The following is a 144,179-nucleotide window of genomic DNA, read 5'->3' on the forward strand; positions in this document are numbered from 1 at the left end:
ATCTTTTGAAAGTGCCTGTCCTTTTTCTCACAGTTTCTAAGGACAACTTGTCAGATGGTTCTGTGTACCATCTGTTGTGTCAGGTTAACACAGATGGAAGTTCCCCGCTCAAATCCCTCGACTTGCTGTGAAAATGGTTGCATGTACAGCAAATCAGTAACCTTCTACCCTCTGCTCATTAAACTGTCATTTTTTTTTTTTCTGTTTGGGAAGTTGGCTTATTTCTCACTTTCCCTGTTAAGTGATGACATTAACATTAGACATTAGCAGATATTATACTGCGTTTACATGGAATAAGGCAAAGGTCAGACAGACAACACCTTCTGGCCAGAAAAACAAACTAACAGTCCGAAAGAATGGCAGGAAGGCAAAATGAAAGATGACATGATGATATGTTGCTATGGTGATGTCATGCTGTTTGTCCAGATTGCCCATGTTTTCTTCTTGTTTGAGGGAACTTTGTAAAGTATTTTAACTTTTGATAGCCGGCCTCTCTTAACTTTTACCATCCTGCTCTCGTCCACTAAAATGATATCCAGTTTGCCATCCACTGTCAGCCTGAATCTATGTGCAACCTTATTTTTCCCCCACACACATTCTGCAATACACCTCTGATTGGCTAGTAGTCGTTGCCTTCGTTGGTTAGGTTGGTTAGGTTGGTTAGGTTTAGGCATGAGAAGTTAGATGGTTAGGGTTGGAGTAAGAGTGGATTGAAAAGAGTGGTAGAAAAGTGGAGACGCATCATCTGTGTTTATACTGTCTATGGTGAGAATGAGCATACCAGCTGCTGGTGGGAAGACACGTTCGTTTAGTTAATTAGATCTTTTGGTTTGCTTGACAGGACAGACTTGACCGCTTCATATGATTTACCTCATCAAAAATGACAGGTTAGGAACAGCAGTCTTGGAGGTGATGTAAATGCTGTCTGGATGATATACAGAGGTGGATCATTTAGTCACTGAGATATGGATTCAACTTTTCTTTTAGCAAGTCATTTCATTTCATTTCAATGCAATTTATTACATGTTTTGCTTGCACATCTGCAAGTAATAGACCTCCAAATTGGAGGGGCTTACCCTTGAGTTGTTTTTCACGTGTGTCTGCATGAGACCATAGAAAGAAACTAAATGGTGTAAGGGTTGACAACATGAGTGAATTACTCTGTGTTTTAATAAAACTACAGAGGCCAGACGTGGTGAGACCAGGCAGAGACATATGAGCGGTGCATGACTGTCCATATGGCTGCAATTAGAAGAAAAATTAACATGCTCATTTCCTGCCTTCAGGGGTGCTGAGCAAGAGTGAGAAAGTCTGAATGATTCAAGTGGCACAGAGTCACACGAGTGCTTGAACATAACAGCGAGAGATACTTACAGTTTCAGGGCCCAAAGTGAGGTTAGTGTCAAGCAGCAATCAGTGTTTGGAGTTATTTTGTGCAGATGTACCGTCTTTTAACACTGATATGCACACTTACCTTAAAAGAGTTTCAGTATTAATGTAACCAATTAGAATTCTGCATATGTGTCACATGACAGCAAATTGATAAGGAAAGACATGGATGTGTGAGTCATGATTCGAATCACAAATATGTGCTCAGCCTCACTTCTCCGGTGCAACAAGGATTAAGCAGCATGCATATAAATCATCTAGCAAATAAACACACACACCCCACTGTGTCTTCCAGGTATTTTCTTCCAAATTAATCTGAAGCTTGTTTCATTTGATGATGGAAGGTATTCTTATGGAAATTACATAATTAGACTAAATTAGTGGCCTCAGGGCCTCTAATTGTGTCACAGATATTGTCTCAGCTGTGAAATTTCCCTTTTAACTGAAGCTCAAATGAGGTGCAAAACTGCTGTCTTTCTCTCCAGCCAGATAAAAGCCTCTGAATGTCAAAATGACATTTCACAGACAGCTCATAGCTGTGAAATTATGAGATTGGTAACCATTTTGTTCTTAAAGGGACACTAAAATGTTCTCAAACTAATTGCTTGTTTGAATTCTATAACTGTCAATTACTCTCTATTATTGAACAATTATCTGTTAAACTGTTTTCTAATGATATATTTTTTTAGATTTACATGTATAGCTTTGACCTTTTTGTACTAATTGAATGTTGCTTTGATAAATGTTTGTTGTCCTCTTCTAAACAGGTATTCAACCAATATCACAGACCATAGCTACATCATCACTTTCTTTGCCACCTGCTTCATTCTGCCCCTTGGAGTGATATTCTTCTGCTATGGAAAGCTCTTGCGGAAACTCAGGAAGGTCAGTTCATAATGACACGCGTGGAAAGAAGAAGACATTTCTGATTTCACACTTGCATTGCAGAGCCGTCTTCACCCTATGAATGCGCTGTGCCAGAGCTGTAGAAAACCTCATTCTGTTATTGGTGAAAACATCACAAACATCAGACTCCAGTAACATGCTGACAGAAGGATTATATTCATTGTGATTGGCTAATCCATTGAAAATATTAGGCTAAATTGAGTCTTTTATGACAGTAAATATCAGGTCACTGCTGCTGACATTTGATTTAGGTACCTCCATGACTGTAGCTTTACAGAAAAGGTATAGCCTGCAAAAATGCACATTTCTATCATACAGTATGTTGATTTTATTCTAGGACATTAATTATCAATTTAAGACAGAACCATGATAGATACTTAGATCAAGGAATTGACACTTTAAAACAAATGGGTATATGATTAGATTAGGTAGAAATGACTCTGAGGGAGCTCTCAACGAATCTGAGCAGCACTGAGGATTCTGTCATGGAGAACTATCCAGTCTCTACTCAACATATGAAGAACCCTATTTTAAGTGCACAAGCACATATGTTATTTTGTTTCATGTATATGCACCAGTGCAAAGTGAAAAAGGGTATGGTGATAAATAGACTCTCAGCCTATCACACCACAAACTTCATATGTCTGAAACAGCTGTGCCAATCACAGTGAAGCCATGGTCACATAATTTAAAAATGAATGCAGAGATTTAATGAACTGAAGGAGAAACTTTTCATACAGTATAAAGCAGCTGTGGACAACAGACACTATAAGAATCAGCTGTATTAATTCTAAATCAATACAGACTGATTAACTAACATTCATGCAAATGTCAATTTAAATGTATCTATATACAGTATATTTATATTTTACATATTAACTTATCAATTTTTATATTAAGCATTATTCCATTACTGCAGCACAAGTATTTACTTGATGATAACATCTGGCAGCAGATTGAAGTTGTGCCAGAAAGAGATGTGGTACTTAGATGTGTATTTTCACGTCAAATTTCAAGACCAAATTTCCAGCAAAATATCAACAGCTCATTTTGTGTGCTACCTAATTTTAATGAACCTTTCACCTGATGTGCCTCTCCTCCCACCTGTGCTCAGTGCATGCTTCTCTCAGTTGTGCCCCCATGAAATTAGGGCTCTAGTCTAGACCTTAGTTAAATCAACAGTAATGGGGAGAAATGTCAGGTTATTATGACTGCAGTGTACACCTGCATGAATATGACTGAATGTTACCAGTCTGCTGACAGCCACACAGCTGGTGAACAAGCCAGTGATTGTGAAGCATGAATGAAACAGCTGAAGCAAATTAGCTTATTCAAGTGCGACTTCAATGCCCTGTTGTAACTAACTGCTCCAGAGACCATAAAATCAGAGTAGCTGGTGACCTGCCTAAAAAAACAGAGACCAATTATGATAAAATGATTTGAAACACAAACTTAATATTTTAAACATGCTCATATTTAACATTTTTATATTAATTCATTTTTACAGTTTTTAAACAGTTAAACATTTGTTCATTCCTAATGGATGGACTGTCTATTAAGTAACAAAGAACTGTACAGCCTGTCATTGTTTCCTGCAGGTGTCTCATGGTCGTTTGGCCAGTGCCAAGAAGCCTGAGCGGCAGGTGACCCGTATGGTGGTGGCGATGATTGTGGCATTCATGGTTGGCTGGACACCGTACGCAGCCTTCTCCATACTAGTCACATTTCATCCGTCCATTGAACTCGATCCGAGGATGGCTTCCATCCCCGCCTTCTTTTCCAAGACAGCCACTGTCTACAACCCAATCATCTACGTCTTCATGAACAAACAGGTAATTTTTTCTTTATTTCAGCCAACATAAGTTATTCTACTTGATCATCCTGCTTCCTCTGTGTATTCGAGCACTTTCTCAATGTACCAAACTAGTTACCTCAGTGTAGTGGGTTGGTAGCAAAGACACATCTCTGCTGTCTGCTGTTGTTGTTAGGTGTAAGCCTGTCTCTCAGTAATGCATGGTGTATGAATAAATGAAAAGTGAAATCTAGAGAGTACAACAGTCCTCTGTTAAAAAATACATTAACTACCTATGATATGCTGGTGAGTTATGAAAGACCAGTGAGTGCCGACTTTTTTTTTTCATGTCTTTTACTTTGTCAAATTTTACGTTGTACTGTTAAGCTCGTTTCCTCAGTGTAAGCAAGACACGCACAATTTAACATCTATGACACATTACACAATATTTTTGGTTTAAAGCCCTGTCCTTGTGTCTGTAGGCTCATTTTAAGGTATCTTTGATAATGTGAGCCACAGTGCAAGCTTGTCGGTAGTTTCCCAAACTGTTACTTTGAATCCTGCTTTATTCAAACTAACAGTCTGCCTTTCTTTCGCTTTTGAGCTGACGTTTGCCTCCCGTGATGGTTTCTGGGTGTTACCAAAGTTGTAAATGTTGTAAATTGTCTATTAACTGGCAAGCACACTTTTAACAAGTGCTTTATAAAAAAGGCAGCTGTCCCAAAAGGTCAAGCGGTTAGGCCTATACCCACATACACAATGTAAGCATTGACAGTGAGACATATCTTCCATAGGAGCCATGTCTGTGTCCAATTCAATTGCAGCCATTATCAATAAATAAAAACATCAATTAGCTTATCTTATTTATTTTTAATCATTTCTGTTTTTAGAGTTAACACAGTCAGTGTGTGTTTTGAGACTGTGCAGTCTAATATAGCAACTCGTGATTTTCATTATTGATTAATCTGTCATTATTTTCTCAATTAGTTGTTTGGTCACCATGCCAGAATATGGTGAAAAATGTTGAGCCCTGGTTCCCAAAGCACAAGGTGATGTCTTGAAATGTATGTTTGTAATTTATTCAGTTTTTCTGTCATAGAAGAATAAAGAAACCAGAGAATATTTACATTCAAGAAGCTGGAGTCAGAGAAATTGCACATTTTTCCCCCTAAAAAATGACTCAAAACGATTAATCGATTATTAAAATAGTTGAAAATAAATGTAAAACATCAGTTATAGAGTAGAAACATAGGAGCCTACTAAGACTACATTTCAACACTGTTCAGACAAAACATTAAGTCACATGTATCTTATGTTCTCTGTGTTGCTTAAATCCAGACAGTGAACAACACTGTGTTTCATCACACTATTTGCTTGACTTACCCCTTTACTCTAACTATAGCATACTTTAATATGAATCACATGGATTGAATATGCTCTGAGGAAACGTGTGCATGTACTGGAAGTTTACTGCATTTCAATTATGTCCATCTTGTTCATGCAAGCTGACAAAAGAACATTGTAAGGCCAAATGTTTGAAGTTGGATATCAAAGATTATGTCTTGGTGGTTGCACTGGAAACTGATATCACAAGTTGGTGACTTGCTGTAACTTCACCTATAGTAAGCAGAGGGTCCATATCAGTAACAATTAAGGTGCAAATAATTTTAAGGTATTTTCAGAGCTTAATCAAGCAAAGTTTCCATGAAGTGACCTTATTCAGAAGCTCACCAGCCACATTTTTTTTTTTTTACATTATTATGTTGGAAGTTAGCAAATGATAATCCTTCAAATTAGAGCAGTCAGTATGTGGTATGATACCTACAGTGCAGTGTTCTCTATAGATATCCCAGACTGGCTGGTGTACACCTTAAACTGCAGCCAGTGAGGTTCCTGCGTGCAGAAATAAAGAAAACACTGATGCCCTGCAGGGCTTACTGCTGCTAGAACGCTGGACTCACCAACGTTAGATCTTTGTGTCTCTGGTAAACACGAACATGCTGCGTCCAATTTAGTGATGTCACATGTGTTCTCCACTTGTCTTTACCTCTCGCTACACTTTAGTGCCACCAATGAACCAATGAGTTTTCCTGTGAAGTCTGAAGTTTTTTAAACAATCTTTTCATGTTCACATGTATTCCTCCATTTACTCAGTGTCAATTGTACATGACAGGTTCTCTTTTTTCAACAGGATTTTTTACAGTCCTGCCAGGATAGCAAATATTAAACCTGACATGAGCAAATTAAGACTTGCCTACAAGTCTCAAAGTACACTTTAAACTGATCTATTTTTATAGATGTAAAACATTTTAAATGAAGTCAACATACAGTCTGCATGTCCATCTGATCGCCCCACTTCTGAGCTGCACTCACTGTTTAAATGGGTCAGCCAGTGGTACCACTAAGACATCGACTAGATGTCAATGAGGACAGCGAGCGGGCAGATTCTAGTTTGAGCAGAGCTCCTGCTGCTCAAGCTTAACTGCTAGAGAAGTCATCTGACCTCCAGTGCTTGATCGTGACATCTCTCTCACTCAGTCTTGCTCTCTTTCTGTAAGTTACATAAGAAAGAGAGGTGAACCAGAGTCTCACTGGATTTCCATGATGCATGACTGCAGCTACGTGTTGTAGCAGTTTTAGAGAGAGGCAGCCAACTGGGATCTCTCAGGTCAGAAGGTTGCTAAGGTGAAAGAACATTTTAGAGATATCCATTTATCACGTCTACAAGTATTATTTAAATCCCATTTCACATTAGGCTTACACAGGCTTTGATCTCTCAATGTCACGGAGCTTGATCTATAGGAAAGGCAAAGCCGAGATGTAAAAATAAACCCCATAAGAAAATTAAGTCTCCTCACAAGATATACTTAGAAAATTAATCAATTGATGTTTTGAATCTAGAGCATTGATGTCACAGGAACAGTTTATTGATCTGTTTTGAGAAAATATAGTCCTGCTGGCAATGATGAAGTTTTGTAAAACTCAGTGTGTTAAAGCATAAATTCAATCAGACAATAAGAAACCCGATCATTAGAAGACATTCCACTGCTTCAATTATTTGCAGTACTTACATAAGTATGTGAATGTACTAGAAGCATTTAATCCAGTTAGTATATGTGAGTATATCTCATAGTCTGTTTATGCTTACAGTTTGTCAGATGATTTAGTGAATAAGATCACATCACAATCATAAATCAATCACGAGTAGATTTAGCCCACAAATTTCAGAAGCGCATCATTTCGCCATTTCAACAGAGCTGCAGCTTCACATAGAAGATCTTTACTGTCTGAAGAGAGTTGTTTGATTGGTGGAAGTGGCAATTGAGAGAGAAATATTTACAGTACCATCATATCCCAAACCTGTATTTCACAAAAGCTCTAATGGCTGATGGGACGACTGCCATAGAAATGTGCCAAGCAGATGCACAACACAAATGGGCTTATAACATAATGTCCTCAATGCATGTGTCCTTGGAATATTTTTCACAGGACACAAAAGGTAGAATATTTTAAAAACCATCATGTTCCTTTGCACAAGTGTGTAATGTATTGCAATTCACTAATCCATTACTGTCAGAAAGCAAAGTGATGTTACCATAGTCATTGACAGCTGAATACAGCCAAACCATTTCAACCCCTTTCTTGTAGCACTTCACCAGAACCTCACACATTATGGTAGTCAAGAGATGCTCCACCAACATGGTGAAGCTACAATTAGCTAGTGAAAGCAAAAATGAGTCCTCTTTAATCTCCTTCAATACAGTATTTATGTAACCTGTCACCCCTAAACGCATGACAACATTTCAAGGAAAATTCCAATATATTTCAACCTGATGTGCTAACGATAAATGTGGTAAGAACATCAGTTATAACTCTTCTTACTTTGCATTCGCTACTTCTGTTTTAGAGATTTGGGAGCATGAGCCTCCTACAAGCTTCTCAAACACTTGTAGAGGCATGGACTGGGTAATGATTGTACTTATGTAGTACATATTACAAAAAGAAAAAAAAAAAGAAAATGGCACATGAGCCATTAGCCCAACTGGTCATCCAGTTTGGATATTAGACAGAACAGAAGCTTGCTGGTTTGAAGGTGTTGAAATGTGACTAGAAATTGAAGTACCTGAAACATAATGTAGAGTTTATATGTACCATGTCTTCACTCTGGGGAGTACAGTGAACACTCATACAGAGAGGACTTGAAAGCCAATCAAGATGGAAGCCAGTGAGTAGATTTTAAACAATATAAGACACGCTGACACAAGATAGTAACTCTGTAACTGTAATTTCAGCATCAGGATTTATTTTAACATATGGTGACGTCTTCTTGTGGTATAGATTGCTCTGTTTGAAGATTTTTGGTCCTGTTGGACATGACCAGGGATGATGGTTGGGATAACAATTGCATGCTTACTAAATGCATATGCTTGCATTTATCAGGACATTGTATTGATATCATTTATATAATTACTTTTGCTGCCCTAATAGTGGTGTTTGAAATCTATGTCGATACCCTTATGAATCTCTATAGTTCAGCTTTAAACTGCTTTAAGGAGAAGGTGGAAGTGGCTGTTGTGTGCATTCAGGGTGAATGTGTTCCAGGCTATTCATTTGTCATTACATTGTATTCAGAGTTGGAAGGAAATGGTTTACAAATACAAAAAGAAAGAGCATATAAGGTCCCAAAGTGAACAAAACCATAGACTAGAGCATCACCATAGCTGGTACCAAAGGTGTTTCTTTTTTTTCTATCAACCACACTTTGAAAAGCATTACTGGTTAAAGTTAGGAAGCTTTCAACTAGAAAGGTCATTATGGGTCAGGAATCATTATTTCTCCCCAGTGGCGGTTTCAACACTGAAAAAGGTCAATTAGTGTTTTCAGACTTAAATTAATGTGGAAACCAATGATTGTGGTGCTATTAGTGAGAACAGGCTGGAAAAAGCTGTGGTCTTCCAAGAATGACTGTTGACAGAGCGTCATTGTTACTGTGTTCACGTGTCTGAGTTGATAATGCGAACACTATTTGATTCGTGTAAAATAGTGACCGAGGAAATCCTAAGAAATTAGGACTCTACGATCTCCTTTACAGTCATAAAACACACTGTGCACCTGCCTCTGTCTTTTTCAGTCTTTCATATTCAGCACACAGATGTTGTTTAATATCCATGGCTGTTATGTAAGGGTGGATGTAGTAAACCTCAACTGTTGTCACTGTGTGTCTCCATGGTGACATACTCAATCTATAAAGTATTTCTCCAGTTAATTGAATCTCGCTATTGAGACATATCTTTCATCTGTTTCTATACATGGATGTCTCTCATTTTTTCTGTCACACACTCTTTGTTGAGAGGTTTGTCACGGTACTTAATCGCTGACTTGTTGACAATGCAGTCTTGCTGAAAATGCGGCTACATTGTACTACCTATTAATGAAGCATTTCAATTACATTGGAGAGATAGATAAAAATGGTCTGGTCAAAGATTTCAGAAGCACTTTGTCTTCAGATAGTTAAAGTTTTCTTACCATGTGGCCAATGGGGAGCAGAATGGCACTGTTTGTCGGTTCCTTCTAAAACACAAATTAATTGATTAACGTGGTTTGGTTTAAACGCAATCAACGTTTACAGTCGGAGACAGAAAGCGGACAGTGGTCTCCAGTGTTCAGACACTTTATTCAGCTCATTACGTCTTACAAACCAAGACCAGTAATAGTAACATAAAATTAAACATGTATCACTGCGTACATTGTATGTCTTAAAGGATAAGTCTAGCACTTTTCTATGTTTTCTTTTTCGTCAACAAATCTCACGCAGAGCCAAACTAACAATGAATTGATGTACTTACAAGTATCGTGTGTGTATCTAAAGCTTGATATATTTTATTCCTCTGTGCAGTAGACCTTTGTTGTTCAAATACTGTTAAAAACACATCAATAAGCCACACTGCTGCACTGGGTGACATGTTTCTTCACCCCAAAGATTAGTGGCATATTAGTTTGTTGAGAACAGCAATCACATTTGTACTTGTATTAAAGTTTTTTCCCACAATGGGATATTCAAACCAGATGTTTTTTTCTTTTTTCAAACTACCCATCATATACCACTGCGCTTTCATGTTCTGAACTTCATAGAGAGTCAAAAATGGACGCACCCACTTTAAGGTCAGGGGTGAAGAGGAAGCGCTCCTACTGGGAAGTTATGGATCTTATCTGCATCGTGGGAAGCCTGGAATCAGGCCGTAACCCATGATGCTCTGGTTTACCTCTCTCTGGCCTCCCATGCTTTTTCTAGCTGGGCTGCAGCAGCTTAAGCTGGTTAAACGTCTTGGGTGCACTGACCTAAATTCTTCATATTCACCACAGAAAAAACGTTAGCCTTAGCCAAACAATCGTTTTTTCCCCCATCCCGATAGTCCTTCAATTGCAATAAACATATGCTTTGTTTGTGTATAAAAGTTCATTCCTGTACTGTACATAAGGAAACTACATTTTACAACAGCCATCCTATTCCCAACTGTAATCCCTCTGAGCAGAACTGCTAGAAAAAGATGTTTTTATTTTGGCAAAGAAACTTGTTGTGGTTAGACAATTAGACTCTAATTGCATTTAAACTGTGTTAAAGTAAGGCATTTGGAACAATTACTTTGTTATGTTTACCAAACAGCTGTTGTGTGTATCCTTTTTTTTCATGTCCTATAAACACAGCCCCTGAACATTGTAATTGAAAATCATTTAAATCAATCTAACTGCCTTTAATTCTCTTGATTCCTGTCCAGTTCAGGAAGTGCCTAATCCAGCTCTTCACCGGCAGGGGCACCATCCCAGACAACATGAACCAGACGTCAGAACGACCTGGAATTACTGCTGAGAGTCAAACAGGAGAAATGTCAGCCATCGCGGCCCGTATCCCTGTGGGTGGTACAGCGTCGCCAAGGTCTGACGACTCTCCAACCGACTGTGGCTCCTTCGCCCAGCTGCCCATCCCAGAGAACAAAGTGTGCCCGATGTAACAGTAAAGCTCCGACCAATATGTGTTCTCTTACTCCATCCTCTGACCCCCCAGAATCCGCATTAACCTTCTGTAATGTAGCCACAGTGTGTTTCAGAAACTGTATGGACTTGAACAGAACTTAAAATGTCTTTTTTTTTGTTGGGGAGTACAGCTTGAGGAACAGAAGGTCAAAGAAGGGTTTGAAGGGTTTTAATAGTTGATGATTCAAGCACTTTTTTATATTTCATTTGAAAGAGTAATTCAGGAACACAAAACATCAAAAACAAGAGAAGTCTTGTGCTTCAGCATGTTGCAGTAGATTGTTCAATAATTGATTAAAATAAGCACAACAGATGGGACAAGAAGGAACAGTACAGACAGAAAGGTTCAGAGCTCTACCCAAATAGATATCTTGTAAATATTGATGGTGGATACTCTTCAATCTTTCGAAGAATATCTTGGATGTTCTATTGACCGTCACCGCACACCTGCTAGTGTGTCACACTAGAGGGCGCTTGATTTGACTTCAGAACCGCATGAAAAAAGTGACTGCTAAAATCGCAAACTTTGACATCAGTTAGTTGAGGGCTAGCCAGTGTTTTTCATACACCACAATGCATCCAAGCCTTTCATCACATCCTCGCCTTGTCCTTTGAAGCCCTGTGATGGCGCCTGCAGAGAAAGCGTTGTTTTTCTATGCTGTTTCAGTACTTTGCTTTGGCGGCCCATCATCATTCATCTCCACCCCTCGATAGGTCGGAGCAGTCTTCTGAATCTGGATACTTTTATTTTAGTGTATCCTGTGTAGACTAGTTTGGGTCATAGCTTTCATCTTTAGTGAAGATGGTCAATGGGACTTGGAGATGCCAGTCTCCTATTTCCTCCGCTGCTGATGTAGGAGGACAACATATTTATGAAGTGCCAGCAGGGGATCAGCAAGCACATAAACATTCACACAACCACAAGCAACACAGACACATCAATGCACACACACACACACACACACACACACACACACACACACACACACACACACACACACACACACACACACACACACACACACACACACACACACACACACACACACACACACACCTTTGGACTGCAATGCACTGCCTGTATTCTGATAAGCTTTCTATAGGCACTGTGAAGATGATACAATACATCAATAAATATCATAGCACAAGTGGCTTAGCTAAGCAGCCATGTACAAAAGCAATGACTATTCCCATCATAAGCACAGGTCTACAGCAATATTAAAGCTAAATATCTTCACAAAGCTGAACACTTCAGCGTTAGCTACAGTAGATAAAGTAGTGAGTGTTAAAATGTCTACTACTTGACTTTGTGGTGCATGTTTGTTCAGTATTACTGGATATTTGTCAAAACACTGTTGTATTCTCTATGCTGCACAGTGACTCACTATGTTAAAAAAAAAAAAAAAAAAAAAAAAAAAGTAACAGCATGGTGTCTGTTTGCTATGTACTGAGTGTGTGTTCCAATCATGTTTGGCCAGTCTGGTAGGAGTAACATTTAGCATCTTTAAGCGTCAATTCATCTGTGCCAAATTAATTGTGATGCCTTGATATATTTAGCATAATAACAGGAGACTATGTTAGCTGGTATATAACACCTATCTCAGACCAGTGTTTCCGACAGTTAAATTTCATTTTCCATAATCCCCTATTTCTTTTTTGTTAACAATTAAAATAACATTTCAATAACCTTTTTAGAGCTTAAAGCTGTTGTGAATCAATATATTTTATTTTAACAACTGATAAGTTGAAGTTGATTGTCATGTAAAAGGCTCTTTGTGATTTTAGCATTATGAGTGAGCAGCTATTCGTTTTAGCCTTTTTTTCCCAGCTCAACATTTTGGTTTCACGGCCAACAAAATAAGTGAGTCTACACACTTTTAAGGCAAAAAATGCTTTAATACACTGACTGTATGCTACCTGCCAAGCACCAAACTGCGGACATAAAGTTAGTAACTAGATGATGAATAAAATTAAACACTGAGCAACACTCTCTGGAGAACTAAAGAGTGAATTTTTGACTTGCTAATTAGCTAACTTGCTAATATTGCTCCATGTCTGCTGTGTAAGCAGGCAAACGTTAACTGCGATATGGAGGTGTAACTGCCAGCTTATTTTTGCATTTTTCTGCCCATTAGTGGATAAAAAAATTGGTTAACGCAGCTTTTGTCATCTGCCATTAATAGAAATGTACTTTTGTATTAAAAGGCAGTCCAGATTTCTTGCAAAGTTGACTAAGATGAACACGATGTAAACCAATGTCTCTACATTTAGCTGCTTGATTTATTGTTCATGTTAAAATGCTCAAGCCATATCTCAGGTCTGTCTGAATTTGCTGTCACTGTTCTGAACCCATAAAAAAATAAGGGTCTAATTTGCTTAACTCCTAAATTGTAGTATGGCCATGTTGTATGATAGCGTTTACCTCTTAAATACGTTTTCTGATTTTATTTATTTTTTCTTTTGGCAGTATAACGTCTTACCTCTTCTCAGTTGTCTCGCAAATAATTCTACACATCAAAGCTCAAAGGACCAAATTCACATCTCACACTTGGTTGATTGTTAAGTATATTTGCAAAGGCACAATTTGCAAACTCAGCGTCTTTTGTAACAGAATAAAATCCAGCACTATTTTCCTTTCTACGCAAATATACTGCACGCATCTGGAAAAACTCCAACCATGCTGCTGTTTGTCTGAGCTGATTTCCAATATCAATACTACAAATCGTCAGTAACTCGTAACTTACCTTATATCAAAACACCTAAACGTTCTGTTTTAGTGTCCACATACACAGTGTTTGCCAGTAAACAACAATAAGTATTCATCTAACCTTACCCAAGCCTCCCCTTTACTGACTCTCTCTCTCACACACATATACACAGACCCATCTTGAGGCGTAGATACAGTAGGTGTGTAGGGGCTTTCGGAAGTAGTGACTTCACCTTGAAGATAAGACAGGATATAAATCATACAAACATGCCAGTGTTACATTCTGGTGCAAGGATTACAGACTGCACTGCATACCGATAAGGGGAAGGAACACTTCCAACATGTACAGATGGGTTAAAAAGCTCCTATTTCTTACTTCCCTACCCTGAATATCAAGCTGCTACACCTGTTTGTCGTGTTGTACTTGCAAAGGCATGTCAAGGCTTGTTCTGCTGTATGTTTTTTGTGTCATTAGTACTTTTGTCTTGAGTTTGATTTACATGGGTTTACAGGTCATAGATGCACGCTGGTTATAAAAATGTCTGTATTAAAGTATATTTTTTGAAAAGCAAAGATACACTGTGTTGTTTGTACTTTCATTAAAATATGATAATAAATGATAATGATATGATTGATGGTGTGATTAGAGGCACTGGACATGTCTTACTGCTCCTCAATCTGTGCTCCATTAGGCCTAGCACAGTTTGAGGTGCAATCCCAATATCTGGCCTCATAGGTGACGCATTCCCACTGAATTTCTGAAGGATCAGGGCCTTCCTGCCACAAGATTGACAAGTGCTTGTGGACTCACTCACCAGATTTCTGAGAACTTTATGTACGCTTGTCATAAGTCCTCAATCAGTGTAGACCAGGCAGAGGAAGCCATGGACCATCTGTTGGAAAGGAAAAATGTAGCATGAAAAAAGCTGATACTTAGCTACTGTTCGAATCTGTACGAATCCAGAAGACAATACTATTTTGTGAGAAACAGCTCTGTTTCATTCATCATGTATCATTTTAACCCTTGCACCCTCTTATACTTGGACAAGAAGTTTACAATATGTTAACCATTAAAACAAGATCATTTAAAGAATTTTTGTGATTAAGATCAATTGTGGAACAAAGTTAGACTCAAACAAGACGGCAGGTCATTGCTAACTTCAGGGCTACATAAAGTCTTGCTGTCTTTTTTGTTATTATAGTAGCTTAAACTGTCTAGTAATCACTTTTAGGCCATCATCAAACATATTTATCTATTGTCTAAGTTGAATGCTGCACTTAGTTGAACATTGATGGATGTCATGTCCACTTTCATGAAAAGATTTGAGTTGAATGACACACATGGTACCAGCTTATCAAAGTCACAGGACCTGTCTTCGAACTCTTGCCCAAGTCTGTTTATGAGTTCAAAGTACTTCTGCAGCCGTTTCCAAAGCCATGGATGCGGAAGCATTGTCATTCAGCATTGACTGCACAGAGGGAAAGTGCAGCAATCTCTTCCTCTGAATATGTTCATCTTGGCTTTAAATGCATTTACAGCACTAATCATTTCAGAGACAGTCCTACCTTGGCCTTGCAGTTCACAGTTTAAATGGTTCAATTTCTCAGTGATGTCTGTTAGACATACAAGGTCTAGTATCCACTCAGTGTCTTGAAGCAGCAAGGCATTCTCCCCTCTGGATTCCATAAAGCTTTTGAATTCACTCAAAAATGATTAAAAAAACTGCAGCACCTTTCACCTATTGAACCATTTGGTTTCATTGTGTAGTAACAGGGATCAGGTTATCTTGCAGACTTAGATATCCTCTGAAGTCAGCATTAGGAAAAGCCTTTGGCTATAACTGATCAATTCCATGACATTGAGAGCCTGTGCTTAAAATAGATTTTCATGAATGAATATAGTAATATGTCATGTTATACACTAGGTATTAGGTGCACAGTATGTATACCTGTATATTGATGGGTGAGTTTAGATTGAACAAGAACCAATATTCAAAACACACATTCTAGCATAAATTGGCAGTACATAGTACTTTCAACAGGAGCGAGGTATCTTCTTGAGAGGATTCAGTACCTTTAATGGACAAATGGGTCAAAGGTTTCAGTTTTTACAATATTTACCACAGGACCTCTCTATGGATTCACTGCCAATATCTTGTTATTTTAATTATCATTCCCACTTACTCTGTTCAGGAGCTGTGAGAGATATAGAGAGGATTGTAGTCTATGGCTGGTGGAGGACAAGATAAAATGAGATGGATGAGTGGGTGATTTGACAATTTGGGGTTCATGTTCATGGTTCGGATATCACATTTGAAGAATTATGTGTTTCATTTGTGGTATTGTATGGATTGTTTTTCAATTACACTCCACTGAGCTCAATAAGACCCCATACATGTTGTACTCTGCACTGCAAGGTTGGAATGGATAGAAATAGAGAGAGTCTCATCTGTAAGTAGTTCACCCTCTGTGAAAAATACAACAGAAAATTGAATGACAAAGGCCCCAAAGGCCCACGTGCCTCTAGTGCTGAAGAGAACAGCATTAATAATAATAATAATAATAATGATGATAATAATAATAATAATAATAATAATAATAATAATAATAATAATAATAATAATAATACACTTTATTTATGTTTCAAAACAGCATTTCAAAGTGCTTTACAAGGCAGCGCAGAAAATTCTACAGTACAAGTTAACACCATAGAACAGACATAAACATAAAACAGGAGATAGATAAAAGAAAAATAGGTAAAAAGATAAAACTCAAATAAAATCAGGAAAGGCTCTCCGATAAAAGTATGTTTTGAGAAGAGATTTATAAGATAAGATAAGAGGTACTTTATTAATCCCTTGGAGGGGAAATTGAATGTCACCTTCTCACAAAAACAGCCAACATACAGCAAGGAAACATACAGACTCAGGCAGTACAAGATAAGTGCAAAGCACCACATCAACATCAATCAAACAATCCACAACGCTCAGCAGTCAACAGCAATTTTCATTAAAAAACCTCACTGCAACAGGTATAAAGGACCTTCTAAATCTGTCTGTAGAGCACCTTGGCATCACTAGTCTGGCACTAAAGGAGCTCTTCAGTTCACTAAAAACACCAGACAATGTTGTGGTCCTTATTGTGCAGGATGCTACTGAGTTTCCTGCCTGCTCTCTTCTCCATGACCACCTCTAGTGAGTCAGGAGGCAAACCAATGATGGATGCTGCCTTTTTTATTAACTTGTTGACTTGTAAGACAGTGCTACTGGCATTGTCTTACCTGCTGCCAACACTCTGTTTTCGATGACCCTGAGCCCTGCCTGTTGCCTTACACATTCTATCTGTTCCTGTTCAGTTACCTTGTGGACTATAAAATAAAGATAATTTAAAACTGCTCACTGGTGTTCTGTGCTGCAACTGGGTCCTACCACCTCCACCCATTACAGTACGATCTGGCCAAGCATGGACCCAACGCACAACCTCACACCAGTGAACTTCCTGGACAGATTAGAGGGCATCCGTGAGAGACACACCACCCTAAATGCCATTCGTGCTCAGGCAAGACAGTCTTTTGATTCCCAAGCAAAGGCATTAACTGCAATGGCTATGCAGTTACAGCAGTTGATGGCTGCAATCAATGCACCAGCCCAGGCTGCTGGGCTGCACCATATACCCCCTGCTCCTGTTCCGGCTGGCGTGCAGCTACCCCCTGCTCCTGTCCCTGCTGTCGTGCAGCTACTCCCTGTTCCTGCTGATGAGCAGCAACACCGGGCTCCGGCCTCTGCTGACAAGCAGCGACCCCTGGCTCTAGCCTGCACCTCTGCTGATGAGCAGCCTGCCTCGGCCTCTGCTGACGAGCAGCTACCCCAGACTTCGGCCTGTGTCTCGGACTCTGCTGACGAGCAGCCTGCCTCGGACTCTGCCTCGCCTGGCGCTAAGCCACCACCAGCACCTGAGCTCCTGGTGGTCCAACTCCCTCATCCTCTTGGGCCCAGTGTGTGGTCTTGGACGCCGGCCTCCGGCGGGCTCCCTTCTCTGCCTCGGTCACCTTCACCCGGAGGGATCACTGCCTCCGCCGACGGCCTCCGGAGAGGTCCCGTCTCTGCCACATTCTGTCTGTACCTATTCAGTTACCTTGTGGACTATAAAATAAAGATAATTTAAAACTGCTCACTGGTGTTCTGTGCTGCAACTGGGTCCTACCACCTCCACCCGTTACATATATAGAAAAGTAATTACATTTAATGGAAATTACAGAAAAACGTCAAATAGTATTATAAATGGGTTTTGAATTCATTAAACTCTTAAGGATTAGAACTTTAAGTAAAATCGATCTCCTTACTAATTCAAAATTTTGACCTACCCTGACTATTATTTATTTGTGCTATGCATGACTTCTCAACTTACAGTATTTGTTTCTTTTCCTGGCAGAAATGGATGTCCATACAAGAGACTACAACTGACCTCTTGCAAGTAAACAAAGCAATACAGAGGCATACATCACTTTATTGATCATACAGACATACTAGCTTTTTCGCTGTACATTTTTCATACAATCAAAGATTAAGTGAGAAGAAAAACAACCAGTGCAGGTGTTGAATGCTGAGGGGAGGGGGGTAGAGTTGAGAACTGGAGGAGAGAGGTAGTTACACACAACCAGGTTCTGGGTCTGAAAATTTAGGAAGTGCCTTAAACCTGCATTTTCTCTAATGGACAGCAGGGGACGACTCCACTGGCTCCAAGTTAGTTTTTATAGTAGTTTATGAGAAAATGATCCCATTTCTCACTTGATTTACTACCTCAGTAAGCATTTTCCTAATGAGTTTATGGTCTCAATTGCTGGTTTCAAGTCTTCTTCAATACAACATGTAAATAAATATAAAAAAGATGATAAAGCATAGTATGTTTTACGGCATGGCTGCCCTTGACAAGTCGCTACCACTGCGGTGTGTGAGGTGCTGCAATTAGACCTTGGGGAGCTCCTCCCCAGCTCCACACTCTTGTCCAAATATGGTCACTTCGTATCACTTTTGGCTCCAACCCCCCCCCCCCCCCCCCCCCCCCCCCATAAACAAATACACACACAAAAAAACTAAAGATGGCAACAGTCAAAATGCCAAACTCAAGGCTTCAAAATGAGATTCAATTAATCAATGGGTGATGTCATGGTGGCTATGTCCATTATTTTTATACACCGGATCCTGAGCTGCTCCATTGAAATAGTTGAGATTCAGTCCTTTGCTCAAGAGTCATTGTTGATCAGCATCTCTGCTTCTCTAAAGTGGTCTTCCTTTCCTCCCTCCTCTAGTCACCGAAAAGTTTCAATCCATCCTTTGAAGCAATAGTGACACCAATGACTCCATATCCATCATGCAGAACATAAATATTTTCCAAGATTGTCAAACCGCAAGTCATGGATGACAGCTGTGATGAAAGCATTGGAGCAGGAATAGACAGAGGATTGGAAAGAAGGCCGATGGCACAAAGTATAGGCCCTATTTACACATTCAAGAGAGCTACATGCAGATCAAATTCAGATGAAATTAAAATGAAGACACTTTAATTTACATTAGCCACATACTGTAAATATGTCTCTGTCCAGATCACAAATATGATTGCAATCTGTCTAGGTTTCCTGGGCTAGATGCAAATCAGGGCTGGCTCTCCTCCAGTCCAGAGGCTGGCAGTAATGCGCCTGGGGCTGCTCTGTAACTATCAAGAACATCAGAAGTAGAATATCTTCTGCACTGTATCAGTTTTGTTAGCATTCGATAGTTAACAGTTATCCAACTCAAACTCATTTACAAACTACAATCATTCAGTGGTTGAACTCATTAGGAAAAACCATATGATGCATCAGTGTTATGAATGTGTGCTTACATATATATTGGAGCCACTTTATTTCATTTTAATGTGACAATGAACAACAACTGATTTCTGTATGATTTCAGCTGCCCTTATCACAGGGGACAGACCCTGTGGGTGGCAACCCCCACTGACCAGTTGTATGAAACTTAGCAGAAGTAAACACCCCCAACATATAATAAAGCTTAGAAACACTAGTTCCTACTCTCAGAACTTTGCTGTCTGCTGCACCTGAAAACAAACTTCATGAGAGCACTGAGACTAAACCAGTAATGTTTGAAGGCTGTAAAACCAAACAACGAGCTGAAAAATGATAATATGCCGTTTTCACATTGTGTGCTATGGTCTGAAACGCTTGGAAGTTTTAAAGGAGATAACTCAGATCTGAGGAGACAGGAATCAAGTCTTGTACTTTCGGTAAAACTTACAAACCACTGACACTATTATATGAACATGGACAGGTGAAATATCAACGCCATCAGTATCTTCTGTGTGTTATGTGTTTATATTTCAAAATGATGCTAAAACATTAGAGCCACCTTCTTCTCCTCTCACGTATAGGGAACTTTTAACCTTCTCATAAATCACTGTAAGTGCTCATACTCTCGTAGTCAAAACACTGACAAGTGCCGTCCATCATCTATGTGAACACAGTGACAGGAAGAGGGTAAAATGAAGGTGAGAGCTATGGACAGCTCTCTGAACTCATCTGTCTTCTCTACTGATGATGCTGACATCACAGTGGCTTAGAATAACAGCACTCTTCTGACATGTAAAACACACCTTAAGGACATAAAGAGCTGGATGACCTGTAATTTTCTGCTACTGAACTCAGACAAACTTAAGTTATTGTGCTTGGCCCGAAACACCATAAAAACACTTTATCTAATGGTATAGCTAAAGTAGATGGCACTACCACCACTGTAAGGAATCTGTGAATTATCTTTGATGAGGACATAGCCTTTTCATCTACGTAATGTGGCATTTGTTACTTGTAGGCTGGATTATTGCAATTCCTCATGAGGCTGTCCTAATATGTCTCTAAAGACTCTCCAGCTGGTCCAGAATGCAGCTCAATGTGTACTGACAAAAAACTGGAGAAAGAAATATTTCTCCATTTTAGCTTCTTTGCAAAGGCTCCCTGTAAAATCCAGAATGATTTAGAATTTAAAATCCACCTCCTCACCTACAAACCCCTTAACAGTCAGGCACCATCATATCTTAAAGAGCTCATATTCCACTAGAACAATATGTTCCCAGAATGCAGCCTTACCTGTGGTCTTTTAAGTCTCTAAAAGTAGAATGGGGGGCAGGGAGCCTTGAGCTATCAGACTCCTCTCCGGTGGAACCATCTTCCAGTATTGATCTGAGGGGCTAAGAGTCGGATAAAAACGTTCTTTTTGATAAAGCTTAAATAGTGCTGGCCCAGGCTTTCCTTTGCAAAGTAAGCATGTTCTGTTTTCCATTGACCACACAACACACATGTTCAAGTTTTTTCTTCATTCTACAACCTTTACTTTTATAAAACATCTCTTCTTGGACCAGAGGACATCAAGTGACTGTGGCCACCATGCTAGAATCACAAAGCCCAGCACTATTTCTAGGTTTTTTTCCTTGGATGCAATAAGACAGCAAATTCTCAAAACCTAACCCACCAAAAAAATCTACACTGAATCAATCTCTAGATGATATTACTGCCAGTCCTCTCCAAACCCAACTCTATAAAACACCTCTACTATCTATGTTTTAGTATTGAGAATAAATCCTGGTGGCTTAACGATGTTTATGATCAGGATAAAGTTTGAGATTCAACTTTTCTCCCATGTCTTGCACACATATGACCATCCCATCTTTCATCTCTGCCTGCCTTGCCCTTGGGGGCTTTCAAGACACAAAATCAGATACCTAATCATTTATCAAGGGGACTCCCACTGCACACGAGCCACTACCCACTTTGTGATTGATCATCTCCAACCAGAGCTCAACCTCAACAGCCAATTGAACGGGATGAAGAAATTAAGGAGAAAGAGAAAAAATCCAGGCACGTTTAGAACATGATGCCGCAAAACCTGGACGCTAATCAATAAAATCAATCAGTAAGTCAGCTAGATATAGATTCCGCACAGAGGGTACAGCTTCACATTGTGACACAGTGACAGCCTAAAGAAATGGGAAAAATCAGAGGCAATTTCTGCTTTTCTGACCCACTAATTACAGAGCTCTCTTTTAACAATGGATAGATAGCTGCATTTAAAGGACTTTGTGGGTGTCATTATGCTCTCAGCACAAGTCCAGAGATCTAACTGAGCAATTGAACTCGTAATGCCCTGAGCTGCATGCCTTCCCTTTCTTCCAAGCCTGCAGTTCACAGGTGATTTAGAATCCCTTTGCTCCTCGTTGCTTCAGTCTTACCCTCTATATACAGTGACAGGATAGATTGTATTGCCTCTTCTAATGATGTGAAAGCACTTTAAGAAGGTTTTGCTCTCTCTCTGGCTCTTCGATGCCAAAAGGGAATTCTCAGTTGATTGGACCAGAATTCTTGGAAAACTTATTTTATGATTGTCACTATCAAATTCGCACCCAATGGCTGTTTGGGTGCCTTGTGGAGGCATGATGCTATGTTCTTGCTCTCCTGACAGATGTGTACCTCCCCACTAAGCTTGGCACAACAAATCCTTCACTGCCGGCGAAATGAAGCCGTATCTTGCCGATGACAGGGAGCCGCTCATATGTCAAGGGGGAAATCGTTCACAGAGCAGCTGAACTGAAGTGAGTAGTGGGAAAAATGAAAATGATTGATGGATTCATCCAACCTCACAGATTCAAAAGGGAGCTTACTGATTGTAAGTACAGTTATTACATGATAAGCTTTTACTGTAAGTACTGTGCACAGATGTATTAATACTTGTCCAATTCATGAAAATGTCTGAGTGTGTTTTAATAAGAGCTTTTGTGTATTTGTGCGAGAGAGGGCACAAGGCACATCGAGAGTGATCGCAAAATAATCTGTTTTAATCTAGGTTTGAATTGCAGCCATCAGATTAAAAAAGTACCAAAGCACTGAACGCCCATCAAAAAGGTACATTTGTGAAGTACTTACTATATATGTCCATTAAATACAGCAAAGCCTGTAGAGCTGTCATGTGGCAAAATGAGTGCAATGGGTATTTCTTCTGGTTATATATATAATTTGATCCCCAGGTGGTAACGACGTTTGTCATGGTGAAAGTAATTTTTATAAGTGTCAAGTATGAGCGAAAAATAGTAGCTGTGATTTAATTTCCCATGATCCTTTTTGTGCTTCATTGGCATTCTTGTCTATATGGTAAGTCTGCATGCAGTGATATGGTAATATGAGGTCCAGAATAGCCACATGTAACATTTTTGTTGCCATCATATTTAATCCAGCACCAGTATTAAGAATTAAATATAGAAGTAACTACACAACTACATGTTTAGCAAAATAGGCTTGTTTCCTATCAAAGCAAGTTGCGTGTGTGATCTAGTTCAGTTTGAAACACTCATGTAAAGATATTTGCTTGTGTTACAGCGCTGTCCGGTTACTGCTGGGGTGATGGGACAATGATCTTGATAGGGTCAGGATAACCCAAATTCAACTGGTGCTCCTAATTAAAGGAATGAATTAGCTGCTGATTCATCTAATTATTATAATTCATCAAGCCAACAGGACAGCAAAAGACCATTGAATGTGCAATAGGGCTGTGCAATGACAGGGCGTAACCTTGTGTGTGTATGTGGGTATACTTGGGCTGTTTTTATGTATAGTATTTATTGATTATCTTTTCTTTTAGTAACTATTATATATTTTTAATAAATGTCATTTTTATTTATTTTTATGAATGATGTACTGACTGGTGAGCACTTTCAATTTTCATTGTACTTGTGACAATGACAATAAAGGATCTATCTATCTATCTATCTATCTATCTATCTATCTATCTATCTATCTATCTATCTATCTATCTATCTATCTATCTATCTATCTATCTATCTATCTATCTATATAAATGTAGAACTATTTAATTTAAAAAAGTTAAATTTAAGTTTGGAATCATACAGACTCATACAGTATTATCTAGTTTTATTATCAAGTATTTCAAAAGACAATAATGTGGAAGAAAAGGCAGAAAAACTGTTGATCCAGTCTTGTGATGACACGGAGATACACAAAGATAGTATTTTTTCCAGGTCTATTGCATTATGTGCATTATTAATATCTTCTAATAATATGCATGCACTGAAGGGGGGGGGGGGGGGGGGGGGCATAGTTTTAAAAATGTCCCGATCTAAACTAGAATATTGTGATTAAACAATGGCCTGCAGTCAAATCAATTTATCTTGCAATACATTCAATTTTCATATTAGGATTTAGAAGATGTAGACTACTATTAAAACCTGTGATGTGATAGGATTAGGGATTTTAAAGGAACAGAGCACCCAGTTAATAAATCCAAAACACATCGGTATCAGTTGAAGCACTGATGACGTTTACATGTCAACACAACACAATAAACATAACACCCATCAAATTAGCTGGCACAGCTCCATGTCAGCCTTCCCTAAATAGCTACAGTAAATGAAACATGGCTCTCCAGAGCTCCAGTAAGAGTTTACAAAAGGACCAAAAAATATCTTAGATATCATGGTGTCACACAGACCAAAAATGCCGAAATGGTGTACCACAGCTCCACAGCTGCCTGCGTGCCCTCTCACGTTGTTTTATGAAGCATGGCGGAGCAGCTGTGTATTGACGAACTGGTTGGACAGGACCCTCAGACTAGGATACTCACTCCAGTTCTGTGGGCTCCCCCCAGCGTTCAGGGGCATACAGGAGATGGGTCTATCCTCACAGCAGGAGATAGATTTTCTCAACGGGGAAATTCAGGACCTGCTATCAAAACAGGCACTGACGATCCTGGGCCAGCCGCTTCAAGCCTGGCTCCTGAAAGGGACAGGCTGATGTGGGCCGGGCTGTCTGCGCAGGTGGTGCAAACCATCCAGGCAGCTAGGGCTGGGTCCACCATTGCCTGTTACAGGGCCAAGTGGTTGGGTTTCCAGCGTTGGTGCGAGGAGAGGGGAGTGGACCCACTGACATGTCCAGTGGGGGACACTCTCTCCTTTGTACAGCTTTTGGTTGATAGAGGGCTGTCTCACGCGACTATTAAGGTTATGCTACAGTCATCTCATCATGCCACGAAGGGTTAGGCGGAAGGCTAGTTTTCGCCCACCCTCTGGTAAAATGGTTCCTGCAGGGGGTCAGAAGACAGCGGCTAGTGGTGCTCACTTCTGTGCCACAGTGGGAATTGCCATTGGTGCTCGAGGCCCTCACGAGGGACCCCTATGAGCCTTTGGAGCGCTCCTCCTTAAGAGCGTTGTCATTCAAGACAGCATTCCTGCTTGCTCTGACGTCAGCCAAGAGAGTGAGCGAATTGTGTGCCCTGTCGGTTCACCCAAGTTGTTTACTTATTCGCGGGGACTGCAGTGGTACCATCCTTAAACCGAACCCCTCCTTTGTTCCTAAGAACATACAAGTTAATTTCGGTCTAGGGTTATCCAATTGGAGGCTTTTCACCCCCCCTCATGGGGATTCAAGGGAGGCGAAACTGCATCTCCTATGCCCTGTGCGTGCGTTGTCATGTTATGTCGACCGCACGACCACGGTCAGGAACACCAACCAGTTGTTGGTGTGTTATGGTGACGGGACGGCTGGCAGAGCCCTGTCCAAGAAACGATTGGCGAGGTGGCTGTGTGAGTGTATCTTCTCAGCTTACAGTCAAACGGGCCGGGAGCCCCCCACTGTGGTCCGGGCGCACTCCAAGCGAGGTGTGGTGGCATCTACGGCCCTGTTCAGTGGTGCGAGTATTGAGGACATGTATGTCCACACCCTGCCCGTTCATAAGGTTCTATCTCTTGGATGTGTCGGGGGTTCCTTTTCAAGGTCTCTGCTCACTGTAGGGACACAGGACCTGTGAGAGGAGGGTTGTGTCAGGTGTTTTATGCTTGACCCCCACGGGGCGACATGCACCTGCATTGCTCTGCTAGGACTCGGTCAATGAGGTGTGCAGGAGGTCTAATGATGGAGACCCCTGCGAGTTTAGACCACAACCTCACCCAGTCTAGCCAGGTGTTGCTAACTGGATGGGGTTGGATCCGTTATCACTCCGCAGGGCGGCTAAGATCAATAAAGTGGTGACTGGGTCTTGGTACCTAAACGGTAGCTGGCTTGGTCAGTGGGCAGAGCCTCTCCCGCGGCAGGGAGCACATAGATCGGGCTACGCCTACTGTACCCATAGAGTCCTGTGTGAGATATAACGATGGTTACGATATTGTAACCGTAGTAATATAAGCACAGGCGGAGCCATCTACATAGGGACCTGCCGCTCTTTCGCCTTACGCTGAAGTTTGTTGGAATGAGGGCAGATGGCGATGCACCTGCTTATATACCCGCTGGAGAGGGCGGGTCAGGTAGGCACGCCCTATTGGTCGGCTATGTACATGCTAATTTTCAGTGGGCCATCGCGTGTACACGATTGGAGGAGGGTTATACCCATAGAGTCCAGTAGAGGGCTCTGCCTGTGCTAATATAACTATGGTTACAATATCGTAACCTTCGTTTTCATCTCCTCTATAGAGAATACAGTAACATTTAGCTGCCGTACTTGCTTTTTGAACACCAGAACCACTATTTTGGCCACTTGGGGGCAGCGCAACAAGCTGGAACCACAACACGGACATATTATTACCATATAGAGTTGTTATGGTTGCCGATTTACACATCCAGCAGACACGATCAGCATTAGTATTGGGTTAGACTGCTGTGTTTGTGGACATCTGATGAATGTAAGTCCAGTATTCGAGCTCCTGTTTAGTTAGTGTAGTTACTGAAGGTAACATCACTAAATGTGTTTGTCTGCTGTTTGCTGCTGGGCAGGTGGTTTTATCAGCTCTTTTAAGTAAAAAACAGCTGCTGGAAACAGGGTTGGTGAGAGCAGATTAGACGGAACCAAACTAGCATTGTGTTACATCGATGAGGCAACTTAACCATTTTTATTTAGTTTAAATTAAAGTGAGCAGCAAAGTTGACTTTTTGGTTCAATTCAGGGTGAATGAGGTGAAAAAGAATAAAATTGAAACAAAAAGAAAGCCATGGGAATCCCTGTCTGCACATTTCGTAATTATTCAGTTCTGATGACGGTGGCAGCCCAAAACAACACCATGAATGGAACTGTCGCTTTCACATAATGACTGATTGTCAGAGCTGGTACTCTTTAAAAAGCCGGGTCTAATTGCTGGTGTATAAATATTCCACAACATCAGTCTTTTTTACACAAGATGAAAAAGGACATTAGGGCTTTCTATATCCCCTGCACTTTTTAAACCCGTCATTAATTGATAAGATGTCATCATTTTGTCAAGCCTTCAGCTTTAATATTTTATCCTGGGGAGAAAAAAAAGGCAGAGGCAGAAAATTGTGAATCCTGATGAAACAGGCCTGGTTGGAAAGGACCCATGTTGTTGTAGATGGAGACTAAAAATAAGTGTCAATGATAGATTTAGGCTCAAATAGGTAATGAATTTAAATACTTGCTAAATTAGGCTCTAAAATAATTAGTCTTGACATCGAATGAATATTCCTTCTCACCTGCTGAAAGAGGGGGCTTCACTTTGGCACGTTATTCTACTGGGTTAGTTCTTTGGATGTATTTGTGAATTATCTGAACATAACAGAATTACACTATGGAATAAAAGTTTGGCAGAAAAATGGAAGAAATTGTAAAAAGGGCATTAATGTCACAGAGATTATAGATTATAAAATAAAATATAGGATATATTTTATTTTATTGCTAAATAAAATATAGGATATATTTTATTTTATTAGTTAGTTTTCAATGTTATTATCATAAAGTTCACACCAAAAGTTTGAGCTGGAAGGAAAATATCTTTCTCTCAACGCACATCTTGTTCCTTGCTCACAATTGTTATCACCTCCTGAATAGACTTGGTTATCTACTCAGGCTTTCTGTCAGCCAGCAATCTTGCTCATATCAGGTAGGCAAGTTGAAATACCATTTAGCAGCTCCTTGCTGTCATTTCAATGTGTGCACAGCTGTGCTCTGCGGTTCCCCTCACTGCCTACGGCTGCTTGATTTGAAGATAGTTTCTAATTTGTCCTTCGACACCTGCCAAGAGCAGAAGCCAGATTGATCAAAATGTAGCCCAAGTCTGTGCTTAATTATATTTGCTTTCATATGCGTCAAATGAGCCATGAGTGTCAAGTGTACATTAGGCTGCATTTTCCTGATTTGTTTCAATTGTGCTTCCTACTAAATTTTATACCTACTCTTTTTAACATGAACCTTTCAGCAGCATGGACCAGTGATGTTATGATGGCAGAAATACACATGCTTCTGAGTTTTGGGAGACACGTCACATTTGAATAGAGTGTTTACAGAGTTGCTTTTGGAAACACTCTTGATTAGATTAGGTGATTGATTAGTTCTGTTAACCAGAGTCCTGTTCTCCTTTTCATACCAATTTAATTAGTTAATGTGGCAGTGTAGAGCCAACAGGCACTTTGGTTGTAGATGTGCTGGGAAACAGAGCCCTGTTCTCCTGATCATACAAATAGAATTAGTTGACTCAACAGTTTTGAATAAGGTGGAAGATATAGTGTTGATGCTCCTGAGTTGCCTGGATTCCTTATCAAGGATGCTGGAACAGAACCTCCATGTTAATTCTACTGTTCGCTCCAGCTTCTCTACCAGAGGGGAATTGTACAAAAAGGGCTTGTGGCAAAATATTAACCCCCGTGGAATAAAACTAAATGTACAGAAAATATTTACAATACGTAGTAACCATTAGATTTTCTAATAGCGAACCCAGAAGCAGAACATGGACCGGATCTCAACAGTGAATTGGTGATTACTAGCAAGACCAGGCCGAACAAGACATGAGGCACAGGAACACATGGATTATATGAGCGATCACACTTGCATAAAATAAGTAGATAAAGCACCACATAGGCAAATTGACGAAGAGAGGCGTGTGGAGCCAAAGTAGATATACTGTTGAGTCTTGATTAATGGATGAGCTGCAGGTGTGTGGGTTGATTGGCAGCAGGTGGAGCATCAGCCACACACGCGACCATATCGAGAGGACATACACATACAATAAGGGAACAAAGGGATTGGAAAATGTCCAGAAACAAAGAGAGCAGGGATAGTAGAGTCTAAGCATGACAGGAACAGGTTTTCACATGCAAACTAATCCAGCTGTTTTGAAGGTCAGCTAGCAGTGGTTTTGTGCCTGCTGCCATGGTCACAATGTCTGGATGGCAACACACTCACATGCATACATATTGTTTTTGTATTGCTGTAAACTCCCTAACCTTAAAATATGATAAAAGATAATACAAGTAAATAATAATAATAATGTATTCTAAAACCTCAAATGGTTGTGATGGTGGGGCGAGCAAATGGCAATCAACACAAATGAGCTTAATGTTCTGAGACAGCTGTCAATCAAAACAATCAGAGCCTTAAATATACCTCTCTTTAGGACATAATTTCCCCTCAAACAATAATTTCACAAAATGTCCACAAAGACACACATTAGAAACAAAATTAGATATTGAAGTTTAAGCTCTTTCTCATTATTGTTTATTGTCTTTGAGTAAGAAAACAGAAAACACATAGAACAGAAAGCTTGGGAGCAGTGGCATTATGGTCGGTACCATATTTAGGTAGTAACTCTTCCCATATTGTATTCTCATAAAGTAATGTCATGGGGGAATCCAAATACAGTTAGACCAGTGTAGCCCAGTTGATTTTTTTCTTGTTCCAATGTACTTTCATTTTCCCTTGACACTCCACTCAAAAGAGGCAATCAGGTGATTAATTTAACCTTCAATAATATTGAATAAAGGGAACAATGGAGGAAGCAAGGCCTGTCACACAGACTCATTTTATGGGCCGGGACAGAGTTATTTACCTTTAATTCTTCTGCAGTCTCCACTCAGGACGTACACAGTGAGGAATGGAGAACACTACTTGCTTAGCCAATGTGACATGAATAGCCTCTTAGCTGCTAATGTGAATATTGTGAATATTAAGGTAAAAAAACCCCCATCAAGGTCATGTTAATGTATCATACAATGAGTCTATATGTCAACATGATGATGTTGATAATAACTTTATTGTATGATAAGTTGATAATGTAATTATTGTGACAGGCCTAAAGGATAACACATTCTGCAACTCCTCAATTTTGTATTTGCACCTTTTATTCTCCAACACCGCTCCAGCTAAAATTGATTTGTAAAAACAAATAAATATTATAATGATATATTTTGACTGGACGCAGAACGGCTCTCTGGCCACTGAGCATGAGACATAATTTCGAGAAGAAATCATGACCTCATTATCGTGAGCGGCGGTTTTGAAAATTGCCTCCCATATGACCTACTTTTCTTCGCCAGTACCCCATAAATATCTAAGTAAAAATGTAAATGTAACAGGTAACATCGCGGCTTGCTCTTAGATGGAATGAGCATGTTGCTGTGTTGGTGTATATTAAATTGAGGGCGAAGGGTGCTTGAAGGTTGCAGTAGTTATGTTTCACCGTCTCCATCCACTTGGATCTCTCTCCATTTCGAGGCGGACATTTCTCAAGTGTCTGCCAACATATACATGTACCGCTACAGCTAAATGAGCAACCTCTGTCCTTGAATTCACCAGACCTGGTGCTGTCTGAATATATTTTTGCATATATTGAGTGTTACTATACACACATACACCTAAACACACTGGGCTCTGTTTTGTGCTGTGCAGGGCTGGAAGAAGTGTGAGTGGTGGCATATCTGACAGTTTTCAGTTGTTTTCAGTTGACAGTTGTAATTTTTATGGTTCACAGCAAACTGTAATGGGTGTCAGAGCTGTTGTTCATGCAGATGTATTGGTGCTGTGCAATTTGGGGAAAGAAATACAATCGCAAAACCAGAGTTACTGTAGATTGAGTTATTTGTGTAACAGCAGCCGAGGCAAGGATCTGCACTGTATCTGTCCACATACATTATGCAACACATACAGTAATGTGCAAATGTTTTATTTCTTCCTTGGCCAAAGCCGCTCTGACTCAAGGTATGGACTCTATAAGACTTCTGAAGGTTTCCTCTGTTGTCTGGCACCAACATTTTAGCAGCAGGTCCTTTAAGTCCTGTAAGTTGAGAGGTGGGACCACCATGGATCTGACTTGTTTTTCCATCCCACAGATTCTCCATTGAACAATGATGGAGGCCAAAGTGTTGTGCGAAGCAGTGTTCTGACAACTGTCTGTCATAGCCAGCATTAACTTTCCAGCCATTTGTGCTGCAGGAGCTTTTCTGAGGAATCGGACCAGACGGGCTGTCTTCGCTTCCCACGCACATCAGTGAGTTTTGGGTGCCGTGACCCTGTTACCGGTTCACCAGTTGTCCATCTCAGGATGACTTTTGGCAGGTACTGACTGACCACTGCATATCGGGAACACCCCACAAGACTCTCACAATTTGGCCCTTGTCAAAGGGTCTCAAATCCTTACACTTGCCCATTTTTCCTGCTTCCAACACATCAACTTCAAGAACTGGCTGTTAACCTGCTGTCTAAGCTCTAGTAGTCAATCAATTTCAAATTCTATCAAATTGAATTATATGCAAATTCACAATAAAACAAAAAGTTATCACGGTGACCACTGTCATCATATCATGGCATTGTTTCTGTTGTACCAGCACTTCATTTAAACACATTATGTGCCACCACCATGTTACTTGGTGTTAAGAGGCCCTGGTCATTTCACATATTTCTGTAAGATCAGGTTGGATCAGGTTTCTGCAGCTGCCAAAGACCTCAATGCATTAATCATAGATCCATCTGTCTGGCCTGGTTGCTGTAGTGCCATACCTCAGCTGAAGCTGTCTTCCGCTGGCGTTCGATACTCAGTTTGAGCTGCAGCAGAGCCAGTGATGCTGTGACAAGAAGGGAATCAGGGTTATCTGGTTACCTTCAAAAACCCATACTTCATCCTTGAGTCAAGTGTGCCGGTGTACATTATTGACCCCCACATACATTATTTTATATGCTAATGGTACAGTGAATGGATACAACGATCAATGAAATCTTTGTTTTATATACACTGCATATATATATTTATAATGCTTAAAGGTTTTTAGACTGTGAAGTCTATTAAAAATGTTACTAACCATAAACTACAGCATAGTTTCCTAATCATCTGTTATATTACATACACATAAACACACATGTACACATTACACAATGAGCACATGATTGTGAGTACAAACACAAAGATACACACAGCTACTCGAGAACACCTGCTCCAGATGTGCTGTTATCTTGTCAATCATTGATCCTTGCTCCAGCAGACAACCAAGGAGGGCAGAGGTGATTTCCTCCACTGACAGCAAACAAGACAGATGAGGAGAGGAAGACAAAATTCAGTGTCAGTTTTGCCACAATGACTCCATTATGAAACTGCATTATGAAAGCTGCTTTTATCACACTAAGCACCACAGGGAGTGTGTTAACAACAATGTGCCATGTTTGCATTTTGGTGTGACTGAATAAACACAAACCTTGTAACCCAGATAATAAAGCCTCAGTGTGTAGTGCAGGGAAGATATATTTAAGGAACTGGCTATGGATGGTCCTTTTAATAAGAACACATGATATATTATGACACTTGACCAGTCATAGGTCAAATTATATACACATTTTAACCTGAGTGGTCCTGCTGGTTAAAATTTAAATTCATAACAACAGTCTGGTGGTGGTTGCAGAGAAGGAGGGGTGTGGTTTAGATGCTGGATTCAAAATCTCTCTATAGATTCCACCTAATGATTAATTTAATAATAAGCTTTCTTACCTAATTCAAACTGATGGCAGGATGTTTAAATACTTCATACTAAGTATTGTTTTATTATGTTTATTATTTCTTTTTCTATTCGATTTTTTATTCTAGTTGCGTCTCCACTGCTGAATGATGTCACTTTTCTGTAGTGACAGCCTCCTTTTCCCATGGGAATAACTGCAGTTTCATCTTATCTTCTATAGAATATGCTTGTGTCTGTGTGTGTGAGTATGTGTGTGATTGACAACTCTCTTACTCTCCATATTGACTTTGACACAGAATTCAGCAGTGAACCTGCACAGTTGCTACTCCTGTTTGATCTGTTTCTTCATAGCTTCCATTTCCTGTCTCAATCCTTCTTTCTCAGGGTCTTGCAGACCCATGCAGACAGGAAGGATCACCCTCTAAACTCCCTCTGCCCTGCTTACTCCAGCTAAGCCCCACCGTCAAATCCTGTGGTATCAAAGCAGAGCGCCTCCTGGTGATTGATGGAGAGTGATGGAAAGAGGAGAAACTGAGAGAGGAATCGGAGCAAGAGAGTGTGGAAAGAAAACCAGTTAGATCAAATGATTGGACTTTTCATCAACTGTCTTTCCTTGATTATCAAAAATGTATAACATGAGGTAACAGTTTTTTGGGGAATGGTCTAATTAAAGCATATTTACAGATGATCTCACTTACATTGTTATGCGACTTCTAGAAACAGCTGAATGCACCAGTGATGATTTTTGTTGTAGTAAAGAGGACGACAAAATGTTTAAGGTGTGTCAATCTGTTTTCTAAGCACAGCTGACAAAGGCAAAATTCAATAAGACCACTGTAGAAATGTGTTCCGTCTCAGTTGTTATACAAAGCACACAAGAGCCCAGACTTGTGCTTGGTGTTGCTGCTTACTTTTGAATAGGTAAAAGGTACATGAAGTACCATCCATGCAGTCAGTCTGCTCTGTTTAAAGAATGAGCAATCATGGTGCAGAAAGCTTGGCAGCAGATGGTGACTTATACACAAAGTCATTTAATCTGCGGTGCAAAGTGAAACCAGAGAAGTGGAATTTGAGAAAACAAAAAATGAGATGATTTTCAGGAATAAAGACTTGATGATGCTCACTACCTTCTTACTCATGGTGTGTTTTGATGACATAAAGCCATGCCTCTTCACAGCTGATGAGGCACTGCAGCTGTCCAGCAGCAAAGCCACTTCAGAGCGGTACAGAGGTAAGATGCTACACATTTGAAAGAACAGATTTGCCCTGTGAAGCATTCACAACACCTCTAATTCAACATCATCTACTACATGAGTACTGAAGCAGCAACATGTCTGTTTTATAAGTTGTGCTGTATTTGTTTCAGACTCACTCCATAACTACAGTATGCAATTTAGGACAGATTTGTGCTTTCTTGCCTTTTCATTTATCAATGTATTCACTTAATTCAGAATAGTAGTTGCATATATTGATCAGTTGGTCCTTTTCATCTAGACAGATATAGCTTGACAAAAATAAACGGACATAAAATGAGGTACTTTCACGACCCCAAAGAATGACTCCTAAGGACTTAGGTGATTCCTTGGTGACTCGTGGGACTCCATTTGTGCATTCGGAGCTGAAATGCTCCCTCGCAAGGATGATTTCATGTCGTGTGTATGCACACGCTTTTTATGTGAGCAGGTTTGAGACTAATTAAACGCCATACTCTCCTCCCACCTATGCACCATATGCTGGATCCTGGAAAAGCAAGTTTCAAGGTCAGGAAAATACCAACCAGACTGCGCTGCTTGTTGTGCCCCCACTAAAATAGGGCGCTTTATCTTTATATATAGTCCATGGTTTGAACTCAGCAGAATCTTTTTTCCATCCTCTGGTGTACCTTTTACTATTTTTTTTCTCTCAGCATGGCAGCCACAGCCCCAACGTTTTCACCTGGACCCTGACTGTATTAAAATGCATGGCCAATTGGGGTTTTCTCCTGAGTCACCATGCCCTCGCTGAGAAGTACAGGCAGAGAAATGGAGGTGAGACAGCAGGGGAGAGGAGGGAGCTGGCCTGCATACCAGCACCTGGAGTTTAGCCCCAGAGGGGTGCCACAAGTGCATCTCCTTGCCTGAGGGCCACTCCTCCATCCTCACAGTGCTGACCACGGTACATCGGTGTGTTTCTCCACAACCATGACTGACATGCTGCTGGCTGGTTAATCAGTTAGACTGACCCAGCCCAAGGGCCTCATCACGCTGATGCAACTAGATCCTTGCTGTGTCTGGATACATTCCTCAGTATCGCACAATAGTAGAAATGAGATAGGCACATGTATCATTTTCTCCCATAGCTGATGTAATGGAAGGTAGGGTCTGGTAATAAGAAGTTTTGCAGCTGCAGGGAAAACCGCAACCAGTGATTGGAACATAGACAAGGAGCCAAATGGTATTTAGAACACAATTCTGGTGATTTTCCTCCATCTAGTCTCTCCATCTCACTGCCTTTTTTAATCATGCCACCATTCAATTTCATGACTCACTTGGATGACAGATTTTCTATGCCTCTCTAAAAAAAAAAAGTCATAAAATCTAGTGGGAATAAAATAGTCTTAAAGTCTTCACATTCTTTCCATGAATGAAAGTATTTAGTGTTCTTGTACATAAAAGGCAAAAAGTGTATTTATTGTGTTACTAATCATGGCAAAAATATTTCACTTATTGAAATTGAAGAGTTTGCCATTGTTGTCTGATATGTGGACCATAGTAGACCAAAGCAGAGTCTGAACCGGTGCTTCATATGTTAAGATATAACACCAGCATTACAGCATGTGTTAAGCAACCTTCAGCCTTTCTTTGGTGCTCTGATGCATCAGTCTCAAGAATATTGATGTATTGACTGAAAACCTGTCTATTGTTTCTTATCCTATTCAGTGAACATTGTAAAAATGGGTTCAATACTAAATTGCAGCGATACAAAGAGGAGTCTGATCGTCTTGAAACGATTCCTGTAATACTATGGACGCTAGCGTTCTGAATTATAACCAATCGATCATCCATCTTTAAGCATATTGTTCATTGGCTTCTTTCGGAACTGATTGAAGCCTTTTCTCTTTTTATACATATTGTTTCTGACGTAACAGCTTTGGATCTTTGGACACAGCAACATGCTAGTTTGAAATCCTCCTGCCTTGTAGACTCTCAACTTATGTTCTAAAATAGAGAAGAGAAAACATGAAAGTGAAGCTACATGTTGGCTGTCATGCTGTTTTCACAGCGTTCACTCTCTATTGACTGTATGTTGAGTCTTTCACTGGTCACTGCACTGCGAAGACTTACAATCCCAAAACCTAAATGTCAGACGCTTGCAAGGTGATGGCCACAACATCAACCACCAGACTGTCACAGTGGGGGGTGTGGCCTTTTCTTAGAGGTGGGGGGGCTTGGCTGAGCTGCAGTAACCACTTCTCATCGTGTCCCACAATCCCCTGGACTGCATCCTCCATGAGCTCTGCTGTGTGGTGCAGTTAAATGACTTGTATGACTATCAGTCTCTCTCCATTAAATCAGTGTTAATGACTAATTCTCACCGCTGTGCAAGTCAGCATCTGTAAAGTGTTACAGAGCAGCTTCATTGCTAAAATCCGCAAACTAGACACATGTGGCACATATAGTGTCTAACATTAGCAACCATTAGCATTCAGAGCCTAACACCAGCAATCAAAAGATCAAATGGATAAAATGGAGGGAAAAACACAGCGGACCCCTGCAGCTGATGGGGAACAGTTAACAAAAATGAGAAAGCAATCACTGCACTGGGCATAGTCAGCAACCAATAAATGAAACTCTTCTACTTGGCTAAGTATCTTTTTTAGTCCAGTAATGAGGGGCCATGAGATTCTATTTAGCCCAGCCCTCTCAATCAGAATCATCATTTCCTAAAAACACCCACAGTGATAAGAGAGTGGAGTGGTGGCAAGCCAAGGTGAGCAAACTGAAGGTCACTGATAAGGCAATCAGGAGACAGACGATTTTTTTTGTTTGATGTGAGTTCACGGGACGATAGCCGGTGGTAATATGTCTGTGCTAATGAAACAGTCCAGTCAACACGCAGGTCTACAGAGAGGAGGATGAAGTCGAGCTTTCCTCATGTGAATTACAAAGATACATTCCAGACTGTGTCATTAGGTATCTTGTGACTGTACTCCTATTGCTTAAGATTAAGAAATCCATCCAGTCACATTGCTACATGCTGCAATGTGCTGTTGGCTTAACATTACTATGTAGGATTGATGAAAACTATAGACTCAATAGTTAAGATAACCTATGTTGTGTTCATCTCCAGTAGGAACTTTTCCATTTTCTTTACATGCTACAGTCCCCATATCTCACTGCTATGATTATTTACTGCCTTTTATTCACTGATCACGTCAGCACCTCCTTCTATGAGCCAACTGCCTATAAATAGAAGGTGGGGAGGATGTCAGAGTCACTTCTTATATATGACCATGCCTGACACTAATGCCTTGCTTTGAGGACCGATGTCTGCTAGCTGTCTCTAATATACCTTCATGGCACCTCAGTAGCATACAAAGTATGACTGAAAGGTGAAATTGAAGTCTGGAGTGGACTCTCATCTGGACTGAGGTGCCACAGATTAGACCCTGAAATGTCTAAATGAGTGTTTGATGGCTGAGGAAACACGTAGAATGGGTTTTACCACAAGCCAGCATGTCCCGTCACTTCATCCGATACAGTCCTCTTCTGCTGCTGTATGGATATTGACTGCACAAAATGACGGTATTATTAGCTTGTCGTTAACTGCAAGAAAATTGCCTCCCCTCTCATGTTCTCAATATCCTTTTACAGCTTGGTTTTGGGGATTGTAGCAGACACAAATGATCCTTAATTGAAACTTATTCATACTTTGAGTGGAATGGGAACTGTTGGCTCAGCGGCAACAATTCCTCCCACCTAATGATACCATGCTAATGGGTTTGTCTGTATGATCTTTTCATGACAAGTTTATGTGAGTGTTTCCTGATCTGTAAAACATTCATTTATTCATTTTTGTTGGCATTCCAGGAAGTATCAATCAAAAAGGTGTTTTTATTTATTTATTAAGAGCCATTCTTAAAATGAATAAACAAATTGGTTAAGGACAGATTGGCATCCTGGTAAATAGAAACCATGTTAACGGCTAGGAGATATGAGGCAAACTGTGCTGTCAAAATCATTTGTATGCCCAACCATCTGCCCCACTTCTTCCATATGAGCTTTTGCAAGGTTATGAAAATGTCACTATCCACTCCCCTGGGATAACTGTTTTTGGTGTCCACTAGTGCATTTTTAGCTGCTTAGTGCTCTACTACGTCTGCAGTTCATGTCTAGGTAGTGTTTTTCATTCAAAAAAGCTCCTTGTTGCCACTGGAAATGACTTTGATGAAAGCGGCAAGATTAGACAAAACAGTGAAATTGCAGCAGTAAAACTGACACTTAAAGACACTAGAGTGCTGTGTAGAGCTGAGGCAAACTGCCAGAGTAGAGTGATAATTCTCTGTTGGTTACAAGTAGCTATTTTCACATTACACCTAGGTATTTGAACATTATTAAAATTTTGTCACTCATCATCTCTATCCCCCCCGTTTCCTGTCACCCCTCTACCATGTCTCTCTAATGAAGGTATAATATGTCCTTAGTATAGTTCTTTATCATACTTATCAAACCATTCAGTGACCCCTGTGTCCTGAATGGAGGTACCTTTCAGTATGTTTCTCTCACGTAGTCAGGTTTTTGACCCTCATATGTATGTTTTTTTTATAAATTATCTCAAACAGAGAAGGTAGACAGACTTTGTGGTATAATAGTGGTATAGAGGCAATTTGCCCAGAAGCAGTGTCTGTATTATTTAAGTGCTTTTTACAGACGTGACCATTGTACTGTGGACTACTGAGCTGTTTTGTCTGAAAATATTGTTCACTTTTAGAGCTGAACTTACAAGGTAGACATGGCTATTGAGAAGCCAAACAGCATCTAAAGCACCGAAAGCCTCGTAATTGTTTCACTCAGTTACTGTTCCCTCTGCTTCATAGCTCGAGAATAAACTTCCCTCTCTGACTTTCTGCCTGAATGCTAAGAGGCAGGAACGTGGCAGGAATACAGATATACAGCTTTCCAGCGATAAAACAGAACTAGAACTTCAGAATGAGTTGCTGTTAGTTACTCACACAGTACACTTGCACCTTTATGAACATGTTTGATGCTTGGACAACATGGCATTGACGTCGTGTGATGTGTTCATGTAACTTTGTTATCAAAGTGGGCTCTAACAGCACTTAAAGAATTTGGTCTTTCAGAGAAATTAGCCGTTCCTTCTATGAATAGTCAAAAGGTAGCATAAGTAAATTGTACATTAAATAGCCTGGACATGGTGATGATGTAAATTAGCCACAGTATTTATGGAGAATATGGCAAAGTTCTTTCTATAACAGGATTATAGGAACGGACTGGCTCTGTGAAATCACATCATCAAGCAACATCATTCACATACATTACATTCCTTGTCTAGTTTCTTGTAATTCTCGAATTTGTACACTGTCAGCATGGCTAATGTCGGTCTGGTGGTAAGCTGGTTGGTTCTGAAAAACCATCACATGGATTGCCACGAAAATTTTGTACAGACATTCATGCTCCTCAGAGGAAATAGAAAACCTGACTTTATCTCTAGCGCCACCACAAGGTTGACATTTACAGTTTTTGGAAGAACATCTCAGCAACTAGTGGATCAATTGACATTTTGTGCAGAGATGTAAGGTTCCCAGTGGATAAATAATGAAGTTTGTGATGTTTGAATTTTCATGTAGCGCCTAATGTTAGCAAATCAAAGCAACCCTGTGCCTAAGAGCAGCATCACAGTGCCTCTAGCTTGGTTGTAGACTCTTAAGACCCTATTTTCCTGTGATTTTACTTGCCATGTTCACCTATATTATAAATAAAATGCAGATCTCCACGTGAAACTTTAGCCAGGCCTGTTGATTTGCATTAGAAACTATAGAGAATAAATTGTCCTAACCTATAATTTTGATGTCAGCATTGCCACAGTCTGGTGCTGGTTCTTGTAATTGTGCTCACAGGCATTAATGCCAGTCTGTGAACTGGAACGTTTAAAGACAAGCAAAACATGAAAAAAATCGGTTTATGTGATTTCAGAGAGGTTTATATGGGGGTGCCTTCACTAAATAAAGTGACAAAAGAATAAGGAAGACAATTGGGCCAAGCTTTCAACCTGCTCCGAATAGGCAAGCTCTGCAAGACGCACTCATTCTTGGTACCAAGATTGCATTGCCACACACTCAACTGTGCCTATCCTCCCCCTGTGGTTCAAGTCACCAAAAAATCAACCTGGCACAGTCAAGGAACAGAGCCCTTAGTGTTGTTGTGAGTCCCAAAAGTCATGCTGCTATAATAAAACAATGTACAGCATATCATTATAATCACAGAGGTGAATGGGTCCTTGAAGTGTGTCTACACATGCAAACCCAACACTGGACCAATATATGCTGCACAGCAGAGCCTTCACAGAAAATTGAGTATGATAAGTTGTTATGGGAACTGTAAATTAGATGCAGAATGGATTAGTTTTTGATATAGTATAGTGTGAAAATGCCAGAACCAGTTCAGCACCATACTGTTGTTAAGGACAGCTAAAGGCGAGGAAAAGAGAAGTTAAAAATAATAAGGGCAGAGGTGATAAAAGAACCAATAAGAAAAAATGGGGGAAGAAGTTGAGAGAATAAACCATTGTGAAATGTGGAATAAGCGACTGCATTTTTCTGACAATGTGCTCTTTTGAATCTGACCTTTTCTGCTTCTTGTCAGTCTTCCCCGTCAATAGATCTTCGCTCTGAATATCTCAGATTTGAAGCAAAATGGAGAAAGTCAAAGAAGGTCAGTTATGTTTTTCTTGGCAACTCACAGGTCCTTTAACTTAAATAGAGAATAAACAGGCCGGTAGATACAATGTGATACAGTGTGCTCAGGGGAACTACACGAGTGCCAAATTCAAGAAGTGCACTGGGTGTTCTTTCACTTTTTAAGATGTATTGCTCCTTTTTCGTATAAAATGAGGCAGCACTGCAAATAAGACATTATTTCCACATACTATTCCTCATTCCTATGCTTATCTAGCAATTTGGGATTCTACCTCAGCAACTTTACCAACATGAATATGATGCAAAATATCATACAATAGAATAACTGGTAGGCAGCACTGTGCAGTGGGTCTGCTTCATTCCATCCGCAAACATAAATGTTACTACTTGTGTTAATACTACTGTGGTTTACTGGCTGTCTACATGTGTGGAAAGTCTACCATTCAGGACATTTTGCTTTGTGTCATCTCAACACACTCCTGTGGATGTTCTTTCTCTGGTAAATCTCTGAGTTTCTGAGGCGTGAAATAGTGAGACTAGTAAAGGGGACTTCCTCCCCCCTCCCCTCCTCCACACATATAAAAATCACATTATGGCCAAAGTATCATAATTGTTCATCATGTGATCTTACACATAAAGTCCTGGAGCTTGTTGTGGCAATTTGCCAACTTGACGTCAAAGAGGAAAGAGTCACACTTTCTTTAATGCTCAGAGTGTGACACATTCCCACTCAGTACAGACAGATGAGTAGCTGTATAGGAGTGAGCACTGAACCTTGGAGTGAATATTTCTTAATCTGTTTCACGCCAACCTCTAGGAGTTGATGTGACTAAATACAATTATACCACAGACATGGCAGGATCTGTTTCAGAATAAACAGATGCTCTCTTTTTCTTTTTCATACTGGAATATACTGTCCAGACTCACAAACATGATTTCTGTGACTATTAAGTGTTTTAGTCTTTCATGAGTTCACACAAGCATTCACACATATTCATACAATAATTCCCCCCCTTTAATTATACTTTAAAGGCTGATAATTAGATTTTGGTCTACATCCTCATCATAGTATGGCATTTCTGGCAGAGCCATTTGTTTAAAGGAGATTTGTACACATACAGTGATCATTCTTGTGAGCAAGGTTCTGAAGATAAGCACTATTCAGGTGGCACAGCAACAGAGAATAAGGAATACAGTCTTTACAATTAAGACAATCTTCACTTTCCAGGTAGTTTACCATGATGTCAGCCACTAATGTTTGTTTGTGATCACGTCATAGCCCTAGCCAGAGCTGTTATGTTACGAATAACTGATTGAATAGCCTGTCCATCGTCATCATTAGCTGGGATAGAGGTACAGCATGATGTCCCAATCATAGCACATACGCTTCCCTGCACACCAGTGGTTTGGCCTAGAGCCATGTGATTTTGCATTGCCGTCAGTCTAAGGGCTCCCAGTTTATTACTAATGGCTGCATCTTTGACTATAATGAAGTGGACAAAGGACATGAACTTGTAGTTGATATATTCCAGCCTTAATATATTCTTTGCTACTCCCACCCACAGGAACAATCTTAAAGCTATTTTATCACCTTCAGACCATAATTTGTAGTCTTCCGGAACATTTTCAATTCAATGGACCTCTTCTTTTGTGTATTTTGAGTAGTTTGGGTTTGGGCCATGAGAACAATGGGACCGTGGGATGATGCCCAAACAATTTGAATTGTAATATTTACATGTGGACACAGGGAGTTTGGATATGATGCATTCAGTTGTTGGTTGCGGTTGGGTCTACATCAGCTACTCTGTAAAACACAGGATACACCATATCTCATTCATGTAGGGACAGTGACTATAGATTTGTTGGCACTGTACTTTGTCTAAAAATTCTAACTTCTGTTTGAAACAGATTGGGAAAGTCATTGAGTGAGGTACTATCATTGGTGCTGGGAATTTCATGAGCACTTATTGCCAGGCTAACAGTTGAAAAAGTTGAGCTGATTATGGGTTATTTTCATAGGAATGCTATCATTTAGTTTAGACTGAACTAGTCCTAATCCAGGGTGCGTTGGTTTTGCTGGCTGTTCATTTTCTTTCTTTTCTGCATGTGATATGTTCATGCAGACAAAGCATGAGGAGTTTGGTTGATACAATTTGGTAGTGAAATTAGCATAATGCAACCAGGTGTTGGCTGTGTAGGCATGTGGAGGTTTGGGGTGTGTCAGCAATGCTACATCCCCTCTCCCTACATACCTAGCCTTTGTGATCTCGTTTTTTGGAGGTGCACAAGAACCACAAGAGAGACAGTACTAGGAGGCATGTGAAAGCAAGCAAAACACAAATCAGTTAATTTGTGCTTGCAGCCAAATCGACAGACTGCACAAGCAAGCAGCATGATTAACTCAAATCACAAATAATCAAATTAAATTAAAATTTCACAACAATATAAAATGTCAATAAACTTGAAAAAACTTCAATCACATCAGAGCACAGACTTACAGTGCACAGCGACTCTCAACACATTCCATTATAAAATCAATGAAGCATGCTCAGAGAACAAGCTACAATCCTTGCTGTTCTGATATGGTTATGCCGTCTAATTGTATTTTTAGCATAGATAAGATGATTATAAATATGGAGACCAAATGTGAGGAGCCCCGATCTTGCCATGCTGTAAAAGTGTGTGGGGAATTATAGTAATAAAATGATTCCTGGTTACTGGCTGTATTTCCCTGCCCTGTTGAAAGTGAAGAGGCAATCAATCTGCCCTGTTTAGAACATTTTGGGCCTTTAAGGCAAGGCAAGGCAAAGCAAGGCAGCATTTGACAGTAAGAATTGGAAGCATAAAAAAATACAATAAAAAAGATAAATAAATCAATCCCAATTATAGTAAAAATTGCCTTATCGTGGGGCATGATGGAATGGGGTCAGATGTTAAAAGGTTTTGGTCAAAATTCTATTAGACAATGATTATTTAGAAAAAGAGGAGAAAAAAAGGTCTATTAATCAATAAATCTAACATCTGCAAAATATCATATAGCTCTATAGTTTCGAGTTCAAGAGACAGTTTCATTCCCAACCTGTGAAACCTATAAGAGGGAAAATTGATACATATATAGGTTGACTGGAGCGGATTTTAAGCTTTTGGGTAAATATACCATCCAGCAGAGAATCTTACATATAGTCTATGATCTGTTACTGTAAACTGTGTTTGTGGGGAGCTAAATCTGACTTTAATGTTGTAGCCCAACTATACTATACTTGAGTTCCAATTATGTTAGGTGAAGGACACACTCCTCTGTAAAGGTCTGTCTACTTGTTTCTCTTTTTGGGACACTGGAACTTCAAATGTTTCCCATTTCATACAACCACATAACACATATGGCAGTGATCATAATGGATGGAAAATATAGGTTAGTCTATTGTAGAGCTTGGCTCTGATGAGAACGGCAAGCACTAAAAGCAGAGGAAAACAACTTGGGACTTTTATGATCTGTGTAAAACAACCAATCCCCAAACTTTGCCAAGGAAAGGTGGCTGTCAAACAAAGCATTACCATAAATCAGAGCTTTGTCTGGTCACCCATGGTTAGCAGACAGACTGCTCAGGCCTTGAATATAGAAGTAGAAGTTTCACGGATACCTCACAGGGCTACATCTATCAGCCTCGACTGTCAGAACGGCTATGTGGCAGAGTCATGTGGCTCAACACTGGGATTCCACATAAGGAAGGGTGCAGTTAACCTAAATGCTGCCTCCAATCCCACCTGACATGTATTGAGTGGCATGGTTGATAAAGTGGGCAATGGTGCGTTAAGTCTAGCTAAGCGAAGGAAACACATCTGCTAAAGGTACAATCACGCCAGAGGCACAGTTAACCTGCAAAGAACAGGGGAAATACTGAGGACAGTACATGGGCTGTTAGCGAGCTACAGCTGACATTAGCATAACACGCATTGAAAATGATTCATCTTCTTATCAGATATATTGTAATTACTCTCTATCCCTGCTATTGCACTCACTGCCAGACATGCAGCATCCCTCTGATTATGCAGCCCACGGTTACATAAACAAAAGATGAGCCTACATTTCTTTGTCACCTTGCTTCCTTCACTTAGATAGTGGGGCAAAATGCTGGTCATCATACTGGGTAGATTGGGGATGACAGCTATTGTTTTTCAACCAGTTATTTCTTAGAAGAACCTCGAAAGAGTTATAAAGAAATTGATTTTTTTAGCCACACCAGCAGCTTGAAATACTTTTAGACATAGATCTCTATTAAACCACAACATCATGTTCTCATACTGCAGATTTGGTATGGTTTAAATAGCCAAGAAATAAACTGGTAAAACAATATGTTAATTTGTGTGCTTTACTGGTAGGAAGACTTTGTTACCCTTTGGTGCAGAGCCAGGCTAGCTGTTCTTGTCTATGTTTCTTTATTTTCAGCTTGTAGTTGATATTACTATGTCTAAATAATAAAAGAAAACACAAAAAAAGAATGGAAAGTGTGGGTATTACTTGTCTATTTGTGCAAAAAGACTAAAAGGATTTGGGTGCTTCTGTGTACCTCTGCCTAAGCCACCTCTGGGCAGCTTCCTTTTCTTTCCACTCCTCTTTGCAGGGTTAAAGAGATTTGACATGTTTAAATTGGCAACTCCTGATGGATTTACAGGTTAAATAATGAATAGGGATCATTAAAGAGAAATGAGGCATACCTAAAGGTTGACTAAAACAACAATCAATACGTCCTGAGGGAGAGATCGCTACCACCATCTCTTTCAAAGTGGGCGGGGTGTACAGTTGCTAACAGAGATAGAGATTATTCTTTTTCCTCTACTAACTAATTAATAATCATGACCCCTTCTTAAGGTGGGGTCCCAGTTTGCCCTGCTTTCATTTGAACATAGAAATGAGCCAGATACATTTGTCTCCTGTTGCAAATCCCAATGATTTTCAGTTGTATCATGACTTTGCTTTGCCTTCTGAATCCCTGATGCCATCTTAAGTAAAAACTCAAGTGGGCTTTTGTGAGGTTAGTCCTGCAGAGTTGAGAGTGATACAGCAGTGCTGTACACTTAAGGACCCTTTATTTGAGATCTTTCATCATTTTTCCCTGCACAGTGATGAAAGATCAAGTGATATGGGTGTGAGTAACACACAATATTTAGAGGTTTTAGACTCGTTTAGTGATGTGATCCACCTGTACGTCACTTTTGTTAGTTTTGCTTTAGAGCATGTATGTTCCATTTCAATCCTAGAGCCAAGATGGTAGCGATGTACACTGTTTTATGTGTCCTGCAGTATATTGGTTTATCCATATATCACAGGGGAATTTCAGAGTGACCGGGGCACTCGGCTAAAAGTAGCGGGCGCGTAAACAGATTTTTCAAATCAAGAATGGTCACTGACCCTGTGTCTGGTGTTAGCAGATCAGCAGCAGCAGCAGCAGATCAGCAGCAGCAGCAGCAGCTAGTGTCTAATCAGGAAGCATTCAGATATATTGTTAAACATAGGTCACCTGCAATTTGGAAGTGCTCAGAACACAATACAAAATGACTGTAGTTACCAGTTGAAAGGGTGCAAATAATTTTATCTTTGCACGCAATGCAGCCCTTATTTTAAGCTGTTTGAAATGAGATGAGAACATTTATTTACCATTAGGGTTCTTCTTATTATCATATCTGTGTGAAATAAAATGTTTGTTCCTTTCATTTTGTTTGGTGTATATACTCATTCACACATCACATCAACTGTATTCATTTTTCATGTGCTGAAGTAGCAGCCAGAGGCCAAGCAATCAGCCTGTTCTGAGAAGTCATGTTTTAAAAGGGCACTGCAGCAATCAATTAAAAGATTCATTCTACTGAACTGTAAAGAGTGTAATCCAGTCAATCTCTCAAGACATTTTGGTCAAAAGAACAATATAGGATGTATAGATCTGTTACTTCCTATAAGACCTTCAGAGGAACCATGAATAAACATGAGCATATAAGAAGAAATATACATTCCTTTGACTGCATTAAACAATATATATCAGATTTTCCTCTGAAGCTTAGGGTTGATTCATCGATTTAATAATAGGTTAATCACTATGCTGTAGGTGCCATGGTTTCAGCTTTCTGTATTTCACATGAACGAGTCTTGTTGGACCTTCACTCTAGCTGCTTTTTCTTTAAAAAAAAAATCTTTCTTCATTTTCACTTTTAGCTTAACTTATCTGATCCAGTTAGTTTGACAGGCACTTTATAGTGATTCTCATGAAATCCACAATTTTTCTTTGTTAGAATGTATGGCAAGCAAATATTAATGTGACCAGGCCATCACACACAATCTGTGTGAACCTTTACCTAATAAATCTTGCCTGTTTTTGCTAAGAAATTGCCTTCACAACATAACACCATCTGAGTTACTATCAAGTAGATTTACCACACCTTTTCTCTTACACATTCAGGTACTAATCATCACCTCTTTTTCTTTATAAATATTATGCTAATAATTACTTTAGCTGTATCCATCTCCTGATGACACTATCCATCCACTGCTATCATCACAGACTGATGATCGACTGTAACATAGTAATACCTCTATCTGTGGACGAACTCCTTGGTCTGTGGCTTCTCCCTTCCTGCTCTGCCTCCAGCCTGTCTGCTTCACAGTGATGCCTTCACTCTGACTGACCTACATACATACATACATACATACATACATACATGCATACATGCATACATACATACATACATACATACATACATACATACATACATACATACATACATACATACATACATACATACATACATACATACATACATACATACATACATACATACATACATACATACATACATACAGTGCATACAAATGTCAAACAACATGCTGGAGAAGAACATCCTCTGGCTGTGGTTCTCACTCTCTTTGGTCAAAACAAACAATAATAATGCAGAGACAAAGTCTGTAAACATGTGTGTGAAGCACAACACACTATTACAAATAATAGTGTGTTGTAGTACTAGAAGTTGGCATTAATTGATTTCTCTAAAAATCAACTCTGATGATGAAAAATACCTTAGAATTGTAAATTTACACAATAATAAACAAATATCTTTAAAACATTTAACACAGTCTATACAGTTCAGAAATGACTGTGAATTAAAGACTTCATAAACGGATGTTATCTTACAGCTGTTATAAACTTAAATGTTAGCGGAGTGCGTTCATGTATGAGTATATTGAACTTTGAGAGCACAGCAGCAAGCGACAGAGACATCTGTTGGCTGCCCAGAGGGTTGAACTTCCCTGGGTGAAAAACAAACAAACAAGCTGCTGAGACAGTTAACAGCAGTTATTTATCAGAATAAGGGGAAATAGGATAGGATAGGTTTTGCTCTGAATGTCATCTGCTGTCCAGACGTCAGCAATGCAGACGTAAGCTGAAACAATAATTTCTTATATGTTATTTGGTAATCAGTGATTTGTTCTACAGGGTATAGTACTCTGTATTTATGAGTAACATAGCAGGACTGCAATTACTGTGTCTGCATAGGAGAAGCTATGTAATCTCATGATCAATGTATGATGAGCATTCGGGCATGACGTAAAGAAATCAACTGTATGATTCTGAATGTTGCTAAGTAGGGTCAGTCAATCATGTCCTCTGACATTTAGTAAGATGACACTGGAAGCCTTCATTACGTCACTGTACGGCAAACAGGAGGTTCATATAGAAGCTCATATAAAATTGAGAAATGGAGACAGAAGACAAGAACTGAATGTCCTTTTCAGTCAAATACAAAATAGGGATCCAGGAGAGAAAAATGTATTCTTTTACCTTTCTGCAGGTTCGATCCCACCCAGTAAAACCTCTGTTCACCTCAAAAACATGACTCGAAGGTTCACCTTGACACCCACATACACAAACAGTGAGAGAGACAAATATTAAAAGCAGTAATTCATTTTTAAAATGCCCTGACAGTATTTTGATCAAAGTCAGATGCTCAATTCCCGCCATGATTTCTACACAGGTGGCTTTGTGTGTCAAAAGGATTACGAGGAATTAGATTTGAAGCCAAGGATTTTTTTAGAGCAGGACATTTAGTTTAAGGATGGATGTGTTAAAATTGACTTTTATACTGTAGTATTTGCTGAAGAATATGTCACTAATGTCATAGTGAATTTGCACCCCTGGGTCTTCCTTGAGAATGAATGCCTGTGTTGTAATTTTAGGTGTCACTGAATTAGGTCTCAGTCCAGTGAATTAGATTTAGAAGGATGCCAAACGTAAACCACAAAATGATCCTGCTGTAAATGTTAAAATAAACAGAGAAGCATTTAAAACCTCAGGTCACGTAATTCCAACAGTAAGAACAATTATTTTCTCAAGGGTTGTGTCGTGTTGGGGAATTTTTAAATTAACATTTAGTGCAAAACAACAACAAATATAAGGATTAAGCTTGCACTGCAATACATGATAAAGGCATTCCCTAAATTAAAATTAGTAACCATAATTATATTTAATTTAAGCCTCATTTCAAGGAAAGGATAAATCCTGCTTTACCCCAACTGAATGGTTTTCATGAGTGCACATGTTCACAATGTGGGGATCAAAATATGAAAGCCAAGTCAAATGTCCTGAATGCAGAATTAGATAAATACCAAATATAATCTACTAAATCCTCTGTCTGAATCCAGACTAAATCGGTCCTAATTGCTTTTGAAGGTACAATTGAAAAAGGCTTGAGTAAACAGACATTAGAAGACATAAGAAAAAATGCAATAAGAAAATTTCAGTTACACTCCAGCTGAGACTTTTTATTGTAGAATTATATCCATTCCTGTGTTACATCAGGGCTGCCAGGCCTCTCAAAGTGACCCAAAATAATTTTCTCACATCTAGTTTGACAAAGTCTGACGCAATCGCACATTAATGATGCATTGAGAATCATAGTGACTGATGTGGACAGACACTCTGCACACTCAATATATTGAGTGTTATCTGCTAGGCAGAGATCCTGAAGGTACAACACGTCAGCACAATGCTCAGCTGTAATGTTTCTATTTTAATAATACAAGAGTGTAGGGTGAGTCTCTGAAAGCTATGTGCTCCTGGAGCATTGAGAGCTGCAGCCTTTATTTATTGAGCCAGTCGTGTTGGATTTTGTATCTCACTCCAGCTGTGTATGGTGAAACAATATTAAAAACATCAAGTGCAAAACTCACTTATTTCTTGTAAAATTACACAGCAGAGATTGTAAGAATCATGTTTTATTAAATGTTTTAGCCTTCATACTAGCTTTAGTTTTTTGCATACAAGATTGTTTGCAATTCCAGCTGACATACATGTCTGTAATTGTCTTAACTGTGCGAGAAAAGTGAGAGATTCACTGAGAGATGTGCAGCATATTATGTGACAATTAAATTAGCGAGTCCATAAAGTATACAGTTGAAAGCTGATGGTGTAAGAGTTGTTTTGTGTTGAAAATCATCATCTTCAATGAGGAGCATTTGATCTGCAGAGAACAAGAGAAAGTAGTAATTATATATGAGAGTTATATTAACGTTTTCTTTTCTCTTTGCAGAGAATCCCAAGCCTCATACACAAGAGAGAAAGAGCTGTGTGGGTGTGAGGGATGAGATGAGGGTGCTCACACATAAATGCATGGACATAAATATATTTACAGTAAACGGAAATGCAAATGTAAGGCTAAATGATGCAAAAAGCAGGATATACAGTACTGTACCATTAGGATGTGGTATCTCTGAACTGTGAAAGTTCCCTTTTCTCAAGACATGCAGTGTCTGGCCAGAGGTCTGTCTTTCCCTCAGGAGATCTGCAACGCATGGTGACACATGCAGGTTGTATTACTAGTAGCAGCTAATAATGCCCATTCAGTCTTAGAAGCAACTAAATACAATGCATGTTTTAATGTTAGACAGTAATACTGATGTCAAATATTTGCTGTTTATTTGCGTATGTTTAAACCCTACTGTCCAGAAAAGTGGCCACATTGCGTGTGTTCTGTTCAAAGCTGCTGTGCCACTGGTTGAGGACAACACAGCTCACACCATCCAAACTCAACAGCAGAGCAGTCTCCAGAGGTTTCTCCAGGGCAAACTGTCCAGCACTGCAGGAGCAAAACAGTGAGATTATGTGTGACAGAGAGAAGGGAAGCCCTCTTTCTATTAAATACCTCTAACTGAAGAGCCAAAATACTACCTAAGATAAATACATCAATTGTCCCTGAGTGAACCTTGTAAAACACATTAGAGGAGGAGAGGGGGAAGAAAGAATGTGTCTGTAGTGAGAAAAAGATGATGGGAAATTTATTTGAAAAACTAAATTGCTTAAATGAATAAAGCTATTTTGTTACCTCTTGTGCATGTCAAGGTTTGACTGGCGGAGAACACTCTCATTGTTCTGGACCAGGTCAAAGAGCAGAGCCATGTGACACTCTGAAGAGAGCAAACATCATTATCAGGCAACAGAAGAAAACTATTACCAACAGAATTAAAGGTATATGGTACAAAGTATATGGTACATAAGACGCCTCAAAAACACGATAAACAATGCAATTTTGTATACTGGGTGCCTCAGTTTCGTTAAATGTCCGGATGTTTCTTACAATAAAGGAACACATTCTACTTACATTCATGACTCCTTTGTAACATTTCTACATGGAGAATAAACCATAGCCTTGAGGATGTCAATCACGCTCCACTACAAACAAGGAGAGCTGTTCTATGCTGTTCTTATGTGTCCAACCAAAATCAATCAGTTAGGTAACAGAAGACACAGGCTAATTAAGTCTGCAAAGAGAACCAGGATGTAAAAGAAGTAAGTGCAGTATATTATTGAAAATATTTAAGATGATGATTCTATTTTTTTGGGAAGTAGTTGTGCAAAAAAAAACAACTTGACATTTAAACAGAATAGAGAACTTGATTCTATTTTGCTCTTGTAACAGTATAAAGCTAAAGGCCTGTGTCACTTCCATCCTTCTTCTATTATACAATGTATTTGTCATGGAAAGCAGAGCAGTTGGACCCAGAAAAGGGTTGCAGGGCTGCAGAAAAAAGTCTTTATTTATGGGATGTGCGTACAAAAAACAAAAGTGCAGAGCTGAACTGAACAAACTTGATAGACATGAACAAAATTGAAAGAGTCAAACAAATATTAAACAGAAAACCAAGACTTAAATACTAACATAACTAATGAGGGAATGGGGAATAGGTGACCAGACACAAGTGGAGGGTGGGAGTGATTGGCAGGGCAGGTGTGAAGGCTGAGGAAAAACACTAAGGGCAAAGCAGGGCTAACAAACCAAGAGAACAAACAAAAAAAGTCCAAAACCCATGAGGCCATGAAAGTATTTCTGTTGTTTTTCTTTCAAGATCATTTTATGGATGCTATAGCTGGTGTGTAGAAGCCAATAACGTAATAACTATCGGTTGTTATTTCGTTATTGGCTTCTACACTAGCCAATAAGAGACTTTATTAGCCAAAAGTTATTACGTTATTGATTCAGGACTTTTAGAATTGACATTTTTAAATGTCCGTTAGAATGACAAGGTGCTCAAATTTCACCACATATTATAGCATTAGATACCTATTTGTATTGGCTGCCTATCAAATACAGGGCTGAATTCAAGGTTCTTTTATTTGTTTTTAAAGCCATATATGAGTTTGCACAGTACATTTCAGATCTTCTCTGCCGCTACTCCAGCCCTAGGCATCTTAGACCCTCAGATCAATTACTTTTAATTGTTCCACGATCGATGGATCGGTTGTGTGTTTCCTTTCGATCATGTGTTCCTCCTCCTTTGACACTTTTCAGACAAAAGTCAAGACTTACATATATTCAATGACCTTGAGGAGCTTTTGATGGTTTTAGCATTTTATAATCTTTTATTTATATATACTTTTTTTTTTTTTTTTTTTAAATACAATTGGTAGTGTTTTCTATCTTACATATATATAAGACAGAAAAGACAGCATATATTTTTACATTGCCTGGTATTTTATCATTACCTTTCAATGTTCTTCTATTTGTGTGTTTTACTACTGATGCCATTTCATTCTCTACTGTTGTGCCTTTCACTATAATTTGTACAGCATTTTACTGAACTCTGGACTTGAATTTAACTAAGAGTGTGGACAGAAAACTCCACTATTATGCTCTCTATTTGCAAAAATACATTATAGAACAGATGTAAGTGTGAGGTTTTTGATGAAACAGGCCCACCATGAAAGTGGTAAAATTACACAAGTGTTTGGGTCTTCTATATAGTTAATGCCTGAATGGTAAAAAATCATTAGCTGATATTGATATGCAGTCTTTTTACAGTGGAAACCAGATTTGAAAGAACTGAGCCTTCACAGAAGAAAACAGACATACCAAAGAGACTTTTAGTAAGGCTCTCCAGCATAGACACACTGTTACTTCTATATAGTCCATCTACAATATATATTAACACATAAACCCACAACCTCACACTGCACAAGCTCTTAGACTAGATCTATGGGTGTGAAAAACTCTGTCTGACACCAGGTGTGTGTCAGCAAGGTCATTCACTATCTTCTCCATGGCAGCAAGGACGGGCAATGTCTTGCAGCTATTCTGGCTGACTTCCTATACAGTCATGTCTTCATCTGCCACCTCCCCCCCTCCCCACCCACCCAGCCTTTGCTAAGCAACTGCTCGGGGGGCCAGAGCAGCAGTTCTGCTCTGACATGAGTCTCAGACATGCAGTCGTCACAGCAGCAGAACAGTCATTGAGTTTTGTCCACAAAAGAGCCACGTTAAGAAGTGATATTCTTCCTTAAACAACATCACGATGCAATGATGAACTAACACAATGCCCAGATAAGATATGAGTGCAGATGGTGCGGCATGTCCTGTATGACACCTTTTTTTCCCCTGCCATCGCCTAATCATATCCTGATGCCGAATTAAGTAGGAATTGTCCGGTGTGTTGTGAAGCAACAGCTGGAACTCAGACCATGGTGTCAGTCACACTATAGTTAGAAGCACTAATGCCAGGCTAGCGGGTAGCACATATGTCTGGCCTGGGGCGATGTTTAGGGCCAACCTGACACTCTATCAATCATGCTAGAAAGAGTCCACCCACCCTCAGACTACCTTTGTTTGCTGGTGAAGGAGAGTAAAGAGAGCATGTAGGGTATAGGGCTATAATTGTTCAGTGAAATGTATTTGAGGGTGTGAAGAGCTGAACGATGATTTGGGGCAGGTTATCTTTATTTGAAGGTCTCTCTAATTTTTGCTTGGAGATTGGAGTCCTCTTGTCTCCTGATTATAGTTAATATAAAATGGTGTAAATTGTATCAAAGAGGCTTCTTTACTGAAAATATAGATTTAAGCCATAAATCAGCGGAGAAAACACTGACATCAGGTCTTAAAATACTTCAATTCAACTGCCATTATTTAACTGATGTCACCGGATGTGTGATCTTGTATGATTAAAGACCATACTCCAAATATAACTCATCAAAAATGAATGAAAGCAAATCTTAAGAAAAAGGGAATCTAAAGATTTAAAGAAGGCACATCCAGAATAAATGAGAAGCCTTAAAAAGAAAGAGAGATAGAAACACTGGAATTTATACTAAATGCCCATAACTAGAGGGAAGTGAATGTAAACAATCCAAACTAATGGAATACATTGGAGGAATCCTACAACAAGCAGGAGCCCAGATTCTTAAAGTCATATACATTATTGCACTATCAATCAATTACAGTTTTACAGAGTATGATCCACTAATATAATTCCAAATGATTTATCCTCATTAGACATTTTCAGTTAAATTATCTTTATAGTCACACAGTGAAGTTGTGAATCTGATGGTAAAACCTCATTTAGGAGATCAAGCCTACTGCTCCATTTACTGCTTACATAATACGCAGACAGCTCTGCTCTAAAATTCAATCATTCGTTCATTATTTTTCATACTTTTAATTTACCATTTAATATGCTTTAGAGAACTTAGGATGCTGTGTGATTTTATAAAATGTGGTGACAGAGACTACTTCTCAGTCAATTTTTCTTTTTTCTTTGTGGAACTATAGTAACCTTTATGCTGATTTCTTCTTGCTACAAAAGGGTCCACATAACCTCATAACCTATAGGTATGAGATTTACAAGTAAAGCCTCAATTTTCAGTATGTTGATTTGGTAATGGTATGTTAAATTCAGAAACCTTTAAAAAAAAAAAAAATTACAATTACATTTGACATTGTATTTCGGTCATCCAAAACAGGTAGAAGTTAAGGTAATATGCAATGTTTTAATTCCCTCTTTCACTTTTACAAAAAGACATGCATTAACTCATATAAGATGCTCTCAGGTCCCATTAAATAAATATCATGTAGGGAAAATGTAGTGTGTGTGTGTGTGTGTGTGTGTGTGTGTGTGTGTGTGTGTGTGTGTGTGTGTGTGTGTGTGTGTGTGTGTGTGTGTGTGTGTGTGTGTGTGTGTGTGTGTGTGTGCTGTACCAGACAGATTGAGGGCTGCTAGTTTGGCAGGAGGAATGATCGCCATGAAGCGCTCTGTCCCCAGGTAAATGAAGCCACCACATCTGCACAACAGCTGCTCTATCTCAGACAGACTTGACATATATGGAGTGGAGTAGAAGTGATTAGGTGCATTGCAATATAACAAATACAGTAGGCGCTCAGTGCAAAAGTCAAATAAATATGGTGCATTGCATTGATTTGCTCTGCTTAAAGGCTCTAACCTGGGTGTTTGCTTGCTGCCCATGATGCCCTCCAACTGATGGGTAAAATGCTGGCTGTTGGTTTCCAAAATGTCCTTCATCTTCTCGCACAGACTGGTCCCCTCTGTGCCACATACAGACATCAACATGCAAATATCAGACTTTCCACTTGCATGAGGTGTGACACTAAATGGCAGTTGGGTTTGGATTCACATACAGTGACATAAACGGACACGAAAAGTGAGCTGCACTCTTCATTCCAGCACATACTACTTATACAAACACAAAAAAAGCAGCTAGAGCTACACTGTAATTAACTATAAGCACCAAGCATATGAATCTGCTGCAATGCAGTGCATTCCCCCTTTCTTTAAAGACAAGGTATCATGCTTATCTCTACCTCTAAATATTTACTTTTGGTCTCCACTACAGTAGCTTTGCAAGATTCACAGTTCAAAAAATTCCTTATTTATCTGAACCCGCTCTATTCTGGTTGGCCAGATTTCCAGAGACTTCTGAGTTCATATGAGAGTCCTGTTAAGTTACTGCAGATGCAAACCCAGCATTTCCTGCTTTAATGGTTCACATTACAAATTTTTTATAATGATTAATAATTTGAAATAATGAGAGATTTTTATCGTGAAGAATTTACAGTAAATGAAACGTGTTTGTCACTGAATTAGTGGAGGTTCATTAGTGGTACTGAACACCAGTCGACACAACAAGATATGGAGACATTTGGAGCTCTTTGTTAAATGACACGTTGGTCACTTTTAACATGACCGTCTTACATTGTAACGTTGCATATATGACTGAAAAAAAAGGAAAAGCATAATGGTTCCCCTTTAAGAATAGATAATGCCAGAAAAACTTGTTGAATCGACTGGATTGACTGCATCTACTACATTTACTTACCAAAGTTACCTTCATTGTAAGGGTCGACAATATCTTTTGGAGGCATGTTAAGAATCATCATCAAGAATGAACACAAATGATATGGCCAGTTTAAGATACAGAATTAGACGATAGATTAGAATAGTATTTGGAATACTATTTAAACAAAATATAATTTCAAAAGTACATTCTTAAAAAAGATACATTTGATGTTACGTGTGTCCACTGGGAAGGTGTTAGGGGGCAAGACACGATTGGCAGGTATCTGGGTAAATGTGAAATATGTTCAAGTTATTTCAATCAAACAAAGCACAGTTACAAACATATTGCGTACACAGTATATCCACATGTATTAAAATAATGTCTTTAGTACATGCACATCCGCAAATACCAGTTGAAACACAAGACATGAGAGTGGATTTTAAGACAGTAAAAATGGCAAAGCGGTAAATGGGAGCAAAAAGGATGGGGGTTGGTGGAAAAAGTAGAAGTGGTGCATGACAGAGGATAAATGCTCTGAAGCTAGAAATAGGATCTTTATGAAAGCACATTATGTAATTGATTGAAAAACCACACTTAAAAGAGAGGCAGGAGGGAGTTAAATAATTGCCAGCGCTGACAGCAGGTTAAAGTAATATTGCTGTCTGTATCTGGCGGGCCCAGATTAATTTACTGAACTCACCACTTTGATGGCTTGGCTTTGATCTCCTTTCCCCTTAGTTCCTTTGCCACCTTTGGTCTCCTTTTTGTTGTCACTTTCAACTGGCACAAACAGGAAGCAGAATTAATATATATACTTGTCTGGTAGATTACACAGCATTTGTACCGCGAAAAAAAACCCTAACTTTCTCAGTGTCTGCAAAGTCAATGACATTTATTGGTGACTGAAGAACTGTTCTGTAAGTTTTCTTTTGGCTGCACCATCTATTACCCTCTGCAAATGAAAGCACTGAATACTGATTAAGCATTGATTATCAACTTAATTACCTCATTAATTTTGATTCAAATCTCCCCTTCTTTTCAAATAAAAAAAACAAATAATTAATGGGCTTAGGAGGAAGGAGTGACAATGTCTGTCAGCGCATCTGTTTGTGCATCACTCCAATACTTTGGTCCAAAGACCAACCTTTTAAAACTACACTTCCACAACCCATGGTAATACTTAGCACATATGTTTAATTTATACTTTCTGCTTGAAAGTGAAGAGGGAGGGAAGGCGTATTTGGAATGCACCTGTTTGATTGATGCAGTAATGGTGCCACCAGTGCCAACCTCTAACGCAGAGCTCAAGCCAAACTGTCAACATTATTTTTGTCACTAAAAACCAAAAACATTTGACTTAATCTGAAGGAGTAACAGGATTACTGTTTGGCTGTCAGCTCAGATCTTGACTGCCGACTGGTCATTTGGGGCGGAAAGAAGTGGTTTCAGTGGCACAGAGTAATTTAGAAATAAATTACTTGTTATTCCATATTAATGAATGTCGTAAAATACTCAGTTGCTGCTTTAATTTAGTATTATTATAAAATCTCAGGTCATTATATTGATACTATAGTTTTAAAAGGCTATTTGGAATTGTGTTTGACTCTAGAAGCCGCTATGTGGGGATAGCCCCACACTGGAAAAATCAACTGCTGAGTACAGGAAAACAGCAATATTCCCACAGCCTTCGGCAATAAAAGCAGGTGAACATAAACTTGATAAAGCATCATTCTGAGAGGATTCTAAAGTATGAAAACAGCAGGAGCCATCTAGAGAGTGCGGTAAAGTTGGGCTTACTCGGCGGAGCAAACCTAGCTAACAATACCCAAATTGCCAGCGCATACAAACAGCAGCAGCACCGGAGACAGTCAAAAGTTTGTAGTAATGTAATTTATGGTAATGTAATTCTATCAAGTCATTTTTCTAATGGTCGTGGCTGGATTTTACGGTGAATCAAAGTAAATGAATAGTGACTACTCATGTGGGTTTCTACCCCTAGTCCCCCTCTTCTTCCAGTCATCTTCTGCTCTTCTTCCTGCATTTACTTAAAACATTCATTCCCAGCAAATGGCACTCCCCTCCTCCTCCTATAGCTATTCTTCTTCCGGCAAACAGCTTTTTTATTGACAGGCACGCTGTCATATTTGATCTAGTCCTGTAGTGTCCTAATGTTATGCTGCAGAGAGTCCAAATATTATTTCAGGAAGGATATGAAGCATTATGTCAAATTGTAAAATCATGCAATTTTCTGTTCATGCCTCTGTCCAAAGTAGTGGTTGCCCCACTATTTTCTCCACCTAGCTAGGTAATGGCTGTTTTAGGGACAGTACATTCTGGGTTGTTGAGTCTGCCACACTGAACCACTGTACTGCTATATGCTTAGAATCATCTTGAAAAAAGCTCAGAGCCTCAATCATGTACTTCTAAGTATCACCAATGTTAAGGGGGTCGCCAAATTCAGAAGTAGACAAAATCTACTTGTTGGAGAATCACTGAATGTCTTGATATTAATAATAAAATAATACAATGAAAGTGCTTAGTCTGACACTACATCTTGGGGTAACTCCACTATCCTGATACACTAACTTGCACTGACATCTGTTTGTATTTGAATGGATTTCAATTAATAATGTGGGATCAGCATGGTCAATACTATTTGAGTGTACTTGGAATCACTCAAAAATTCCCAGACACAATAACATTAGAGTCAGTACGAACAGAAGTTTATATGAGGCAAACACTGCCCACCTGCAGGCAGTCTTTTTTATAGTTTGTGCTAATTTGTCCCGTGCATACTTCATGCAAAGCACTGCACAGAATAACAAATAGCCCTTTCAAAAGAGGTTTCAGGCACTATATCTTCTTGACACAATAGTAAACTGTAGATGTCAAAAATATGGTAATCATGGTTCAGCACAAATCCACTTTTTTTCATTAGTTTCATCACCCATGAATTTGATCCAAGTATTGAGAGGTCTATCAGAGGATGCATGTGGCTGTACCTCCCTGTCCCTCCTTATGCAAGTGTCAAGTGACATGCACATACACACTAGTTCAACAGTAACCTTTATACATTCACTCAAGTTATGCAAATGATTCAACCTTTAAAAAGGCAGCATCAAATTCGGTGCTCTTTTCCCCTCCTTTCTAAAATATGAATGTGCATAATTCCCTCAAGGATTGATGTATCATTGCCAAAAAACAACTGGATTTCCCCCCCCTTGAGGATCTTACACTCATAGACCTCCAAAATAAAACCCTGAGACTGGAGGATGACACAGTGTGATGGATAATATCAATTAAATGCTTCTTCTTCTCCAGTTCTTCTACTTTTTATCAGGAACAATACTTTGAAACTGATGTTTAGCTACATTCTGTCTCTACATATATGATAAATGATTCTGCCAATGTAACACAGAGGAGAAAATAATGCTGAGAAGTGATGCTTGTTTGTCTTTATGTGTGACCTAAAATAGATATTTGTGTTTTAGATTGATTGAAAAAAATGAAACAACTAAAAATTGAAGGTTGAAATGACACCAAAAGTAATGTAATCTTATCAGAATGTGACTGTAGCACGAATCTAATCCTATATGTTGGTATTTTGTGAGAGTGTAGTGTCAAAGGACTTTACTTTCTATACTTGGCTGTCAATGTGTTTTCCCTTGAAACAAATCGTGTCCATTTTTGTAAAAACATAGTTTTGACATTTTGGGATTTATTTGCACTTATTTTTGTGCTTTGGATATTGTACTGATTAAGCAAATGAGATATAACATAGGAGGCGCTGCAGGGCATATTTTGTTACCTTAAGACAGATTCAGACTGTGTCCTCCTATGTCTTGTTCAAAGCTAATGGAGGGTCTAATTTGCACTTCTTGTTATACTTTGGATTTTGTACTGATTCAGCAAATAAGATATAACATATTATTTAATAGGCTTTGGAGTTGCTGCTATGCATATTTTCCCACCACTTTCTCTTTCCAGTAAGCTGGTGTTGTGATGCTTTTCAGCTGTACACACACTTTTTGTTTCAGACTGACATCTATAACAAGGTGTGGTAATTTCAACTTAAAACATTATTTGCTCAGTCAACAGTTAGCCTTTGCCAGCACCTACATATAATATCCGTGCAGTCCCGATTCTAAATTGTTCTAGCAGGCACGGTGAAACGGCCACAGTTAATGGACATCCACTTCAGTAAAGCAGGCCAAGGTGTTCACGGAAGTCCGCATGAACTTCTGCATGCCAGCAGGATGTGAAATGACCTTTCTCTGCTGAACAAATTCCATTTCTATGGATGGCTGCTTGCAGTCTAAATCAAAACGTCAAAACACTTTCACAAGTGTAAGCTATTGTTTACTAGAATATCATGAGGAATTATGTGAGGCAAACACTCTGTCAAACAACAAAACCTCACTGTTTTATAGATTAGACTGTTCTGCCATACATATTTATTTCCCTCATCAAAGACATGAAGTTTCTTAAAGTTTGGGCCCACTAGTCTTCCATTACAAACCACTGTTTTTACTGTTCTTTACCATTCACTTTGTATATCCATGCAACAACATGTCCCATACAATACACAGTAGAGACCTACTTTCAAAGAAACTTAGGAGAATTATATTTAATTTGGCAGCATTGCAGAGATATCAGCAAGATAAGAATGCTTGTGTTAAAACTGTGATAAACTATGTCTTAAATGAATAATTAAAGTATCTGTTTGAAAATATCTCACAGATTGTACCTTATCATTAAATAAATAAGTTTGTCTAACCAAGTCATGGAGAAATATAATTTTAAATTTTCAAAAAAGAAAGCAAATGATTTCTTGGAAGTGAAAAGATACCATGGGGAAATGAGTGAACATGATGTTGATTAAACAGTCCTTAAGCAATCAAGAAAACTATTAGCATTCCAAGAATTTCAACAGGGTGCCTGTTTAATTCGCTAGTAATAACTGGTTGAATGAACACTGAGCAGGAACTCTCATGATGGCTTTAAGCTTGCCTGAAATTATGTGGCTGCCGTCCACTCAAGTCAATTGCACCGTATTCTCACAAGTTTCTAATCATTTATACGTCATATGAAGTATTGCATTAGTCATCCCTTTTGTTTATACTAATTGAAGTACACAGTATTATTGCTCATATCCATGCATAAGGGCAAGCAGTGTACATGTTGCTTCTGCTACACTAGCTGCTGTATGTATGTGTGTGTGTGTTTGTGCATACACCTGTGTGTGGTGGATATGAATTTTCAAGTTTCCATGATTGTTAATGGTACTGTATTGCTGCAACCAATCAGGGCTCAAAAATGCCTCATTTACTAGCTCACAGCTACATCCATTGTTTGGAGAATAGTAAAAATATGCTTAACTCAAATGTTAAAATGTTAATGTCAGCTGGCTGTTGTCCTGAAGATGCAGATTTGTAGGGATGCTTGCCACTGCTAATATCCTTCTTCGACTCTGTGGTGGCATCAGTGGTCTCATATGCATTGGTGTGTTGGGTAGGGGGATGTTCTGAGCGAGACAACAACCGTATCAACAGACTGATTAAAAGAGCCAGCTCAGTCTGTGGCTGCCCCCTGGACCCCATAGAGATGGTGGGAGAGAGGAGGGTTTTGGCCAAACTGTCCTCCATCATGGACAACACCTCTCACCCTCTGCATCTGACTGTGAAGGACTTAAGTAGCTCCTTCAGCAAAAGATTAATATACCCCAAGTGTAAGAAGGAGCGCTTCCGCAGGTCCTTCATTCCAACTGCAGTCAGACTGTACAATGCTGCACTATAGTTGCACTTTTGGGTCCTTTTTTTAGTTTTTAATTTTTATTGTTGTATATTTATGTTATAATTGCATTTTAGGGTCTTTTTTATTTAGTTTTTAATTTTATTGTTGTATATATTTGTTTTTGTTTGTTTGTTTTTTTCTATATCACTATTTTTTGAGCTGCTGTAGCAATTAATTTTGCCCACTGTGGGATCAATAAATTTATCTTTAACATTTTTTAAAAAATTGGTGTATTTATGTGTTTTTGGTACCTTTCTCTGGCTCTTCTCTGTGTAGGCGGCTATGAAGAAGCTGGAGAGAGAAGTCCCGGGACACAGAGCTCAGGCTTTCCTCCTGCAGGAAGGGCAAAGCTTCCAGAGGCAACTCCAGCAGCTTTCTGTCTGCCAGTAACACCACAAACTCCCCTGGTTCCATTTGTACTTTAACCACAGACACACAGACACAGACACACAGACACACACACACACACACACACACACACACACACACACACACACACACAGACACACACACACACACACACACACACACACACACACACACACACACACACACACACACACACACACACACACACACACACACACACACACACACACACACACACACAGAGTAAATATGTTGCTGTATAACACCCTCTAAGGAACTATTACTCAATGGAACAGTGTGATTGTTCCAGTAATTCTGTTAATTCTTTTGCAAATATTTAAATACAATTTACTGTCACTTTAATACTGCATGCTGCAATACTCCACCTTTAAAAGTACTGAGTTATCATGTTGTGACTGTAAATCAACATGTATCATATTAAATCACATGTACAGCAAGCCTGAGGGGGATGAGCTGTGGCCTGTCTGAATTGAAACCTGCTGATTGACTGTCAATGAACAACAAGGAACTGCAGCAGATGCTGGAATAAAAGATGATTCATATGATTTATTGTACGTACAGATAACTGCAGGGCCTTGGGGTGTCACAGACACAAACAAGCCCACACCCAACATACTGTACCTTTACCTGAGCTGCCTTTCTCTTCTTTATCTTTGGTTTTGGCCATCTCAGGGACTGGTACTGATGCAGCCTGGGGCCTGACAGTGGGAGATGAGGACAGGTGAAGATCAGTAGTGTTGCACAACCTTATGTCTAAAAAGGCAAGACATGAATCAGATAGTGTAAGGTGTGACAAGTTGTAAGAAATATACACATGCAGTATTTGCTTTATGTAAGCTTTCTGCATGCATTTCTGCATGAAAAAAACTAACGAAACAACATCATCAGACAGACCAGTCTCATTTTGTTTTAAAAACACACATGTCCAAACTTCCTCGCAGAGGACATTTGTACCTGCCACGGCTGTAAAACCACAAGTCTAACTGATAACAATAAAAAATGCTCTGCCTCATTTAAACCAACACGCATAGAATCGAGGCCCTAGCACTGGAGCACCTGTGTTTGATAAGACAAAATGTATGCTGTGATAAAAAAAAATATTGTAAACACACAGTAGTATACAGTATGCACACTTACAATACAATCATAGATACATTTATATATAATTCAAACCATATATTCCACTACCATACTACTCTGATAACTAACATTGGACTTCGAAACATTAAAAAAAACTTCACTTCAAAGTTGCAAAGTTCTCTTCCTCAGGCTAATAAAATGAAATGAAATGTGTAAAGCTGTAATGGGGGTTCTGATGATATATACAGTACCTTGAGCAAGAAAGGTCTAACTGCATGAGAAGGGGATTCAGATAGTCTTCCATATCATGTACAATTTCTCTGAAGTGAGGTTCTAACTTTCTTTCTGCAGCAGTTTTCTGTATAGTGGGAACAAGAAAGCAAAGCAATGGGAGTGTCAGGAGCTGTGATGCAGTATTTATTGTTACAGGCCACTAATAACCTTCACGCCACACTTTTATTGCAGCTACACAATACTTTAGATGTCAGCTGTCCCATGTCTCCCCCATGAAGCCAGAGGAGGCGTGAGATGATAATAATTGCAGTGGAGTGAGTTTATTTATGAGGCTTGCAGTGCATAATGTGAATAGAGAGAAAGCAGAGCAAAGGCCTCAACGAGACATACAAGAATAAAAACCTGATGCTCATTGGGGGCCTCCTGCCTGCCCTCAGTACTGTGCCAACAGGCTTCCTTGAGGAAGGCATGTCTGGTCTCCAGGCCAAAGGCCCGAACCTGCTCCCGAAGAGCCAGAAGAGCCCTGGGGCAAACTAAAACCTTGGCCACCCTAGAGCATATCAGGGTACCTGTAACAAAGGAATTGACAAACAATCAGACATGCATGCTCACAGACACATACAGGCCTTATAATTAGTCCCCATGAGCACTCACACCCCCTCCTCCTCCTCCTCTTTCTCCTCCCAACACTGCTCCTTTAGTAAGATCTCCCTCTCTCTTCATCTGTTTTATCTTGTTTTTTCCTGTCTTTTCGGCTTCATTATTTCGCCCTCATTCTCAGGAAATGAGTGTAGATACCAGCCAGCCACCCCCCCTCCCTTGCAAATATTCCCACAACATCTTAAATAAGACTAGTTTCATGAAAGGTCATGTGAGGTGATACAGTATGCTAATACCCTGTAACAACTTATTAAAGTTGGTGTTCTGTGCCAGGCCAGTAGCAAAGAGGTCAAAGGGAAATTCAGGTGATTTGTTCATTGCACATTACACTTCATTGCTTTTTTTCTCTCTCCTTGTCTTCATTAAATTTGAACTTTTCATCTGCCTTGCACATAAATGTTATTACGTGGGCATACAAAATTCATTTGGCTCCATATAAATGCTACATGTGTGATAACGACCTTATTCCCTTAGGCATTGGAACAACTTGCAAGCAGTATAAAAATACATAAATGCAGTTAAATGCTCTGTCTGGCCCGCATCTCACATTAAAGAAAGTAGTCTGACTATTCTTAGTTTTATGAACATTGGTTATAAAAGATGTACAGGCCCCTAACCTGTAACTTGCATAGTCTTTCCTTTTTGATTTTCTGGAGCTTTGGCCATCTCATAGAAAGCTCCATAAAGTTTTGACCTAAAAAAACAAAACAAACAAACACAAAGACACTTTTTACTTCACCTATAAACTGTAAGCACTGATGCAAAAGTTAAAATACATTAGAACTCACATACATGCACTCTTTCTCTTTCTACAAGTACAGATACAGCAGTTTCAAACCATCAGCCCTCTAGTGGCAGATCTACCACACAGCAGGTCCTTCTGTACCAGTTATGCGTGTAGCCTAAACCTAATATGACTTGTGTGATCTGCCGTAATTTACTCATTCATCATGATTAACAGACTAACACAGTTATAGAAAACAGAGACAAAGATAGAAGTTACCCATCCTCAGAGTGCTGAAGCAACAGGATTTTCAGGTTGGGCGGAAGCTCTGGAAGGATGTTTAGGTGGTTGGGATTGATGGTCAGTTGGCTGAAGGCCTGCAGACATTTAACATAATGTACAATCTCAAAGTGCCTTTAAAATGTTTTCATTAAAAAACTGAATATAACATTTTTTGATATCAAATAAAGACAGGTGTCAGTCTTAAAGATTTTTTTGGTTTCAGAGCATGTTAAATCCTGTAATTGAGATGCATTAACAATCATTTACTATTAATTGCCAAAAATGATTAGAAGACCTCTTTTCACATTCAGAAATCTAGAATTTATATTTTTTCAGACAATCCCACTGATGAACTTATGATATGTCAGTGCTGTCAGTGGTATTAGATTAAAATGTTTATCATTTGTTCTTGTTTATAATATAAACAACATTGATCAGGGTCACACAACCTGCTGTGTTAAGACACTTAAGCTGAGTTAAAGACTATAATCTCCACCAAATAATAATTAGCAATTATACATTTCTACACAAGCAGAATCAACATATTAACTTGTACAAGTTAAGACTTTTCAAGTCTTGAATTATGTTCACAGGAAAGCCCACATACATCCCACACACTAGCTACTGTACATGGTTGTGTGACTTATAAATATCTAAGCAGAAGTGTGTTTTCAGCTCCACCACTCTGTGTGATTTTGGAATCCTACAGTACATTCAGAGCAAAGACACAGCACCAATGCTGTGTCCCCCATCAAGGGAATTTACCGAGCTGGCTATGACAGCATCCATAAATCATGAGTAGGGGGGGTGGGTGGTTGGTGACCCGGTACCTTGGAGAAACTGTTGAGGGAGTCCTCCACTCCCTTCACCATGCTGCTGGGCCTCTCCTCCTCAGAGAGGAGCAGTTTTCTGTAGAGGCTGAACAGAGCGGAGAGCTGGGACACACTGGTGTCAGCGCAGGCAGAACTTAGGACCTCAGTCATTACAGCAACAGTGCAGCAGCTCTAGGGATAAAACAGAAGATTGATGAAGGGGCTTTTAGTAATAGTAAGAATTATAGAAGGTAATGATATCTTGAAGGATACCATTAAGAAAGACAGGATGATGTGTGGATGCACATGCAAGAGACTGTTGTACTAAAAACAGTTTGTTGATTTAGTATGTAAATGTGGAACTTTCTACGGTATACATGGACAGATAATAATGATGAGATAGATTGAAAATGAAACCTATGATTATCATGTTACTTTTGTATATTATACATACACTGCACACTTAATACATGTGCTGCTGGCAAAAAAATGCCCATATGATCTGATGTATAGCACTGTACCTGAAACAGGGCGAGATATTGACCAGACACTCCAGGATCCAAATGGCCATGACAGTACAACATGTTGAGACAGGCATCAGCGAGGATGGAGGTGGGAAGCTTGTGCTGGAGACATAGGCGGACAGCTTCAGCCAGTGCCTTCCTGGCCTGGGCCAACAACTGCTGAGCTTTATGTCTCCTTCGCTGCACAGCAAAGATACATCACAGATTTCAAACTTGCAGGCACATAAACATTACTACAATAATATAAAAGTGAATGGCAGTAAGCCCACAGAGGCAGAGCCACCAAAGGTATAATTTCTAAAAAGGGGACTATAGCTCTGCAACAGTGCAACCTCAACATCAGTAGGACACATATTACATTTATGTATTGAATCTAATAGTACAATCAAAGTACTAAAACAATGTCTTCAGGTATTATATAGTATAGTACTCAAAATCTCAGATAATCTAATTCATCATGACTTCGTGGGTATAGTGACATCAGATTTGATTGACAGCAGACAAATAACCCACTAACTGTCATTAGCATCTGATTCAAATGTTGTAAATACCCAATTTTGTGTATGCGATATCACCTTGTTCAACCTGTGCACCTGCCCACTTTTAACTAATGAGAAGAACACAGAGAAAAAAGAAAAGAAAAACAGAAATCTAGCATGTAAAATTAACCAAAACCGTTCTAACTTTGTCAGTAAATTGCATGTTAAAGTGGAACCTCATCACTCTCACTAAGAATCTGATTGAGAAAATAAGTTTTCAGGATCGTGAGTCAAGTTTTCCATAATCTTTACATGTCAAAGTCTGACATGTCGTATTGGGAGTATACCTAAGATTTATAGTTCTCATTAAGCCTCAACTTTGTTCTATGCATACTTTGAAAGTAAAAGTTACAGTAATGTTCTACCATAGTTTAAGAACATTTTAAAATGAGGTATTACTTTTATTCATAGTTATAACTTTTATATTTATTTTAATAAAACCAAAATAACTTCTTATATTGGTATGTTTTTAACCCCAAAAGGGAGCCCATGTCTAACTTTTCGAAGTGTAGCTACTAGCTCAGTATGCAGTTCAGCAAACTATGTCATAATATAGGATTTATTTTCTTACATGTACAGGGGCTCACTAGCCACAGTAAGACATTTTAAAATCATTTCAAAGACAAAGCATAGTTACAATTTGTACAGTTTATGTTGTTACATAAGACTAAGAGGTTCTCTGCATTTGTTTGGCAACAATATTTATCAGTCTGCCAAAGCCAAAAGTAAAATAAATGAACTGATAAAAGCTGTCTGTGAAGGCATTGCTCTCATTCTGATGATGAGAACACCCACAAATTTTCCTCACGGGGATCTGAGATGTGAGGTGAACCTCTGTGTAAAGATCTGAGATTAGAGATGAGTCAGGAGTGATGAGGTCACTTGTCAGGAGGTATTTACCTGCGGCTCAGCCCTTTTGGCAGAGGTCATCCTTGGCTCTTTTCTGCTTGTTTCTCTGTCTTTGTCTTTCTCTGAATCCTCATCCGCTCCAGAGGCGACTTTGGGATCAGACCAGGCTGTATTCTGAACAAAGTTATTTTAAGATCACAGAACAATGATCGTCATTAGTATCAAATCCCCTCATGACCATGAAGACCAAAGCCTTTTCTGTAACCAGACATCTACCTCTCTAATGACGATAAGCTTCTCACCATGTGGTACAACCTTTTGTGTGTTCATGTTGAAGGATTAAATTGAAGTTCTTCCTTGACTAGCGTAATCTCTTTCTTTTGTAATTTTTGTCGACACAACTTTCACAAAAATAAAGTAAAAATAGGCTGATTTATTGCTGATTAATTGATTAAAATCCCTGATACTCACACTGCGATCCCATAGATAATGCATTACATTAAATGATTTCCTTCATTTTCTTTATATCTAATAGCCAATGAGAACTCATCATGTACACGAGTATTATATGAACATTTGTGTTGGCTACCTGTCTACCTCTGTCCCAGAGAGCACACATATAAATAGGGTCCTCCCGTGCAGCCAGCAGTCTCAGGCTCTTCCCTATTAAAGCCAGACCGCGAGCTCTGGTCTCAGTGTTGTCCTGGGACTGAGAGCTGACTGCAGCCAGCTGGCCCAGAGCCACCTGCCCCAAGGTACTGCTCACACTCAACCACTCCTGCACAGGAAACACGGAAGAAAGGAAGGTCAGATGAGGACAAGGATCCCAAGCAGTGTGTTTACTTGTACCATCATGTGGCAAACATGACACGAAATTTGGACACACAAACTTCACAAACAAAATTGGACTGGAATTAGTTGATTTTCAGGATTTAGCTGAAAAGAAACTCATTTTGGATGTTATAACTGTTATAGTGAATTAAATAATAAACTAAAATTTATATAACAATTTTCTTAACAATGTTACAAAGTGCTTTACAGAAGAAGTAAAACCAAACAAAGCAGATAAAAGTAAAGCAACGAGGAGCACAGAGATACAGAAAGAGGCACAGAAGAGTATTAATTATTAAATTAAATTTAAAAGCAGTATTAGTATAGGAGGGTAAGGTATAAGTGTCACCACAACCAGTTCTGATCCCTCTGTTATGAAGACAGAGCGAGAGAGAGAGAAAGAGTAAGTACGAGATAAGGATTAAGATAGAAATATTGGAATATGTCTGGAAAATAACTGTGTACTGTGTGATTATACAATTCATAAAGACTGCCCATGACCCTGGAAACCCTTCTCAGCTGCTTAATATAAATGATTCATTTTAAATGAGTGATTTCCTATTCAGAGTGCTTGGTGATGCAATCGCTAACATCCTATTTGGCTTTCCAAACATTTGTTTACTGTCAATAAGCCCATTCAGGTTGGAGAGGATTTTTCAGCAGTGAACTGTAACTGTGTTTATGGTAGGAGATTAACCGCACCAGTGGTCACAGAGCGGCCATGTGTTACTTTGAACAATAGCATCCTCTGGTGGCAGAAATCCACAACTGAGTAATCTGCACATTACATTTATGGTAAAATAAACTAAATTAACCTGAAACTTGTTGATGTTTAGAAGCATATATTGATATATATATTTTTACAGTGTCTCTCACTCAATGCTGACATTAGTTTCAGCAAACAGGGAGTAACTCAGAATGGAATGCTCTTTACTATTGGAGCCCTGCCCAGTCAATCGGACTGTTTATGTTGAATAAATACATCTAAAAATTCAGGATTTCACATTTGGACGAGTTTTGAACTTTTTGTGCACTGTCTAACCTGTTCTACAGAGTTGGGCTCAGGTGTGCAGCGTGTAAACTCGTCTAGGGCTATCTCAGCAGAAGTCTTCCTCTCCTGGGCCAGAGCTTGTTTTTTCTCCTCTTCACATTGCTCCTCCAGCATCGCCAGGCAAAATTCTGCCAGGGCCAGTCGAAGGCGCAGCAGCTTCCGCTTAGACAAAAGTAAAAGTCCACGACTCTGGCAAGTGGGAGAAATCCCCAGAAGAAAAAAAAAAAGAGAGAGAATATACATGAACTATTAAGTAGACAGGCAGTAGATCATAAAGGAATATGTAACAAAGCTGAAATATACACATCAGGATTTATGCAACATGGGACAAATGGAATTCAACAGGAATTCAGGCTTAAATGATAAAGAACATTCACAAAGAGTGGGCTGAGATGATGAGTTCACAGACAAACAGCAACTTCAAAAAACAACTTGGACAATGGTGTGAATGAGAATGAAAAGTGCAGGTAAAAAGAAAAATGCACAATTTAACACTTGGCTTCAATTATACAGATGTCTCCTGTTTCCAATGAAAAATAGATAAACTTACTAAGGCAGCAGCACCATCTGCTGAAAGCACACTGATACAATCGAGTCAAACATTCACACAAGATTTAATCAAAAACTCAATTCTAAATGGATTTGCAGCAGGTGTGAACGTCATTTTTCTTTCATGATTCCATCTACATGTAAATCGGGGCTGTAAGCAGTGTGATTCCAGTCCATCTTTGGCATTGAGGCCCTCAGATAACCTCATCTGTGTGAGAGCATGTAGTGTCTGGATCAAGTATGATTCTAACGCCCATCTGTGGTTGACAAGTTCAAGTAATGGAGGCTTTATCTGTTTGTGTCAGAACATTTTTAAACTGTGGGCTGACATAAACAGCAACACACCCACATACAAACACAAATATTTAGCTAAGATATCACACAGCCAGGGACCCCAGATTATGACTGTGGCACAACACGGTCCTAATAAGTACAACGAAAATCTCTCTCTCTGTCATTTAGCCATAAACAGGGCTTTTCACAGGAAAATCCTTTCTTCTCTAAACACTGGAAAACATGCTTTGATACTTCTCTAAATAGGATCACAAATTTTGCCATCTGCACATGACTTTAATGGGCCAACAATTTCAGACAGCTTCTGAGATTAGGTTTAACAGCCAAGTAAATGTAATTTCCACGGTTGTTAAAAGCAGGTTTTATTGTTTTTATTTTATGTTAACCAGCTTTTTCTGCTCATCACTATGCTTTAAAGAAAAGTATGTAAACTGGCCCTGATTGGTTAAAAGTCTAGATAACAGAAAAAAGAAAGAAAACGTACCAGGGTTTTTAAGGAGGCATCACAAAGAAAGATGGATTTATGCATGCCCTTTATTTACCTCCTCCTTAGCGAGCAGCAGGCTCTGAGCATTCAGCACCACATGTTCCTGCTCCGTGATCGCAAACTGCATGTTGGAGAGGCCATCGAGCAGGAAGCGCCATTTCTTCTGTGTATCAGTAGTAAGGTTGGCTAGGAGTCTTTAGAGGAGTAGTGTAGAGAACACAAAGTATTGTTTTGTCAGTGAGACAGAAAACAAGTAAGATAGAATAGTGTTTGAGAATATAATGAAATCACACTTTAGTTCGGCTTTCATGTGCTTATGACTTTCAATATTTATCGGCCAAAACCAATAAAAATCCAGGTTAAAATCCAGATTACTTTACGCTTCACTTTACTTTACTAACACTTTACAAATACACACTATAATGTACACTACAATGTAGTTATAATCATGTATATAGTTTTTTGCACATTTTAATGTACTGTATTTATCAGAAATTATAACTTTTCCTGTAATGACATATTTTATATTATAACATTAATTGTCATTCTTTATATTATCAGCCTCCACTTAAAGATGCCCAGAGGAGGGGTTACAGTTGCTGTCAAATACATTAATTAATCTGCTGCTTATACGTTTTATAGTGTTATAAAAAAATGTATTAAATGCTTGTATACTATTTATAAATTCTAAATACAGGGACATATGTAAAGTGTTACCGCAATTACATTTACATCCAGGTTTGGAGTCATTCCTCCTGACTAACCTTAGACCATGTGCGCACTCTGCATTACTCTGTGCAGCCTGTTCTCTGTAGTTGAGTTTAGTGAAACCGCTGGCACACTGTCTGAGTTTATCACAGGCAGCTATTAACCTTTGGACAGCCTTTGTGCAGTGTCTTTGTCCAGGTTCAATGCTATCAGTGGCACGTATGCATTCAATGGCACCCCTGGAACAAAGAACAAATTACATGAAAGTAATCATTAAGGTTGTTATGTGATGAGATCTCTGTATTGCCAATGATTCATGTGTAGGGTCCTTTAGCAAAGTAAGAAACATTTTTACCACAACACATTACAGAACTCAAAGTGAGCTACATGTTTAAAATGTGACACATTCAGCAGGTTTAACCACAGAAGGGTGACATTACCTCATCTCTAATGACGTGATCAAGAATGTGAGTTCTGGGAGTCTGTTCAACCGCTGCTCCAGATTCACCTTCAGAGCCCCACAGCCTTGTTTTATAATCTGATCAATCTGTAAAAAGAAAATGACAATGACAGGAATTGTGTTCTTAAACCAACATTAGGGAAATGTCATTTAAGAAGTATGGTAGTGAGTTATTCTATACCTTAGTTTGTGCATCCTGGTCTTTCTGGCTTACTACTATTCTGACCTTGGTGAGGGTGAGTTGGTACCAGAACTCCTCATCCCCTCCCAGGGCTTGGGCCTTGTCCAGTAGGATCAGAGCCTGGGCATGGTTCTGCTCCTCACAAGCCAGAGTGGCCATACTGAGCAAACTTTTTGCCATGGCAATCTGGTCTCCTAGCTCCTGAACAGAGGGAATCAGAAATAGACAGTCATAATTGAGTAATATTAGCAGAACTAATGCCTTAAATAGTTCTAATCACTTCATGGGTAGATATTACTGGCCAGTACAGTGAAGGTATTATTATCAACAGTAAAATGTAAGTTGACCTTTTCTTTCACACAACTAGAGGAAACATTTGTCAGCAGATGTATAAGATTTTTCAAGCTGGTATGCCAAGTTTGTTTGTTTTAAATGCAATGTTAGCAAGATTGATCACTCAACTTCTATTTTACTGTCAGAGTCTGACAGCGCAGACTCTTGTTCTCTTTCAACTCACCACAGCCACTGAATGGGCCTCTGCCAGGAGCTGCCTGGCTGGTTGATAGAGCCCCATGCTGAGGCAAACCTCGGCTTTGTCCAGCCAAATGTCCTGAGCACACACATCCGCACTCTGCTGCCAAGACCCGGCCTTTTCATCTGTTTCAGCTCTCTGGAAAATCACCAAGGTTATGGACAACTCATTGTTTTCTGAGCTAATACAACGTACAGGCAGAAAATAATTTCTTGTAAAAAATGTAAAAAAGTGAAAATAAAATATTCAAAAAAAAGAAAATAATTTCTTGATCCTTTCAATTGTTAACTGCCTTTTAGTATTTGTCATCGACTACCAAGAAACTGAGTCCAAATCTATGCAGCCAACACATCCTGAATCCCTGTTAGGATCCAAACTGTGTTACGATTTATGTAACCTGTAATAAGCCTTCTAGATTTTAATATTGAAATCAAAAATCACACACATCATAGGGTAATTTGTATGCCAAAGGAAAAGAAAAGGTATAACAGTATAATAGTTTTGTCATCTGGGTAATAAGTGGAAAGTGAAGCCAGAAGTGCAGGAGCAGCTGGAGAGCTTTACATGTATGATGTACAGTCAAGCAAGTCAAGATGCTCCAGAAGATTTTGAGGAAAGATGAGACCCTCAGCAGCAAGTGGAGAGTTGTTTCTGACCGCCTGCCCCACCCCCTCTAAGACTCACTCATCCCCTCACATTCAGCAGGTGAACTATAGAGTAGTCTGTTTCAAACACCTAGAAAACACTCGATCTTCTGGAGGTCTAAACCATATGATGAGGGCCAAGGGTGAGAAAAGAACAAGGGAGGGATTTTGGAGCCCGTTTAGTCTTGTAGCCAATGTTGCCCCCTATCTTTCAGCTAGTGTTATCAATAATGATTGCAGTCATAGCCTTATGTTGTTATTATTGTTGTATTGCTATTGTATAAAGTGTTGTCTGTTATGTACAGTGCTTTGGAGAGGAATTTCCCCTTGGGGACAATACCGTCTAAAGTCTAAAAGTCTATAGAGGCCAAAGAGGATGAGAAGGAGATCGATGATGAGATGAACGACAATGATTGATTGCCATCCATTTAATAACCTTGTACTTGATATCAGAGAATAAACTACTTTCATTTACGATATGAAATGTGTCTTGGACTCCATGCTGCATACATAAATGCCTCCACAGTCACAGTTAACAAACAACATATGAACAAAACAGCAACACAACAAACACAACAATAAATTACACATAACTAAATATTGCACTCACCCCATGGTAAAAACACATTGCATAAAACACGTATTGCACACGCCCCCATAATAAAACACCATGAGACCATTGCACAACCCTACAGCCTCAAGCAGCATTGTTTAAAAGTTCAATAGAGGTCGGCACAAATGAGTTTTTAAAACAGTTGAGTTTACAGCTGGGGACTCTGTATCGTCTGCCAGAGGGCAAGAGCTCGTATTCTGTGTGGAGGATATGTAATGGGTCGGTCATTATACTCTGAGCTTGCCTGAGAACAGACTGCTCATATATCGACTGGAGGAGCTGGTATTCATTCCTCTCCATCACTTTCACGGTGGTTTGTACCAGACGAGAAAGCTTAGTTTTTAGTTGTACTCTGAGTTTGCCACTAGCTCTCTAATACAGCCTGATAAAATAAAAACATGATCCTCTGGTCCACACCATACACACTAAATCTGCGTGAGAAAGAAATATAGTCTCTGCTTTAGATGAGAACACAAACTTTCCACATGAACAAGTTGTCCAACTGAACGCTGAGATACTTGTACGGGCAGACCTGATTGATGTGTGTATTATGTATGACCACAGAACTCTAATCCCCCACTGATCTAGGGTCCAGAACCATCTCCTTGGTTTTAACCACATTTGGCTATTGCAGGAAACTATGTAAAAGAAAATAGAAAAAGTTATATCGATATGAGCCTAAAAGTTGCCTGTTTTTCTCCAATAAAGAGTGGTTGTACCATGTGAATGACATTTTCATTTGATTCCTGGTATCACAATTATATAAAAAATTGGGTTTATTTGTCTTTCTATGTTGTCTGGTTCAGGAGTTGGTGTTTTTCACTACTTACATAGACAGCTGCCAAGTGAACCCCTATTCCTACTGTCAACACCCAGATCTACACTCATGCTGCCAATTCTCTAAACTGTAATAAAACCAGAGTAAACTCATTTCTTGCTCTTCAATTATTCTCTTCATAAAAAAATAAAAGCAGAGATTTATTTAGTAAGAAGCAGGCTAACCTGATTGTGAAAGCCTCTCTCCCGGGAAAGAGCGATGGCTTTGTGGGACCTGCAGTCATGAATATCATATCATGAGTCATTAAAGCAAAATGTACAAACATTAAATCTTCATAGCTGAGCTGACGTACCCCATTTGTTCTTGTTCTTGGATTCCACTCAAATTCAGGAGCTTCTCGTGATATGGTGAATGAGTCTCCACGCACAGCAGATGGCAGGTCCTCACAATTCTAATTGGGAAAACAAAAGAGCAGCAAGAGCCATACAGACTCACCACCAAGTAGTAAACATATATATTATCTTTCTTGATATTCTTACCAGTAAAATATCTGTCAAGTTTCTTGATTAGGAAACTATGAACATTAGCAACATCATTAGTTCAATGCCTCTTTGATTACACCTGCATAACCTGGTACAGTGGTATAACTAAAAACAAGAAAAAGCAATCTCAACGATCTCATGAGGGCTGTCCTTAATCCCAGTCCAAGAACGCACATTATGGTTCCAGTTGTACTTGGAAGTTGGAATTTCCGAGTTCCCAGTCGGAAATTTCCACTGGAACGCACCGTAAAATTGGATCTCAAACTCAGAAAGTAGCACGTATCCCACCAGCCCCAAACTCAAAACCCAAGATGGTAGCCCTGCCCGTGTATCAACAGTGTGACAGTTGTAGCATTATCCTGTTTATTAGCAGTTTTGTCTTATTTGTGTCTCATTAAATCAGTCGTACACACAGCACTGTACAACTATCTGTGGACATGTTGCTACGCTGTTTGTCCGCGCAACATACAGCCGAATGTGTTTTTATCAACTGGTATTGGCTATCAGTGGCTAACCTGGCTAGAGCTGGGTTTACCTGGGTTTACCTGTCGTTCCAGTTTTCCTGTAAACTGGAACGACACACACTCGGGTGTGACATCATTCCCAGCTTCCCACTTCCAAGGTAAAAGGAATGCACATTAGCAGAAACCATTTTAAAGAACTGACCTGGCTCACTGTTGAAGGGTTCAGGTGATGGAATAAAATCCCAAATTAAATTAAATATGCCCATTCTCTGAATAGTGTGATAGATTAAGCATATAAATGTCATTTCCTTTTCCTACCTGCCTTGTAGCCTCTCAGATTAAACAGATTTTATATTGATTTGTTAATTTATTTTAAGTATAGTTTAGCAACTAACAAAGTGAACTGAGCACTGACTACAACATAGCATGCTGTTACTACAGTTACCACCGATGCAGTAATATCTGCGGGCACCGCGGTTAATCTGTGGATCAAACACAGTGTCATAAAAAGTCATAAAAAAACATTCTGATAACAGATGGGTGGTGGTGGTGAATATTATTTCACAACTGCTCATATTAGTTACATTCTCTAAAATGTGAACATAGCAGAGAGCAGAATTGTGGTCTGCTGCTGCTCCAAAGAGGACAATTTAATTTTTCATCAGGCAAGAGTTACAGCAGGGAATACTAAGAAACATACAAATACTAATGACAATTAGTTATACAATTATAGAGAGAGATTGCTGCAGCAGGCTGCATACATAATGCATAAATAAGAAACTATATTGCAAAGGCACATTTTACCATGCAAATGTTTACAATTACTGAAAGCAGCATCTTTAATCTTCTAAATCATTAAAGAAAACACTCATATATCAACAGGGGTGGATTTGGGGATTTGGGGGCCACAGGCAGTCTTATTTTCAACCTTTCTCTAACTGGGAATGTTTCAAATCGTTCTTTCTTCAGTAAAGCTATTAATATCACACAGTAAAAATACTGCACAAGTAAAAGTGCTGCATTCAAAGTTTTACTTAAAAGTGAAGACCGGAAGAAAGGTAATATCAACACAATGTTTTTGAATTTACTGAAATTGTGCTCAAGGTGGACTTTTAAGTCTAACCATTTCATATAATGCTGAATGCATCACATTTTATTTGTTAAGTGTTTTGGGGGATTTAATGCAAGTTATTTTGATGTATACTGAGTTAGAATAGTGACATAATTAAATATAATTTGTATATCTAAACATTATAATAAATCTATAGCTGTTTGGGGCCCCTTTAGTTAGGTGCCCCAGGCAGTTGTCTACTTTACTGGATGATAAAGTCTGCCCTGCATATCAATACAACACACACCCAATAGTAATGTTATAGTATTAGTGGCTTCAGGGCACGAAGTCCTCAGTAGAAAGACTGAGGACCCCCCCCCCAATTCTGTTCTATTTTGATCGTTTTTATTTTATTTTTACAGTTTACAGATAACTTTTTAATTTTGTTTTAAACCTGTTTGTTTGAATGATGAAAAAATAAATATAATTTCCTCAACATTTGAATGGTGCCATTATTCCACTAACAACTTACAACTAAAGATGATATTAACAAACTAAAGAAACAACTTTTTGTAACGGTTTACATAGTGGAACAGTTACAAGATGGTGGTGAAAAAAGTTAGTCTGGAGCCCTGTGTCTTGTTTTTAACAGGTTAAAAAAAATCTGCCTTTTGACAAGTGACTTCAGCCAGACCTATATGAGTCTCGATGTAAGGAGATGTTAATACAAAATATTCATCTATCAGTGTTTTTACCTGAGTCGGTAAAGGTCAGAGAGGCTCCTCCTATCCAAAAGATCATGAGCAAAGACCTCTGCGAGGTGCAGTATGGGCAGCGTCAGGTGACCGAGTGACAGCGAGAGGAGCTCCTTCTCCAGCAGGTTAAGATAAAAAAGGCTCTGGGTCTACAGCCAAGCATATGAGAAAATAAGGATAAGATACCCAAATGAATGTACATATTAATATTATCCACTTTTCAGAATGAAAGCGTGTCAGTGCAATGCTTTATACTTTTATCAGCTGAGTTTTTGATCCTATATAACCAATAAAAACAGTCTAAGCTGAAAACAAATCAGAAACCATACCACAGACAGTAGATGGTTATGACACTTCATAGAAATGTGAAGGAGATCCGTGTAGCCTTGCCTGCTTTGTAATGCTGTGTGTATTAATACACTGGGGGTTACTGTTGGTTCTGAATATCTGCCTGGCCTGATCAGGACAGATGTAGCGAGCCCAGGCCTCTGGGGTGGAAGGAAGTGCCTGATCCAGGACAACAGGTTTAGGTTTCTCCTCAGCAGGTGGAGGCTGAGAACAGATGAGACAGGGAATTGATATTTTGTATTGTGCTGTGATTATTAATGTGCAGTCACTTAAGATGAAGTACAATTAAATAAAAATGATTAAATATGAATACTACTTGTCAAGGAAGGATGTTTTCATTGCTCCAGATAGTAATCAAGTGCTATGTGCTAATCTAAAACTTGCTTTCCATGAAACTGCATGATTCTTTAAAAGTAAAAAACCTGTACTGAACTGTCTGTTACAAACTTGCAGTAAGACTTACATCTTTCCCTTTTTTGCCTTTGCCCTTGTCTTTGCCCTTTTTGGACTCAGCAGAAGGAGGAGGTTTGGGTGGCTGACTCTTTGCCAACTCACTGGAAATCTCACAAACCACTGCCATGGACACCTGCAGAGTGACACATAGTGAATGTTCCATACTCAACTCAAGCATGATTTGCATTTGAAGAACAGAGGACTCTTCTTTATTAATTGGGTGATGTAAAAGATGCTATACCTGCCATATTAGGAGTACAAAAGTATAGGCTCTGAGCAGGTTAAGCTGGTGCTCAGGTGAAGACCTGTTTGCCATGACAGCGAGCAGAGTGTGTGCTCGTACCAAGCTGTCAAGGCGCCGCATCTCCCTCAGATTAGACACATTTTCTGTGAATGACAATCCCTGGACTCCTATCAGAGTCTCAGATTTCGTATTCCTCTTCTTTGACTCTTCCTCTAAATAGTGGAAAAACACACAATGTGTAATTAACCATGACAAAAAGGAACAAGGATAGATATAAATAATGATCTGAAAGTATAATTCGTCATATACTATACAATATCACACACAAAATATTACTTATACTTTATTGGCCTGTTTATATAATGTATTTGCTGACAGGACTGATTCTCTAATCTATGCACATCAAGCTTTCAGCCTTTGTAGAGGGAAAACCTTCAGATGTGTTTTTTGGTGACATAATAATCTTCCACTAAAACAAAATTGCACTCCTTTCTATTTTTGACCGAGGATTAACTTCCCCTTTTTCTTTTATTTGAGTGTTCAGTTTGTCTCTCAGGGAATATCTAATCAGCATGTAGCAGGAGACTAAAGAGACAGCTCACAGCAGCATTTTAGAAAGTGTTACGCTATTATTAGTGGGTACCCACATGGGACATTGAGGAGTCTGTGTCTTTCTGTGGTCAGATGTTTCTCCTCTGAACAATATTTGTTTGGTTTAATGTTCAGACTTGATGGTTACAATAAATCTCATTGCTGCAATGATCAAAAAGCTGTGGCACAAAATGGTATCAGATGCTATTTCCACAGTGAAAACACAGTGCTATGATATAAAACATCAGGGATTCTCTAATAAAAGTATACAGGCATATGTACACACATGCTACCACACACATACAAACTCAAGCCATATGGCAGAGGGCCCCCTGAGAAATGTGCTTTCTATGCTTACATAGTCACCTCAAAGGGAATTCTAACAATCTGTTATTTTACATTCTCTCAGTTTCAGAGTTTAGAGTGCACAGAAGCATAATTAACAAAACTGTCTAGTCATTCACACTGTTCTGCCATAATCTGATGAACAAGATGAGCCAGTAAGTTCTACCTGTACCTTCTGCCTGTTTTGTTTCCACTTGGAGCAGGATGTCTATGGCCCACTGAACCTGGTGCTGGGCATTTGCTTTGGGGAAGTTGTGACAGTACAGCCACTCTCCGAACTCCAGCAGGAGGCTGACCTTCTGCCACTGAGTCTCTGCACTCTGGTCACAGATATCAGAAAAGAAAAAAAGTAAGTATTTTTCTTTATATTTCGCAATTTTGGGGAAGGGTGAAATGGGTTAATATGAGCATTATACTCTTCTTTTCATAGCTGCAGCAACAGAGGTTTTTGGAAAAAGCTGTAATGATATTAATTCTCCACAAGATGGTGCTACAGCATCATTCTTACTTTTGAATATAGCCAAAAGACCACACAGGAAATAAAATGATAAGTTTAAGGGTTAGAATTCTCTAAAATGACAAATTAAAATGTGATATCTCAATGTGAATTTGCAGAAGCATCTGTTTAAGTACTAATGTCAAAATGAAGCTGGAACAGAGGTATTACCAAGAGAGAGGTGATAGAATTCTGGTAATAGGTCAGCTGTTGGTTTATATTGCCAGCACACAGTGCCGCCCGGTGCCACATGACTGAACAGCACTGCTCTCCTTCATGTTGTAACTTCTGCATGTCCAGCAGTATGCTTTCCCCTAGTCGTGCCTTCACCTGTATACGATGCTTCAGTAGAGGTCTGGTAAAAAGAAAAAAAAACAAAGTAGACAATAAGATGTAATTAGCCTATGTATCTACCGTGCCTGATCCCTCTCATCTCCTTCACCCAGTATTTTATTTGTTTTTACTCACAGACAATGTCTGGTACAAGGCATGTCTCTAATAGCTTTATCCAGCAGCTGAAGTGCACCCTTCCAGTCTGCTCTATCAATTCGGATGTGGAGCAACGAACTGTAAATTGCTGCTTTCAGGGTCAGGTCATCTTCATCTACTGACAGAGGCACACACGCAAAAAAACACTTATTTAGACAACTGATCTATAATCTAATGTATGCAAGTGTGTTGACATGTAGCCATAAATGTATATCTAAGAAATTAAACTCCATCTATATGAAAATATAAATACACATACCCCAAAGTGTAATTGTTTATCCAAGAATAACTAATTTTTAATGCCATGCATTATTTACAGTAAAGAGGTTACAGAGGATAAGTGCAAATTGCCTCCAAAAATGGAAAGGGACCACTTTATATATGAACCCTTTCAGTTTCCTTTTAGCACTTACTTGATGCTTCAACTTTTGAACTCCCAAGAGGAGGTGTGGTCGAGGTCAGCAAGCCTTTCACTTTTCCCTGTTTGTGGAACAGAAGGAGGAAAAGATTAATACTTGAGTCGCTACAAGAGTGATAGGAGAAAGTTGCTGGTCGTTGTGGATGGTTGATCGTAGTGAAAGCTCACTGATGTATGAGATACATTACCATCCGACTTTGCCCTGTGTGTGACCTTGCACCCTTATCTTTAAAGTCCCTTTTACACTCAGTGGCTGAACATTACTGGGTTTAGTTTCCCAGGTGGAGTACTGTCACTGCTGAAGAATGATGTCAAGTTGAAAAAATACACCATAAATTGAACATCATTCGGAATTCTCATGTATCCTGTCTTTAATAATGGATTTTAAGTTATTTTGCAGTTGTACTACTGTTTATTTCCCTGACTGGATTACTGTCCACAGGCTGCTCAGATGTATCCTTACAACAACAAGATCTCCCCTGCAGCACCCTCAAGGATTTAAAAAAAAAAAATCAATTACATCATTAATTAAATACACCAGAGCATAGTGTTTGAGAACTCTGCTGCTTATATTACTTTACTCTTACTAGTTTGATAGCAACCAAACTAATGTACTTAAAACAGGACAAACTAGAAAAAGAAAAAAGGACATGAAAAGTAGATTCTGGCTGTTATTTGATTTTGTCCCTAATGTTTTTTTTTGGCTGAACTTTTGTCTTGTCAGCTTTGGGCCTGATTAAACATACAACATTTCATGCAAGACTTGTCTGATGCTGTGATGGGAGATAATGTTGTCTCTACGGCGCATAATAACAGAGGACTGGAGCATTACCCGTTGTAGAGGGGCGGACTGTGTGTTTGGAGGAAGAGTTATTGGAATCTTACCAGCCATCGGCGCACACATGATGCCAACATGAAAAACTGCTAGAACATACAGTATATAGATTGAACGTGTGTTTAAATGTGTGAATGTAGTAAAGGGTGGCTCATACATTTGCATGTTTGGTGTTAGTATGGATCAGGGCGTTCAGGATCTTCTCCAGGGGCTCTTTAAGCTGCATTCTTTCCTCAGAAGTGCGCGTCAGAGGTAGACAAGTGTTCCAGTAATGCCTGGCAGCTGTGACGCATAATGCTGGATTCTCAGCCTTCTCTGCATAGCTGTGGACAAGAGAAGGTAACAAGCAGATATAAGGTTGCTAAATGTCATAGAGAGCACATTTAGAATGTGTTTTTGGAAAACTAATCTTTTGCTGCCCAAGGCGTTAGTCAATATATACTTTAACTCCAACTTTATTTAATATAGTACTTTACAGTTGGTCCAAAGTGCTAAAACAAACACAATAAAGAGGAATCAGAATGATGATAAAAATTACTACAACATCATTAATAATAAAAGTAATAGAGACAGCTCACTAGAAAAGCACAAACCTATGGAAACTTCAGGTGAAATATCTGAGCTGGTTTTTATTAACTTAATTTAATTTTAATTTTTTTGTTAGGTTAAAGTTAAAAGTTGGTAAGCAGAAGTATGATTTTAGATTATTCTTGAAAGTCTCGATAGTGGGGGAAAATCGGATTGGGGCGGGGGGTTTTCACAGTTTTGGGGCAGCACATAACACCTCGTCCTGGATCTGCAGATAGACAGAAGTCTCATCAGTTCTCTGCCAGTGGGATATGGGGACAGGAGTTCTATTACAGTATATACAGGGGAGCAAGACCTTTCAGTGGGAGTCGTGTGGTCCCTCTTTTTTGATCTCCTCAAAACTTTCACTGCTGCATTTTGGACTAGTTGGAAACAGGATAAACAAGACTGTATGGTACCAAAGCATATAGATTCACTGTGTACTGTGACAGTACCTAACACTGGACAGAAGCATGTTCATAGCCTCTCTGTAACTGTGCAGATCTCCACTGGACTCGTGGATTAAGCTCAAACCCCTCAAACAGGCTGCACTGCTCAGCATCTCATTCACTGCAGGCGAGCCATACCTAGGGATATCAAAAATGCATTAGTTATCAGTCAATCAATCAATCCATCAAACCTAATACAGCACTGATACCATAGGAAAAGCCAACTCAATTAAAATGTTGCAACCTCAGGCAAAAAAGCAATTGCTTGTTCATTGGTGTGAACTGCAATACTCTGGAATGTGCACAAGGTGTCACCTCCTCCTCAGAGAGCTCTGCATGCAAATATCTCACCCGCCCCTACTTGAGTGTTTTCCATAACAAAGCACACATATTCATATCAAGTGCTATTGCATATTTTTAAGAGTCAGACTAAAACAGACCAACTTCACAATATGTCAAACCCGGCCCAGCATTTCCCCAAAATTCTTTTAGTGTTCAAATACACTTTAAACAGCTAACAACACTCACAAAACACAAGGCATGGTGCTGAGGCACTTTGCTGCTACTTCTTCCAGCTGCAGAGCGTTCTTGGTGCAGCACAACACCAAGCTGTGGTCCTTGGCATTGTGACAGAAGGCAGCCAGCTGGCACCACACCTGCAGCTCCACCACGGCGTCATTCCAGCTGCATTCAGACGCCATGCTCACCAGCTTTAAAGGTGAGGAAAGAGAAGAGGCAGAGGGAAGGGAAATGGAGGTGGTGAGGCAAAATGAAGGAGGGAGTGTGAGTGAAGACAGGAGGGAGAAAAAAAGGGGGGGGGGATGTGAGAACATATGGAAGAGAGAGTGACAAAGAGAATGATGGAGCAGAGATGATGAGAAGGAAAAAGAAGAAGAAGAAGAAGAAGAAGAAGAAGAAGAAGAAGAAGAAGAAGAAGAAGAAGAAGAAGAAGAAGAAGAAGAAGAAGAAGAAGAAGAAGAAGAAGAAGAAGAAGAAGAAGAAGAAGAAGAAGAAGAAGAAGAAGAAGAAGAAGAAGAAGAAGAAGAGAGGATGAGGGAGATTGTTTTTTAAAGTGAAGGAAAGCAAAGGATGAGGGAGCCACAGGAAGGGGGTACGGGTATAAAGGAAAAGTAGGAGGGAATAAGGGATGGAAAAGGAATGAGGTGAATGAATGGGGGCATGCATGGGAAGAATGGATGGAATTTAAAAGAGGAGGGATATAGAGCAAAAAATGGAGGACAGAAGGAAGGAGTGAATGGAAATGAGGAGAAAGGAATGAGGTAAGAAAAAAATGGGAAGGAGGGATGAGAGACAATGAAAGGAAATGTTGGTGGAGAAAAGGAACAAAAAAAGTTAAAACTGACAATAATTGACCAAAGCGTGATAATCGAGGCGGCTACACTATTTCAAAGATATTGACAGATGACGAGATGCGGAGGGCACATGGGTCATCTCGGCATCTGTTGTTGCCATCTGGGCTCTAGCCACAGTAGGAAAACATGAACATAGGAGGAGTACATACTGTGGAGAAGCTGGGAACAGAGAACTCCATATGCCTCAGGATCCTATTGCACTGAAGCATCTCCACTCCAACCAGCACACGTGTCATCGCCAACACTTCCTCATTCTTACACTGCAAAGCAGGGGGGGGGGGGGTTTGAGAACAATACTTAGTGAACATTTCTGTGCAGTCCTCTGCTGAATATACACCAATCCCTTATGCTTAATTATAGAAAAGACATATACATGTATTATTATTTGCTCATAAATTATACATGGGCCTGCAGTGTGATTATCATATTGTACGTGGCCCAAATGCTGCAGGAGATGGCTTAGTTGATAATGTATGACTTGCCATCGTGTGGAAAAATGAGTTGATGAATGATTTATTGATTGCAATTACAGATAAACCCCCATTTGTATTAACGTTGTATTTCTTCATTTGCCTGGCAAGAAACAAATGTCATTAAGCTGTGACTCAAAGCGGGCTAAGGGGACGTTATGAAGGGGAAGGAAATTATTGACTGACGAATGGTCATAGGATTATGGTGACTAATCAAACAGTCCATTTAACTGAAAAATCGCGGAAGTGCTCTCCCTATATATTTTTGTTCTACTGTAAACGAGTATGATCGGGGAAATGTGACATCCGGGCCTAATCGCTGAGCGGTGGATACAATGCTGTTATGTGGATACGGAGGAAATAACGCCTGCAACATCAGAGAGATGATTAAAAATGTCAAGCAATGTAAGCTTATAATATAAGCACATTATGGAGGAGCTGTGAGTACACCATAATACAGGATGGTTTCCATTGGATTCTCAGATATAGTGTTTGTGGATTGGAAAATAACGTGATTGCATTAAAAAGTATGATATAATTTTACTGTATTTCTTCTTCTTCCTTTTTATATATTGCAATACATTAAAGTTTCTGTTGTATATCCTTATTTTGAGACATTTTTAATTACAATTTTTCTCCATTGTTTCGATGCAAAGATTTCAAGTCACAAATCTCCTGTCCTGGACACGATCACTGAGGTCATGCCATAGTGAGATTAGTCACAGACTATTTTGCGTATGTACGATAGAACAGTAGGACTGTTGTAGCCAGATGTAAATTTTGTTAATCTTATTTACCTGCTATCACCATAAAGTGATAAAGTGAGTTCTGTTTTGATCTACTATGTACATTGAAAAAGACAATTGTTTTTCTGTTTCCTCTGACTGAGGAGTTTTTTTTATGTTACAGTACTGTCTTTTCAGATACCAGTCTGTGATTCTGTTTACTGTGTGAAGAGTTTTGACAACACAGCAACTTTTGAAGCATGAATTTACTCTTTTGCAATTTAAAACACAGTTCTGCAGTTTGCATCATCTACTTTCAAGTCTAGGCTTTTGTTTCTTACATTGCATCAAGATAAATAGAGAAAAACTCAAAGTAAAAGGTGCTGTAGACGCTCCAAGTCAGTATCTATAATTACTGTGCATGATTCACTGATAATATACAGCTTCCAAAGAATTCTACCAAAAGAATACTGCCTAATTAGTCAGGTCAAAGTACAAAGCCACTTATTTTGGATCATTTTCCATTATGATTCTAACTATAACCCTGTTCACAATATGCCTGTATACTGATTACAGTCTAAAATCAGATAGCAGTGCTTTGAATGTTGATTTGAATCCAAAACATTGATTAGTAACTAAACAGACAGAGACTATAGTACCTCATCATCCGTATCCATCTTTGAGCCAATCTGCTGTTGCAAGAGCCTTTTGAGCTGCACCCATGTGGCCACCACCTGTTTCCTCGCTGCGATGGGCACGGCCTCCCCTGCGATGTTGCAGTTGGACATGCGAAGGGTGTAATCACAAAGCTTGGAGGAAGTGTGACAACAAAACGGAGCGTGAGTTTCTTCAGCTAAAACGACTGGCGAAGTCTGAAAAGCTTTTTGAGTCGAACTTGATATTATCATATTACAGTCAGGATATTGCATGATCCTAAAAGATAATAATTATATTTAGGTGTCAAAGTGTCAATTAAATACTATAAAATATGCTATGCATGCGTAAGATTCTGTAAGAGTCTATACATGTAGACGTTCTCTAGCCCAAGGCCTTGTGCAAGCCTGTCAGCTGCAGACATGACAGACATACACAGTCGAATCATAATCCAGCAAGGCTTTGTTCAAGTCAGACACTGTATCTGACCTTGTGATACTGTAGACTATTAATAAGAAATGTATTAGGCAGGGGGAAAAATAAAAAAAATAATTTTCCTTCAAAAAGGGAACCGATACGATGAAATTTAGTTAATAATTCACTGATAAAGAGCCTTTCATCTGGAGTTAAAGCTGATATTCATGGTAGATCCTTTGAATAGAAAAAGAGAAAGGCAACGGAATTTAATTGGCAACTTGCAGCAGAGAGAACAGAAGAGTAAGACTTCAGCGGCACAAAGGCGTCGTGTCATGAAAGCTACATGTAGATTAGTAATGTGGGTCGAAAGGGTAAACAAAAAAAACAAATGTATCCTGAGAGTTCTTGAGTTTTTGTCTGTGATATCTGTCACGATGAGGTGAAAATGATGTTTCCTGAAAGACATCATGCTGCTGATGTGCAGTTATGAAACCAAAACAATGTCTGATTCTGTAGTGCCTTGGGAGCCTTGAGAGCTACAAATCAGCAGTTACAAACCTATACACAAAGCTGTTTTATCTCTCTGTTCTTGTCTATTCTGCTATCCCCCTTAACCCTATTTGACATCATACTTTACCAAAGTACAATTCTAAGTTTGCTCGTCAGGGCAAGGATGGAGGAATTAAAAGCTTACACGTGTAATGGAGGGATACGTTACGTTTTTTAGCTCCGAAAAACAACATGAGAAAAGCTTCTCATCTGTTCTACAAAACAGCTCGGTATCCTTATGAATTACAATCACATTCCTAATTTATAAAATTAAAACAGCTAAAAGGTCAAAGTGAGCTTTAAACTGCGCTTTGAAAAGTGAAAAAATTCAGTCTGAAAGTTACACACATTTATGCATTATGTTTGCGATGAAGTATCTGTCAGAAGATTACATTTTGAGCTTCTGAAAACGTCCTTAAAAAAAAAAAATTCAGTAAACTCCATTCAGAGATTATACATACACAGTCTCCTCTAAGAATCTCAAGACACTCCTTTCGACTCCTGTCAGAGATTGTGATCTCTTTTTCAGCTTTAAAATGCTGAGATTTGAGACATTGTTTTCACAGTGGAAAAATCTGAAACTGAACAAAAGCAACTCAAAAAAACACCCTGACTCATAGAGAGATTCTGTACACTGTAACATAATGTATTCAAACTAAATGTGTTCTGATCATTTTGCGTGTTTTTTTTTTGCAATTTGTCTTACATGCAGATCTCGTGCTATTTTAAACATTTTAGTCATACAAATGCACACACGGGTACCTACATGCAAGCTGACATACCTCTAAAGCTTTGCGGACATCCTGCAGGGCAGCAGGGTCTAAGAAAACCCCCTGGACACTGGCAGCTTTTTCCACCCCCTTCTCAGCTCTGTTTTTGCCCTTGTCGACAGTCGGAGCCGGCTCAATGCTGTCTGGTCCACACAGAGGCTGGATCAACCCTCGGGCCACGGCATCGCAAAACAGCACAAACAGAGCACGATTCCTGAGAAATACAACACAAACAATGCTCCAAAGTGACATTATGTGGGAAATATAAGGAGTGAAAACTCAGCTCGGAGGCCGAATGTCTTTATTTTTTTCATATTTTAGTTCTTTCTGAAAGTATAAAACTTCACTGCAGATTTGGACAGCGAATGTGTTTCCTTGGCCACATTGTTGCATGAGAATGTCACTGAATCCCCAAATTTACATAATTATTGCTACGCCAAAGGACAGTTTGGTCTATTTTCATGAACATTTGCTGCTTCTTTCCATAGCCAAAAAAAAAGAGCCACACATGAACTGCTTCTTATTCTCTGAGGGTGCCACAGACAATGAATTTGCAAAGACTTACAATTTTTCAAAAGTCAACTCTGACGGCGTCTAACATGATGTGTGAGTTGCTGTCATCAGCTGAAAAAGTAATAATTTTCAGGTTTCATCTGAGTTGAGGGACTGCAGCGCTTAGAAAAGTCATTCAAAACCCCCTGAGTCATTTCAAAAAATGAGCAGTCATCACTCAAAAAATATATGTTTCATATTTCTTGAAATGCTGACATTTGGTGAATGAGTTTTCATCAAACACCTGTTTATAATAACATCAACAGCACCTGCACCAAATTAGTCTTTGATGAATTTCCATTGGAGGAGCTCAGCTTTTGAAACAGCTTAGATTGAAATACCTATTTTGCAAATACTCCAGGCAAAAACACAGAAACAGGTATGGGTTGTGTGCAGGTGTCAGTACTTTACTGTATGTGCATGTCAACTGTAAGAATAACTACTACCTAATTGCAGAAAGCAGCTCCGTCCTGCAATAGAAGGGGTAATGACTTCGAGACCAGGCCTACCCATAGCATATACACAGCACAGCATATATTATTTGCTTTATATATGCTGCCATGAGGTCAGGGCATGCAGTTTGATCACTGACTCATGTTTCTTCCAATCAAGTAACATTGCAAAGCTCAGATCTGTGGTGTCTCCATCTGAGCTAGAGATGATCATCCACAATGCCCTCTTCACCTGTCTCAGCAAAACATCTCTGAACCGCCTACAAATGGTCCAGAATGCTGCTGCTTGGCTGTAAAGGTCCAGCCGGAGGTCACACGTTACACCCATTTTATGTTCTTTACATTGGCTCTCCATCCGGTTTAGAATTTATTTTAAGGTTCTTCTATTCACATACAGAGCCCTGCACAATCAGGCACCTGAGTACATACTGTATGTGACCTTCTAAATCCATATATACCCAGTAGGTCATTGGGGTCTGCGGATCAGGGTCTACTGGTCTCCTGAAAACAAAAGGTGGACACTATGGAAGACTCACCTGTTTAAATTGGCCTTTTTCTCACATTCAAATGTTTTAGTGTTGTTTTTTCTTGTGTTTGAGGTCCTCTGTTTGCCTGCGGTTTTGCTTTTATATTTTTATAGTTTTCTATGTTTTAATTTAGTCTTTATTTTTATAATTTTAAAGATTTTTTCTGGCATACACACCTTTATTAGCAGTAGAGACAAGAAATCACTGGTGAGAGGAGGGTGTGACATTAAGCAAAGGTCCTCCGGCCAGGATTCGAACCGGGGTCCGCTGTGTATGTGGCATGCGCCCTAACCACTTGACCACCTGCGCGCCCTAATTTAGTTGTTATTGCCTTTGTTTTTTAATGTTTGCATGTTTTTATGATCTTTTCAAACTTTATTCTATGAAGCACTTTGTGAATTCTATTCCTGTGAAAGATGTTCTACTAAATAAATGTATTATTTATCATATTATTACCCAGTGCACTCTGTCTTTCGGAGCATATCCACGAGGCTTTGGAAGGTGGGAAGGAGGCGCTGGTGCTCTCCAGCTGCCAACAAGTGGCTGCTGTAATTCCACAGGTAAATGGCTGCATTTGTCGCCACCCACGATTCCCTGATCTCTGCTCCGAGCTCCGCTGCTCGCAAGAAGTTGGAGGTGGCGTAGGCAGAAAGAACCTGGATCCAATCTCTGTGTGAAAGAGGTAAAGAGGTACAGTAAAGAGAGCCAAATAGAGAGTCAAATTTGTGTGTTTAAGAGAGAAATATATTAAAGTAACCACATGGTTTTGTTTCTAGTGGAAAATTACACTAAAAGTACAATTCTCCTATTTTTCACATTCATAAGTTCATTTGTAGAATAAAAGTGGAATGTTCTTAGCCAAGTTTTACTGCATGACATGTATTGAGTGGAACCCCACCTCATTGGTGTCAAACAGGTTATATCTAATGAGGCATTTAACAGCTACTTCTTTGAGCCCTTGAATACACAGCGATAGCTCTCAACCCTCATAATGTCACCCTGTGCTGGAGGTAGATTATATTTTCTATTTATTCAGTCATCTGAGAATCATGACAAGGCAAAGGCCTAGCAATGCAGTAGCTTTATTGCTGAATGGGATATGTAAGGTCTTGTAAGTCTATGTATGTGCTGGATAAACCTTTTAAAATGATCCAGTTAAGACTCCTACTCTGTATTTTACAACTCTGCAATCCAGGGAGACTAGTTACAGATAAAAATCAGACTTTAAAAAACCTGGATTAGATATTTGGTTTTGACTCCGTCTGGTTCATATGCTCATTTATCAACTGCATAATGTATAATGAGGAAGAGGAACCACGCTGGCCACGACAACACTGATTCTAGAAGAACTCAGCTGGAAATAGCTAATGAGGAAACAGGTTATTAAATGTGTAATTAAATGTGTCTAGTCCTGAGGCTTTATGGCATACAGTACATCTACGACATTGTGGTCTTTATCTTTTAAGACAATCACATCATTGATGATTTGTGATGCTTTGTTTTGGACCACATAAATGGTGTGTGGATGATATTAGGTCTGAAGTGTAGTTTTGGTAGAGGAGATGAGGAAACAAAGCCTGTCTTATCCGTAGTAGAAGAAAAAGAGTCTCTCCTGTCATTATTTCCGACCGGTTATGCAAACATATTCACTTTAAAAACATATTCACTGGCCTGTTTAAAAAGCCACTGTCACTGAAGCACACAAATGTTGTCCCTCCACTCTAACAGAGTCTAAAAAAAGCCCCAGTTGCACATGGAGGCATTAGTGGGCAATCATGTAGTGCAGACTAATTTACGCACCACATTATATCAACTTTAGGAACATCAGATTTCAAAATGTACAAAATATTGTCAGAACAAACAGTACTTTTTGTAAATTGAATGATTTTGTCAAAACACTTTATCTAATAACAGTATGGGACAAAAACACAAAGGAAACTTTGAAGGGAATGTGGTGTCTCTTCTTGCTGCTAGTGCACATAAATATTAGAATATTTATTATAATAAATACATAAACAAATATTAAATAGTTAAATATGGTAATGAAAAATTAAAAAAGAATCTCATACTAAATATTTGTACTTAAAATGAGAAAAGTATAAATCGGTGATAAAAGTGAATAATCACAGATATAGATGCTGCAAATAGACGAAACAGACAATCTTTATTTTAGCTTTGTGACTCTGCATGTGTGTGTGCGTATGTGTTTTCACCTGTAAATAATCCAGTGTGGATCCTCCTCAGACACACAAACCCCTTTTTCCTGTTGGGGGACGACAGGGCTGTTGAGCTGCACCCCTTTGGTTTGCATTTTTTGGACGGTGGCCTGAGCAAAAGAGCGAGAGAGAGTGAGAGAGAGAGAGAGAGAGAGAGAGAGAGAGAGTGAGAGAGAGAGAGAGAGAGAGAGAGAGAGAGAGAGGGAGAGAGAGAGAGAGAGAGAGAGAGAGAGAGAGAGAGAGAGGCCGTTTAGTTCCCAGCATCAAACAGATAAGATTAAAGGTGACTTCCTGTTTTGACAACTCCATAATAAATGAAGAAGAGAGGACCTCCCGCTATGGGAACGGCAGCTTCTCTAAAGCCGGAGCTGTAGCACATCAAAGAAAAAAAAGGAAATGACTGGGGAGCATTTTACTCCAGTGGCAGCCATCTCAGATAAGACAACAGGAACTTGTCTTCATCATCAAACTGAGAGGTATTTATGTTTTAAATTAATGAACTATACCAAACTCTTTAAAAAACAGGAAAAAAAAGAATTCCCATGTGTCATAGAACAAAGAGAGATACATAAGAGAAACACACACACACACACACACACACACACACACAAGCTACAGTGTGAGTGTGTTTTGGCAAGGTCATCTACTCACTGTGGAGAGTTATCTCCATTTTCTTCAAAGTACTGTCAAGTTAACATCTCCATGGACCTAATATGGACTTGGAGCTGGAGGCTTGATGGGAAGTTGGATTACACAATACGACAAACTCATAAGACAAGCACAACAATCTCTGGCTCCGACCAATCACCATCTATCTCACGGGCTTGTTAAAAGACACCCACAATGCATGTCTGCTACTGCAAGCAGTCTTTCTAATCTCATGTTTCAAAAGTAGAGCCGATGCTAAAAAAACGTAACTAAAATAACCTTCAAATAAAGATAGCAGACAAAGAAAATGTGAAAAATGTGTGTAATGTGTTTGTTCTATACATAAGCACCACTAATGGAAAAGGGTTATAGTAAAGACCAGGAATACTGAGGTTTTTGTGTCTAACATGTAGATTAAGGTTGGCAGAGTGTGATCCTCTTAGGAACAAATGTGTTCATGTCCCTTGACAATCCTCAGAAAAGAAATCATTGTATTGAACCTTTGTCCTTTGTTCATTAATGATGGATTGGAAACAAACAAAAACAGATGTTAGAGAGCAAGGTCTGCACTCTATTTTTATTGTTCTGTCTGCAAATAGTGAGTAACCTAACCACGTTTGTAGACGTGATGTGTGTTACGGAATTTTCCATCATTTACGTCAATCATTGGCATGTACTGGGTCAAACTAGACTTTGCAGTCAACGCAAGGCCACACCAAATTTTGACTGGAAGACACTGTCTCCCCTTGAGATAGCAGTAGAAAGTGAGCCTGCTCCTTTTGGGGAAAACAGGAGGCAGCCTGATCAGGTCAGATATGTGTTTTCCTGTCTCTCTAAACGGAGTAGAGATAACTGTAGTCAGAGGATATGGTGAACCCTGTGGGATGGACGACAAATGCCCTGAGTTGCGTATAGGTACTGTTCTTATCTGTAGACCAATAGACTAAATTCTATATTTTGTAAATCTGTTGGATCTGACCATATTTGGGCATTGCTTAACCTGTGGCATTATCTGCATCAGAACAGAAAATGTACAGATTATTCATTCACTTCTCCTTGATCAAGCTGATAAACCTTTTTAACGTATGGGCTGCATATTTAAAAGTCTACAACAATGTGTAACCAGTTTTAGTGGATTCCTTAAGTATGTACAGTATGTTTGTGTTGAGTTGGAGGAAGGAGTTGGGGTTAAATACCTCAGCACTGATGAAGTGAATTTCTGCTAAAAGGCGCAACATGTTCCTCACAGAGCTTTGGCCTCCATCGCAACTGTGAAGACACTCTGTGCTGCTCTCTCCCTCGGCGCATCTGCAGTCTGGATAGAATTGACAAAATCTGGCATATGAATTCTCTCAGTAACAGCAATCTCCCCTTCTTGTAATTAGTCATTTAGATTACAGTAGCAACACTGTTACTACTACTACTACTACTACTTCTACCTGCCCACCTGTGTCTTTATAGCAACGCCTTAAACTATTATACTATAATAACACAACAGTACTATAAAGGAGATGACACATCTATCTAGTATGTCTGTGCTTTGTTTTCGTATCACATCTAATGTCACTCTCTCAGTTTTAGGAGTATTTCTATTACTGTGCAGTCAGTGTGAGGATCATTTATCATCTTACTGTCAGTCTTGGATATCTTCCATCTCCCATCATCGTAAAGCAAGCAGAATCGACAAGCGGCTCGGCACACGTCCCAAACTTCCTGTTTCCTGGCTGTCTTCACCAGCGTTGCCCACAACTTCACCCTTGAACAGTCAACAAAGAAAGAAGGGAAGGAAGAGGGACTTATATCATCAAAGATTCAAACAGCTCAAAGATTCATCAGTATCTAATGCTCATTAAAATCCAAGAGTAATACATTCAACAAGGTGTAAAAAGGCTCATTATATTGACAATTTTCCAATTGGGTTTCTGGGAAACTTGACAACTAAAAATAAATATGAAGAAAACTTTACACTGGAAAGAAGATAGACATGAAAAAAGCATCCACATGTGTAACTGCACATACCTCTCTGTGTTGTCGGTGTCCTCTGCTTGTAAGGTCAGGTGTCCGTCCACCTTCTGTACAGATGTAGAGTGATGCTGAGCCTCAGCAGAGAGCTGAGCCGCTGGACCAGATCCAACACTGCCTACGGGAACTAGACAATATTTGAAGTACTGTATACATAAGTTTATTAATGCTGTTGAAAAAGCTTCTGCATTGATTCAATATCATATTCAAGCTATTACGCATACGAAAAATCTAGCCATTGTGTTGCAGCTTTTTCAGGCCTAACAGATTGTCTATAATTTATAGAACATGGAATAAATGTGCACTCATATGCATAGCGACAGTGTAATCCTTTTGAGAAAGTTACATAATTATCCCTATTATGCCATTTCCATGTAAGCAACAGGAAACATAACGAAAGAGCCACAGGAGTAAATGGCCCATTTCCAATGCTCTCAAACGGTGATGTTACTGGCTACAAGTTCTATCAGATTAGACACATAAGAATAAACAACAAACAAAGAAGCCTGGTACAGATTTTTATTTAGATCTGCTGTTTTAGGGATCGGGATTATGAAGCGAGGTCTGTGTCTGTGACTGCAATGTTTTCACAAAGCAAGACGCTCCAGCGAGTGTGCACTCACCCTGAGAGTTCAGATACTCAGGCACACAATTACACGTGCACTCATACGCGCACACCTCTCATAGATGAACATCTGTGGGACAATAGAAAACTGTGGCGGCATTACACGCGATAATTAATGACTTTTTCTAGTCTCAAGGGTTACTTGGTGTGCTGACTCTGGAGCTCAGAACTCAATGATCTGGGCATGGCTTGAGGTTTATAGGCAAAAACAAACGTTGCCTCTAGGGAGGTAAGGATTAAACCCGTGCCTGCAGCGGAGGCAAGATCTTTCCTGGATCATTAGGACTGCTGAATGTTCATCTGATGCTGTTGGACCAAGCAGCCTGGAATGAGTTTGAGATCAAAGGCTTTTTTGCAAGCTCTGCTTCATGATCCACTGCACACAGTCGATAGGGTTTGACTATGAGCAACACTGGAATACACCCTGAAGCTGTTTCTCACACACTATCTTCAGTCACAAAGTTTAACACTACTACTAGAAGACCTTCAGTCCAGATTTAAGAATAAGACACAATACGACAGCTCCCATGATACAACGGCGCCCACCAATTTTTTACTTTGTGAAGTTCATTCAATTTGCACTCACAGTCTGCATTTAATCTGTCTGTGTTGTATTTTTTGTGATGACAGAGGCTCTATGGCATTTGAGCAGAAACTGATGTTACGTGTCATCCATTATGGGATAACTGCTGCTCATTGTTTGAAGGTATAAAACAGTCAGACATTGTTTTAATTTGTTATTACGGCAGATTTTCTCTCTGAAAAGGTTTGAACATTTTTACACAATCTCATTTTTCGTTTGTAAAATTTACCTTTAGATTCACTTATTCTATACAACTCCTCAGATATATTTGTAATATGCTCGCCTTTGATTTCTCTTTCCCACCACAACCTTCGTTTTTAATATACTGGCGCAATTCCCACCTGCTCTACAGAAACACAGCAATTGTATCAATCCTAGCAAATCCAGGGAATGTGCAATCAGCCATACTGGTCATATCTGATCCTGCTATTTTCCAGTAGCTCCCTTAAATGTCAATGCATAAAGGAGAGAAGGTGCATTAATCTGCAGCCAGATTGTGCTTCAGATAGGAGACACACTGCCATTCTGGCTGATGTGCCTGTTTGATGCGTAAATGCAATGCTCCTCATACAGAATGCAAACAGGAAAACAGCTTTGTAAATGTGGACATTTGTTTTATATGTATTTATAAGTCTGAGATGTGTTAAGAGGATATCATTGTGAAAACTGAGAGTGAGTGTACTTTTGGAGGTGTTGTCTGCATCCAGCACCATTTGGAAATCAGCAGGAGCCAAGAGTAGACCAACAGCCACCAGGATGGGACGACTGTCTATTTTATCTTCAGGCTTAATATCCTTAGCCTGAAAGAAAGAGATAGGAGGGTTGAGATTTCAGTGTTAACTTATAGCTTTACTAATGTGTGGTTTAAAGTGAAAAAATGTATTAAAGACCCTAACGTATTATCTCAATTTAGTCCCATTTGGGGAAATCAGTGTTTCATACCAGCCCAAGACAGCCTAAGTAAAGGTGCCATGGCGGAATTATATAATTTGTTATTATCCAATTCAGCCAAGAACTCTGATTACAAAAGAAATGCATGGATGGAAGACCTGGAATTGGATATTTCACTAAAAGATTGGGAATCAATCTGTACTAAGGCCCACACCCAAACAACTAACTCCAGATTAAGATTGCTACAATACAAATGGTTAATGAGGACATATGTTACGCCAGTTAACTTAAATAAATATGATAGTAGCATTCCAGATTTATGTGTAAAATGTTCTGAAATAAAAGGTACGTTTTTATCATTGTGTTTGGCAATGTCGTAAAGTAAGTGCTTTTTGGAGGGAGGTTAAAAGAGTAATACAGAAGATTACATCAAAAGATATTCATGGGTCAATGACGTATAAGGATTTAAAACAGCTCAATTGTAGAATAATAAAAACAAGCATATCTAATGCAGTAGTTCAAACATTCAGAATGTTGTGTACCTGAAGCTCCATATTATACATTTGAAATTAAGTGATTTTAGTGGGTTTTTCAAGATTAATTGGCACTGGCCTTTAAAAAGAGTCATGTGGTGCGACCACGATTCATCTTGAAATAAATTAATTAACTTAACACGCTTCACATCTTTTTTTACAAGTTTTCAGTAATATAAAGTGTTTGGAAAGTATTTGCATTTTTTTTTTTAAATCTTTGTAAATGATGGTCTTTTATTTATATAAGACATTTCAAGATGAATCATGGTCGCACCAAATGACTTTTTTTTCAGGCCAGTGCCAATTAATCTTGAAAAAACCCCACTAAAATCACTTTCAAATTGTAATATGAATTGTCAGGTACACAACATTCTGAATGTTTGAACTACTGCATTAGATATGCTTGTTTTTATTATTTAAAATTGAGTTGTTGAAAATCCGTTATACGTCATTGACCCTCATATGGACCCTGGTTTCTTTATCTTAGGACTATATCCAAAAGATCACAAGTTCCTTAAGAGTGAACAAACACTGATAAATATTTGTCTTCTGCATGCTAAGAGATCAATTGCAATGTTTTGGAAAAAAACTTGTAGTCCAAGTATTACTTTTTGGGCCAAGCAAATGCTCTTGACCTTTCCTCTTGAAAACATAACATACATACAAAAAGGGAAGCAAGGTTTGTTTGAAAAAATATGGGGATCTTTTACTGTATTTATAATATATATATATATATATATATATATATATATATATTGTACTTGTCTGAGAAGATGTTCTTTGTAATGTTGGTTCAGTTTGTATATGTTGATATGATGTGTATGTATGTGATGTAAGCTGACTTATCTTGAAAAACTTAAATATAATGTTGGGGGAAAAAAACAAAAAAAGCAGCCAATCTGTTTCCAGGTGGAGCCCCACACATTCAAAAAAAAAGTTAATAATTTGAATTTCATTGCACAATAACTGTACACTGTAATGTTGCCTCATTATAACTGGCAACATTACAGTGCTGTTTGTTTTGTTTCAACATAATAATCTTGCCTTGTGCAGCTTTAAAGAACCACTGTGTTTTGAATTGTCAGACCGACACAGAAGTGTGGAGTACCTGCTGCATAAGCATAGCAGCTTTATCCTCGGTCCGGGAGGGCGTTTGGTAGAGGGTCTCTCTGAGCTTTAGGAGGCTGAAAGCTGAAGACAGGCTTTCTCGCTGTGTCCCGTTATCCAGCAGCATGGCTTTCTGAAGGTGAATCAAAGAAGCCTCGAGGCGTCCCTCCTCCTCTTCAATCACTGCTAACTCTGAGTGGATCTGACAGCGCATTTCCGGCAACATGCTGTTGATAATGACACAGAAACAATCCCAGCATAAAATAATACATGGTGACATTACGTAAGAGGCTACAGTACAAGAGGCCAAAACCACAAAACAGGTCTAATGTCAAAGTTCATAAGTGCGAGATAAAACTAAATATTTACCTAATTGAAAGGAATCTGATATAATTATACCATATACTATATTTAAAATTAGCTGATTTGGACTTTTTAATGTACTACGATACAGAGTACAACCAAACAAATGTTCAGCAAAGTGCAGATACAACAAAAATAGCGAAAAGCCCCAAGAAATGCACACATAGCCCTGAATGACAATGAATATAAAGAAGCTGGAAACCTTTGCATGTCTTCCAGTGCTTGGGCTACACTGAGCAAAGGTGTTTTAACGCGTCTCCTGAGGTTGTGCTGCAAGAGGGGTAGGCAGAAACTCCACTGGGTAGCACACACCGCCTGCATGGCTCGGGGGTCCTCCTCTCTCGCCGCAGTCTGAAGCCACTGATCCAGCTTGCCTATCTCCTTCAGCCGGGCCTGTGGGAGAACAACAGCAGGGTGAGAATGTCTCCTGTAGCCATGATAAGAGGAGACACTTATATCACTTGGCATGTGCACTTGGATTGAATTGTGCTTGAACAGGTTCTGCCAGTTCTTAAATGTGACAGTTTTCTAGCAAAATATGATATGGTATCAAATGGGATTACATGATCCCACTTCTTCCCCCCTAGGAATGTTATTCTTGGGAAAAACTGAGACTTTATGAGGTTAATTATACGATAATTAAAATCCACCGCTAAAAAATCACAACTGATGATAAAGCCTCTAGATAGGTTTAGCAGTTCCTTAAGGCCAATTCTTGTGGGATTCTGGACCAAGTTATTAAAAGAAGTGAAATTACAGAGACTGTTATTGAATACTTTATCAAGCCTGTGCCAGGGAGCCCACTGACTGCATTATAATACATTCCGACACATTGCTGATAATTCCAGCGTATGATGGAGCACCTCCACACTGGCTTTGGAATAATCATTCATCTTCGCCTCTTTCTTCAGGAGGTTGATTTCACAGTTGATACACTCCATTATTATGCGTTGGCCGATAGTCTGAAAAGAGAGGAATACACGTGTGATTTCTGAAAGTCAGCGTTCAGCAGCTTGGGACACATTTGCAAACAAGTCATACACGCATTAAAATGTTAGACATGTGACATTGCTGCTCGTGTAATAAATGTACTTGATTCATTAAGTGAATAAGAGCAACAAGAGGGACTAATTTCTGACTTTCCATAAAATTAATTCGCTAAGAGTAATTTAAAAAAAATGCACATATCTGTTCAGCTCTCGGGTTTGTGCTCAGTTAATTAATCTAATCTATTATCAAGGGCCTACCTAAGAGAAAATATCAAAATCCATGCATAAATATGTACAGATACATCACAGGGATTTGCTACTGCCTGAGGTTTTAAGAGAATATGGGACACTCACAGCCTCTCCCGCCGACTTTAGCTCCTTCAAACACTCGGCAGCTACTTTCTGATGCTTCACTTGCGAGGCCAGCAGAGCCAACTCCAGGAGGAAGGCAACTCTGCAAATCCCAGATAAAACATAATTTATACAATTCACAACACATTCAGGACAGCTATCTGAGCCATGTACAAGCCGTGTACTGGCCCATGGAGATCCACGTGTGATTTAATAGTGGTGGGAGACTTCCTAAAAGGACAGGGAGGAAGAAAGGTGTACGATAGGAGATTTAATCAGGACACTTTGGGTCACAGACCTGTCGGCTGGTTTGATGGGTGTAATCTGTTGAGAGGTTGAATTCTCTGGAATGGAGGAAGCTTTTGTACAATCCACCAGGAGATGGAAAATCTCCTCAAGCTCAGTCGAATCCTTTTTTGCAAGCTCAACCTCATTTATTTCCTTCATCCCGCTACAAAACAGGAAAATGTATATGAGCATATACATTTATGTGTCCAAGAATGTGCACACATTTGTAGTTTCAACCCCCCACCCCCTTCCTTTAATATACTCACACCAAACAGTGCATTAACCTTAGGCTAAATAACCTATATGATGCTGATGATGGCTGGGTCAGACTGAGTCATGCTGTTGACGTTTATAGTTGAGCTGAACAGCCATAAGGAGCGTTGACATTTGAGTACATGCCTGCAGAAAGGGGGGGTGGGGGCCGGGACTGAGTTTGTGCAATGCCACCCGAGAAGCTATGGTATGCTAGTAAAAGTACCCAGGCAGCTAGATTAACCTGCCCACTATGGGATTCTACAGGCTAAACTGAGGGCCAGTGGATTACTAGCGACTAGTGGCCTCGTTTAGGGTTTTATAATCGCTTAAATCAAGTCTTATAGCTTAAAAAACAAAGACAACATTAAAGAAATGCACCTTGGAGGTTACAAATACAGAATGGTAGATTTTGTAAATTTTGGACAAGTAGTAATGACCATCAAGGCCTGTCACAATAATTACATTATCGACTTTTCGTACAATAACGTAATTATCGACATCATCATGTCTATATATGGACTTATCGTATGATACATGGACATGACCTTAATATTTTTTTTACCTCAATATTGCCACACTTCACATTAGCAGCTAAGAGGCTATTCATGTCTCATTGGCTAAGCAAGTAGTGTCCTCCATTCCTCACTGTGTACGTCCTGGAGTGGAGACTGCAGAAGTAAGTGGCACCGCCTATATGGAATTAAAGGTAAATAACTCTGTCCTGGCCCATAATGGCAGTCTGTGCTTTTAGGGAAATATAGCGCCCAATCTCTAATTCCATCCCCTTTTCTTTACTATGCTATTATATTAATATTATATCAGTGGTATAAAATGATCCCTAAATGACAATAATATTGTTTATCGCAATTATTTCTGAGACAATATATCGTCCAACAAAAGTAGTTATCATGACAGGCATATAACAGTCAACAAGGTCAAAGGTCATAGGTAATTCTAAAGAAGATCAGGTATACTCTTTTAAACATAATGTTGCCTCCCTAATTGTTCAAATGTTTTCTGACAGAAAAAACATCTGCGATTGTTGAGCATTCGGACAATTAGAGCTACAATTCGTTTATCTTATCTGATAATACATAGAATGAGCTGTTATCATTACCAAAAACAAAAGCAATACTTTCTACAAAATTAATCCTGTTGCACTTGGTGGTGGTGAAAAAAGGTGCAGAAAAAACAAAACATTTTCTTAAATATAACACAAAAAACTTTCCTTACATTTTAAATTGCTGTATCTTGTAAATGATTGCTAAGGCAGTACATTGCCTGCTCATTTCAAGGAGGACATCACTTTCTGACAGCTGGTGTTGTACCTAAGGAAAGAGAGCCAGAACTCGTACTTAATTCTTTTTGCAAAAATGTTTCACTAAAAAGTCTGCTGTGTTACAAATTGAGTTGACAATGCATTAGAAGAGTCAGCAGATATTAATTGTACAGATTAGTGTTATAGGTAAAGTCAGGACTCTACTGAGAATTTGATGTACACCTTGTTATTAGTAAAGTATAATGTTTGGAGTACTTTCTTAAAGTATTACCAGGTTAGTCCTAGTGATACATTAATCCATGCATTTCCATATTTGGTGATTTTTATATATTCAGATATACTGAAGGATTAAAAGCTCATTTGTGGGTTCAGGTCATTTCCCTAAATCTTATAGTAAAAAAACTTCTCAGAACCCACTGAATTATCTAAAAAAATGCAAAGCTCCAAGCATAGCTCATTTTCTTACCTCCTAAAAGTTGTCACTTGATATGTAAACTGTCTTCCTACTGCAAAAAGTATTTATGCAGCAAAAAATGCTTTTTACCAGCAAGGTGAAGAGTTTTGGATAAAGATGTGGAGTATGTGCCTTGATGAATTCTTCTGTCACTTTGGCAAAACTTCCAGCATCCTCCATTTTCCCAGAGTCCACAAGACTTTCAATGAGGTGCCTGAACAGAAGTAGACAGCGAAGGCCAACATTTACCAGGTATTTCCACAATATATGCACAGGTGATGATGTGAGTTTCCACTACAGCAGTCTCCACAGCACTATAAACCAAGTTTCCAGTTTATTACTGTACACACACTTAACTTCTTTACACCCAATATACAATGGCCCTTCTTTTAGAATCCCCCTCCATTAAAATATGTTTTTCTTTTTGTTCTTTCTTCTTGGATGTGTGAGCTTCACTGTGCAGAATGATGTATGAGCAGAGCAATTATCTGGTGAAAGTGGAAAGTTTCTCTGTGCTCATCGAAAATCTGATTTCAAGGGGTCTACAAGCATGACTTATGACCTCACAACTGGTTTGGAGGCCAATCCTGGTCCAATATTCTTCTTACACAAGTGTGATGTGGAAACTTGAAACGTCCAGTGAACAAACACTGAGAATGGACTTTATAGTGATGTGTCTTGTGTTCAACAGTTCAACTTTTGAAATTGAATTATTTGTATATTCATAGAATTTGGGTTTTCGATGAGGGTGAAAGAATAGGAGTCATTTAGGGATTTTAATTAGGCAATGAGACCTTTTTTGTGGAAAAAACACATATTATTCCAAGAGGAATATTTTAATATATCTTAAAACATGTCTGGAGGGGACCTTTAAGCTTATAATGACCCATTTTGTTAACACTGTGTCTCTACGGTCTTTTTTAAGTTTGTGCTACTGTTAAATAGTAATAGTATTGCATTATATTTAAAAATGTTTCAAATATTTGTAATATATATACTAGTGGCATTTTCAGCCTTTATTACAGTGACAGTGGAGAGATTGGGCAGGAAATGAAAGAGAGAGAGACAGGGGGTGACATATAACAAAGGCCCACTGCTGGAAGTTCACATCAGTCACTTATTTCAGTCATTTTACACACACCTCGCAATGTATTATTGTAGTGGGACAGTGAGTTTTGAAAGGAAGCCATGGATGTTGGCCATATCTCATATGGATAACATTCAGCTGTGATTGTAGTCATGCCAAAAAATTCTAATCCAATTACTAACCTGGCTATCACTGGCTTTATACTAAACAAGTATGTTCCATTATGTCCTCTGAACAAAGATAAACTAACAATCGGGCCTGTGGTACCATGGGAGGATGTGATAAGACAACTTTCATTAGAACACATTCTCCACTCCATAGAGGAGAATAAGGCAGCCAATTAACTCGGGAGACAGAAAGCTGTGGTCACACATCAAATGCTAGTTAATTAGCTCTGTACATCATCCCCCATGAAGGCAGTGAGAGGCTAATGGGGGAATTGCGAGGTCACTTACATCATGAGTTCAGCCCTCCAGCTGTGGTCCTGGTCTGCCACTTCTTCCAGACTTTGCACCACCTGCCTGAGGGAGGAAACCAGGTGGAGGCAACGCCCCGGCTGCAGGAGAGGACACACTGTCTGGAAGTACAGCACGGAGGCATTGAACACCATGTAGTGGTATCTGCAAGAAACAAACGGAGCGCATAACAAGTAAACAGAGAGGACTACATTATTTATACGGTGCACATGCAACCCATTTCCTCTCTCTGTACGACTCAATTCAGACCAAGAGTCAACTCTGAACACAGAAGTCCTGTGAATTGCAAATGAGTGCGGATTTACCGCCGTCCAATAAGCCACAGGAGAGCAGCCTGTATCAGCCACTCTGTGCGAAATAAGTGAAATGTATTAATTCAAAGCGCTGTTTTAGAGGAGAAATTGTGTGAACAGAGTGTTTGAGTGCGTCTAATTTATTCACCAGAGAGCGTGTTGCACATTAGTCTGGGCTGGATGTATTAGATATGTATTCCCTTTGGTTTTAATTGGTATTGCTCATTCAGCCCTTTTATTGACAGGTTATGAGTTAATTAGCAAAAAAAGATCCAGCGGTGATTGCTCACAAAGGCTGTAGCCTGTATCTCAAAAGACATCTTTCACAGCAAGAAACATGGGAATGCATCCTGTATGATTTCTCGTATTACATCTCTATTCATTACCCTTTTCACCCTGCTCACAGATACTTCCAGTAAGCTGTTAGAATGTAGGAAAATACATGTTGCAGATAAGCCATGTATGAATAATAGGTCAGGGTGAAGTATGAATTGTATTATATTTCAAATCAAACATTCATATCTTAGAATATATCTGTGCAGCAGGTTGAACCCTCATAACCTCTTCGAAGACGTTCCCTAATGTGAATATATGACTTTTGTTATGTATTTTTACAGGTGCACCTGAGCACTCAGAGATGATAAACTTAACATGGTACAAATTAAGTCAACTTTCCTGACACTGAAAGCCAAGCGCCTTCTGAAAGGTTTCGTACCTTGGTTTGTGCTTTGAAATTTCAATGGCTTTAAGAAAATACTGCACAGCCTCTTCAAAGTCCTCCTGAAATAGAAAAAATAATGCAAAAATGGGGGAGTGGGAACATGTCATACAAACAAACAAAGATCACAGATAATTCAATAAAGGTATAAAGGCCTCCGTTTGACAGAAGACCAAAACAACCTTTAAAGAGCTCTAATCTGTGAAAAGAAAAAGGGGCAATCATGCGCCTTAAAGTCTGAATAAGAAATAGTGACACCACAAGTGCTTGTTTACAAAGCTGCTCCATTTTTTTTTTCATTGCAAATAAATACCGTATATCTCTACAGTAACTGTGTTTGTGTGTGTGTGTGTGTGTGTATGCCTCACTGGCACAGAAACACAAACACACACAACCCCCTCGAAGAGATGTGTCCAATTTACTGTCCTCACCACGCTCCCAGTGGTCGGTTGAGACTTGTGCTGACCCTGGCAGAGGTAGGCTCGACACATTAATTGATTAGCCGGCGGATTCCCTTCAAAGTACATCTTTAGACACGCCGCGCTTATCTCCAAACGACCCAGCTGAAACAGAGAGAAAGAGACATACAGAGGCCAAACAAAACAACTATTTCAACCTTATCTCAACAGCATTTTACTTTTAGTTTGATGCATTATTAAAACTAGTCAGAAATGGCTGTATGTGTGTGTGTGATGAACATTTATTTCACACATGATGAAAGGATGCCAAATAAGAGATTAGTTTTCATTCAAGGAACCGCAGAACTGTCATGGTAGATCATACTTTAACATAAGTTTTTACCTTTAGCATGTACGTTTTTAATCATGTTATAATTCAGTTAAAATTAGTCAAACTTAGTTTTACAGCAATGAACTAGGGATCAGTGTGATTTCTTATGCGGCTGGAATATTCATGTTTCTCTAGAAAACACAGGCATATTGTAATGTAGTCCTACTGAGGATGTTGACTAATTCGGCATTCACTTAAGCATGAGACTTCAAGGCAAGCTGCGTTTTCCACTGGAAGCTCGCCGTATGATACGAAGACGAAAAGAACAAATCGCATTTACGGAATAGTACTGTGTTTCATTATTTAAATATGTTTCCTTTGCCCTAGGACAGTTCAGTCTACATTAGTGAATATTCATAACTGTCCCCCCACTGGGAGAATAGTTAGATTTAGCTTACTAAAGTTACTGTACTAAAACACTGAAAAATGAAATTTGTGATCAGGCTTGGCTCTGAAGAGGTTTTATTTATGTGCTTTACTGATTTCAAGCACAGTACATGTAGATACTCACCATCCAAACCAGGCAATGGTTTTACATCAGCTTACAACAATAAAAGGATCTGAATCCTGCTTTATTTAGTAAAACCTGATAAATCCCCTCCACATGCCAATAATGTCAGGAATTATACAGCAACCTCCACAGCGTATGACGCTTTGCAGCAGCAGCAGACGTTCACTGTGCTAACAAGAGTGAATTCTGTTTTACCCAGTCAGATGCTTATCTGTCATTCTTGGAGGCTGCTTGTAGCGTCGTGTCTTATGCGACATCTCAGCAGTCACGAAATCGTCACAACATGAAAACACTTCTCGCAGCACTTGGGAGGGCTTGGTCTTCATCAGTCAGTCTTTCATTCAAGGATTGCAGCATCAGAGTCGAATGCTGACTTCTTATCTGATTCTGATACTGACTGAGAGCCAATGTGTAGGCCTACATACGCCTGCCTTTATTGTTGGTGCTTCAGTATATACCTTGTGATAGAATTTACAGCAGACTATCATCATCTCATGCTGAAGCACGTGTGTTGACTGAATTCCTTTCCATTGACTTGCAAATATATCTGCAAGGCTTTAGACACTGGCAATATACATACATTATATTAAATCACTTTGGCTGTCATTTCCTTTACATGCACTAATCAATTAATAGTAACAGAATAGCAGACCTAGTTATCCATTGGGGGGAAAAAAACATCTGTGCAATCTAATGCAATCCAAAACAACAGCTCTACTTTTACATTAATACAAGTTTATACATTTCAGTTTTTGTTGACACTGTCAGAAAGGTGATAATTCTACTTGTATGTATGATTGTTAATGGGGTAGACAAAATATTAGGAAAACTTTTCCTATTCAGGAATGCTTTTTTTGCTTAATTTGTTATCATTCTCTTCCTGTTGTGTGTTGTATGTTTTCTAATGCTTTAGCACTTTGAGATTCACTACCAATGCAAGGGTTATCTGTATTATTATTAGTAGTGGTATTAGAAGTAGTAGTATAACTGTATGTTTAAGTTTCCAAGGAATCCAGACTAAACTAGTCCCCCCTCCATAAAGTATTGAGACTTCTACTTTTCCAATTCAGGGATTATTTTGGATTAACATGATTTCTTAGTTAACTTTTCACAGGTCTTAGAAAACAAAATGTGCCCTGTCTTTAGTCATGCACTTGACTCAACTGATTCAGAGCCTGTTGTCCGGGAGCTGCCACCTCATTATGGTCTGTCTAAAATCCTGGCTATGGTCCTTCTGACATGTTGTTGACAGTGACACACGTAGGCTTACCTGTAGTGATGCTTCTGCGCATAGGACGTACAATTCTGGGGCAGCTCGTTTAGTTCGTCCGCTGCTTCTAGCTGCTGTGAGTAAACTGAAGGCTGACTGCAGAGCTTCAGAGTCTGCAAAAAACAAACAAACAAAACAACAACAACAACAACAACATATAAACAGTGACGGAATACGTCTGTCACTCTTTATAATTGCCCAAAGGACATGACAAACCTTGTTTCTCAGTGGCCTGAGTTATATACTGACGAACATCCAGGTCCATGTCCGTAGAAGTTTACGCCAATGTTATCCAATTAAAACAGTAACGTTACAGGTGCGAGCTAGCTAGTCGACAAAGTGCTAAATTGTTAAACTGTTAGAAAAACAACATGTCTGGTCATTAGCTCAGGTGTTAATGTAAATATGCCAATAATTAATTTCAATAAACAACCAAATATGTCAACAGAAATGCTAGAGTTTGGTCATCTATTTCCCACCATTCATGTTTGTAGTTCAAGAGGGTTACCTAGCAACCGAAGACCGGGTTTGAACTACGGTAAGCGAAAAGGTACAAAAGGGGTTGATACGCTCATTTAGAGTATCCGTCTAACTATCCATTAGAAAAACAACACGCCTGCTTGTTACCTCAGGTGTTAATATAACATCTTATGACAATGATTAAATTCTTTCTATCTATCTATCTATCTATCTATCTATCTATCTATCTATCTGTCTATCTATCTATCTATCTATCTATCTATCTATCTATCTATCTATCTATCTATCTATCTATCTATCTATCTATCTATCTATCTATCTATCTATCTATCTATCTATCTATCTATCTATCCTGTCTGTCTGTCTGTCTGTCTGTCTGTCTGTCTAATAATTCCTACTACACTCTCTTATTGTTTGTGTGCATGTGTTTATTCCTCTGTGTGTTTTGTGTGTGTGTGTGTGTGTGTGTGTGTGTGTGTGTGTGTGTGTGTGTGTGTGTGTGTGTGTGTGTGTGTGTGTGTGTGTGTGTGTGTGTGTGTATGTGGCAGCGTGCATGTGTCACCCATACACACTCACATGCACACAAAAAGCACCTCTTCATGCTTGTGGTGCCAGTGCTTCTTAGTAACTTCAAAGTGCATCATTAGAAATCAGGGCACTCAGTGTGCAAATATAATTTACTTGGTCAAACCAAATACCACTACTGATGTGACAGGGGACAAAGTAGTCAGGCGAAGGGGGGAAAAAAAACCCACTGTGGCTCTCCCTAAAGTGGACTTGGGGTTCCTAGTTTGAGGTTTAATCGATAGAATCATGTATTACCTGCCAGAATTTCAAAGCAGCAGAGCTAGCTCCTTAGCAGCCCTCGAGCACATTTTTCAAGCAGTTCATCGTGGAATATGTCTAAAAATACACACAAAGAGAATATTCACTCTTTGGAATGGCTTTAAATGTGATATATATAATTATTTTCTGGAAGAGATTTTTCCTCTGACCCACTAACTGTAATGTTTTGAGTTTAAACTTCAATTTGTTGTTGGAAATTGCATTAACTGCCATGTCATATACAGTGCTGTTGCTTCTAAAAGTGGGTAAATGTAGAGTTTTTCTCTGAATCTATTGTGGAGTTGTGCTGTATGAGTTGACAGGTAGAACACAATCTCTGTGGACGAGGGGCTGTGGGCTTTTTTGTGTGACAGATTGGTTGCTATTTACAGTCACAGTTTGGGATTGATTTGGTCTGGTGTACTCAGACAGTGCAATTGAAACATGCGTCATTGTACTAAGTAAGATTATGTAATTGTAGTAGTGCATCATACCTCGCACAGACTTTCAAACTTTTTTTCTTAGGTCACCTATAAGGGCTCATGAGTCCAAATATAGTAAACTGCATTCTGTTTACTTAATTTACGTTGTCCATATGTTGCTATATGTGTCATCTTGATGTTTTCTTTTTGGTAGTGTCATTGCTTCCAAGCAGAAGAGGGTGTTTCTAGCTTGATAAAGCAAGAAGCTGGGCAATCTGGCCAAAACAGATGGTGCTATGATGATGAATAGGCTAGAAAACTTTGTTAGTCCATGCTTTCAGAGTCTGTTGCAATAGGCTCATCCTGCTATATAGCTTACAAGAACCTTACTGCTGTATAATGTAATTAAATAGAGTTATACGATCTTATATATTTCCTATATTATATTGCTTTAATATTGTGTATTTCAACTAAAATCTTGATAAAAATCTACCAATCAGGCAAAAAACTTTAAAATGTAATGTCAAGGCAAAACATCATTGACAGTGGAGAAATATGCAGCCAAATCAGCTTCATTTAATAGAAGTACTTATAGTTGTAAGACAGATAAATGTGTCGGTATCCCAGGAAAAAAAAAAGCAGCGTGTCTGCAACATCTGACTTTAATTCACTGTCACTGGAGCTGCTCGAGAAATTGTTCATATTCACAGAGAAAGACTTAACTGTCTAGGATTACATGGATAACAAGAGTCTGCACTCTTTTTAGAATTTAATTTGAGGCATTGAAGAGTGAGTTGAAGTTCAATCCAATGAATAAATGTTAAGCTCTAGTTTACTCAATAGCAGCATTTTGGTTCCAATTCAATGTCTGTTTATAAAGTTTTATGAATACAATTTTGCTGAAATGCATATTTGGGTCATGGTCTCTTGTTAAATAAGAAGGGAAATTGAAATGCCATTAAGTGATGATCCATGAGCTGTGTCTGTGACTTAGCTCTGGACCAATGCACACTTGACTCTAGCCACAGTTAATGAGGATATAATCACATGACACAATCTTGTCAGCAGCACTGATGCACACCAAGGTGGAGAACAAAGATAAACAATGCACCACCAGTAGCGAAATTACATTAAGCACCATCGCATTTCCCTGAGATGCAAACACCCAAAAGGCTCCTGTGATTCTCACCATGAGGCTCATTGTTAACATGCTTAGATGAACAAAATGAATCATAACAGCCTTTTTGTAAAGCAGTTTTTAATTATTTATTTTTTTAAGAATTAAAAGGAGCATGTTGGGAATGCTAATCCATATTTACAGCGGTTGGTTGGTTGGTATCACACTGAGCTGAACGGAGAGTCACAGACAAAACTATTCATCTGAGAGTCTTTATTACATTTTTCTTTTTATAAATCTAAAAGCTTTTAAGTTATGATATATTTCGTGTACATTTTCTCACATTAATCAAAATCTACAGCCACTGATATTGGGTGCGGTTTTGATTTACAATTCATATCTTCTATAAGAGTTGTTTACATTAAGCTACACACATGCACTGTTAACCTCTCATTCATAATAAATCAAAACCATTGTGTGGAGTACACTCTTTTGCATTATCTGACCCCCCAATGGTTTAACTTTCAGCTCCTCTGAAAATCCCCATATTCCATAAGATGTTAAAACCAGCGCAATCTAATCAATTATTGATCAACTCACAAATTGTTATCAATATTTTAACATATAGCACATGTGAAGCCCACATACACAAGAATGGCAGCAGCCAAACAGCGAACGCATCGGCTCAACATATACAGTACAAACTAGTTGCTCCCCTGCATACACGCAAGTCCCATTATACTACTATTTAAAGAAGTACTGTATGTAATGCTTTTGGACCCAGAGCCAAAACACTTCATCTATGATTGAAAAGGGAGATTTGTTTATGTGTATGTTCACGAAACACTTTGACCTTTGATAGCAGAGTGTGTGATAGAGTACAACACTTTGAGTTACTTACAAGAAGATTTTGCACGTATTGGCTTTAGAAATAAATGGTGAATGGACTGCAGGGAGCAATTTAGGGTTCAGTGTCTTGCCCAAGGACAATTCAATTAGAGGAGACAGGAATCTAACCACTGACCTCTCAATTAGTGGATGACCTGTGTTTGTATGCATTGTTATCACTATTCCATCTGTAAGATATGATGATAATCTCATTAACATGATGATTGAGATGCTTTACATTGGTCTAAACTGAAGCATATCTGCGATGGAATGTAACTGTGCATTGATTCAAGTACTGAAGTACAATTTTAAGGTTCTTCTATTTTACTTTAGGACAATTCTAATAATTTCAATTGTGTACAATATTCATATAATATACATACATATTTATTTCACTTTAATCTGTGCAATAAGAATATCACTTCTGGTATATTACCACTCAATACCAATATTACTCTTGTAAATAATGTCACGATTATTTTTATTACATATTTTTTACTATTATTGTTCTTGTACTTATTATTTATTGTTCTTTATTCTTTTATCATTGCTGCTCTTCTATTTGTCTGTCCACTGCTGCTGTAACAATGCAAATTTCCCCATTGTGGGACTGATAAAGGAATATCTTATCTGATCTTATCTTTTCATTTATGCTGCAGTACTTGATATTTCTACTCCACAACATTTCAGAGAGAAGTATTGTACTTTTTACTCCATTGCATTTATTTTACAGCTGTAATTACCAGTTAAAATAACAGAATGATGAGTTAATTCACTGCACTGCATTGTGGGAAGATTAGTTCCCAAACTTTTTGGCTTATGGCCTTGTACAAAAACAGTGTAATTATGTCTCCTTGTCATGTGTCAGATGTCAGAGGTACTAGCAGTTCCACTGAAGAACCATTCCCCTTCTAAATTTCCCCTCACATGGTTTCAAATAAATAACTCTTTGAGGCTCGAAGAGGTAAAACGCTCCAATATTTCACAAAAACATAAATATTGAAGAAAAGTTCTGAAATATATATCTAAATTATTTCACAGAGCTATGATCTTCTTCAGATTTATATTGTGTCCTTTATAAAAAAAAGTTTAAAGTGACTCGACCAGCTACAAAGTCTGCTTAATGTATGCAATGACTGTTAAATGTATTAAATATATCAGTCACAACCTCATTTTCTACAGAACAGATACTTAAGTAAGTATATTAAACTGTATATTTTTTACTTTTACTTAAGTATTATTTTGAAAGGCAGGACTTTTACTTGTAATGTGTTTTTACATTGTGGTGTTGACACTTTTACTTAAGTAAATGATCTGGATCTACTCCTTCCACCACCGTATATTATTCTACCATACATCAGGAAACTAGAAATCCCTCAGAAATGTTAAAAAATATACCTGTGGGCAAGGCTGCATTAGTACCAACAAGGGCCCTATGGGCACTGAAGCTCTGGTCTGCCAAACAACTTGTATTTTATTATTAATGGATAACACTGCTGTTGGATGGAAACCTTGTAATTCCTTATTTTGTTTTGTACATACTAGGTTTCTGACACTGACCTTAATTATGAACATGAAGAGAATGGGTCAAACCTTGTGTTGTATTTCTGTAAAACAGGACCAAAAATCAATGAGGGCCTATTTTCTACTCAAGGGCCCTTGGGCACTTACCCGGATTACACAAACGGTAGATCCAACCATGCTAATCACCAGGACCACCCGAACTTAAGATGTAAATGAATCAGCATTGAATTTTGAACAGACGTAGGTGTTAAGGATTTCAATTAATCAATAACTAATACATTCCAAATTTCACTGTGAATCTGCTGAGACGCCCACACTGAGCTGGGTCTAATTGGTTTCTCATGAATCAAAGCCCTCTTTAAAATAAAATATAAAAAGTCTTAGAGCAAAACAGTCATTGACTGGATAATGAGCCTCAGGCTAAATTCTAAGCCCTTCCTGAGTGCCCATTGCAAAATCCTTTCAGGCAGTAAATCAGTTAGTTATTAATGTGAAATCAACAGACTGTCCAAACAAATCTAGAATGTTCTTATGATGTCTCTTTTCATTCGGTATATTAATGTTCAGCTCTCCCTGAAAAATGAGGTTTTCAATTAGAAAGGGGTAATTAGTTGTGTGAATCATGCTGTGGAGCATTTGCACACATTTGTTACACCTCATAGGAGTTTTTGGCTCAGGATAACCCCCCCCTCCTCCCCCCAAGTACTGCTGAGTCATTACGAACAATATCATTTACAGGTTCCTTGCTTGGACATTTGATTCGCTCAAGATTTTCGTAATCCCATTTTGTAACACTGAGCAAGTTAATGTTGCATCTCTTCTGAATTTGTACCCAGCGGTTGATGTGTACTGTACTCTTCAAGTGTCCTACTTTGTTTGCACAGTAAGCATTCATACTTTTAGGGTGACTCGGTTCCCCAATCTGTTAGCTTACACAGTTCGACATTTGACAATAATCTGACCGTTATAGACACACAGTTCCTTATCTACACAAGCACGTGTTCAAACAGCTAATGAGGATATTGACTCACTGCTCACGCTCTCATTGGAGATGATGGATGTCACTGTTTTTTTCCCCTGTTTTTTTTTAACATCATCAGCATTGGGATTGGATTTGATGGCACCCTGGATAGATACTTAGCAATAACTGACATGATGCCCAATCCTTCACAGCGTGTATGTGCTGATTTTGTTGCGCTCCATACAGCTTAGTCATTAATATCAAGTTGAACGGAAGCAAACCATTAATCTGGTGCTGTATTGCTGCATATATTTTTACATACATAATGTAAGTCGTTGTAAGCTGAATGCATATACCATATAGGTGGGCTGTAAGTACTATAAAGTAAGATGGTAGATGGATTTAACAGATTTTAGGCAGATCTTTAAGATCATAAAGACTGCATCAAAAATCAATGTACTCTGCTTGTTGGTTGTGTTATTTTTAATATGCTTGTCTTGTACCCACTGCAAAATTTAAAAAAGTGTCTTCCCTTCTAAGTTTGTCCTTAAGTCTCCTTGAGACATTTTGAGCGTTTAATTTTACTGCATTTGTTCAACAACTGATTAAAAAGCCCTAATGTATCTGGTGGAGGTTGAGGATCCATTTAGAAGTGACTAATCAGTTATACAGTTAAGTGCATGGAAGATAAATGACACTGTTCATACACCGGATGTATTTTTAGCCTTAGCGGAGGCGTGGATCTCAGGATCAGAATTGTGGTCAGTCTGTTGGTCCAATGCATTGCTGCAGAGTGTCAATTTATATTGGATACCTATTGAATGGATCACTATCAAATGATTTTGTTGACTTGGTCGCCTAAACAGAAACACTGTAAATAAATGAGACAAGAATAAAACAATGAATGAAATTATTGATTATTACTTAATTAATGTGTATATAATTATATATAATTAAAGTGAATGCACGCAAGGGAGGATGCACTTCTTCACACAGTTTTCCCATAAGTCAAGACAGGTTTATTCACAAGTTCTGAACAATCTGCAAATATCAACTTCAAGATTGTAGTCTTTTCTAAAATGGCTTAAAACCAATAAAGATACCATAAAACAAATAAAATAAGATAACAAAAAAAAATGAAACAATAATAGTTTAACCATGCATTGCAGGTAAGGTAAGTGGCAATCTCTGTCCTAAATGGATTTGACAAATTAATGATACATGCAATCTAATACATATATTTTACCAGCAGACATTTTATATAGGGAACCTTGGCTAACAGATGCTCATTGTTTCACAGCTGGATTTTACCTGCTTTACATCTGCGAGCCAATACTGGGGACAACAATAACATGGAGACCAGCTGCAGGCAGGAAAGTTCGTTTTTTGGTTAGAGCGAGAGTAAGACTCTGAACACAATGCCAGACTGAATGATAAAGTGAAATGACACAGTGATGCTGCCTGACTATCTGGCTGAATATGCAGAGTCACTTAGGGAAATTTGTTTTCTCATCCTACAAAGAAAAATAATCTGACCACCTACTGTACCAGCATTCCTCTGCTGAGGCTTTGATGTGGGAATAAAAGCAGTGTTACTTAGCTTATTTAAAGTAATGGGAGCTTTTACTGTGCAAACAATTTTGTTAGAGTCTATAAGCTGTTCAGAAAAGTCTCACTCAGTGAGATGGATAGGGTCAACATTTCAGAGCTAGTGGTATCCATGGAAACAAAATTTATCCTTTTGAGTTAAATTTTTTGCCCCACTGATGGGAATAATCTCCCTCCATTTTTCATCAAGCTAACATTTTTCATCTAACAAGTTTTCTGATCTATAATGAGCAGAACAGCCTTATAGGACCGAAGCATGCTATAGACATTGAGACTTGTTTGCGTGTGAATGATGCAATATGTAATATATATTGCATACTGTATTCATTGGTAATATGTTGGCCTAGTGGGCGGTTCCAAGGGTGTCGGCTTTAATTAACCACGCTCCGGTTCCCCCTTGACAGGCATCAATAAACCACTTAAAGGCACACGCTGTTTGCACTTTTACCTCTCATCTTCTGCTGCCTGACAGTGCTTCAGTACAGCTTGACCTGCATAAACCATATCTCATATTCATTGAGGTGCACCTTGAGTCACATCACCCGAGGGATTATCACTCACTCTCACTGGGAAAAATATACTGTAGCTTGTGCATTTACTGCCTATAGAAAATAGTCTCTCTTCATCATGTTTACTGTTTCTCGGTTTGTGCCTCTCTAGAGTGTAATGCTTTACTGATGGTTGCTTGATATGGAGCTTTTTTCCTGTCTTTCTTCAAGAGCGTGGTCTTTCAATTTCAGAGCATGATTTATTGATTTCATGTTCAGAAATTGTAACTTTCCCTCGAAACCCTGCCCTCGAACTCAAATAGCCCCTGCTTGTGCACAGATTTGCTTTACTTCTACTCCAACTGTACGCTTGAACTCAGATGTATTGTTGCTTGCACAGATTTTTTACTCCAGCTTGGGCCCTTCTCCTCAAGCTCAGACAGCTTCTGTGCATCATGAAACATCTGCGCTCAGATTTCCGTTGTGCTCTCAGATTTTTTGTGTAACAACCTTGTCAAAATTCCCCAACTAATAGAAGTCCAGGTGTGGTGTTGACTAATGAAATGATCCCTGCCTATTTACAGGTGCACTCGCTTTACTTCTTAGAGCATTGTGTACTGGTCCTTAGTCTTTAACAGGGTTCATTCAATCCCACCGTCAAGGGTTTTATTAAATGTATCTCTCTTGCTGTGTTGTCTTGGACTTTTGAAATTAAAGGACGGTTAATGTACAGTATATACTAGTGTCCGTATTTTTTCTTTTACATTTAGTAGCTACAAACAATAATAGCCTTAAAGCACACCAGCCTCCCATCAGTGTCTAGCAGGTGTCTAGCAGATCGCCAAAGTCAAGGACCCTTAAGTATTCTTTTAATGTTATTGGAGCTATGACTTCCTTAATATTGAATTGGTTAAGTCAAATTTGAGGCACAAGAATACATACATGATAATATGCTTGGCTTTCAAGTGTTGTATTGTACGTGAACACTGTTAATAGGCAACAACACAATGGACGCTGTCGTGTTTCTTTATTTTTTGAATCTGTATTTCATTGTTTAGGAATAGGAAAAGTACCAACAGCAAAAGTAACAAGCTAGCACATTAAGGGAGTAGAAAATGCATTTTGAGATCTTGAGGGAAAGAATGAAAGACCATGCTTGTGAATACAGAAAAAAAAGTCCCAAAGATTGAGATCAATAGTGCAGTGATGGGATTGGTATTTGAAATCGAAATCTTAAAATCTCTGTTAAAAGAGAGGGTAGATGATTTTCTAAGATGTGTGTGTTGAAATTGGAAAAGAGTAATGAGGTATACAAGCCAAAAGTTGAAGCCAGACAATATCAGTGTGCCAGTCAATCCACCACTTTGGTCCAGACTGAAAACTTTTGGATTTATTACCATAAAACTTGGTATGTTCATGGTCTATAGAAAATGCCCACTAACATTAGTGATCCCTGACTTTTCCTCTTGGGACACCATGAAGAAAAAAATGAAATTGCTCAACTGCTAGATAGATTATGGCATTTGGAACAGGCATTCATGTTCCCTTGAAGATGAATGATAATAACTTTGGGTAACTTTTTCCCATCATACAGTATAATTTGCAATGTGTAGTCTGAGACATTGTTTAATTACCAAACACCTGCAGAACAAATCCCATAAAACTCAGCTGTACTTTGTATTAAGTGTTAATTATGAAATGTTTGAATGTTAGCACTGTATACGCTAAGATAATGAACATGGTAAGGTTTAACCTATAAATATCAGCTTGTCACCATTGTCATTTTAAACATACTTGCATGCTAATGTTAGCATTCAAAATATGACACAGCTGCTAGCATGACTCTGGACTCTTAGGCTACCTGTGTTGTAAACACTTCAAATTAACATTTTTAATTCCAGGTCAACACAAACACACAACCAAGAAACTCATACTTTGACATATGAAAGGTCTGGCACCTTACATATTTGACTGTTGTGTGACCCTTTTAGGTGGATTGTTTATTACCATGTTTACTGACAAGTTAGCATGATGGAAATGTGGCTAGCAGCTGTTATATTGCATAGACTTATATGTGTTTTTATTTGTGACTGATCTCTATAAACATGTTTTTGGTTTGATAGCTCTTGTGTGCTTGTTAGAAAACATATTTTTTGCTAAAACTGTAGCTTGAGTTTTAAAGAGGACCCTTGCCACCAATGCTACTAGAATGATATATCTCATGACACTGTTTTGTCATGGTAACAGCCAGAATTTCAGCCTGCTCCATTGATCGTACTGTCTTCTGCTTATGTGATGTATGCTACCATATGTGAAAATACAACTGATGTAGACAATGATACATGGGTATGTCAGTTCAAGTTGTTTGTTCTCCGCTTTTAGGTAGTTGTTTTAGTTTGATTCAATGTTCCATGCTTTAAATTTCACGGATAAATAGATGTTTTCAATATTCCGTGCTTTAGATTACCTGGATTGAAGGATGTATTCATCACTATTATATATTCTGACGTCTTTATGTGTGCACTCCAAGAGCTTTCAGATGCAAACTAGCTGAAAATGTCAAAAACATTCCTTGGGATGAGTAATGTTCAACAAATTGCAAGCAATGACAACAAAAATCAATATGGTTACATACACTGTGTCATGGAAATAATACTTCCACCTGGCACAGATATATCGCTTGACTTTATCAAATGTGACAACATCTGACGCGACGCTTTCAAAGAGAGATGAAAATAATACATTTTATGAATATTTCAAGAGGAACCCGTCAGTCTAAGAATAGTACATCTGGTTGATGGGGACCTACATTCTGTTCAAATTTGTGGGACTGTGCATGAATGGATCTCTCTTCTCAGGTTGCTGATAAGTTTCTCCAGCCAGGTGATGGTCCTGCCAGGATGTGGAGGAGGAGCAGCCTGCGTCTGGAAGAGTTGGATCAAAAGCAAAAGGACCCTCAGTGATATTTAATACTTCTGCAACATCTCTGAGCTCAGGTACCATGGTAACCAGCCAGAACCTCCCTCCTCCCTGCTTCCTTCCCTCTGATGCTTTCCCATTTTATCTCCTTTTCCTCTACTCTCCTATTCCCACTAAAAACAGACTGTAGGAACACAAAAACATATGACAACCAGCAAATGGGCATCAAGCTGTACCCAACTTATAATTATACAGCATATAGATAGATAATGAACTGTTGGCATGCTATACTTATGAGAAAGTTCACATCGCGGTCACATTATGCAAGCAATTTCTAAAGGAGCTGCTCTATCCCTCCCTCTCTCACTCTTTCTTCTTTTTCTCTTTGATGATGAGAAAAGTAACGTGCTTGAAAAAAAAAGAGGTTTATCCTGTCACAATATGATTGAAGGAAAGTAAAATTTGAAGTGTGCCAAAGAATAAAAATTAAAGAAAACTAATGTAAGTCCATTATAAACTGTATGCTCATATACTGAAGGAGTATATTTGTATCCATTATGTTTCTTAATTCTTCCCTAAAGCTCTGTCGTTTCTCAATTGCTCCTTGGCCATTTGCCCAACAGATTGGCTTCCGCCTCAGGACACGTGCCAAAATAAGGCATCCCATTGGCCCCTCTCTACATGGATTATTCAGAATAGAGAAACTAAATCACCCTCCACTCAAAAATGTGTTTTTCTTCTTGTTCCTTCAGTTGGATGATTGAGCTTCACTGTACAGAATGATGTATGTTCAGTTTGAAAGACTGTTTTCACATTCATCTGCTGAAAGTGGAAAGTTTCACCGTGCTCACCTTTAATCTGAGTTTAAGGCGGGTATCTACAAGCAGGATGTGTGACATCGTGACTAGTTTTGAGCCAGTTGTGCTCCAGTACTCAACTTACACAGGTGCAAAGTGGAAATTTGAAGCCTCCAGTGCACAAAGACTGAGAATGGACTATACAGTGAGATAGTAGACATTTGGATTTAGATTCAGATTCAGATGACAAAAAGCCGCAGGCAAGCAGCAACATGTCAGAGACAAGGGGTACAAGGAGCACGAACAGCAAACACACTGTGGCACCCTCGGGTCATATATGCATGCTTGCACAAGGAACCAGACAAAGAGCAGACAAAATAAAAAATAATTCATATAAGTTTAAGGATTGAAGCTTCCAGCAACACTCTGGCACCCTCAGGTTGTCCCATAAATGCAGACTTACACAAGGAGCCAAGTGAAAGGCAAACAGTAGCTTTTTTTTAATAAGGGGCACATTGTAACATTGACCTGAGGGCATTACACTGAATTCACTGGGCAGATCATGTTCCAATTGGCTGATAATTCCCTTTGCTTACATTTTTCGAATGTGATGTATGATGAGACAGTGTCAGAAGGTTCATCAATGACATCATAAAAACACTGCGGGTCTGACAGTGAAAGCATGCCTGAAGAGAAGAGACACTGTCCTCTTTACTTAAGTCTTTACTGTTCTCTCCACACACTCAATGTGCCTTTTTTTTACTTTATCTTACACAATTTTATTATCATTCTATAAGTTGGATCCTTTTCTTATTGATTTTATTCATCTGTTTCTTTTGTTTCTTTCTTAAATCACTTCGTAACCTAGTTTTAGTCTAGCTTTTATTAAACTTTGTCTCTTTTATTTCATTTTAAATTTCTTTTGTCTTTTTAATCTATTTTAACCTAGTTTTTCCTCTAACTTTTAATAAACCTTTTCTTTTATTATCTCATATTTACTTATTTATTTATTTTATTCAAATTTTCTTAACATTTTTATCGTCCTTATTTTCCTTTGTGTGCATTTGTCTCAATTTTTGTCTTTTGATTTGTTCTAGCCTGTGTGAAGGTATATAAATAAAGTGTGATTGATTGACTGATTGACGGAGGACTTGTACATAGGCATAAGGTATGCACTGTTGTAATAAAATACACCAAAGGAATCTTCTGTGCCAAGATTGGTAATACATTACAACTACATTTTGCTGATGTTAAAACACACTCCCCCTCCTCAACTCTTCCTATTAATCTCTGGTGAACGGTCCTGTCAAAACAGGCTAAACCCACTTATTTTCAGGTCCATGTCCCAGTCTGAGACACTGAGCCATGTTCCCGTGGAGGTAAGATGACAGGTTTCCTTCATTTCACATTTGAATTTGGTCCTCTAACATGCATGATAGAACACACATTAGAGAACAGGATTGTTGGCAGTGTCCAGCTGTTAAAATCTTTAAATACTTACATAGGATTCGTAGATTTCTGGATTTTGCTGTGAGGGAGAAGGAGAAGCTGTTGTTCTAAGGATATTTTTAACAAGGTAAAAACATATTAGACTTATTATTATTTAAAGCAGAGTAGTTTTATGTTTTAAACAATGTCTGGAGGGGACTTTAAATAAATGTAAATTTGAAGCAAGTCCTAATAAAAGGATTTTTATTTCTTTTTTCCTGTAGAAGACCTCACAAAGTATTTACAGTGTGTATACTGGATGTCAAAAAATACCAAATGAATATCATGACCTAAGCTAAATGGAGATGGAGATATACTGTATATATAGTCACCTGATATATATATATATATATATATATATATATATATATATATATATATATGTGTGTGTGTGTGTGTGTGTGTGTGTGTGTGTGTGTGTGTGTGTGTGTGTGTGTGTGTGTGTGTGTTTGTGTGTGTGTTAATATATATATGTTTTATGATGCACAGCACCGAATGCAACCAAAAAAACATGAATATTTTATTGTTCAGTTATTTCACCACTAAAGCCTGGAGAGGGATGAGAGCATGACGTCAAAAAGAACACAAGGGGGAGAGTTGTGATATCTCTCTGTCATCACATGCCCTTTAGGTTGGTCCTAGATTTTTTTTTACAGTTCACATGGTTTTTCTTTCACCAGACTGACTGGCTCAAATTAGGGCATTTCCCTCTTAATTCACAATCCCACTTGAGGGAAGCACTTTATGTAAGGGCACAGATGGGCTGTTACACTCCTGAAAATATATCCCCTGTGAGCCAAGACATCCAGTTCAACCTTATGCAGGCTATCCACATCTCTTCTCACCCTGTCCCTCCCTCTGTCTCTCTCTCTCTTTCTTACTTTGTCCTTTCCTGTCTCTCCCTCTCTCACGTCCACATTCTCCATAACCCTGTCACTCAATTCACTCTTTTCAGAAGCCTGCAGGCTCTGAGTGTTCTGAGCCAAGCATCGCCCTATAATAAGACTGCCCTTCATCACCTCCCTCTTCCTCCTCTTCCTCCTCCTTACGACGGCACACTGACCTTGGCGGCCAAGTGCCTGCCGAGTGCCTGCTGCGTCCCGCGACCCTGGCCAGTGTTATATGTGAAGGTCACTCTGTCATCGTGTTACTTCTTCATTTAGTGTTTCCTTGAATCAGGGTTACGCCGGCCATGCTGTCACTGCCCTGTCATATTCCCAGAGTAGTCCAGTCATGACCCGGACATCCAGCGGTTGCCGCTCAGCCTTTAGTCAGAGCGTACCCAGGCTTGACAGCAAAATAAAGAAGCTGGCAGATTAAAGAGACATACAGTGAGGCAAACTCATATGATAAATGTTGACTGCACTGTTGAAATTTTCCTTTTTTCAGCCGCTGGTCAGTTGTATTTTTCCTTTGTAAGTTTTTCTGAGAAGTTTCTTGTTAACTTGGCAGGCTGTGTGGCTCTTAAAATACATTCTTTCATCCATCTCATTCTATAGAGGATATTTACTGTAAACTTATATACTGTAACTAGCATGCTTTCATGTTATATATGAAGTGTAGCGCCAGCATCCCTCTCTGCAATTCACTGTGATAAACATTATTCTCTTTGGGGAATATTGCAAAAATAAGCAAGAAAAACATGCATACCATTTATCTTTTTTGATGAGAACTGATTCAGCTTTTTTTTTTGCCCCCCCCCAAAAAAAATTACTTTAGATCGTCCTCAAAATGTAAAAAAATTGCGCCCATACCCCCACAGATCCTGGAGGCTCAGATTCCAGCTTGATGTGTATGATGTTGTGGAGGGATATTGCAGACACCTCCTGTGAACAAACAGCCTCTCTGCAGCTTACAGCAGATGCAAAGACATCAAACGGGAGACACTGCTGGCTATAGCCTATTAAAGTTACATTGTGTACTTTTGTTTTATGTTGCGCGAGGTGCCGTCGCAGATGCTTTAGATTTCGACGATACAGAGAATGGGATGCGTTGGTGCAGATATGCTGAGATGACGTTTAGTAGCACGTAAGCAAAATTTAGTTTAAGTTTAAGTTCAGTTTTGTTCACTCCTATATTAGTTAATGTGTTTTTTGAAGTGGTAACACATCCTTGCACTGCACTTCCAATACATTTGTCCTTGCATTTTTTGTAGATGTAGAATTAGATGCCGCTTTTTAGTCTTTGTTTACCCATCACCTAGTGTTTACATTCATATATGTAAAAGCTTTCATTAACTATCAAAGGCTGCAACAATCTGCACACTGTTGTGCTCTATAATGGCGAGAGCTTAATGGAAAAGATGGCATAGTTGTTGAGTGGTAGCCTGCTGTTCATTTGAATGTTAATCAGCCATTGGAGATTATTATCTATCAATATGCATACAGTGCAGTTTAGCATCACTAATGCAGCTTAATGAAAGTTTAATCAAGAAAGGCTATCTTAATGCCTACTCTATTGATTCTGATTTTTTCCCCCTTCCCAGCTTCCAATTTAGTCAGCTGAGAGAGGACATTCACACTTTCGACTTTAACCAATCTGAGTACCCCATGACCTCCGTGCCATTCATCTCCAGTATTATCAGAACCATCTGCTTCTTTGGCCCTTGATAATCACATCACATCCATCCAGATCTTCAGCTAGACTGCTCTGCACTCCGTCATCACCACAACCAGTGTCTAGACTCCATATTTCTCTGCGGCTCATTGTGTGGGTACCCCACTAAAATGACAAAGTTTTGTTAGAGTCTACTGTGATCAGCATTTCTTTTTGTGCACACTATATCAAATAAGTGAATTTAGTGACTATTTAAGCCTTTTTCAACAAGTCACTCCTCATAATAACCCACCCAAAAATCTGTTTTCTTAAATCAAACCTTCAGCCTTTCAAAGGTTTGAAAGGTCGATGTTTAAAGTTTAAAGTTTGAAAGGCTGAGGTTGGCATTCAGAGATACCAATAGTGACGAGCGTTTGAGGTTGGAAAGATATCTATAAAAACATCTTTAACCACTCCTCCAGCAAAATCTACTTCTCTGCAGCTCATATTTTGCAACTGTGTTCCAAATAGTTACATTTTTAACCAAGTAAGGTTAAATAGACAGCTGTGCCACTGCCTTCCACAGGGTGAAGTATCACTTTAGATTGGCATACAATTAATATACCCCCTGGTCCATCATGTGGAAGTCAAATTAGGATAACACATTTGACAAGCATCACAGCAAGCTACAACTATTAATTTTGCACTCAAACCATCTTGGTGGACAGCCGAGACACATTGCTGTTCACACTTGTCGCAATGCAAGGTGTAAAAAGGGTCTTATTTTGTCATTCTGTAGAGACTAGTGTCTGTAAAATATAGTGACTTGAACCCTTGAACCAGGCACTGTGAACATGCCCTCCCCCTTCTGTTTCATTTCACGGCAGCTGCCATAACACTCCAGCAACCCGACAGTGGGGATGTTGCGTAAATGCTACACTTCTTTGAGTCATTCATGATACACTGGGACACAATGTGCGACACAAACCCCAAGATACAAGTGGTGCATCAGCTCTCATGCCAAAGCAAGAACGGTATCGACTCCCAGCCAGAAGAAAACCCATTAAATTACATTTGGTTGAAACTTGACATTTTGTATATACAGTATGCATGTGTGTATGTTTGTGTGTGTGTGTGTGTTCGTGATGAAAAATCTGTAAGCCGTAGCGACAATTGCAGCATAATGATTTGTGACACATTGTACATTTAGAGCACACTGGTGAATGCTCTGAAAACAGCATCAAGTATTCCACCAGGCTGTATTTCTGTAAACATATCAGCCCAAAATATTTGCCATGCAACCCTGAGCAAATCACAATTTCTCGCTCTCATCCTCTCCACTCTCTCCACCCGCCCTCGCTGTCCTCCTACCATATGCATCCCAAAATGATCAGGGAATCTCAGCTCCTGCTGGCACCAGCTTTCTCTCACATTTTCTCTCTCGCTCACACACTCGAAAACACACACACACACACACACACACACACACACACACACACACACACAATGCCCCTCAGTAATGGAGTGACTATATTCTCCTTTACAAGTAAGAAAGCTGTGAGATAGATGATATTAATAGATGCTGGTTTTTGGACAGTTTGGAAGGCTAAAATTCTCTAACCTTCCTGTGCTGGATCTGCAATAGAAGTATATTTTTACGCATGATATATAGCCACAAAGCTGCTCTCACAATTTTATTGAAATACGCAGTGGTCTTATTAGTTGAAATCACATATTTGTCACATATTTTGTGTCCTTGAATGGTATCAATTTGCTGTCATTCATTCTGCCTCACTAACAGAGAAAGAGCTCAATAGTAAGCATCTACTTTTAATTGGATGCAGTCAAAATCCCCAGTTGAGTGTTTTCACATCCACGCTGCATAGTTTGTGGTGTTTTCTATCAATCATCCAATCCTTGAAAAACATGTGGCCTCACAAACCCTGTCACCATTTTAATTGAAACATCTTTCTTATATGTGCTACGACATGTAATTTCAAGGTAGGCTTGACACTGTAAAGTTTTCCCCATCTTTTTCCGTTGATGTCTTTGCTTTAAAACATTACAGACCAACCTGACTGGAGAGTACAAACACTTGTACCACCTGCCACCATTTGTCACAGCTAAGATGTAAAGAGTGCAATTTTAATTGGATTCAAAAATGTATCTTCTTACTTGAAACAATAGGGTCATACAGGGACACAATATTAAATACCAGAGTTTGTATAGAGGAGATTTCTGCATGTGTGTTTTGTGCTTTTCTCACCCAGCCCAATATACTTAAATCACATTAGATGACTCAGCATCTCACGATTTACATCCAAAGCCTATTTTCAGTGTCACAGCAGTGCGTAGTGTTTCTGTAAGGGTGGACAGTAAAGGCGGGTAGCTTGTCAGTCTTTTACACAGGAGCTGGTTTCCCACTACAGACTTGCTATTAGTGTCACTTTTTATGTCAGGCATAACCACAGTGTGTCCCTAACTTCAACTATAGCTTAACCTGAAGTTTATTTGTCATTATCACCATCTTTTCCCAACCATGAACTTGCAAGAACTGATTTTGTGGCTTCTTGGGGGTAAGATAGATAGCCATTTATTGTCCCCAGAGGGAAATTCTAAACATGCCAGCAATCAGTTCTTCATTTACATATTCTACAGGCACAAAACGACATTAGAATTTCTTTAGAGTTGTGTTTATAGCCATCTGGCGAATGTTAAATCCAGAATTCACTCTACTCAGCTGTTTTAGTGTATCTACCAACTCCTAAGGGAAATATCCTGCTCTTTTGCTGCTAGTTCTTAATTTGATCTCTCTGCAGTTTGGTGCTGGGCAAGAAGTACACAGTATGTTTTCAGTGGTTCAATAAAGAAAAACAACCAGCTGAAAGACTCTAAAGTGCTGCTTAGAGCTGCTAGGAACAGCAGAGTTGGGTGATAAATTGTCTGTAGGTTTAGGAGTGACACCTCTCATATTATAGGTGATCGTTTGAAAAAAAGGGAAATCACACATGAATAAAGCTTCTAAAATAACATTTATTATCAACCTAAGTTAAAATATATTAATGTTAGTCACGTAATCAGTTTTGACTAGTACTGAAAGATGTGAGCCTTGGTTTTTTACATAATAAATCAATCGTCACCTTTTAGAAATCAGCAACTAACTAGAATAAACTCAGGCTGTAACGCAGATATTCCCGTTAAACATTTGAGAGCAAGTGCTTTTAACTTTACTGTCACATATTGTGTGACCTTTTTTTTCTGTGCTGAGGACACTGCCATTGTCTGGATCTAACCTTCGTTTTTTTGACCAGGCATATGCTTTTTCCAAAAACCTGCTGAACTGTGTCAGTTTGGCTCTGAAATGGTTGAGAGAGAGAGAGAGAGAGAGAGAGAGAGAGAGAGAGAGAGAGAGAGAGAGAGAGAGAGAGAGAGAGAGAGAGAGAGAGAGAGAGAGAGAGAGAGAGAGAGAGAGAGAGAGAGAGTAGGTGGCTGTATTTGCACTGACAGGACTCAGTGTGTGGGTGATGGGAAAGTGTGTCCACTGGCGGTTTGCCTCCATGCCTCCACTTTCTTCCCTCCTCAGGCTCAGCTGCATATTCCTCCTGGTGACAGAGACTACAGCTCTGCTTCCTCGGTAGCCTAGTCTTGCCTGCGTAGTGCTGGAGGCAATCTGTACTCCTGGGCATGCTTTTGTGATGCACGCACACACACAAAAACACACACAGTTACTCTAACTACACTGATACCCTGAACATATCACCATAAAGACTGGAACTTAGCTAGAATATTAGTTTGTTTAATGCATTTTATATTCAAACCTGGATCTGTAACATGGCAGCTATGATTCATTTGTTTCATTATATGTTGATTTAATAACTGATGAATGTTATGCTGGTGGATAGCAGGCCCTGATATGAATATATGACACATATGAGCTATTATTGTATTATTGTAATGGACATGAATCAAGGATTGAAATGTCCCATGATCTAAATGTTCTTACAATCCAACCACAAATGAAAAATCACCATGGTAAAGTAATACATGGATTTTTTAAGAATGTATTTGGTATGACATTTTTTCAAGTATCAGTTTGAGCTTTTCAGCAGCTTTAATCGAAAAAACGTCAGTGCCAGCCTTCAAAACCCATTGTCCTAAATCCATCAGGCTGTCTCCAAAGAGTGAAACAAAGTTGCAAATCCAGTCAGAGAGGAGAGACAGTGGAGTGGAAGGTAAGATATCAGCCGGAACAGAGGCTTCATGCCTTGTTAACTCAGAGTTTAGCAGACAGATGCTTTGTTATGGTGGAGGTGTAAGCTGTTTGTTTTGTTTTTTTTCCCTTTCAGAAACAGAACCTTGCACGAGTTGTTAAGCAGCTCTATCCCCTGTTTCATGCCTCACCTCCGCATTTGGAATTCCACTCAGACCTCTGTTTGTCTTGTGTCTTGTTGGGGCTTTAGACAGTAATGGAGTTGACTGCTTTGCTTCCAAGTCTTTTTCTTTTTTCTTGTCAGTGGATTGTTTTGCAGAAGTCTCCTGTTATCCTAATGCTTTCCTATGAAATGGAGACATTTTCAGTATTCTATTGTGCGTGTGCTAGAAAGACAGACATTTATGCCACTTATGAAATGCACATATGTGCCCTTAAGCTATTAGGTGTCGCCGTTGTGAACAATATTCCGATCTTAATAAGCAGAAGAAACCACTTTTCCGGTCATTAAAAGTCCCTGTCTCATTCCATTTGTAAAGATAATGTTGGTGTTTTAACAATTTAACAAATACAGAGGCGTGAAAAGAATCTCCATTATACTGAGAGAGGTTCCATTTGGAGATAGGATTGTTTACTGCTGCAGTATATTAACACAACATTACCATCCATGCCATGGCTGTATGCACAAATATTTTTTCTTCACCTATTGTGCTAACATACTGTAAGAAAATAATCTGAACTGTTTTGTTCTCATGTTAGAATTGAACACATCTGCTTTATAAAAAATACAGTCCAAAATGTTTCACAAATGCACATTATATGAGTTTAACTGGCCACTATACCACTGTGGAGCTGAAAATATGAGCTAATTAAAGCTCCATTAATTATTATCCTTATATTAAAGATGACTGAAATGATAACATACTATGTGAAAGGGATTAATTACAGTGATAAACCAATGGAGAATTATCACCCACCAACTCTACAGCTGTACAGAGAGTTTTACCATCTTTCAGCTCCTTGTTCTAGATTTATAGCTGCAACTTCACTGTTTTGCTTCACTCACCTCACTCTTATCCACCTCATTTCCAGAAGCAGCAGGCACCTGTTTTCAGAGAAAAATCTCCCACCAGCCTATTGTACTACCTGTTCAGCATCCAAAGGGCATGAAGACAAAGTTGAACATATTGAATATAGTGAAGCATTACAACAACTAAAAGAGACAGATTTCACCTACAGTATGGAGATGGTGGAGACCAAAATTGAGCTAAAAGAAGAGGTTAATCATCAGAAAGAAATCAATGAATGGATGAATGCTAATTTTGCTCTTTTTCTGCTGGATCTGTATATAGGCAAATGTTGGGAAAATATCAACTTTATAAGGTGATAATATGCGTATGTTGTGTTACAGTGTGTTATTCTACCTCCAAGTGCCCAAAAATACTGCTTAACCGGCAAACATTAGTAGTAGTAAAAGTGATTTATTTCTGCTCATGCAAATAGAAATAAGTGAATAAATAAATAACAATTAGGCATTAAATGAAAAGAAAAAACATTTCATTACTTTTTAATTACATTCACACTGCCTGAGATGTCTTTGGAAGTTTCTTTTTTTTGTGTAAGATTTATTTTAGGCTTTTTTGCATATAGGAACTGGCAGAGAGGCCGATAGGAAACAGGGAAAGAGAGGGGTGCGATCTGCAGCATAGGTCTCTGGCTAGATTCGAACCAGGGACGCTGCAATTACATGGCATGCGCTCTAACCAGTCGTCCACCAGGGCATTCCTGGAAGTTTCATATTTAATCACAATTGTTACAAACTGACTCAGATTCAACCAACAGCTGGTTGAAATGACCAGACCAAAAGTCTAAAACATTTATTTGGGAATTTTGAGAAAACATTTAGGGCTACAGCTCCAGATGCCAACCCCTAGCTCTGCCCTGGGCTTTAATATTCTAATAAAGGTTACTGGAATTAGCCTCAGAAGTGGATTTAAAAACAAGCTTTCTAAATACTGCAATTTGTTCATCAGCACACAATATATATGCAACAAATAAAGGTGTTTTGACTCTGAAAGACATGCCTACCTGGCCTGCAATAGAAAATCAGCATTCATAAAACTGTTGCTTAGATACCTGTATGTGTATGTACATTTACATAACTTAGCTGCAATACTCTGAGTGCAGAGACCATAATATCTCCCTCCTCCCTTTCCCTATATTTATCATTGCTCTTCACTGTCAGCCGTCTGATAAAAGAAGCAAAATGTTATTATGTATTATGCAATCTGAAGTAATGTCACACATACAGTAACAGCTTTAACATTATCAAAAGATCCAGTTCTCATATCATGACTCATACAGGTACAAAGGAAGCCAGTCGACTGGTTATTGCTTGTCTTTCTGCCTTATATACAGTACACATGATGCTGCATAATAGGGCTTCTTTTAGCAATTCAGAGATTTATCAGGCTTTGTAGACTCTTTTAGCAATTTAAAAATGACAGATAACGCTACAAGAATGTTAAATTTATGCAGAAAAAAGGAAGCTCTGTTGCGGTACTGTGAGCTATGGCTGAAGATTTGCAAAGAGCCATACAATAGCAGAAACAAACTTTAATATTTAGCACCTACGCCAAACTTTTCTCAGTATCTCTTCCTCCTCAGTATTTGTCATTTATGTCAACAGCTTCCTGTTTGTCTAAGTAATTCATGTTTAATTTCCCAAGACATTTATTAATCAACAGTCAGAAAAGAAGAACAAATTCCACACCTTCTGTGTACAAATGTCTAAATTTTGTTCAGTTATTTTCAGATTTCTCATGTTTCTTGACCCACTTAAAAAAAAAAAAGATGTGAGAGGGAGACATAGTATAATTGGCTGCTCAAAAGTAGGTCACCCATTGAGCTTTGAAGAGTGAATTTGTAGTGTTTTGGAGCTGTGAAAAACGAGCTCCTCTTCATCGTGAACTTTCTAGATGTTCTCCTGCTCCCTCTCTGGCTTTGATTAGACCGTGTTTTTGAAAGGAGGAGCTGTTCAGTGGTATCCATGTGTGTGGAAGAGACATCAAGTGCGGAAATCTCTCAGGAAATGGACTCCCAGCTAGATGGATGCGTGTTACTTGGAAGAAAAAGTGATGGGGAAATAGCTCACTTTCGTCAGTTAGCGTCAATAATTTGCAGATATGTCTGACTGGGGGGGAAAAAAAATAAAATCATGCAATGCTGCAGTAGTCTAAACTAGATCTGTCCTCCCCTCCCACAGGAAGGATTTGTATAATAACAGCTGCACAAGCTGGATGAGGCTGAGAGACATATGACTGTGTACAATTTGTCATGCTCATCATGATATTCCCTTTTCCTTCTAATTATCACTCTAATCATGTCTAGGGATATATACTGTTCTTTCATTTTTATAAAACCACACCAGACAAACCTGATTTTGTTTGAATCGGGGAGTCCCTCTCCTTTATTCTCCCTTTTTTTGTGGCGTTACAGAAAAAACAGCTGCTGTGTCCTGCGGCAGAGTTTGTACTGAGAGATTATACAGTGTGCCTCTCTGGCACTTGACAGGGCTTTGTAGTCTCCCACACATTTCTGGATAATATGGCAGACTTGTTAATCTGACATGGTGTACACCCCTGTCACCTGATCACTGGCAGAACTCTGATATTAAAAAGACAGCATCCCAAATATGAGGAAGACAGACGCCTAAAGAGAGAGACAATATATACAGTATGAGGAGAGAGAAGAAATTGAATGAATCCCCAGACAGATGGTGCATGCATGAAAAATGAGCAATACAAGGCAATACATTGTACAGTATATGCAGGCTAAGGCAGATTTAAAACTCACCCATTGCATTTAAGTGATAAGGTATATGTTTAACACCAGTTATAAGCTCTCATCAACATTATATACAGTATATATTACATTATAGACTCAACAGCATTATGGAGAGGAAACTCTATTTTTAACCTCCAGGCTTGAGGAGATGCTTGATTAGGAAAACTATATGGATAGGTGCAATACATAAATAATTTATATTCATTTGACTTTTTCCAAGAAACACTCAACATTGCCGTTTCTGCTAGAAGGGAAAAGTATACCTGATCATTTAATGTATGCTGTGACAGGTCTCTAAAGCCCTTGAAGTCACAGTGGGAGATATTTTCTAGAGCTACTTATGCGTAACTTCACAGTATGTTTTGCCTTTTTATGCAACTACACCACTACAACACTACTACTTTTTGCATTCTCTCTGACCCATGTTTCTAAAAGAAAGCTGAGCTCTGGCAGGAGATACAGCCACTGACTGTGACCACATCTGTCACTGGCTAAGCAGCTGACGGGCACTCAAACACTACTTGGAGCCATAGCTATGGGGCTTTGTTTGCTATAGCTGTGTCTATGCATATGGTTGTAGCAATATATGGCTGTAGCTGAGGCTGTTTGTATGGCTACTTGAGTGCTGTGTGAGTGCAATGGTTGTGGCTGTGGCTATTGGTATATCTATGGCTGTGACTTCTATTAGCACCTAAAATAGTGAGCCATGAAACAATTGTAAGACCAGACACTCACTTACACATGCACAATCTCTGCAATCTCCATAAACTTGTGTACAGTATGTGTCATAGTCTTGATAATCGCAACAGCCACAAAAGCAATGCCACAGCCATAGCTTTACAGCCACGGGCAGCAGCCAGTCTTAACATGATACAGACTTGCAGATGAATTTTGACACCATAGCATAGCCAGCTTAAGCAAAGAGGGCGCCCACTCATGCTATAGTCACAGTCCCTTCATTTAAACACAAGTAAGCATGTATTATCCTATACAGTATATTGCCATTGTTCAGTAATGACATTTAAGTTTTAAAAAAAATATATAGACCATGTCTTTTTATTCTTGAAATATTAAGCTTGTTTACATTGACATTAAACTGCTACAGTAAGCTGTTTGGTAACCTAGTTTGTCTAGTTGTTAGTTTGCTTTCACAGATAAAGACGTTATGTGTGGAGGAGAAGCTGTTATGTAAATGTGTTTGAAGTGCATTACATAGGTCAGAGCGAGGCCACATACTGCTTCCCCCCCCCTCGAATTGAGATACTTACAGATCTTTTTGCCTACTGCATGCTCTTTGTTCATTAAACAGTATCCAAAGCAATGTATACAGAATACAGAATGTCTTTATTCCAGAAGACCCTTACTGCTGACACCGAGTATTATGCTATGTGCAGAAATGCAGTTAGAAAGCTGTATCAGACCTCTGATACTTTGTATCAAATTAGACACAAACTTAGGCAAGAAATATGTTGTTTATTAGACAGTGAACAAAAACAGGTATTCACTAATTAGACACCATACATGTAAAGTATGCTGTAATTAGAAACTGCATATAATATTGAATATACTTGAGTTTGATATTATGACTGAACCATTTCTTGATGGGGACACAACGCTTCTGTTTGAGAAATGTTTGCTGGGATATTTTGAAATCTAATTAAACTATGATCATGTAAAATAGTGTATTAGGATCTCCTGTTTGGTTTCAAATGAGAGAATAATTTGGTATAATTCCTTTATAAATATTGAATATTTGAACAGTATTTATTCGTATACAGTATTATGCAGATTTTAATTACAGGATAATGTGTCTTGTTTCTAATTAGGGAATAACTGTATTTGTTTACTGTCTAATAAAAAATGTATTATTTTCTAGTTTTTGTCTAATTTGATACAAAGTACTACAGCTTATACGTCTTAGCATAGCCCACCATAAAATAAAGTGGTTGCCATAAGCAAACCCTGTTCTCCTGAACAAGTTAATACAGCTTATAGAAGGAAGAATCCAAGATTTATTCAACATTTATACTTTTTACTTGTCTTTGACACAGTGGAGCTTATTTCACGACATTCGGTTGAGACAAAGGGTCAAAAATGTATGTTCAGTGATAAGAGACTAAATAGAACATTTAAAGAAGCAATTTGGCATTTTATTGCAAATGATTATTTGCTTTCTTGCCAAGAGTTAGATGAAAAGATTGATGCATGTTTGATATTAAGTTTAAGCTAGCAGCCGGTTAGCTTAGGTTAACTGGCAGTAGCTAGAAACAGATAACCTGACTCTGTCCAAAGGTAACCAACCTCAAAAAGCTAGCTAACATGTTCACCTATATCTAGTTTGTTTAAAACCCAAAGAGTAAAAATGACATGTTGAGGTATTTGCAACAGAAACTTACTGTGCCCAGGCAAAAAATTGGGTTTTGATAACTAAAGCCAGGCTAGCTGTTTACATCTAAGCTAAGTTGAGCTAACTGGCTGCTGGGTGTAGCTATAGTGTACAGACATGAGACCTTCCAATACAGTAAAATGTGGCACTATGCTGGTACTGCTTTACTGACTATATCTTCCTCTGGATATAGCAAGTTATTATGATAAAAAATTAATAATTGTACACTCATTGGACTCTTTAGTAGGTACACTTGTGCAATCTAATGCAATCCAATACAACAGCCCTGCTTTAAATTCTACATTTATGAAGCTTATACATTTTCAGTTTTTGTTGACATTGTCTGCCTTACAGTATGTTTATTATTGAGGTCGTAGTGGGTGATAGCGATGTAGGCCTACTAAGGTGCACTTAATTGAATGATGTTCCTAATATTGTCTACTCTATTAATATACATGAGAGGGGCACCCCAGTACGCCACCACCACTTTAGCATGACATCACAAAATGTAGAATTATCATTTTTTTGGCAGTGTCAACAAAAACTGAAAATGTATAAACTTCAAAAAAGTAGAATGCATGGCAGAACTTTTGTATTGGATTGAATTAGATCGCACAGTTGTACCTAATGAAGTGGCCAGTGAGTGCTACATTCAATCATATTTAATACAAACATCTCTGTTAAGCCCTTTAAATTGCTTTTGTACCTGATCCTGCTCCACAAATAAACTTAAGACTCAGAGAGGCTTTAGCTGCTCTGTCAAGAAGCAGAAGAGATGTGAGACCATTATTCAGAATTTACACTCAATTAATCAGGATCACATTCTTAATCCCTCTCCAGTATATTATTGGAAAATATGCTGCAAATGTAAAGTCTGGTTTTCTTTTTGAAAAAAAATCTCATAAAGTTAAGAATTCCTTTTGTGCTGTCCTCCTTTGCCCTAAGGGTGCGTTAAGAGAAACATCTCAGATATCTTTTGAATTACTTAAATGATTGAAAAGTTTTCTGGCTTGGTGTATTACTTTCTTTCCTCCAGATGCACTGAAATATTTTTTTTTCAAAAGACTACAGTAGTAATTGTGTTTCTATTCCAGTGAATCTCATAACTTAACACATAAATTAAGTCTTGATTAAATGTCATCATTGAACGCAGTAACTTAAATTAGCGTTGAGTTAAATTTATCATCTCTTTAATTGGATCTGTCACATACAAGGGAAGGGGAAAGTGGAGGTTTCATGGAGCAGGCTGCGAGATAAAACTGCCACTGATTTTTTTTTTTCACATTGCACTTTTTTAGAGGCTTTGTTTAGATTTTTTGATAAGGTCAACATGCATTACTTCAACACAATATACACACAGCTCAGCCAACTGCAGTCTCTACTGATAAACCCACAGTGAACTGCTGTAGTTTGCAAATAAGTAAAGAGGTCTATTCATTACACACGTTATGAATCAATATAATTCTTTTGTAATTGGTTGCTGGGGATGTGTGGAATTCTTAATTACTGATAAAATAATCTATAACCTTTTACAGTTTATGAGGAAATTGTGGAGGGTGTATTGATGCTTGTTGTACACGTTTTGTAATTATCTCCAAAGATACCCCCAACTACCCTCTACGACTTCCCCTAATTCCATAAACGTGAGTGTTATTAATCATACTTCTCAGACACATAGACAATTGCTTTTCGCTGTAAGACGCCCATCCCTTCTGCTTTTAGAGTACATGTACTCACATACAAAGGAAAAATGCTACCTTATTAAAGCCCAGAGGATCAACAGTGAGTCTTTAATTGTTCACATTTCTTTTGAGCATATTTATATCTTTTTGACAAACTATTTTTAGGCAACTGTGAACATTTTTAGCCCCTTTGAAAAAAAAAAAACTTCAAATACATAACGAACAAACACACTACTCCTAGACTTATTCTGGGGAAATTCATGCTGTGAGTCTTGAGGTTACAATCTATTTACTTGCAGTGCAGTGAGTCATTATTCAGAAATGCGAATGTCCATATGTTATTCATAGATGCGAATGAACTAACTGTACAGCATGCTTGAGGTGCATTGCTTGGATGACATTTACTAAATTTGGCGTATTAGATTATTTACTTATGTTTATGATTACTTGTCTAAAGCCCCCCCCCCCCCCCCCCCGCCTGTCTGCTGATGTGTTTGTGTTGACAGCAAGCTGACAGAGACAGTATGATGGATTCTCCCTCATGGTGACACTTTATGCAAAACTGTGTCCTAATTACAGCCCAGAAAAAAAAGTGGAGCAAAAAGTCCCTCAAGGCAGAAGAAGCAGACTGTGGAAAGGCCTGTAAATAATTCTAGTTTAGCTGCAACCATCATCCATCTCCATCCATCATCCGTCAGTCAATGCCAAATCACTCATCCATTACCCAAGATCCGAGATCCTTTAATCCCTTTGGCATCCGTAGTATTGCCTTCTCTACTTTCTTCAGATCACATGACATCTGAGTCATTATTCTTTTCTTTATTGGCTTATTTCTTTGGATAAGAATATCCCAGTTATTTATAACCTAAAGGCAGAGAGACACCCTGGATAGGTCTCCCGTCCATCACACCATTTATGCAGTGAGGTATTCACTCACATTTACATTACATTCATGACAATTTAGTCTTCAGCTCATTTAAGTCACTTGTAAAGAAATTGCAATCAACACTTTAGGTAGTAAGCAATAAGAAAGTGCTGATTGGAAAGTTTCAAACCTTTATTTATTCAGGGGAACGCTTTCTTTTCTAGGAATGTCCTGATCATATTCACACCAGGAAGCTGCCCAGTACAATCACAGTCTGATCTGCCGGTCACTGAGCAGTCCCACTGGAGCAGGTGGGGTTAAGAGCCTTGCTCAAGGACACCTCAGTAGTGGTAATGAGGGAGAGGCAGGTCAATTGCTACTTCTTCACTTTTGAGATTGGGATTGAAACGGAAATCCTATGGTCACAAGCTTGCTTCTCTAACATGTAAGCCTAACCCTAACCCTAACCCTAACCCTAACCCTAACCCTAACCCTAACCCTACAAAAGTAGCACAGTGACCTGGAAAAACACTTGGGTTCAGCATGTTCTCATTGGTGCACTGGGCTCTGTAGGGGTGTTCTCTAGAAAGAGACTAAAAGTGCAGTTGGATTCTCTTAGCACCACTGTTGTCTTTTCCTAAGTCCTGATGAATTTTCCTTCACATCTTTCCTTGACCTCATGATCTCTTCCATTGAGGTGAAGGAAAAGTGATTACGAAAAGATAATAGGACATACTTTTTGACTGCTAATTACTACTATTACTATTTTTCCAGTCCCACTTCCCCTCAACCCTTAGTATGACGTAACAGCATACATTGCACTGATGTTACCCGGAGAAAAGAAGGAAAGTAGGCAGGGTAGGACCGGGGGATTTAAATGGAGTGCACTTTGTAGTCAGTAGTCACAATGGATCGTCTGTCAGTTATGAGTGCAGAGCTTTATTTTGCCTTTCAGGTACTACACAAAGACTACTAATGCCTTCCAGTGAGGTGATGGCATATCCTCTAGATGATTGCATTATATAGGCATTTAGTATGTAGGCTCACAATTACAGAGATGTCTCTTCAATGCTTAGAAAAGCAGCATTCTGGGCCTCGGGGGCCTCATCCCACTACTTTCTTCTTGGTGCTGCTCACTGAGGTTTTTCGGCATTGGTGTCCTGGATACGCCACTGGAGTGTGACAGAGCTCATCGGGCACTCTTCGACAAAAGAAGGCCTGGACATAGACCAAGGCCTGTCATCATCCGGCTACATAAGTACCGACAGAAAGAGAGATCATCCGTGAAGCCCTGGAGAGGCAAGCTACAATAGTGAAGCACTTCCGTCGCCATTTACAAGATGATTTAACCAACATCTTTGTTCAGCTCAGTACTAAACTAAAAAGTTGAATAACTTTCTTTTGAGGTCATCCTCTTTGGGTTCTATAAAAAAAACCTGGACAGTCAGAAAATGTGGACATCGTTATACAGTTGTGTGTTTTTTTTTAAAATTATTTCATAGATAAGAGGTCTGAGGTTGAACTGTGCCTAGTTTTGTACTTTTCATTGCAGCTTATTTTTTGCAGATAAAAGTTATCTTCAAGGGAGAGGGAGGGGGTGCTCTGATAATCTTCCCTCATTGTTAGGACAGCTTTTTTTGGAGGATTGCTGTGGGCCCTGAATGGATTTACTTTTCCATTAGTTATATTTGTGGCTAAAGCTTTTTTCTTTTTTTTTGCTTGTTCCGTTTTTCTCGTCTGTGTTTGTCTTGTGGTCTAGTGCAGCTGTCTCCTTTTTTCATCCTCCTCTTGTCTGATCAGCTATGCATGTATTGTCTTAATATTTCATTTTTTTCATTAATTTCATTAATACTGTAAAAGGTTTAAGCAGTATTCATCTTACCATTAGGAGCCTTTTCTCAAAAATGTACCTTCTCATAGCCTGAGTTGCTCACTATAGACCTAATGTTTCTAATGGTTGGTTGACCCTTAGTATTTTGAGTCTCTTTTTGTTAAGAAATGTTTTCATCACAACAAACATTTAGTTATAGGAAATCTTTATAGATCTCCATCTGCACCTTCTTAATCCAATGTATATTATCTACAATTGGCTCTCCTAATTGTCTGTCTGAATTGATTTTTTGGGGGACTTTAATGTAAATTGCTTTGATCGCTCCTCTTCAAATGGCAAAAATCAGATAGGATAGGATGAATTTAACTCAATTTATTACTGAACCTACCAGTTACTGAAACATCATCCATGCTAGATATGATATTTGTTTCTCACCATAACAGGATTAAGTCAAAGGGTGCTTACTGATAGTTTGAGTGACCATTCTGTTCACTTCTGTGTTCGGAAGATCACAATTGTCCATCTTCCTCCAAGATACATCAGTATGAGGCAGTGTAAAAAAACATATTGATCATTTTATTTAAGATGACTGCAATAAACTGGCACAGCTTTCAGTTGATACCTTATGTTGAAGATGCATGGAATTTTATTTTGAGTGAATTTATTTAGTTGTTGATGAACACGTCCCCTGGAAAATAATGAAAATTAAAGGTAAACATTTACCATGGATTAATTCAGGTATAAAAAAGTATTTTTAAACTTAGAGATAAAGCCTGGGCAAATAATCAGTTAGGGATCCATCTGACTGCGAATCATACAAACAAGTCAAAAACTAGGAATGCTAAGACAAGCTATTATAGAAATAGTTCTGAAGCAAGATGAAAGGTATCATTAGTCCAAGTAAAAGCTTTGTTGCACAAGTTGTCCATGACCCTGCTTTTATCTCAAAACTTTTTAATCATTTTCCCTCTGTTTGTACTTCTTATTCTTTTGTTTCACCTTACTTAAATCATCAAATTAGCATTCTAACTACCAGTGGCTCATTTTCTTTCAGTCATATTTTATCCACTGACATTTTGAAAGCTATTTCTGTCCCAAATGTTGGCTGTGCTCCTGGATCTGATGGCTTAGAGCAGGCATGTCCAAACTATTCCATAAAGGGCCTTGTGCCTGCAGGTTTTTGTTCCAACCATTAAGAGCTCACGATTCGACCAATCAACTGTCTGAAGACTGAGATCAACTGATTTAATGAGTCAAGCCTGGTGTGCTCCGGCTTGGTTGGAATGAAAAACTGCAGCCACATGAACCCTTTATGAAAAATTTTGACTAACTCCAAATATACACATCTAACTCTGATGTAACTAGAATTGAAAGCTCTCTTCATATTCTTATTCATCTGCTGAGTTGGGTATGAATTTCACTGATGGGTCTCCACTTGTTCAAGTTGATAATTTGATATATGTTGGACTTCGGATTGATTCTGAAATAAAACAAATGCTAGTATCAGAATGCTATATCGGTCAATTCATTGTTTTACTCTCCACGTAACAGCTATTATTTCCCATTATTGATTATGGTGATATCATATACCAGAACACCTCTGTAACACATCTTTGTCCTTTAAATGTAGTCTACAATAATGTTTGTTGATTCGATCCTAAGGTTGTTTGTTCAATTTGTTTCGTGCACTGAACTGGATACCACTTCACTCTGGGAGACTTTTTCATTGGTTGTGCTTTGTTTTCAAATGCATTTACTTTAACCATCCTTTATACTTTAGTTTTTAGTTCCATTTAGATCATCACATTCACTCAGACACACTCAGCAGCCTTTTTTCATTGTGCCTAGAATCTTTAAACAAATTTGAAGACATGCTTTTAAGTTAAAGCACCATCAGACTAGAATAATATGCCTCACCCACTCAGATTGATTTCTTCTTTCCATGACTTCAAGACTTCTTTGCTTGTTTACCCTAAATCTACTTGTTCTTGCTTTTGATTGTATTTACCTTCAATTTAGGTCATGAGTCGACTCTATTTTGACATAATGTTTTTTATCTCTTAATTCATTTTATTTCTCATTCATTCATACAGATGACACATGTAACAGATGTAAGAGGTGGGGTTTGGAATAGTGTGAGGGCCTTTATGTGTGTGTCCCTGTTGATGTAACTATGGTGATTATTTTGTGTTGATATATTGTTTAATTTTATTAATACTATTGTATTTTGTTTTGGTGTTTGTGTGTGCCTGAGGGACTCCTTGAAAACAAGATGATGCTTCTCAAGGGGTTTATCACCTAATTACATTTTTAAATATTGAGGAATACCACATAGTCTACAGAGGGTTACAGTAATTCATAGTAGATAATAGTAGATTATCATTAATTCCAGGTCTAATCATTGAGATCATGTACATGAAGCTATTATACACATAGATCCATCACAAGTCACTTGGAATAAAAGTGTCTGCTAAATGAATGTAATGTAATGTAATACAATGTACTTGAAGGGAAAGCAGGTACTAATGACCATTATGTGTCATAATTTAAACTATGTCAGTGGCATCATATTGATTTTATGTGTCTTTCCAGACATCACACATGGTTCTGTGAATATACTGATGTCACTAGTATGCACCGATCAGACCCTGCTATGCCTTTGCTATCCCAAAGACCAACATCTTCCATGCTGTCTATAAGGTGACACAGAAGATAGTTGACAAGAGACAGTGCAGTATACAATTCTTTAAGGCCCATGAGGTTGATGCATTTGGACAAGGCTTCGCTGCACTAGCACAGCGAGTTGCCTTTTTAACCTGTGTCGGTGCAATTGAGGGGTGCCACGTTAGGATCAAGGCACCTGAGGGTAATGCCTTCAATGTCTATCTCAACAGGAAGCTTTCATTCTATCAAGCTCCAGGCAGTCTGTCACAGTAGTGGCAAGTTTTCAGACACTTTTGCAGGCAACCTGGGATCAGTCCACGACACAAGCTGTCACATACAGTTCTTAAAAACAGCCCCCTCCTCACAAATCTGTTATCCACTCTGACAGGTTACTTCCTAGTAGGAGATGCTGGGTACCACTGCATTGAGCAGCCAGTCTGCATCTTAAATCCCTATAGGGACCGGCTGTATGGCAGAGTGCAGGAGGTGCGCTGCTTTTTTTTCAAGGCCCTGGACGTTTACCATATTTTGTATTGACAATAATAACCTGCTGTGTAGCACTCCATGACATCTGCTTGGAAGTTGGGGACATTGAGGATGCTCTGCAAGATGCATGGAGGGACAATGTGGATCAAGCCCCTTGTGCTGTTGAGATCAGTGGTGCAAGGATTTGGATTTGGATGGCTGTGTTGGTTTAAGTCTTCCCCTGTGCATGAGGCAATGAGCAGTTATAGATGGTCTTGAGCCAACTGCCTTATGCATCAGGAGAAACCAGTGCCAGCTGCCTGCTGTGCCTTCTCCATAATCAGTGCCTGTTTTTGTCTGGGGAGAGGGGGTAAAGGAGGGCAAATCTAATTAACTGATGGGAGCAGCACAACAACATTTGCAGTCCTTAATATGAACACATTTGTTTTCAAAATGCCGTTGCTTAGTGTTACTGAAACAGAACACATGTAAATATAATGTTTACCACAGGACAAGTTCTGTTTTATGTTCCTATTCTTTTGCTGCCTGAATCCTGAGCAGTTTTCCCTCCAAACCCATCATCCGCACTAGTTTCCTGTTGGCATAGAAACAACAGAAGATGACAACATACAACATGTGAAGTGCTTGCAAACTGTAGGCTACAAATGCAATTACCGTATGTTTGATAACAAACAACACATGCAACATGTCTGTATTTGAAATCATTTAGAAATATTATACCTAATATAAAGTGATTGAATGATGCTTCAATTTAAAATAAAACATTGTGACATTGTGCTTCCCTGTGAAGAGGGACTCATTAGAGCCTCTCAGCCTAATGATGAGCTCTTTCTCTTCCTCTGACCCTTAAATAACATAATAACAAAAACACAATATTAAATAAATAAATCACAATTGTGAAAGCATAATTAAGTAACATGGGTAGTTCTAAATTAAAATAATGGGGATGAAATAATGGGGAATTGTAATATTCTTATCAAGTAATTGCATAAAGTATATTCCTTAGCATGATAAAAATGTAATTTAGACATGATTACTCTGGTTATCTGGATATTGTTACTGTATGATTTTTTTAAATACTGTAAATCAATAGCCTGTTGATATCATAGCAGGAATTACAAGAAACTGCTATACACAGTGTTTGATGACTTGCTCCCTCAGCCCTTGAACATTCAATCTCATGGAGTTCACTTGAATTTTCCAGATAAATTGAATGACATTTGTCACATTGGCGGAGATTCCCCTAAGAGCAAGTATCGAGAGGGGAAGTCAATGTGGTCATGTTGAACAACTGAATGAAACGCAGTCTGAATGCCCTTGACTCACCTTTACTCTGCCTCTGATTGGCTCTGACTCTAATATTTTTACCCTAATCCTAACCATCTCATTCCCCCATGCCTAAACCAAAACAATCAGCCCTCGGGTATCTTCATCAGACCTCAAGGAAGCATGACCTACAAGGGCATTTAGTCTCTCCTGTGTTTCCATCCGTCTCCTGACAGCTAATTAACAGGTGCAGGGCAGGTGTGAGGTGTGCCAGCTGGCAGAGCAGCGGTGCTAACGTAACGCCCTAATGGAGCACAGTAAAAGAGACTTGGTGTGCACGTAACACAACCTAAAATGGAAAGAAGGATGTCAGCCTATAGCCTGGTTGTGAGTAATGAGAGTGTAAAAGCCAAGGAGAACAGCAGACAACCCGCAGGATCATGGTGTGTCTATATCCTCCAGCTTCTTCCCTCTGCCTCATGGGCAAAGGGAAGAAGCTGGAGTTCGGCACACAAGGCACGCTGCACCCGCAGGCAGCTGCAGGAAAGAAGGACATGCTTCATGGGAATGAAGAGGGGTGACTGAGTGCTTCACCCTCCTTCAGTTAGACCCTACTTTCATATTATCTTTTTAATTGTTGAATGTGAGATGGCAGCACATATCCATACAGTAACTCCAAACACATAGGAGAAATTGATAGAAGTATACGCTGAATAGAAAAGAGCGCTTCCTTTGTATTTGTTATTTTCTTCTGCTGTTCATTTGATCCATTTCGTTTATTTGCATTTTGTTTGTTTTCGCTGCAGTGTATTTAATTAACAGATTATTTTTGGCTCACCCCTATTAGTTAACATAGCTGGACTATTACATCATATGAACTCTTGATGCAGTAAGAGACCGAGACAGATAAGTCTGTTGACCTGTTTTCACCCTCTCTATTCACCAGTTGGAGATGCTGCAAGGCAGCCAGGGACCGGGAACCACCCACGTACTGCAGCTAAAGCTAAAACAAGACTGCTCCTAGCTGGATTGGATATTTAACACTGAGGCATTTTATTTTTCTTAGTGATATTATATTTCTTTTAAGAGACTCAGACTTTTAACCTATGTTTAAAATCTGTTCTTAACTTGTGTTTTAGCTCATTATACATTTATTTGGGTTTTAACCTCAGTTTCTGTCTGCAGGCTGTTTTGAGTCAGCACAAATCCTCAGTGAGAATGATTGAATTTTTCCTTAAAGACACACCCCACATCTGTGACAGTAACATGCTACTAAAGGCAATGAAACTTAGTTTAGTGTATTGGCATGCTAACATTTGCTAACATAACACTAAAACATATACTATATATATCGGTGGATGTAGCAAGGTGTGATGTCACCCATTGGTTTGCATTGGAGCCAGTCTGAAGTCCAGAGTTGGAGCCAGAATGTTCCAAATAACGAGTGTGGGGTGTTGCCTTCATGCTCTGGAAA

General features: G+C 38.9%; 2 protein-coding genes across 2 annotated transcripts in view; one reads left to right on the forward strand and one right to left on the reverse strand.

Moving 5' to 3' along the window:
* Nucleotides 1-11,097, forward strand: part of valopa (vertebrate ancient long opsin a) — an 18,637-nt gene extending 7,540 nt beyond the window's left edge. Inside the window, exons 4-6 of the mRNA XM_062430056.1 lie at nt 2,157-2,274; nt 3,894-4,127; nt 10,864-11,097. Coding sequence (XP_062286040.1) covers nt 2,157-2,274; nt 3,894-4,127; nt 10,864-11,097 — 586 coding nt within the window. The remainder of the gene's footprint in view (nt 1-2,156; nt 2,275-3,893; nt 4,128-10,863) is intronic.
* Nucleotides 11,098-49,913: 38,816 nt separating this feature from the next.
* LOC133992271 (cilia- and flagella-associated protein 46) lies at nt 49,914-107,682 on the reverse strand. The gene is made up of 58 exons (XM_062430990.1): nt 107,634-107,682; nt 107,418-107,530; nt 105,279-105,410; nt 104,845-104,909; nt 103,816-103,980; nt 102,364-102,487; nt 101,774-101,868; nt 100,296-100,448; nt 100,001-100,100; nt 99,521-99,619; nt 98,860-99,050; nt 98,296-98,521; nt 96,446-96,563; nt 94,553-94,682; nt 94,165-94,289; nt 93,730-93,827; nt 91,883-91,995; nt 90,126-90,338; nt 88,151-88,352; nt 86,408-86,557; nt 84,703-84,813; nt 83,709-83,890; nt 83,187-83,318; nt 82,322-82,487; nt 81,325-81,391; nt 80,891-81,029; nt 80,594-80,777; nt 80,093-80,246; nt 78,988-79,202; nt 78,757-78,879; nt 78,336-78,497; nt 77,946-78,094; nt 75,486-75,584; nt 73,084-73,279; nt 72,567-72,767; nt 72,366-72,472; nt 71,982-72,164; nt 71,273-71,411; nt 69,879-70,076; nt 68,565-68,783; nt 68,057-68,125; nt 66,615-66,797; nt 66,112-66,285; nt 65,279-65,376; nt 64,893-64,969; nt 64,018-64,184; nt 63,633-63,739; nt 62,929-62,999; nt 62,163-62,330; nt 56,819-56,898; nt 56,341-56,401; nt 56,158-56,190; nt 55,264-55,366; nt 55,022-55,134; nt 50,882-50,963; nt 50,499-50,635; nt 50,252-50,341; nt 49,914-50,020 (listed from the first exon to the last, which is right to left on the reverse strand). Exons 1-58 carry the CDS (start codon nt 107,680-107,682, stop codon nt 49,914-49,916), a joined length of 7,707 nt encoding a protein of 2,568 aa, XP_062286974.1.
* Between the last annotated feature and the right edge of the window lie 36,497 nt (nt 107,683-144,179).

The sequence above is a fragment of the Scomber scombrus genome, chromosome 12 (assembly GCF_963691925.1).
Source record: "Scomber scombrus chromosome 12, fScoSco1.1, whole genome shotgun sequence".
Lineage (NCBI taxonomy): Eukaryota > Metazoa > Chordata > Actinopteri > Scombriformes > Scombridae > Scomber > Scomber scombrus.

What these genes read in the sequence shown, in the direction of transcription:
- LOC133992271 (XM_062430990.1), bottom strand. Translation starts at nt 107,682, where the DNA reads ATGGACCTGGATGTTCGTCAGTATATAACTCAGGCCACTGAGAAACAA. An exon ending in ATTTCAAAGCACAAACCAAG is followed by an intron (nt 103,981 to 104,844) that starts GTACGAAACCTT and finishes TGTTTCTTGCAG; the next exon opens with ATACCACTACATGGTGTTCA. An exon ending in GGCAGCAAGCAAACACCCAG is followed by an intron (nt 55,135 to 55,263) that starts GTTAGAGCCTTT and finishes ATATATGTCAAG; the next exon opens with TCTGTCTGAGATAGAGCAGC.